This window comes from Cupressus sempervirens, chromosome 1 (genome assembly GCF_028749045.1).
Source record: "Cupressus sempervirens isolate cs-2001-9-10 chromosome 1, ASM2874904v1, whole genome shotgun sequence".
In the NCBI taxonomy this organism is placed as follows: domain Eukaryota; kingdom Viridiplantae; phylum Streptophyta; class Pinopsida; order Cupressales; family Cupressaceae; genus Cupressus; species Cupressus sempervirens.
In genome coordinates this window covers 614,529,395-614,666,016 of record NC_143118.1, presented here as the reverse complement: position 1 = coordinate 614,666,016, position 136,622 = coordinate 614,529,395, and the positions used below count along the sequence as shown (strand labels likewise).

The window sequence follows — 136,622 nt, the reverse complement described above, 5'->3', positions numbered from 1 at the left end:
AATTTCTCAATCTCTAGGGAAATCTCCTCTTCTCTTCACTTGTTAATACTATCAGTGAATTTAAATCCTAATCCAAAAAATTATCTCTCACATGGTTTCTTCTTCTTCTCTATGAGAATTATGAAAATAGAAAATCATAAGAAGAGAAAATATTTCTAACTTTATTTATTCTTTACTAAGAGAGGAGCAATTATTTTGACCTCTCTTTCTTTTTTGTGAGAACAAACAATAGGACTTTTTTTTTACTTGGGACCTTTTTAATGATGAAATAGGGGTCAATGAGTTTAAGAGATGAATTCATTAACAAACCATTCACACAATAACTCATTCAATACAAGAGAAAGTGAGGATTCAAAATATAACTCTTAATATAAGCTAATAAGGATTAACAAAACCCAACTAGGATGAAGGGATGTTAATTTAACCCAACTTATATCAAGGAAGTCCACAAGAAAGTCATAATTCATGAAATATAAAATAATTTAAGATGTGCAATATGAACTTACTTTTAAATATACAAGGGAATATGCCATTTTTTTTTCTTCCAAAAATCATGGATCTGAAACTTTGACTATACTTCTAATGGTGGATTTGTGATTAGGACAAAAAAACTAGATAACCTATTTTTCTTAGATCTCTAGGAACAGATCAACCTAGAGGAAAAGTTTATGGATTCTTTATAGGATGATGTGAATGTTCTCAAGGGACTATAAAAAAATTGACCAATGTTCTTTTGAAATCTCTCAACGAATAGATTTAAGATCTATAATCACAATTCAAAAAACTTGCTCCTGCAAAAAAGAAAAATTAGTTTTGTTTATTACAGAATGCTTTGCCTTGTTCAAACCCTGGACTGAATAATCCACCTTGAAATGAAATGAAATGTAAAGAATAAAAGGAAGCAAGGCAAATGTAAATATTCACCTTTCTTGATGAAGCCCTTGTCAAATATGATTTGCAATGCTTGTATGTTATAGATGTTGAATTTGCAATGAAGGATGTAGGAAAACTCCAAAAATGTAATTGATCCACCAAAACTACATATTGGAAACATGGATGTAAATCTACATTAAAGAAGAATAATATGAATGCCTCTATATAGATCTGTTCCCTTAATGGAAAACAAAATTCTAAACCTTCAAGAGGAAATCCTTACATGTCATGCCCAAAATGTAGGGCAAAACACAACCACAATTTTTTTTTGAAAGGTAAACTTAGGGTAATCATACATTGATATAAAAAATCATATTTGGGTTGATGATATATTGAATGCATAATGGCTTAGTGGTTTCACCTAAACAAGAGGATTGAAGGTTTGCTAATGTTTCTAATTATTGTGATACAAATGATAGGCTAGGATGTATTTTGTAATGATTGTGCTAGTCTCTTAATTACTTGACATGACATGCATGAACTAATGTCATTACTCACTAATGTCCATATTCCTAATTGAAGGTAATCACCTTAAATGGTTGCATTAAAATGGTTTAACATACCTAGCCATGTTCGATGTTGTGTTTGCATCCACATATTCAACTAAGCCCTAGGTGTCTCTAAAATTAGAGAGGGGGTGAACATCCCAATAGTTTGTCCCAAGCGCTCTTAAAAGGCCTCCAAAACTATAAGCCACCCACTATCTCAAAAATGGCGAAGACATCAGCCCCACTTTCTGTTACATTATTGTCCCTTCCAAAAATATAATCTTGGCCAAGTATGAGGGTGAGAAAAATGTTATGATACAACTCCATTTTAGAATTTTTTAAAGGATGGCTTGTTTAGAGGGTCTCCAAAGTTATCTAGACCTTTAAATGGTGAAATTTAGATCCCTAACGTGTTATACTATCATGTGGGTACTTAATTTCCACTAAAATGACACTTTGGGGCCACTTTTAAGTCCTCTAAAATCACTAATTAGTTTGAATTCGAAATTCAAAATGATGGCGACTTCTCCTAACCATTGAGTACTTCATTGGGTTTAATTTTAGGCTAAGTGATTTCTTACCAAAAACCCTAATTTGACATGTCATCCACATATGGACATTACAAGTGTCAAATGACACCTTAAAATACATTGCACATCAAAATGACATGTTTGTAGTTACAACATGATCTTAAATCTATTATACACATATAATTCATGTTTACAAAATAAAACACATAACAATGAGGTTTGAATATTTCCAACAAATTCAACCTTGGCTTTACCATGTTCACATAAGTTTGGGCCTTGGTTCTCCAACTAGATTCCATGGTTCAATTCCATATACACTAAACTCAAGCATCAATAGTCCAAGGAAAAATCATGTAAGATATATATGTACACAAATCAATATTACATAATGGCATTCAACATTAGACATGCATATTAATTTATTCCAATAAAATTTTCCATTCCAAATAATATCATATGAAATCTTTTCAACATTAAAATATCATGATCTGTTCATCCACATTATTTCCTACTTTAAACATAACCAATCCAACATTCTGAGTATTGTCATGATTCCATTTATACCATAACAATGAAACATTGAAAATATATCTATTTAATCATCAAGGCACATAAGGAAGGTCATAGTACATACATAAGTAAAGATCACCAAAATGCAAAAGTCACAAGTAAATGGATAATGTGAGTCACTGTCTAAACAATCAAAAGTGTCTCAAAACATCGAGTCATAAGGTATCAAAATGTGAATAGATCATCTATGCTAAGATGGGTCGAGGTGAGGCCTCACATCACAAAGGATCCTTGAGTCTTGAATGAATGCCTAAAACTCCTTCAAAAATATACTTTCTTAAGTGCTTGAAATTTCTTGAGAGATCATGGATGTGTAAGTTCATGATGATGTGAAAATGGGCTTCCTAGGTTTCCTTTTTATACTAGTTTTTGGGCATGAAAACAAATTAATCTAACAGGGTCACTTGATTTTAAAATTTAGAACCTTAAGAAAAAAATGGCCCTGGAACTTAAAGTACCTAGGGAATAGGTAAAATCGGGTTGTCCTATTATAGAATAGGTCGAATTGGGTGGACCTATTCTATGGATATCCTAAGAAGTGGTAACCTTGAGGTCTCAAAAACTGCAAAGATGAAAATTGAAGAAGCAAAAATGAATGAGATAAAGAGTTGATTTAGTATAAATCCATCCATGGTTCATAAGGTCACTAAAGTGGAGAAGCTAAAGGGGCTTAAATTGTGGGTTCTTCTATTTTAAGATGGTACATTTATCCCCAGTTTAATTATGGTAAAGTAGATCAAAGGCAAGGGTTGATTTCATCATGATTGAGGAGATGAATAAACCACTAATCCCCCAATAGATTTGAGTCTTCATCATATCCAAAATCACAATAAGAGAGATGTCACTAACAAGAGAAAAATTATAGCCAAATTGCTCAATAAGGTTTGTGTTCCTTGTTGTGAACTACACAAAAAATGCATGTTTTTGTAAGAGATGGCATTGAATATTCTAGCAAGTATGTGTGGCATAATAGTCAATCCATTAAAGATAAATTGATTGACCTAGCAAGTGTGTGACATGCTAGAAAATCCATGAAAAATATTCACCCTAAATGGAACTATACGCCCCCAAAGAAGAATAAAAAGTGACCTAGGCATAAGGATGTGTGTATCCTTAAGGGATCAAAAACAGGTCTAGGCTTCCTAGATAGAGTCAATAGTCTAAACAAGGATAAAAAATGATCAAGCCTCTTGGATTACTAGTAATCCAAAAAGGGATCAAAATCAAGGATCAATCCTTCTAGACTGTTAATAACCCAAAGAGGGATTACAAAGAACCATAAGGATTAAGCCCCCCAAATTCTTAATAGTTCAATAGAGGAATCCAAACTATCAAAGTACGTGTGTGCATGAGTGAGCAGAGTGTATGCCCCCGCATTAAATAAATTGAAAAATTATTTAATAGAAGAAAATGATTTTTAAAAAGAGTAAGTGCATCCAATAGAAATATTTCCACTATGAAATGCCCCCAAGAGAGCACTTTAAGAGAAATAAACACATAACAAAAAAAGAGTGCATGAAAGCGATCTACTAACTTTGGGTTCGACATGATCATATGATAATATGAAATATTATATCAAGTATTACATGTAATTATTCCCCAAAGGAAGTACAACCACAAAAAAATGGAGAAAAATCACATAAAAGCTACAAAGAAGAGTCCTTTTGGGTTGACAACACATAGACATATACAAGTGTGAGAAGAGTTACAGATGTGGTTAATCTGAGAGAGTCTAAGTCCATGTGTTGTACCAATAATATTAGTACCAAATAAAAGTATGCAATAGATAATGAGTATAAATTCTCAAGTTATAACCAAAATCACCATCAACTACAAATTTCCCTTATCAATGATGAATGATATTATGGATTGTTTGAGTAGATATGTGTATTTTACAAAGATATATTTGATGAGTTTATATCACCAAATCCAAATTAAATAAGGAGATGAATGGAAGATAATCTTCAAGACAAAGAAGGGCTTGTATGAGTGGCTAGTCATGTCTTTTGGGCTAACTAATGCACCAAGTGCATTCATGCGGCTCATGAACAAGGTATTGAAAAAGTTTCTGGGTAGGTTTGTCATTGTTTAATTAGATGATATTTAGATATTGGGTAATATATTGGAAGATAATATAACACATGTTCACAGGGTCTTTGAGAGGTTAAGGAAAGAGAAATTGTTGATTAATCTGAACAAGTACAATTTTGTGAAGGAGTTAGTGTATCTTGGATAAGTAGTTTCAACAAAAGGTCTTAAAATGGATGTGAATGTGAAAGTTATCCTTGAATGGCCTACACCAAGGAGTATTGGTGAGGTAATATATTTTAATAGTTTGGCTAGACTATATACAAAGTTTGTTACAAGTTCTATTAGTATTTGTGGACCCTTGACTAAAATAATGAGATGGGATAAAAAATAGTTTAAGTGGACTAAAGGAGCTGGCAAGAGTTTTGAGTTGTTGAAAAGTTACAAAATAGCTTGTTTTAGCACCTCCAAATTTAATAAGGCATTTCAAGTATACTCTAATGCTAGTAGTCATGTTGTTGGAGCTATTTTAAGTAAGGAAGATAGACCTATTGCTTATTTAAGTAAGAACTTAAATGATTACAAACAAAATTATTATGTTTATGATCATTAGTTTTATGTTATTGTTCAAGAATTGAAGAAGTGGAGACATTACCTTTTGGCTAAGGATTTTATTTTATTTATTGATCATCAAACACTAAAATATTTGAATTGTCAAGAAAAAATGAATCAGATGCATTTAAAATGGGTTGTGTATTTATAGAGTTGCACATTTAATTTTGAAACATAGGAGTGAGAATTCTAACAGAGTTATAAATGCTCTTAACACGAGACGTATTTTTCTAATAGAGATGCAGATTGATGTTTTTGGGTTCAAGGAAGTCATGAGTTTGTATCTAGATGATCTTGATTTTAGCAAGGCTTGGAAGGCTTTCACATAACTTATTACACTTGATAGAATGAAATGGTTGGAATTCATAATCCATGATGGTATATTATTCAAAGGTGGTCATTTGTGTATTTCAAGGAGTTCTCTAAGGTGGAATCTCATCAAGGAGAATCATGGTGGAGGGTTGGCAGGACATTTTTCTTGAGATACAACCATTACTATGGTTAGTAATAATTATTAATAATCATAGTTGTCACAAGATGTTGAGAAATTTGTACAAAATTGCAGAGTATAGCAAATGGAAAAAGAAGAAAACAAGAATAAAAGGTTATATCAACCATTACTCTTACCATAGAATCCATGGGAGAATATCAGTATGGACTTTTTTTCTTGTCTTACCAAGGACTCAGAGAGAGCATGATTCAATATTTGTAGTGGTTGATAGGTTTTTGAATATGACACATTTCATTCCTTGCAAGAAGACTAATGATATCATTCTTGTGGCAAAGTTATTGTTTAGAGAAGCGGTAAGACTGCATTATCTACCAAAGAGAACAATTTTAGATTGAGACACTCAATTTGTTGGATACTCTTGGAGAACATTTTGGAAGAATTTAGGGATAGATTTCAAGTTCATCTTAGCACATTAACCTTATATTGATGGATTAACACAAATAGTAAATAGAAGTTTGGAGAATTTATTGTGATGTTTTTTTAGAGATAAACGAAAAGGATGGGATTTGATTCTACCACAAGTATAATTTACATACAATAATTCTATCAATAGGAGCACTGATAAATCACCATTTTAGATCGTATATGGAAGTAGTCCCACAAATTAATTCGAACTAAGGAAAATGGTTACAAGGGAGATACGTTGTGTCAAATTTGAAGGTTTTGTAGAACACTTGAAGAACTTGCATAAGGAAGTGAGAAAATATATTACTAAAATGAATACACAGTACAAGGCTAAGGCACATAAGAGAATGAGGCACAAGGAGTTTTAGGTTTGAGATGAAGTCATGGTTTATTTAAGGAAGGAGATATTTTTAATGGAATGTATAATAAGTTGAAGATGAAGTTATTTGGACCATGCAATATGTTGAATAAGCGTGATTTAGGAAATGTGTATGAAGTAGAATTGCTCAATGAATTGAATATTTTACCAATGTTCAACATTTTAGATCTTACAAATTATCATGAAAGAGGTGTTGAAGATGAAGTCACATAAGTACAATGGAGTATTCTAGCAACTACTTCAACTATAAGAGAAATTGAAGATATTTTAGATAGTTGCGTTGGTGGAAACACAAGAGACATGACATATGAAGAATATCTGGTCAAATGGAAAGGATGAGTTGCTAAAGGTTCATCATGGCTAACAAGGGAGGAGTTTATTGATTTTCCTTTGAACACTTGAGATGTGACAAGGTCACTTTTCAAATCACCCCATGTGTCTGATACAAAAGCATCTTGGGTGTAAGAGCAATCTTGCATCACCCAAAAATATTTCTAGTTTGTCATTTTCAATAAGGGTTATCTTGGCATATAATTGTTATTTTTGGAAGCTTACTATTTTTATTAAGTTGGTCATTTGAGCTCAAAATGTCTTGATTTCTTCCTTGAAGAATTAATTTAGCCTACCAGTAAAGTTTCATTGCAAAATCAAATCTAATTTTGAAAATATTGATTTTTTTTCAGTATTGATAGAAGGGTATAAAAAAATTGAACTTAGTTTTGAAGGATTTAGTGGCTTGGAAGGGGGTCAAACCTTACTTGAATGGAACTCATGCAACTTTGGAATTGTAGAGAAGTTTGTAGCATATTTTAAATGGGGTTATAATACCCAATAAGAGCAACTAGCGATGAGGTTATGGTTCCCAAAAGTTGCACTACTTGAAATTAAAGAAAATGAAATTCCTTCAAATTTTCTTTTGAGTCTTGAAGTTTTTTCAGGCCTACTCTAATGTAGTAAAATATAAATAATACCTTAGTTTTGGTTAGCCTCTAAGTTTAGGGTTGAAATTTGTAGAACCTTCTTGGGAAGTAGAAAATTGCATATATAATGATGACTCATAGAGTTTCTAGGATAGTTTTGGAGGATGTAGATGTTGGGTCTGGCTTACATAATATTGTAAGGAAAATGCACATGCAACTTTGCATGTCATAATTCTAAATATTGAAATTTCATTTTTGTGGAGTTAATAAGTAGCAAATTTCTTGCTCTTGCAATTTATTGTTATTTATGCATTATGTTGCATGTGTTTGTATTAATAAGGGGGGTACCCTTCATCAATATCATATCACCACCAAATGTTCAAGCATACAAATTCATATACCATGTACTTTCACAAGATAAGTTTAATCATATATTTCTACCCTAATACAAAAAACATTTGCTTTAATTTATTTGATGTTGCTATTTTTCACTAAGCAAGGTGGAACTATATGAGAGAAATGATTTACTCTTTCTAAGTAACTAGGGACAAACAAATATCATATTATTGTAATAGAGGGTTCATTTAATTATTGACCAAGGACATACCTACTTGGATGATGTTGGCACTCTATGCACCAAGAATTCTACAAAATATCCATCAAGTGCACGAAGGGAACAATTGAATTCGTACTAGTTAATCGAGATTTGAACAATGTTGGACTATAAAACTATTTGCACAACAATGGTTAAAGGTAGCCAGAAAAGTGAAGCAATAGTGAATACAAGTGGTGCAATATTATAATTTTGTTACAACTTAAATTCACAATCCTACAAACTAGTAACATTCACAATTTGTATCTATCTAATTAAAGGAGAACAATTACAACAATTATTCTATCAAAGCAATGAACAATTTAAAAATATTGCTAATAAATAATATAGCATGATTTAACATTTTTCATATATTCAGAGGTCTCCTCTCCCAAATTTAAAGAAGATTGAACTATCTACAAAATCTCAAGAGAGTAGGATAATTACCTTAGAAACTACCACGGACACTTGCCAATCCTCCTTAATACTTAAGATGGCTTATTCTCCTACAATTGCAATTAAATTAATAGGTGTCACAATCCTAATTGGGATCTTATTCAACTACAACATATAAAGGATATAAAAAGTGCAAGGATAGAATGAATTTATAATGAAGCATGCCATCAATAGCTTTTAAAATCCTCCATATCCTTCAAGTACATTTATTCATCAACAAAAAAGTCAAGAACTCCTTCATGGTAATGAGCACCTATTGGAGTATTTCCTCACAAGTCATACACATATATCCTACTTTTGTTGTGCAACAATGATCAATCCTTCAATTGCAAATTAAAATCTTAAAACAAGCATTCATCCACCTTATCCTAATTTATAACATACTAAGATTATATTAGTCATGGGGATCAATAAAATATATTCATTCATTATCTAACATATATCACCTATTTAAGTTACAACAAAGTTTAGGATGAAGTTTGAAAATCTACAAATTTATTGTAAAAGATGGAATAAACTAGATAAAACATCATCATTTATAGAGCCCATTAAGTAGAAATGACAATAGAATTGTGGTCAATGACATATTCAAAATTGACCAATGAAAGTAAGAAACCCAACCTTGGCAACAATGGCTTTGGATTTGTATGCAAACATGAAAATCATGTCTGCATATTTCTTACATGCAATGTGAAATATATATGTTGTAGAAGCTCAACCATTATTAAAACATTGCATTTTGCTTCAATTTATCTAATTTATCTACTATGGTGGAAATTATTTGGTTATGCTTTCACATGTGCAAGTAGGACATGTTATGTCCAAATTTGGTGGTTGTATACACATTTCCTATGTAAATGCAGAGAAATGTGAAAACCAAGTATTTTTTTGAAGTTTCCATATGGACAAATGAGTGGAGTATTAGCATAAGAAAGTGGTTGTATAAAAATTAGGAAATAAAAAGCATGTGCAAAGATGATTTAAAGGAAACATATGGACAAGGCAACATGCAAGTAAAAAGGAATAGCACATCAAACATTTTGACCCCACATATAACCTTACTCAAAAGAACTATATATATGAATGCAAATAAGATGGAAAGTAAAAATACTAATCATTTAGAAAAGAATTAGTTTGCATCAACATAGATGAGAAACTTGGAAGATGGGTGATATTTAAAGAAGAATGGGCAGATGGAAGATGTTACCATTGCACTCAAAAAGTGGCGGAGCCATAATAAGCTTACATCATGGAGTGTTTTAACTTAAAAGGATATTTGGAACAACTATACTAAGACACTAAACATTAACACCTTGAGTAATTGGTTCAAAGAAGGAAAGACACCAAAAGTTGCAAGTTTTATGATCAAAGTATAGAGTAGAAGATCCACATTAGAAAAGGATAAAGACATTCAATAAGCAGGGTGTTCTAGAATTTCTTATTTATGGTTTTGCATGCTTATTTATTTGCTAGCTATTTATGGATCTTGTACAAGCCATTTAATCTTGTAGACATTGTTAAAAATATTCATCATGAAACTTAAGATGAAATGAAGATGAAATGAAGTAAGATAATGGAAGACTTTGTTCCTAAGTCCTTGCAGAATACTAAAGGGAAACAACTCTCATTAAAGAGTATGCCTAGTTTTCATAGTTAAATGCCAATAGTATTGAAATATTGGCACCATTTCCACTAGGGTCATGCCATGATTTTGAGTGCAATTCAGTCGATAGGCTTCTTCTTCTAGAGAGACTTCAGCCAGATTGTTCAAATAATCTGGCGGTCTTACATCGAGAAGTGCAGAAAATGGTGTTGAAAACATCTTAAGATGAGAGCAAAAATGGTTCCCAAAAACAAGTACGCATAATTCATAGGCTATATAATCCCACTTTCCTACCCATCCAAAACCATGATGTGCTCTAGATTTTAGAGTACCACAACACACAACATAATACAATTAGTTGAAGAAACACCATAGATATATGTCATAGAATTTGATAAAACATAAATCATAGGTTGTTATTTTATATATTAAGAAATCTCATTACAAATCTTGGAAAAACATTTTAAAGATACCGTAGAAGGTATTTAGATTCTTAGCAATGATATAAAATCATAAAATGTCTATAGCACATTCAATTACTTAGTAATGTTCGTAGCAAATGGAACAAGCCACGTTAAGATTTTCTCCTTCTCTACTTTAATCCATGGAACTATAAGTTGCAAGCATGCAACACAAATAGAATAATGTTTTACTTTGTTTAGAATAACATTATACATGTTTGAACCTTCTATCTGCAATATCTACACTCAAAATGATAATTAAATAATGTATTTTCCTGAGAATAATATTAGTTTATAAAGCATTTCTAATTACATGTCAAAATGCTCATTAAAACCCTGATAGACTTAGTGCAAAACAATTATTAAAATAGAGGTTCAATATAGCCTACTCAAGCTTTTCTAGATTTACAATTCGTAAGTATACTATTCAAGATTGGCTTACATAGTGATCACATTTACTTGAATTAAAGAAAATTAGAATATAAAACCAAAGAAGTTAAAGATTCTTTGAAAGATCATTCGAAAGTTTAAGTCAAACTCTTTTCAATTGTAGTAGTAAGCATGATTTTCTTTTCAATTGTAGTAGTAATCATGAGTTTATTAAGGTTTCTTCATTCTAATTTTTGGCAGAGCCCTTTTGTTTTTCTTCAAGAATGAATTAGTCAATTGGATTTCTATCAACACCAACACTCTAATATGAGCCGGGCAATATTAATGGAACTTTGGGAAATATCAGTCCCAAACTTGACAAATGATCTTTGTTAATAGAAAAACTACCTAAACAAAAAAATAAATCATCATTTTGTATGTAGGTGGGCAGATGATAAATATAGTAGAGGATTTTTTATGCCATTGGCAGAGTCTCCATTGCAAGAGTTAGTCTGCCTAACCATGGTTAAGGAAGCTGGTCAAAGTTTTCCCTTGTGAAGATTGCCCGACATGAAAGCTACCCATTGGACAAAATAGAGACTCCTTTGCTTAAACTTCGATTAACCAACACAATCTTACAACCACAAATATCCTAAACAACTATTGCATTATTTTTGACGTGGTGCCAATGTGTAACATAGGATTTGATTACATAAATGTATTGGATTCTTGAATTTTGATTATGGGTGTCAAAATTGGTGTAATATTGAATTGAAGCCTAATTTGATGTGTGACTTTATCTTCCCTACAATATATTTAGGATCACTATTTATTTTGACTTTTAGTTTAGTGAGGTATTAAAGTATTTATTTTTGTTTTTACATTTACAAATTCTTATCAAATTACTTCTATTTGAAGTTTTAAAGTACTTTTGAACATTCTATTGCATATGAAATTTTTATTTACCTTCTTATCTTTTTCTAAGTATATCAAATTTAGTTTATCTATATTTTAATGCACAATTATACTTTCTAATTCTTAAATAGATTTTAAAATGTTTGATCTTTTAAGTAGTCTTCAATAATCTTTCTTGTAAAACAATTTAGTTTTTAGTTTATATATATCTAATCTTTATTAATTTATTTTTGATGTTAAAGCAATCAAAACTATAATATTGTCCCTTAACTGCAAAAAGTAACAATGATTAGGTCACAGATTGGGAGTTACGACACTTAGACACCAAGAAATATTTAACATGAAATAAACATTAGTGGACTAGTAGTAATTCCCCTCCCTTAATACAATACAAGTTCTTCATTTATTTAGGAAGAAAACCCAAAAAATCAACATCCAATGCATCGTATAGAAGCTTATGATACATTCATCAAAATGAAATGTACAATTTTAAAAGTTAAGATATACAAAGCTCATCAAAATCTGATATACCATTTAAATAGTTAATTACAATAGATATAAGATTGAGAAAATAATCTATCACTATTTCCTTCTATTATTAAAACTTATCATTATTCTATTTTGAAGAATCTAATATCCAACTATACGAGCATAAAATTTAAGGTCAGGCACTTTGAGTGATTCCCCCAGTATGCCTTTGTTGATGGTTAGCAACAAACATAGGAAAATGACCCACACATTTAATTAAGTATTTAATGTTGAGAAGGGTTTATTTTTAATTGACATTGCCTATTGTGGATAGTGCAGGGTAGGTCACATTTAGTCTCATTTGGTGTGCAGTGTGAAACCATAAAATTTCCATGATATTCGTGGTTATTGATAAGTTTGTTTTTTCTTTCTTTCCATTTTCAAACAAGATTTATGTTTTAACAATCAAGTGAAGGCTTGCGATAGGGAGAATGAATGTGGTAATGCCTCAGTTTAGTTGATCATGCATGTAAACATATTTGAGCTTGGAAACTATAGCTATTAGTGCCTCAAGTAAAATCATGCCTATTTATCATGCTCCTCATACTATGCCAAGGACATATAAGTGGTTTATATATATAGAGGACACATTATTACTTAATTCACACAACTTATCAAAGATGTATTAGCCTCGACTTTGACTCTCCCATTACTTTCGACTATAAAATGCACATCAAAGAAGAGAAATAATCTCAATTAAGTGTCATGTTGGATGAAGTAGGAAATGAGGAGGGTAGCCAAGAAAAAATTAAAGTTCAACACAATGGATTGCATAAGAGAATAGTGCAAATACTACTAGATGGAATTTTTTTTAGAGCCTTAGTAGATTAACTTGAAGTTGACAAAGACCAACACACAAAGTATCGTGGTATGGTAGTGGAGTACATTATGGAGCATCGGTCAAACTTTGAGCCTTTCTTTTCTTAGAAAGATGACATGAATATTGAAGAATACTATGAAAAAATTACAGAAGATGGAACTTGGGCAGACCATTGTGAGATTTATGTAGCCTCGATGGTGACTCGAACTAACATTCATGTGTACCATTTGAAGGGCCAAGTATCCCAAATCTACAATTTTGATAGCTCATATAATCCCATACTCCATATCTCATATCATGACGGAGACCACTACAATAGTTTTTACTTTTTTAATTACAATATCAATGTTTTTGTAGCACCTATGCTTTTAAAGGAGGATAATTAAAGTACAAGCCATAATGACCAAGAGCCTATAAAGTTCATTATGAATGAAAAATGGTGCAAAGATACTGACAAAAGTAGCGGAAAAGATAAATTGTTGAAAAGACAGGATGAACCTAATGGAAGAAAAGTCTGACATGGTGTATGTATTCCATGATTACCAATGAAGAGAAAATAATAAAGATAAAAATTATCTTACCAATGTTTTACTATGCACATAAAATGTTATGAGCAAAATTTCTATATCAACACTACAATGAGATCATTTGATATATATAAAACTATAGACTTAACATTGCACCCTTCAAAAATAGAAGTGCTAATATATTATTCTTTATTGACACTACATTGTCTTATATTATTATTATGTTAATGTAACAGTTATGCCATAATCAATGATTGTTGCCTCTTTTACTCTCTTGGCTACCAATGTTGTTCGTATTTCAAGGTTGGTTTTCTTCTTTATGTTCAGTTAAATTCAATTACATCTTGTTCTTGGCTCCATAAATTGAGTCACTTTGTTCAATGTCATTGAATTCAACATTATCTTCAACAGAGTTGAACTCGATGATCAGCAATGAAAGGTCCCATTGATTTGTTGCTCGAGCATATTCACTTGCCAACAATCTGGAAGATCTACACATCGTCAAAACTGGAAATCCTTGTCTGGTAATACTAACATTGTCCTTGGGTAATATTTAAGTGTGACAAATTTAGACAAGAGCTTTGATGGAGCTAGAGTCCCTGCCTTTTGGTAAAAGTGGATGAATGTTTCTTCTATGGTTGATCAAACACAACCCAATGCTTATAATTAGATGTAGTTAGATAACCTAATTATTTTTTAATGATTTATTTGTATTAAAAATTTATTACTGCTATTTAAAAATAACTATAATATTTAGTATTTAATTTTTATCCAAGTTATTAATATGAAGACTCACAATTTTTAATATCTATTATTATAAGCATACTATTTTTGCATTATATAGAAAAATCTTTAAAATAATCTTTAACAATTTGAGTTTAAGTAAGTATATATTTTTTGAAGATATAAACTCAAAATTACAGATTGTTATAAGATTTAGATTTTATATATGTATGAAACATCATTTTTTTATATAAATTTGAGTTAGCTGGTGTGTGATGTCTCAAATACATGAGAATATTGTTCAATGGTCAATTAATCATAGTAGACATTCATCATTGTGTATTAGCTATTTTTAGAGGACTCTTATTTTCTTGAGGATGTCATTGAGGTTGGGGAATTGGTATGGCAAAGGGTCTAATTGGAATGGTTGGGCTCTACCATGGCATTAGTGGAAATTAAATTAGAGTAAATTTTATTTTAAAAAAAACTATTTCATTCAGCGCATGTAAGAAAGCGAGATATTGAGTCTCTACTCGCCACTCTCCTGACGACATGCACATAAAATTAACCACAATTCGGTAGGGGTCAGTCTAGAATTCCATGGATACTGGAAGTCCAACCATGACATGGAAAATGAAGGTTGATTTTACAACCTGTGGAGTGTCTTATCTACCATTATATTTATAACAGTTTTGTGAAATAGATGCTTTGGAATGTGGGAAAGTCTGGTTGTGAATTTCCGTGTTGGCACCTGTTACAAAGGTGAGATCGGGGAGTTGTATATACCATGGCATATTTAATCCTAGATGAAGAGTCCTCCATCGAGCACTCGCAGGGCCAGCAGGGGTGGACGAGACACAGGAATTGATATACACAAAGAGATGCGTTGAGAAACGAGCATATTAGTACACAAGGGCTAGGGGCCAGGGGATTGCGTTTGTGCTGTCAGAAGTCATCCCAAAAAGATCGGTGCCATAAATTGTGCTGCTACAATGCGACAAGGGTTACAGTGTTCTAATTAGGACGTAATTGATGGTGTTTTTGCACAGATTTTTCTGTGGTTGCAAGGGGCGGACATACTATTTCTGCATAGATTTTTGTGTGGTTACAAATGGCGCGCACACTATTTCTGCACAGATTTTCTTTCAAGCCTGGACAAGCATTGAGTGATTGTGTGAGAGGAAGGATTTGTTTTGGGCAAACAAGCTTCTAGAAATCAATAATTTACCTGCTGACACACATAATAATTCATTCTCCAGCGGCCCAGCCTGGATTTGCTTGCATCAACTGTTGCCCAAGAGGTTAAAATTATGATTAAGGAGCAGCGCCACCGGATTGTGCATGAAATTCTATCGCTATATTTGTGGTTACAGTCTGGTTAATGGTTTGAAGGCTCTGAGTATGTTGTATGATTAAATGATTTTTATGAAAGGAAATGCTCAAAGTTATGAATTGGGAATAGATTAGTGTGCCATAGAAGAGATGTTGTTGCAGGGGACTATGCTCTGCTAAGCTTTGGTGCCTCCGCCACTGTGATTGGATTGTTAAGTCTTTTCTTGTGTCTATGGAGAAAATACAAGCATCAGACAAAAGGTACCCTGGCAAGTATTTTAGACCGTTCCCAAGGCACAGATGCAACTTGATCTCTGTGGAATTGCAATAGAATGTCGTGCCAATGGGCAAATCTAAAAGGAATAGATTGGGTGTATAATGCCTGAAGCTTCCAGGACCTTCTAACAACAGGAAGTGCTGGAAGCTTCCAGATCAATTTACAAGAATTTCTGTTATTTTTTGAATTAAAAAAATTATAAAACCCCCAGCAAAAATAGAAAGGGCCAATAGTAAAAAAGAAATTAATGAAAGAAAAATATTTTAAAAATAAATCAATTTTAAACTTTAGAATTTGAGTAAATGTTAACTGCAAAATTAATTGCAATGAGACAACTGAAAACATTAGTTCCGGACTAATAACAAGGGTTTTAGACTAATTTACAATCTCCACTGCACCTACTCACCTATTAACCACCATCGAGGTTATAACTTTGTTTGAGTTTTACATCGATTATGAGATTCTAACGAAGTTTTTTCTTTTCTCCGGTGTCCTCCTCGTTGTAGATATGCTTCTACGCCATTAACCACAAGATATGAATCAACTCAAGATTGCTTTCCAGAATAGAGGTCAGCAGTTAATATATGCTCATTTAATTTTTATACGAGTATAATGCCGCCAAAATAAATGTCATCTTCTGATTGCATCTCTGAAGATCATCGTCTTTCAATTCTAGTTATTTGAGTTTAAATGAATGCTTAATCTTGCCGGTAAAACTTCTGAATGCAACATGAAACGGTGAAAACGAAAATATGTCTTTAAAAGAAGAAAGTTGTTTGACGAAATTTGTCAATAGAAGAAGTGAAATTTAGGGTAAGATTTCTCCAGAACTAGGGCAAGATTTTACACAGCTCATAACCCTTTGTCTTTTCACATTACGAGACATGTTTTTTGGATTGCTTTGTTATAAATTTAAACTATAATTAATATGATAATTTACTATATAAATTTAATTTTAAGAATGATAATATTATATATTATATATTTTAATAACATATAAAATATTATTATCTATTAAATAGTTAGATAATGATTTACTAGTCATTAAAATATTATAATTGTAAGCAGAATATTGAATTCATCATAATTATAATTTGATAATTAGACAAGATTATATATAATATAATAATATTATGAAAATAACTAAATATTACTTAATTTTACAGTATCATAATTATAATTAATATAATCATGTATAATTAATGTGGATTAAATTATATATAATATATTTGATTTATATTGCATCACTAAAATGAAATGGTACTATTCGTGTCTACTATTATTATATACTAATGAAACTATTGTGAAATTGAATTCATGATAATAAGTTGGAAAAAAATCCACATGTGATTGAATAATATTATATAACACTATTATCCAATAGAATGATAGACAAAGCTATTTGTGTTTTTGAAATAAATTTGTCAAAATGTACATTAGTACAATTAGACAAAAATAAAATAAAATTTCCGAACTCTCACTAATTGAAGCTTTCCCATTTAAAATATACAATGAATATATTGGTATTCTCGAATATCTTTTAAATGTAAAAAAATTGTAGATAATTAAGAACAGATCAGAACTGAACCAAATTATTACAAATATGTCAACTGTCCCCCAAAACCACTCAAATCTTTTTGCCTTTTTTGGGGGTTTCATCAATTCCTTCAAAATAGCATTTGAGGAACAACGATGCTAAACAAAGGCAATAAAGAATAGAATCATGAAGCCAGGGTTGAAGGTGGACAGTTGCCTATGGTGTCACAACCAAGTATGTCCCTGTAGTCTCTCTTAATCCAAAATTGATCATAAACTTTTCCATCTGAGCTTTTCTTATACTCAAATAACAAAGAGGAATGATTGAAAGCTGTGAGCTTCACAAATCCATAATCATAATCTCGGTACAAGCTCCAACTGGTCTGTAAAGTGGTGAACTCGGCCAAGTGTGCTCCACCACCACCAGCTACCACATGAATAGTTGCATTAAAATTACCTGTGTAGAGAGATCTTTCATCACTCACACAATTGCTCTGCACCATTTGAACATGAGGTCTTCAGTGACTATAATAATCTTATCTTACAAGAAAAAATTGAATTTGCCTAGGTAGGACCAAAATTAACCAAAGATTATTTTCAGTCCACAAATTATTATTAAAAGAATTACAGAAACAGTTCAATTAATAGCCATATGATACTAATAAAGAAAATGAGAAAATAAACATGGTTGATGTACATAGAAAGTAAGAAAAAACATTCAGGATTGCTCAACTCAATCTAAATTTATGAACATGATGGTTTTCAGAATATGAGAATGAGGGAAACTTTTGGTAGAACAATATAAAATTATTTTCATCATTTGCGTTATAGAATGCATTAAGATAAAATGATGATGGACCAATGGAAATTGATTTAAAGTATAAATTTTTACCCAATTCACATATATTCATTAGTAATAGAATAAACAACTCACTTGATAAACGGGGCATGTTCGCTCATAGCCATGAATATGACCATAAAAGGCAAGGTCCACCTTATACTTCTGCCATAACAATTGGAGACTCTCTCTTCCCATAGGTTCTTCAAACGATCCTTCCTCCGCATATCCAGATCCAGAGGAGTAGCCCAAAACACGGTGTGCAATAAAGATCAGAAATGGTTGTTTCTGTCTATCAGCAGATGCAAAGCATTCCTCAATAAACTTATATTGTTCCGTTCCCTCCCGCCAGTCCAACTCTGAATTTGCAATGCAGAAATGAAACATGCCATAGTCTGATGAATACCTGAACAGTTATTTACACATATTTATTAGTACACTCAATTGCATAATTGGAACTGTACACAGGATCACCATATAACATTTAATTAAACTTCTTAGCTTCTACTGCTTCCAATGAAGAGTTAAGATACAATTTATTTCTTTATAAGCATTGGTGGTGCAGGTGAACCCAAGCAAGGAAATGATCAAGTGAAGACACAAAGTATATATGAAGGTTCAAAGACATCATTAAGGGTCAATTGGAATGTTTTAAGGCCAATCATGGCCATATGTAATGATCAGATTAATAGCATATGTATAAATTATTAAATCCTAAAGGTCTTGATAAGAACCTTAGGATCAAAATGATGTAAGGGGGGCCAATAGTGCCCATATAAGATTAAAATAAATAAAAAAGGTCTTATAGTTAAGATTTACCTTTAAGAACATTGAGAACAAATTAGAACAAGGTTTGAATAGGATAAAACATTAAATGTAAGTTAGAAATTCAAATTTTTGAATTCTAACAATTAGGAGCATTTTGGAGGGAAAATGGTTTTAGATTCTCAAATACATTAATAATGACCCAAACTTAGTTTGGATCAGTTGGGGAGGTTGTTTACCACGTTATATAACCTGTTCAAGGCATACGGACAGCAGAAGTACAGATTGGAAGCCATATTGTATTTACTGGTTGTAAGGAAAGCAATAAAAAATCTCTATTTTGCAATTTCCATAAGGTTTTGTGATTAAAACTTCATTTCTTATTATGTATATGACTTAAGAACATCATTTAGTATCTGTAATTCATCTTTGAACGTTCTGGTACCATTATTCTTGGCATTCATACCCAGGTTGTTGGTTGGAATAAGGGATTTTGTATTAGTTTTGAACAAATTTTGGTTTCTTTCATGAAATGAGGATCATTCCATAGATTTAAGACCATGATTCCCATGGATTGATCAATACCTAACATTTATTAAGTCAGGCTAACATAATTTTACAGGAAGGTTGAAGATTTGCAGGTGTGCACCATTGTAAAGATTGGGAGAAGGGCACAAAAGTGGTGCCATAAGTATAGCAGCAGAGAAACTAGCCAAAGTAGGTCATGGTTTTATATAAAACAGTCAAAACACTCATCATATACATGGTGTAGTATCAAAGAATAGGTCCTGAAAGTGATTTCTTAGTTGGATTTGAAGAGGCCCTAGGTTTTGGCTCAATTTGGTGAGGGTTTCATAGGAAGCTTATATGGGAAGTTGCTGGGTTGAAACTAATTGAAGAATCATAGTTTAGGATCATATTGAGATACTGTACCAAGTTGTAGGATTGGGGGATAAGTATTCCATATAGTTCCTTTGTAAATGAGGGTTTTTTTATGCCTAAAAAGAGGCCCATAGTGTAACAGCAGAGACATGGTCCAAAACAACCATACCTAATCTTTTGATATGTTATAGAGAAGCCAAAAAGGTATCCAAGTATGCAATTAATTGTCCTTGTGTTTTGGGAAAATTTGGAAAAAATGCAAGAGGACAACATTTGAGGGCTAATAGAGGTTTGTAGACCTAGTAGGCTGGGATGTTTTCTTTTGCCTTGAAGATAGGCTCTTGATATTTGGTAAACTGGTTATTTGGGTTGTATTAGGGTATTCGAAGCCATTATATTCCTAAGGAGTCCTTGGAGAAGTCAGTTAGTTGATTTGGGCAACTTAAGCCTAAAGGTTGTGTTGGGAAACCTTTGGAAAAACACATTGTTTGGAGTATTTTTTCATAGAACTTGGAAGGGCCCGTCTCGCTCTCCATCAATTGGGTTATCTAGGAAACTAAAAGGACAATACTCCATATATGTACTGTCTTTGCATTTCTTTATTCTTCACTTAAGCACCACAATGTTTGTACTCAATAACATTTATAAATGGCAGAATGTCAAGGATAGTTTCTATTTTACTTGGCATTCTGTTTTCGCATATCTCTTGCCTATTCTCCCCAGGTTAATTCCTTATTCTTCACTTAAGCATGGTAATGTTTGTACTCAATAACATTTGTAAATGGAACCATGTCAAGCAAGTTTCTACTATATACTTGGCATTCTGTTTTTGGGTATCTCTTGCCTGTTCTCCCCATCAATTGGTTTTATTATAACATTTGTAAATGGAACCATGTCAAGGGAGTTTCTACTATATACTTTCAATCTGTTTTTGAGTATCTCTTGTCTGTTCTCCCCATGTATATTCCTTTATTCTTCACTTAAGCTTGGTAATGTTTGTACTCAATAACATTTGTAAATGGAACCATGTCAAGGAAGTTGTAAATGAATTAAGCTTCTATCAGACTCTATGTTCTTTTAATTTTAATCACAGGTTACTAACAAGTTAGCACTTTTATTTGCAGGTATAAGAGTAGATGTACCTTATATAATTCTGAGTAATATGTTCAATCTTTAATACCTTCAATATAAGTGATTCGCCTTGTATGTGAGAGCTCAATCTGCAATATTGTTGATCTCTGGTTCTTGATCTGCAATATGTTAATCTCTGTGTCTTGATGTGCAATATGTTAATCTCTGTGTATTGCAAATGCAATATAGATAAGATATAATATTAGACGGAATACAAATGATAATGAGCAATATGATATATGTTGATCTGCTGCTGAAGGTATTCAGCATTTATTAATTTTGATGTCAATACAACAATCATCGGTGCGCATATATATTGATTCCAATGGACACCTTCCAAGATAGGTCATGATCCTCCAGTATCAAAAGGCACGGGTTTCTGATTTGATTAGTTAGTATTAACTAATTAGTCTGATCTACAGGATCAGATTAGTTAGATAGTACTAATTAATTTGTGACTGATATGTTACATAAGAGACATATTGGATTGATTCACTAGACCATCATGTTTGGTATCGAACACAAATATATATGTGCAGATTTCATCTTAGTTTGATATGAAGTGCTCGATCAAATCTAAGATGTATTATCAGACTGAGATTATATATGTATGCAAGTGTATGTATAACATACATGCACATACATGTATAATTTGCAGTCTCTGATTGACGCTATTCAATAACACTCCCTCTTAGCTAGGGAAGACAACTAAGTATGAATTTTAGATATCACCTTACTCGTGATATCAAGGAGTATAATGAATATCAAGTCTCATGATATTCATATATACTTGTTATGGTATGTGCACTGATATCACGTCGCATGATGTCTACCATAACACATGGTGTCTTACCATGATTATCTCATAAGGAACATAATGATTTGAAAGACATCATGTCTCATGATATCTCATCAACATGTCTCAAGAGATCCTACTATCATAACCTACAAAAGATATCATGTCACATGAAATCCATCATGATAGGAAACATTGTAAAGTCGTCACTTCACAATGTTAATACAAGTATACATTATCAAAAAGATCGTCATCTTAATGTAATGTATACATGTAGAGGGCCCATAAGTCATAGAGTCACACATATGACAAAAGAGTTTACACATTTAAACATCATTGAATATATATAATTTTATACATGAAATCAATTTCAGAGACTGAGTCTCAATTATATTTCAATCATACCAAGTTTTTTTCTGAAGTGCTCCTCTTTAACTCTGGAAAGAGGTTTAGTGAGAATGTTTGCAGTTTGATCACTACTATTGATATATTCTGGCTGAATGGCTTTCCTTTCTACCATATCTTTGACATGGTGAAAAAGAATTTTAATATGCTTGGATCGATCATGGAATACTGGATTTTCAGATAGCTTGATATACCTTTGATTATCACAAAGAATGGTAGTAGGCAATAGAGGTTTTCCAAATAGTCCCACAATTAGCTTCCTAAGCCATATAGATTCTCTGGTTCCCAAAGCAGCTGCAATATATTATGCTTCAGTAGAGCTTTGTGCAACAGAGGATTGTTTTTTGCTTATCTAAGAGATCATAGTGGATCCTAGACTGAAATAATACCTACTCTTCCGATCTGCCACACAACCAGCCCAATCAGAATCTGTGAATCCATGTAAATCAAGATCGGTCTTCTTGTATTTAAGGCTGTATCCAATAGTACCCTGCAGGTATCTCAAAATATGCTTAGCAGCAACAAGATGAATTTCACGAGGTTCACACATGAACTGACTTAAAGCATATACTGCGTAGCATATGTCAGGCCGAGTGTTAACCAGATACATAAGTGATCCAATAATTTATCTATAGAGTGTAGGATTTGCAAATTTGGATTTTGATGTAGATTCCTTTAATTTGTGCAAGTTAGTCTCCATGGGAGTGGACATAGGTCTATAGTTCAACATTCCAAATCTTTTAAGTATATCAACAATGTATTTTCCTTGATTCAGAAAGATACCATCAGGTTTCTACCATACTTCTAGTCCTAGAAAATAGTGAAGAATTCCCATGTCTTTCATTTCAAATTTTGAAGTTAAATCTCTTTTGCATTGCGTAATAAGGTGATCTTCTCTTGTGAGTGTCGTCGGTAGAAATTGTGTATCGGCCGATGGGTCCCTTCGAAAAGGAAATTGTGTATCAGCTGACGGGTCCCTTCGGGAAAGTTCTTGTTATGTAGCCGACGCTAAATAGTTTGTAGCAGACATGATGTATCTGGCCGATGGATACCTTCGGGAAGGTTCGTCGGAAAGTATTTATAACCCCTTCGGGAAGCATTGTAATCTTATCTTATCATTAGATATTATCATATGAGAAAAGCAGGATGTACTGTTGATATATGCGAATAATAATAAGAGTTCTTTTGGTTGCTGTTCGTACTCGTGTCTATTTCCTGTGTGCGTTGCTTAATTAATCCATATGGTAAACATTTGGCGCCGTTGCCCGATGGACCTGGTACGCAGGCAGGCGGATATGAATTAAATGCCGAATCAGTTGAACAAAGATAAGAGTAAGCTGAAGGAAAAAGATGACATACGCGTTGTGTAGGAAAATTTAATTTTGGCTCAGCAGATAGAGCATCGAAGGAGATTTCAAAAGATTGCCGATGGAAACAAGAGCGCGGAAGCATTGTTGAATGAGACTCGACAACGGCTTGATTTGGTGAAAGAAGCGAGGGAGGAGTTTCTGAACCTGCATACGCCACGGGAAGAGAATCCTGACGGAAGGAGATCGACTCGCACGGCTCGGAGTGTCGAAGGAGCACGAGCGTGGAGTGACCTCTTCGTTCGAGACATACTTCCGGAACGAATAGCTTCATTTAACGAACCCTCTTCTTCACCAAACAGCGCGGGTGTTGAAAACAGTGTGGAAGCCGAAAACAGCACGGAAGCCGAAAACAGCGCGGGTGTAGAAAACAGCGCGTGTGCGGAACAGTGCGGGTGTGCAGAACAACGCGGGTGTCCACAACAGCGCGGGTGTGCAGAACAGCGTGGGTGTTCAAAACAGCACAGGAGCTCAGAACAACGTAGCTGCTCAAAATAGCGCGGGAGTGCAAAACAGCGCAGGTACACAACAAAATCCTCAACATACAGTGATAATGGCAGGTCCGAAGGAAAAATTGCCTAAATTTGATGGTGATGAGGCAGCTGATCCCATTCGACATTGTAAAACATGTGAAACGATCTGGAGGGCAAATGGCATAACAGATACAAACGAATAGATCCGACAATTTCCCACAACCCTACAGGGTGTTGCCATTGACTGGTTTACTGATGCCGATCCACAGAAATTAAATAGTTGGGATAACATTAAGGAGTTCATCGCAGAATTTCAACTTTTGCGTGATAATGAAATTGTCGCAGAAATATTCAATACCAAGCAAAAGAAGAATGAAACTGTACGGGTCTTTGCCAAGAGGTTGAAGGACTTAATCAGTAAAATGGAGAATAAACCGGCAGATGGGCTCCAGAAAAGATGGTTCATTGAAGGCCTTCACCCGAAGCTGCGGAAGAAAATGAAGATCGTGCCACCATCCACATACAATGAAGCGTACAATTGGGCAATGAACCTCGAAAGTGACCAGAAGACAAAGAAGACGAAGAAGACCAGCTCGTCCGATTCAGATGACGATGCATCCTCAAGAGATGATAGCAGCGATGACGAAGGAAGCAACAAGAAGGTTCGTGCCCTCCAGAAGGACATGATGCGGATGATGAAGGAATTCAAAAACATGAACAAGGAAACTAAGGGCAATGACCTATGGTGCACGAAATGTAAGAAAGAAGGCCATACGAAGGGATCCTGCTCGAAAGATCAATTTTGTGAAATCTGTCAGATCCTGGGACACTCGGTAAAGGAATGCCCTTTCAATTTAAAAACAAGGACACCGCAGCAAGTGTTCTTGTCACAGGAGGCATCCCCGTCAGGAGGGAATGGGAACACCAGTACGGACGGTGCCACATCAGGCGGATACAGAAACAACCGACGCGGTCCAAACAACAACAACAATAACAACAATGGTGGCAACAACAACAATGGAGGAAGGGGTCGAATTCAGTACGATGCGAATGGTCGGCCAATTGTTCAATGCCGTGCATGCAATCTATGGGGTCACTTCGCTCGCAAGTGCACAACGACAAACACACCGAAGTTGCTATGCCGATGGTGTGGACCTGAAGATCATGATGATACTAAGTGTCCGAAGTCTGGAGTAAACTTGATTATCGTAGGGACAGACGAAGAAGAAGTTCTGGCCATCACTCGGAAACAGGCAAAGCTATACCTTGACCCAGCGGAAGAAAAGAAGAGACTAGAGGAAGCAAGGGCAGAGATCCACAAAGTAACACAGGCAGAAACAACACACCTGAAGGACATGCCAAGTACTTCCGTCCGAAACTGTGCAGAACAGAACATTGTACGACAAATATTGCAAGCTGAGATACCCGTCAGGATAAATGATCTGTTGCTCACAATGCCTCAACTCCGTACGACCCTCACAAATATAGTCCCAAGTGCTAAGCAACCCGTAGAGCAAGACAACGACAAACAGGAGGGTACAAGTGTCGAAGATCCAATGTTGTTAGCTCTTTCCTCTGGACGCTATCCGGCGGTTGTTGAAATGGGCATTCTCGGGACCGTACTAACGGACACGATTGTCGATGGAGGATCCGGTGTCAATGTGCTACCAGAGGATACTTGGAAGAAGTTGGGCCGGCCGACATTATGGCCACCTACCTTCCAGCTGCTAACGGCCAACCAACATGGAATCAAGCCATTGGGAATACTCATAGCACAACCAGTGACAATTGGAACACAACCATTCCTGTTGGACTTCGTTGTGATTCCTCTCAAGCGGAAGGGGTATGATGCGATTTTGGGTCAAGGGTGGTTGATACAAGCAAAAGCAAAGCACGATTGGAAGAAAAATACTTTATCACTCGAAAACAAAGGCCGAAAGTATGTCATTGATCTGCACACTCAGATGGTCGAGGACGAAGCCCTCTCGTCAGATTCTGAGGGAGAAGAGGATGAAAAGGGGCAAATTATGGAACCGGATCAGGAAGGAGTTTTACGACTGGAAGGAGATGATGATTTGGATTCAGTAAATGGTCTTTACCACTAGCAGATAGAAGATTACGAACTCTTTCCAAGTTGTAATATGCTAAAGATCGACGAAGGTAAGAAGGAAGAAGGAAATGAATGTCCGAAGGAACACAGAGAAGCCGAAGGAGGAAATGAATGTCCGAAGGAACACAGAGAAGCCGACGGAGGAAATGAATGTCCGAAGGAACACAGAGAAGCTGACGGAAAAAATGAATGTCTAAAGGAACATGGAGAAGTCAAAGGAGGAAATGCGGATATGACTGAAGCTGAAGGACAGAACATACAGTATGAACCCAAAAGAAGGAAAGATTCTATTGTACGACTGCGCAGGAAGAAAGTATTATGTCGAACCACAAATATAGCAGAAAGGTACCAGCAGCAACGAAGACACACGATACGGTCTACACAGGAAACAAAGCGGAAGGGTCTAATAAAAGTTGCAGCAGTATGGAGTGGACGTATTATTGGCAGCCAGAAGGGGCAACTGATGGAGTCCATGCTATGGAGCTTTGGGAACAAACTGGGCGGTATGGAGATGACACAGAACAGGCGTAGCAGGTTTCAACACAGACAGTGGGTGTTAAAGTACGACGATCGGAATAAGATCAAACCAGGCAAGTTCAAAATTAAATGGGTCGGGCCGTACCAGATGCAAGAAGTAAGCAATAATGGAGCAATAAAACAGTGGATGCTAGACAGAAAGGAAGTATTTGATGTAGTGAATAGGTCGAAGTTGAATGTTTGCCATGAAAGAAGTAATGCACCCCCGTGGACAAATAACTGAGAGAAGACTGTAAGTACTGTATATATGTAAATATTGTACATAGTTCAAAAAAAAAAAGAAAAAAAAAAAAAAAAGAAAAAAAAAAGAAAAAGTGAAGTAAAGCACCGTACGGTTTCTGGAAAGCACTGTACGGTTTTTGGGAAGCACCATACGGTTTCTGGGAAGTACCGTACGAGTTCTGGAAAGTACCGTACGGTTCCATATTTGTAGGAGACAACACTGTATGGGGTTTTCGTTTGAAGGGAAAAGGAAGTACGGTTTTTTTTCATATCTGAAGGAGGGCGTACGGTTTTCTAGACAATCCAAATTGTAGTACGATTTTTAAGAATGTACGGATTTCATGTTGTAGTACGGTTTTTAAGGCCAACGTACGGATTTCATGTTTGGAGTATGAATTTCATTACCACCGTACAAATTTTATTGCCACCGTACGGATTTCATTGCTACCGTACGGATTTCACAGTAAAGGGGCACTGTACGGTTTCCACAAACACCGTACGGATTTCACAGTAAAAAGGACTGCCGTATGGTTTTCAATGTCTGAAGAATGGTGTACGGCTTTCCAGATAAATTAATTGTACGGGTTCTCAAGAGGCTGCTGTACGGATTTTTGGAGGAAGATACCGTACGGCTTGTTATAAGCTTGTGCTTCGTACGGATTTTAAAGCACATATATTAAGCATACGGATTTTAGAGCCATTTTTCTGTACGGATTTTTAAAAGAAAGCAGCGTACGGAAATTGCAGTTGGGAATGCGAGGTGATTGTACGGATTTTTCAAGCATATCATGTGTACGGATTTGGATTGCAAGATTACAAATTCTGAAGAGAGCGGCTTTTGCGTACGGATTTCATCACATAAGGGTGACAGGAGGTTTTCTATATTAAAAAAAAAAAAAAAACGACGACAGAATCAAGTTGCTCAGAATGAGTATCAGATGATGCCATAGGAAAGGGGAAGCATCAGCGATTGCCAGAAAGAGTGTAGAATCAGCAAAAAATGACAGAAATGGTGTGTTTCGTGCATTTCTGTGTGGGTTGCGAAGTGGTAATTTGGTCTTGGCAGCGAGGGGCACTGCCCCTCGACCCCCCCTCGGGGCGCTGCCCCCTAGACCCCCAGTCGTTGCGGATATCAGTCGTGGGAGTCTGACCAGTTGAGAAGACTTGGAGCTGCGGTAGGCATGGAGTGTGTGTATCAGAGGCGCTGAGAGTAAGTGTTGGCCGTGAGGCTGTCTTGGTGGATGCGTAGAGAGCTCGGGAGGAGCTGATCATCCAGTTGGAGGCAGTGCAGCGACACTTGGTTCAGTGTACTCGGAATGGGAAGGCAGAAAGTGGCACAGGTGGCTATCAAGGTTAGATGTCAGATTGGCTAAGGTGACAGAGTTGAAGACCAGTTAGTCAGTCAATGTATTTTGGTTGTTGATTTGTCTCAGAAATTTTGTAATAGTCGTCAGGAGACGACTTTTCTTTTTGGGGGGGATGATGTCGTCAGTAGAAATTGTGTATCGGCTGATGGGTCCCTTCAGAAAGGAAATTGTGTATCAGCCGACGGGTCCCTTCGGGAAAGTTCTTGTTATGTAGCCGACGCTAAATAGTTTGTAGCAGACATGATGTATCTGGCCGACGGATACCTTCGGGAAGGTTCGTCGGAAAGTATTTATAACCCCTTCGGGAAGCATTGTAATCTTATCTTATCATCAGATATTATCATATGAGAAAAGCAAGATGTACTGTTGATATATGCGAATAATAATAAGAGTTCTTCTGGTTGCTGTCCGTATTCGTGTCTATTTCCTGTGTGCGTTGCTTAATTAATCCATAGGGAAAACAGTGAGTAATAGGTCATCAACATAAAGAATTAAAATTATCATATCACCATTGATATATTTATGATAGAGATTTGGATCAGCAACATTTTTAGAGAAATTTAATCTCATTAGGTATTTGTCAATTCTTTCATACCAAGCTTGAGGAGCCTGTTTGAGTCCATATAGAGCCTTCTTTAGTTTGCATACATGAGTTTCTGCATTATGAACTATAAATCCTTCAGGTTTCTCCAGATAGACTTCTTCTTCTATTGTTCCATTTACAAATGCAATCTTCACATCCATTTGGTGAACCTTCCAACCTTTGGCTGCTGCAATCTCTAGCACAACTCGAATAGAGGTATAATGGGCTACAGGTGCAAAAGTTTCCTCATAGTCAATGCCTTCCTTCTGTGAGAATCCTCTGGCAACAAAACATGCTTTGTGTTTTTCTATGCTACCATCTACAACATATTTAATTTTGAACAACCATTTGGAAGAAACAACTGATTTTCCCTTCAGTTTAGAAACTATATCCCAAACATCATTTTTTAAGATGGAGTGATATTCTTCTGTCATAGCATCCTTCCAAGCTTGTTGTTTGAGGACTTCATCAACACTTGTTGGTTTAGAATTAAGAATTTCACTCATCAATGCATTATATGTTAGTTTGTGGGGCCTTTTGCTTTTTTTGAAAGTTCCATCAAGTGTTGCAAAATTTTCAACTTCCTTCAAAATTTTCTTAGCCCAAAGTGGTTGTTTCCTTTCGTTGGAATTTTGATCTTCACCAAGACACTCGTTTTGATTCTTTGATTCAGGTGGACTTTCATAAGAAGTGCCTTCAGAATGTTCTAATTGAGTTTTAGGAGTAGAACATACATCTTTGTTTATGGTAAGATTGTGATTTTCTAGCTCATCATAATTCTTTGCTCTTTTAAAAGCAATATCTTCCTCAAATATAATATCTCTACCAAGTTCTATTTGCCTTTGTCCAGGAATGAATATTCTATATGCTTATGATGTTTCACTATATCTCACAAAGATTCCTTTTCTTTTGGAGGGTTCTAGTTTAGTTCTTTTCTCTTTGGGTGCATGAATGTACACCGGGCAGCCAAATATTCTTAGATGACTTATGTTAGGTTTCAGTCCAGCAAAGGTCTCTTCAGGAGTCTTATTATCAAGATGGGAATGTGGACATCTATTTTGAATATAAACAACTGCCCTAGATGCTTCTGCCCAGAAAGAGGAATCTAGATTTTGATCAAACATCATGGATTTTGCTAACTCTACAATAGTTTTGTTTTTCCTTTTAGCTACCCCATTTTGTTGAGGATTGTAGGGTACAGTGAACTCTCTCTTAATCCTAGAACTAATACAATATTCTTTGAACAATTCTGAAGTGTACTCTGTTCCATTGTCAGTTCTCAAGGTCTTAAATTTTCTTTCGGAGTAATTTTCAATTAGAGCTTTGAACTCTTTGAATATGTGTAGGAATTCCTCACATTCTTTGTATTTTAAGAAATATATCCACGTTTTCCTTGAAAAATCATCTATGAAGATTACATAGTATAGGGCTTCTCCCTTAGAGGATGTTGACATAGGTCCACAAAGATCAGAGTGGATTAGTTCCAATATATTTTTGGTTTTACTAGTGCTAGAGTGGAATGATCCTTTGGGGTTTTTCCCTAGAGCACATCCTTTGCATGTTCCACAATGTGAGAAGTTTAATTTGGGTAGTCCAGTCACCAATTTATCTAAGGAATTTAAGGCTCGAAAGTGTAAGTGCCCTAATCTTTTGTGCCTAGATTTCATTTATGTCAGATGATTCAAGGATAAGAGCTTGTTTAGGTTCAGTACATAGTTTATATAAATAACCTTGCCTTATACCTATAAGTTTGGCTTTCTTAAATGTGGTGGATTTATGCCAAGCCAAGACTTTCCCATTCATAAATGTGATTTTGTACCCATTATCTTCAAGAGCTGAAATAGATATTAAATTTCTTTTGATTTCAGGTACATAAAGTACATCCTTGAGTTAAACTTCCATGCTTGATTCTAATTTGATGGTACAGGTCCGTACATCTTTTACAAGATGTGTAGAATCATCTCCGATGGTTACTTCATCAATTTCTTCTACCATAGTTTCTATATTTTCTCGGAATCTTGTAATATGTTTGGATGATCCACTATCAATTACCTAGGTGCTTGATTTGTTTGATACTTGATTTGATAGTGCTTAATAAAATAGAAACTTTTCAGATTCTTCTTGTGAGTTTACTTTTCCAACATGGGCATAAGATGCTTGTTTCTTTGTCCTGTCAGGATAGTTTATAGCATAGTGTCCATATTGGTCACATCTAAAACATTGAACTTGAGAAGTATCTTTTCTATATATTCCTTTCCCATGAAAATTCTTCTTTTTTTTGAAGTTCTTCTTTCCTTTCTTCTTCGTATTTGTATTAAGAACTTGTATGTCTTCATCTAAGAATTTTTGTTTGATTCCTTTTGGTAATAATCTAGCTTCTTCTTGTAGACAATCAGATCTCAATCGGTCTAGTTTAGGAAGTTTTGATCTTGCACCAATGCCTTGTTTGAATGGTTCCCATGAACTTGGAAGGCCACCTAGAGCTGTGAGGAGATAATTCCTTACTGTCTATTTCATATCCAACATTAGACAATTGATCTCTTAATTCTATAATTCTCATAAAGTAAGCATTTACAGATTCACCTTTGTTCATGCTTATGTGATTTAGTTGTGTTTTCAGTGCAAGATTCCTTTCAGTATTATTTATCTCAAATGTGTTTTCTAAGGATTTGATCATGAGATATATAGTTGTTTGTTTTGCTAAAATAGGCACAATGTGACTCCTTACAAAATCCACTATTAATTTCATAGTCTTTTTATTTTCTTCAATTCATTGTGATTTTTCAGGTTCATTCTCAGGCGTAGTACTTTTAATTTTAACAAAGTGAGTCTACTTTGTTTTCATCTAACACCATCATGATTCGTAGCTTCCATGTTGTGAAGTTATTTGCTTCCTCAAGGCAATTCTTGAGTCTTATTGCACTTGTCATTTCAAAATATGAATTTTATATGTTAAAGGTATACAGTCTGAATACTCAAGTTTAATTTTTGTTTGTTATAACCGTGTGCTTTGATGCCATGTAAATGAATTAAGCTTCTATCAAACTATATGTTTCTTTTAATTTTAATCACATGTTACTAACAAGTTAGCACTTGTACTTGCAGGTATAAGAACAGATGTACCTTAAATAATGCTGAGTAATATGTTCAATCCTTAATACCTTCAGTATAAGTGATTCGCCTTGTATGTGAGAGCCCAATCTGCAATATTGTTGATTTCTGGTTCTCAATCTACAATATGTTAATCTCTGTGTCTCGATCTGCAATATGTTAATTTCTGTGTATTGTGAATGCAATATAGATAAGATATAATATCAGATGGAATACAAATGATAATGAGCAATATGATATATGTTGATCTATTGCTGAAGGTATTGAGCATTTATTAATTTCGATGTCAATACAACAATCATCGGTGCACATATATATTGATTCCAATGGACGCCGTTCAAGATAGGTCATGATCCTTCAATATCAAAAGTCATGGGTTTCTGATTTGATTAGTTAGTATTAACTAAATAGTCTGTTCTTCTATAGAATCGGATTAGTTAGTTAGTAATAATTAATTTGTGACTGATATGTTATATAAGAGACATATTGGATTGATTCACAAGACCATCATGTTTGCTATCGAATGCAAGTATATATATATAGATTTCATCTTAGTTTGATATGAAGTGCTCAATCAGATCTAAGATGTATTATCAGACTGAGATTATATATGTATGTGGGTGTATGTATAACATACATGTATAATACATGTATACGCACATACATGTATAATTTGCAGTCTCTGACCTACGCTATTCAATAACAAAAGTTTCTACTATATATTTGGAATTCTGCTTTTGGGTATCTCTTGCCTATTCTCCTCATGGATGGGTTTTATTCTTTGGACTTAGGACATGGACGTGAAATTTGCATGGTAGGTAAAAGTGTTCTTTGCTCCAAAAAAAGATTTGGTGGGCCAGGTCTCATTAGAAACCTTATAAACTTTCAAAAGAAAGTGTAGTTTGCAAGCAAACTTTGTGAACAACTCCAAAATTAATGAATACAAAGGCCTTGAAAACATTTGAACCCAAGAAAAGTTCTTGCAGGGAGATTTTTTTTAAAATTCAATGGGTGTGAAGTGCTTCTCAAGTTCTATAGAGGAATAGGATTGTTAAAAGTAAAACTTCACATTTAAGATGCTTCTTCATCATTCTTTGTTATTATCAATGACAATCATTCTAATTTATTTGTTCCAGGGGTCTTCGCCAACTGGACTCTCTCTCCCTATTTATTTATTATTGTCGCTAAAGGCCTCAATAGATTAATTAAGTCTCGGGTTTCCCAAGGCTTGGTTTAGGGTTGGACTTGGGGTAATGGGCTGTCTAAGCATTCTCATCTCCAGTTTGTGGATGATACTACTCTTATATGGGTTTCTCATCTTCATGGAACCAAATCTTTTATATTGACGTTGGGTATTTATTTAGCTGATTTGGGTCAAAAAGTCAATGAACACAAATCTTTTGTCTATCTTTTTAACACTCTTGAGCATATCTAATGGATTGCCAATATTTTGAGGTTTTAAATCGGTTCTCTTCCCTTCTATATCTGGGTATCCCTCTAGTGTTGGAAGGCAACTTAGGCTATACTAGCAAGACTTGTTTGATAAGTGCAATGTCCCCTTTCTTGAATAATAATATTAAAGCACATAAAATAAATAAATAATAAAATTCAAATTTAAATTTAAATAATCAATACCCAATTTATAATTAATTATATATAAATAAATAATAATATAGGAACAATATCCATGATTAGATAAATTTAAATCTTTAATTTAAACTTATCTATTGATAAACATAATTAAAGTAATAATAAATATAATTTAAAACTGGATTATTGATATAATATGACAATTGAGAAAATACAAGATTATAAATGAATGCATTATCAGTATTATAAAAAATAAAAAGATATGATGTATTAATAATATAAATATATTATTAATATATATATATACATACATACATACATACATACATACATACATACATACATATATATATATATATAAAATAAAAATCATTGTGAATATTAAATAATAATCAATAAATTATAAATACTACATATTCTAAATAATAATATTAATTTCAATATTATTAGTAATCATTTACTAGGATACTAATTTGTCTTGAACAAGGCAAGTTTCCGCATTCGAAGTGGACGGATGTGTGGTGCTTCAGGAAGCCTTGTGGAATTTGGCAGAAAGCCAACCACAGGCTTCTGGATTGCGCGTGGAATACAGTCTTCCACACGCAATCCGAAAGCCTGTGGTTGGCTTTCAACCAACTTTCATAGGGCTTCTGGAAGCATCAAGCAACATCCATAGGCCCACGACCAATAATATAAGGAAAAACCCAAACTATTATGGATGTGCCTAAATTGATTTTTTTAGGTTATTTTTTCCTATGAAACCCTAAAACAACCGTAAAGGTGAATTTTAAGTCATTTCCAACTCATTTTGGAACATTGTTTGCACCTACAACCACTTCTCATTTGCTCTCTAGTTTGTAGTGCCATTGTGAAGCCAAGTCCAACATTTTCAAAGATAGATCAAAGGGCGAGATATAACTTTTTCAAAGGAGTTTAAATCATTCAAGATAAGTGATCAATCCCATTCTTGAGTGTTTGGACAATTTTTTTTGAGTTTTGATGAATTTTTTCAAGTTATTTTTCAATTTTTTTTAAAAAGATATAAAGAAACAAGTTTGGGTATCTATTTTAGTAGTTTTTTTCACTTCTTTCCACTTGTATGCATGATGTTCATAGTTGTTAGGACCTAATTAAAATTTATTTATTTTCTTATAGAATACGTTGCAAAAAACTAGGCAAGAATTGAGGCCAGTGGTAGTGCTGGTCAAAGTTCAATGGGGGACCAAGGAGGGCAAGGGACTGATAATTTCAAAAATGATATAGTTTCTCCTTTGTAGAGACATACAACACAAATATCATAGGTTGAAAGAGGTGGCTCATACTATTGGAAGTGCAATTGTATTATTGTTGTCAAAGCAACAAAGGAAAACCTTTCAATAGCTCATATTCTCGGATGAAGCTTCATTTTATGAGCCCTGCTAGCAAAGGATTTGGAATGTGCAAAGGCAAAAATGGTAATGGGATGACTAGTGCAGGAATACTTTCATTTGTAAGAGAACAAAAAGCCGTTGATGCATTGGTTAATAGATCAAAAAAAACCTATTATCAAGGTCCATCCTTAAAGAGCAAGATGCATACACCCACTGAACCAATTGTATCCTCCCAACACCCATTCTTGCAAGTCCTTATGCTAGGAGAAGATGAGGAAGAAGTGGGAATTTCAACCCACAAAAGAGGCCAATTGCATATTGCATTTAGAATGGAGGCATGAGACCATGTTGATGAAGATATTGCACATTGCCTCTGTGCAAATGGGCTTCCTTTCAACTTGGTGAGATCACCATATTGGAAGGAAATGGTGGCAACAATCAAAGAATCGCTAGCTGACTACACAAGCCCAGGGTATGAAAAGGTGCGTACAACTCTATTGCAACAAGAGAAGATACATAAAGAGAAAAACCTTCAACCAATCGAAAAATCTTGGAAAACTTCGGGTCTAACTATTGTGTCAGATGGTTGGAAGGATACAAGAAACCAACCATTGTTAATGTGATTGCAATTTCCCCCTAAGTGACAATGTTTTTGAATGTTGTTGATTGTGAGGGGCAATTGAAGGATTCCAAATTCATTTCTAGAATTCTCATCGAGGCCATTGAGATGGTGGATAGTAAGAATGTGGTATAGGTGGTCACAAACAATGCCAAAAATTTCAGGGGTGCGAGTGCTTAGGTTGAGAGTCGGTATGACCATATTTTTTGGACCCCATGCACTATATAATCCCTTAACTTGATCATGCAAAAGATTGGCATTCAAATAGATTGGGTGAAGAAAATATACCAAGAAGGGAAGGAGATACAAATGTTTGTGACAAAACAACACGTCACTATAGTCAAAATAAAGTAACTATTATGTTTAGTACTTGTTAAAAGCTAGTCGGGTTGGGTAGTTAGGTGGTGAGGAAATGCGTCGGTTGGTTTCCAACTAACCGACCCTTCTATAAATCTCTAGAACATTGGTAATATACTCATGTTGGTTTTTGGTATTAATAAAGAAATTATTTCCTCGCCTACTGGTTTTGTGGTATGAATGGTATGCTTTAGGTTTTACTTCATATGTATCAATTGGACCATTCTGTGTACTAGTGAAATGGGTACTTGCTAATTTATTTTTGTCCTTATATGCTTTTAACTTAGACCCGTTTACTAAGTCTCTGATAGGTTTGTTATCCAAAGTAGATAACTTTATTGCTCCATTCTCCCTTATTTCTGATATTTCCACTCTATAGTTACAATTCAATTTTAGAACATACGCTAAATTGGAGTTGCTGAAGGTAAATTAATTTTTAAAATAAGTTTCATGGATTTGTAATTTAATTAAAAATTAAAATTAGTAATTTTATTGTCAATTTGACATATTGTTAACTTGCATAGGTTGCTGAGATCCATTTTGCATCTCATACAATTGTTATGAGACGACTCCTCAGGTAAAAGATGCATTGAGCCAAATGGTCATTTGTAATCAATGGGGTGTATGAAAGGCCTCAAATTCAGAAAGAGATCAAAGGGTTAGAGCTTTGGTCTTGAGTGAGAGTTGGTGGGCTCGTGTGACATATGTATTGGATTTCACCGAACCCATCATGACTATAGTGAGGAGGTATTTAGTATGCTAGATAGAGTTGCACCATTTGCAGATGAGGTTGCTAAGGGGTGCCACAAAGCTCTTACAAGATTCTTCCCACTGGAAGAAATGCATGAAGAAGTGAGGGAAGAGTTTGGGTTGTTTGCTTCGGGGTTAAAGCATTCTCCATTTGCACTAAAGGACCAAAATGGAATGGGAGCTATCACATGGTGGTACATGTATGGTCAACCTTTCAAGCATCTTCAACCTCTTGTAATCAAGGTCCTATCACAAGTAAAATTTTAATTTTGTTTTGTTTTAAACTTTTAATATTTATGTTTACACTTGCATTCTAGAATTTAGCACACGTTCTTTAAAATTAACTTGCTTTTCATTTGTATGTTTTGTGACAACTATCCAGGTTGCTACTTCCTCTACTACTAAAAGAAATTGGAGCACATACTCCTTTATCCATTCAATGAAGTGCAATCGGTTGGGCTCTAAAAAAGATGAGGACTTGGTATTTGTCCACACCAACTTGCGTCTTTTGTCACGTAAGAATGATCATTACAATGAAGGGGCAACAAAGCTTTGAGATGTAGCCCCTGAGTGTGCGGATTTGGATGCAACACTTCATGAGCTTACCATAGTCGGAGATGGTGATGATGATAGCGTGGCACGTGGTGAATCTAGCATATTTGGAACCATGTTTGGTTCAAATGATCTTTCAACAGTTGGAGATGATGATGAGAATGTTGATTTTCTTGTGAATCCTTATGATTCAGACTCTGATACATATTAGACTATTAGTTGATTGAATCTTCAAGCATTAACTAAGTTTTTATATTGTTGAAATCTTGAACATGACCTATTTGAACTTATTGTCTAAGACTAAACTCTAATGTTGGACAAGCACATATTGATATATCATCTGAATTTTGAAATATCTTGAATTTTGATAAAGGGTGAAGTATCATAGTCATACTATCAAATGATTTGTTTTTGTATATTTCTTGCATTTCTTTGCATATTATAGAAATTTTAATTAGGTCCTAACAACTATGAACATCCAATTCTAGTAGGTCCTAAAAAACTTCCCATCTTTGCATTTCTTTGCATGTTTCCTCCCTTATCTGCATCCAAAAAAAAAAAATTCCCCAATCCTGTATCCGCTTTTGGAATCTACATCCGAATCAGTAACTTAAATCATTTGTATATAATAAAGTAGTTGTTATTATATTAAAGTATATTCGTGGCTAAATGAAGAGTCGCGACCTGCATTCTTCCCGACAGACATGTATAATAAAGGATATTTTTCTAGGGATGTGGAGCATAGGACATAAAAAATCTTTAATTCTTCCCCACCTTTAAACATCTCTAATTTTGATAAGTAGGAGATATTTTCCAAAGCAAGTCAAATTGTGATATTGCTATCAGAATTCAACTTTGTAGTTTTTAAAGTCAAACTCATTGGCCCATGTTTCACGAGTAGTGATTCACAGAACCCATCTCTCATGAGAATGAATGGAATACTAAATACGCATTGGATCTAGGTGATGCACCCATCTAGGTGTTAAGTGTTCCATTCATTCTCACACGAGATGGGTTTTGTGAACCACTACTCATGAAACATGGGTCATTGAGTTTCACTCAAAAAACTACACAGTTGAATCCTGATAGCAATATCAGTCTCTAATTCCGAAAATTGCTATTTGGGGTGTTCAGGAAAAAATAATAGAAAATGATAATACAGTCAACATAAGGAAGGGAGGAGACTACAACGTCCAATCAGCAGTCAAGATCGATTGAAAGGTTTAATGTACAGTCATCCATTAATAACCAATCAACAATCTATATCCAAACTCCAATAAAAATTGAATTCTTTATTGGTGGAGACAGGGAAATTCAGATAGATGCATAATAGGCAATACATCTGACGCAGTGTTAAGGAGAAGCATCAACTAGAGAGAAAAATGAGAATCTAAATGAGATCAAAGGCAGGGAATAAGATAGGAAGAAGAATACAATTTCAAGGAAAGACTAAAAAAAACATTCTGTCTACAGGCCATATTGAGATAGGAGGGAGGTTAGAAAATTACATCTACAACAATATTGAGAGCAAATTATAAACCACTGTCAGCAACTACATCACACGCAGATACAACTTGAATGGTATTTTTAACAAAGGGGTCCACAAATAAGGTGCTAGTAAATATGATTACAGGATGCACAGTAAACAATCCAAACAGAGATGTCTACTTTGCTTAAACAAACATGAACACTAAAATAAATAGAAATTGCTCAAATTTCTACAATGTTTGACTCACATAAGAGGATGTGGGTTCTCCACAATCAAATGGAAGGAACCATCATTCACAATAAGAAATCTGTATAGACAACAGTTTATTAGTGTCTCCTTACAATTATAATATGCTAAATTTATAAAAAATAAACAAACATAAGACAATAAATAAGTCTGTTAAAATGCGGCAATGGGTATTATAGGAACGAAATTTTATATATCGATACTCCATACTCGTAATCAATTATCTTTGAGTCAGCAACTCAAGAACCGAAAATGATTATCAATCGTAGATAGACCAATTTGTGAAGGGATCTAAATTGAACCATGCACAAGAGGGAAATAACAAATAAACTATTGCTACTTTGGATGATGACTGAACAATCATAAATAGCATGGTATTGAGAAAGCCAAGTAAGAGGATGATGGTGTTGATGGCTTGTAAGGAAAAGCTTAATTAAGAATATGTCTTAAATGATGATCCAAAAGTTATGATTGCAATAGGAAAGGCAAATACAAAGAGGCCGTTGGAATAGGGGACATTACAATAAGCTGCGTCGAAATATTAATCACTGGACTCACAGGTGTTGATGTTTTACAGGAATTGAAGATAAAAAGTAAAAAAATAATAATGAACACAAAGACAACAATTTATCATGGGAAAACCCTCCAACTTGAGGGACAAAAACCCAGCCACAAATATACCACTTTATTGATGAATAAGATAAAGTTTGAGAAACAGTATGCACAAACACAAAGCTCAAACTAAAGTGATATTCAGAAACATGAGATATCAATGTGTATTTCATACAAATTCCCTAAAGAATATGTAAAATTTTCATGACCCTTCATTATCTTGTTGTTACAAAATGAAGACCCCCTTAGTTGTCTTGACCTTTTCATTGTCTTGACTCTTCAATGTCTTGTCCTTTCAAAGTGAGGACCCTCCATTGTCATCAATAAAAGATAGATTATTTAAATATTTCAAATTTAGGAAAAAATGATAGTTTCTAATGCTATAACTTCAACACTCCCTCTTTGCAACGGTGGTATCTTTCCAAATTCTCATTTCATGGAATCTCTCAACATGACAGTCACATTGGCTACACCCTTTTGTGAGAAAACCAAAACTTTATCACAAAATCTCGTAACATGATAGCATCATGGAGTCACTCAACATGATGTTCACAATGGCTACTCCCATGTGTGAAATAGCACAAGATCTCATCATGGATTCACTCAATGTAATGTTATCATGGAGTCTCTCAACATGACATCCACTATGGCCGCTCCTACGAATCGAAAGAGAAATACTTTCGTCTTAAGGCAAACAAGGGCTTTCACCTCAATTTACTTTGTCTTAGAGGAATATGCATTACAATGGCTTTCACATCAAATTTCTCCATTGCAGAGAAAAAAACATAACAAGGGTTTTCACCTCAAATTTCTGTCCTCGAGAAAAATGCATTGCAGCAAGGACCATTGATGCTAAGACTCCCTCTCAGTAGAGACTTCCTTTCAGTTGTCATAGTGTTCTAAAACTGGAATAACAAAGAGCTTGACACAACTTTGATTATCACAATAAATTACAAGTGGCTCCAATGTTAGACCAAACATGGAGCTTTTTAAGCCATACTACTTCTTGAGCTTGTTGATCCTCTGTAAACAACTTGGCATTCTCCATCTACTGTTCAAGCTCCCTTGAGAGACTTTTTCTCAAGACGTTTCTGGGTTGATTGGTGGGCTACCCCTTTCCTTTTGGAAAAGATGATGCCTTAACCCTCAAGATGGAACTTAGCACACACAAATTTGATCAGTTGGACTGAAATAATCCATCAGTGTTCTAAAACTGGAATGACAGAGAGCTTCACACAACTTTGATTATCACAATAAATAATGATTGGTTCTAATGCTAGATAAAACATGGAGGTTTTTTGAAGCCACACTACTTCTTGAGATTGTTGATCCTTTGTAAAGGACTTGGTATTCTCCATCTGCCGCTCAAGCTCCCTCTGATTGACTTTTTCTCATAGATGTTTCTCACTTGATTGGTGGGCTACCCCTTTCCTCCTGGAGAAAAATAAGAAAAAATGATGCTTTAACCCTCAAGATGGAACTCAACACACAAAAATTTGATCATTTACACTACAATAATTCACCATAGGCCTGCATGCATCATGAATACAACTGACATTAATGAACGTACAACCCTCAAGAGGTGGTACCTTCATCTTTTTACTATACAAATGACCCAATAGTATCATAAAGGCCTCAAAGCCAACATTTCCCTAGGTGGAGGTTATGATTTCATCTGTATAAAGTTTGCATCTTCCTCAGAGGCTTTTGTAGCAAGATAACACAGTTGCCCATCATTGCATGTATCCCTGCATTCTCCCATGTGAAAACAATATGATTCACAGGTTCACTGCTGTAGATAATATGCCTAGCTTCCTCAACATCAAGATGCATTCATGGAAGCTTTAGAGGCACAATGCTCCTTGTGTTATCCATGGAACACTACAATACTTTGCATATCTAGCTCTATTGACAACAATCTCAGTTGAAGGTAACCCACGGTGAGTAGATCAATCACTGAACTGCACAACGTTGTGACTCTTGGTTCTGCCAAGGTTTCCTTAGTAACGCCGACTCAATAAGTCTAGAATTATACCACTGTAGTGTCTCTCGGTGTCATACAAGCCTCACTCACTACCTGGGATTTGACATTTGTTGCACTGCACCAAGAGAGCATTACAAGATTTCAAGCAACAGGTTTAGTCTCTTATTTGCAGCTTCCCGAAATTGATGATCCACCCCGCCCCCCCACCCCCCCCCCCACACACACATTCTTGTAAGGACAGACCCAAAATGAATCCAAACCCAACTTCAAAAAAAATTGAACGAATTTTGAACCCGAATCAGTACCCGAATCCGAACCAGCAACTTCGTAAATTTCCATACCAATCATTATCACTTCCCTAAGAACCCAGTGATTGTGCTTTTACTGTATAACTATATATATGTATTACTTAAATTTTAAGAATAAATTATTAGAAGTAGTAACTTCAACCTTTAATTAATATATAAATGACACTTTCATATGATGAATCGGCAATTCAAGGACCAAACTCTATGGATGATTGAAGAACTACCATTCCAATTGCAGTTACAAATAGAATTCAGTTGCTTCTGCTAGATTTTCTGAATCTACAATGCTAAGAGATATTATAATGAGCCAGATTGCACAAATTTACCAGCAATTGAATGAGAAAGGTTCATTAAATGAGAAATATATTCTACAACATGGTGTCATCCTGGGCTAAAAACATCTTATAAACTCAATTGATATGCAATGAACGATGAATCTTGGTTTAAACAATAGTTACTGTGAACCATTAAATGAAGATATTGAAAATAAAATTTCTTCAAAAAGATTTATCACTACAGATCTACTTTACATCTTTCTAATCACTATATGAACAACAACGTACCAAAATTTTTCCCTATTTTTTGCTGGTACATAAAACATAGTCTCAGCTAGTACACCACATTCTCCACCGGAATCTAGATTCTTATAGAAGGAACCTGTATTTGGCCAATCCTGTTCATGATTCCCACTGAAAAAGAGACAATAATTGTGAACTCTATTATTGCAGATAATTCTATTGTCCCAAAAGTGTCATGTGATTAGAGAGGAAAAACAAATAAATTTGAAATCAACATTGAATGAAACTTTTTCACAAACCTGGCAACCATGTAAGGAACCTTTGAAGCAATGGGTTCAATTTGAGATGTAAACTGATCCCATTGAGAAAGGTATCCATTTGCATAAACCAAGTCCCCAATATGATATACTATGTCTATGTTCTCCAAGTCCTCAATTAATCGATTAGTAGTGTTAAGCGACCCAGGCTGGTAGTTATTATACTCATTAGATCCATCAAGTTCTGCCTGTAAAAAATGTATCACCTTATAAATACGTGTAGAAAGCTTCAACACTCAATTTTTAAACTTAATGATTCATATTGATTCCCAAAAACATAGCAAATTAATTTTAGGCACAAAAGTTTTTTTTTATAGATGTTACTAATGTATCCTTTCTGACACTAAACCATACATAACTGCAGCCAAAATAATGTTAGAAAGGCAAGAAACCTAGGAATCATTAGCCTAAAATTTTAATAAAATATAAACCAGATATTATCTTCTCCAATATTCTAATTTGTACAAAGAAGCTTTGTCATTTTCCTATAATTTTTTTATGATACAGAAATCAAGATAAACTTCTATTTGTATGAGTGCATCTTTCTATTTATCTTCTGTAATCTTTAGACAGATGGAATATATTAGATGCTAAAGCAGCACTTGCAGTTAAAATAACAGAGACAATGTAGGAAACAAGCAACGGAACTTACCTTTCCCATGTCACCGAAAATAATCACACGTTGTACAGAATCTTGTCCAGGGTATGGAGATGACATAAATGAATTCCACTGTCCCCAAACATATGAGCCATTGAATAGCCTATGACCAACTTTATATTCATATCTGTACCATTAAAGCCAAATCAAAAGAGGACATGAAAAAACAAATTGTGACAAAACACATAAAATGCTCTTGATATGAGAAATTTTTAAAGCTACTCTCCTAAACTTGTAAGTGAGAAGCTACACTGTAATATAAAACAAATCCAAGTTAAGGTAAAACATATAAGGGTAAACACAACTCTTTAGAACCAGAACTCATTGTGGGATAGATATTATCTAAAAATTAAGCAGAAAAACAATGATCAGAAAATGTAAAGAAAACTTACTTGGTGGATGGCCATAAATCTTTTAGAAAGCTAGTGTGTATAAAACCAGGGTCCCGCCAGCCAACAGTGCGAGCAGGTGCACCTGTCAACAGATAACACATCTATGTAAAACAAAATATGGTTATTGGAATCTATTAAAATTATATGCACATTCATTTGCCCCCTTAACCAAATCACAACCAATATAAATATGAGAGAAACACAAAATGAGCGCATATCACAATCCACTAATTAGAGAGAGAAAGATACTTTCTACAAATAGGGACAACTAACAGACCAAAAACTCAATTTTGGGACCAAATCTAGAAATAAAATGTAAAGAATTGCAATTCAATTAATGATATTTGAATTAAAAGTGATCATGCTTCTCCTTTATGTACACAAAACATGATCGTCTGAAATAAGATACACAAGAAAAAGAGACAGTTTTCTTAGATTTTCCTTTTTATTGAAAAGTTTATCCACTATTCTTGGATGTAGAATATTCCAACTGACAAAGAAAGATTCCTCAAAAGATTATTATTGCTCATCTCTATGACCTTAGATGAGGGCCAAGAAAACGGAAGTAAAATAAGTAGCATCAAAGGCCATCCAATCAATATGGCAGGGTTTCTAGGATAAAAAATGATCATTAACATGGTCAGCACTAAATAATCATCTTCGTTTTTTATCTTTGGTTCCTTATTTCTATCAGAGCAATTTCACTTAATTTACATCAGTTGTTTCCACCAAAACTCAAAGCTTAGTTCATTGTTTCTACTTTGAAATTCATTAGAATTGGCACTCATTTCTTCATAATTTGGCAAGAATATGCCCCTGATCCCTATGTGGGAAACAAGTTTGAAACAGGATGTCTTGTTAGGGGCTGGAGCACCCAAAGAAGCTTTTAGTTTGAACTGCTGCTTGAATCAATTCCAATTTCCCTCTCTCTAGTTTAACCTTTTTCAACATTTTTCCCATTTACCATTGCTTTTCTATGACCCATCTTAAACCAATCCACCATGTTGAAACCATAGTTACGAAACTTTGCAAGTCCTAGCAAGACTCTGTGAGTCTAGGGTTGAGTCCAACAAAATGGGTCTTTTGGCCACTGGCTCTAACTCGGTGAAATCAGATCAAGTTTGGGCTGACTCACTGAGTTAGCCAGACTCGACTGACTTGCCAAGTCTCAAGCCCAAGGCTCAGTTGTGGCGAACAAGCTTTGTCAAGTGAAAAAGAAACATTTTTAAATTGTTTTTCTTTGACTTTTTAGTTTTCAGGTTTCCCTCTAACACAAACAGAAACATTCTTTTATTGCGAAAAGTAAGAGAGGAAATAAGGGATAAGATGAAAATATTAGAGTTGATGATGTTATCTTCAGTATGAAGACTTCGAATGGGTTGATAAGGTGGATCAAAAGGCAAAGGTAGTAATGATGAAAGAGGAGACCCATTGAAGGACCTTGAGGCTGAGACTGAGGAATTTGAGGATGAGGATATGGATGTCATTGAAACTAGCCTCAGACATTGGCAGAGAAGATGGTTGAAAAATCTTTCATGACCTATCTTAGGCATAAATGTATGAAGGCTGTAGGGTCGACTAGTCACTGATATAGGCTACTTTGAGCCTTAGTCTTCTAGGTCCGAGCTTTTGTTTTAATATATGTTTTCAACTTTCGATTCTAGACATTGGACAGTGATAGTATTTTTTAATATTTCAAATGTGTTATTTAGTTTTACTTGTTTTCTTCAAAAATTTGCATTTATACTTGTGTGATCAATGTAAGCTAGTCTGTGTGTGCAAAGTAGCTTCTATTTATCTCACTTGTTGTGTCTTTGATGTTAATTTATTAAGTGATACATGGAAAAAGTTTTAAATCCTTAAAAATATTAGGGTTTTTCAATTTGCAGAGTCAGGGTGCCAAGTCCGAGTCCGAGTCAAAAATCAGCTTTTGGCGAGGCAAGTTCGAGTCTTGTAACTATGGTTGAAACTATATTAAAAATATTTCCTGTAATAAAAAAAGTAAAGCTAAAAATATCTCGAATGACCGAAGGTGAAAAATGGCACACATAATGTCTACGATAGATGATAAGAGTGACACCAAATTAAACCATCAGAATTTTGATTAGGGGAAAATATCCAATCAGTAGACTTGGAAGATGGTATCCCAAGTGGAAAAAATTACCTTCTAGTGAAAATCATTTTATATTATAAAGGTAATCTGAAACTCTGGCCGAAATAGCAGAGGAACACTCAAACTAAACAGAAAACCCCATCAAGGGGACTGCAAAAACAAGGCCAGAACCATTCATACGTAGAGAATTAAAAGTGAACGATATCTCTCTGAGTGAATTCTTTAAAGCGTTTGAATTCACCATTAAGGTCATCTTGTTTAGAAAGGCCATTATTCTTGAGGTCTTTTCATCCCACTATCCCATTGGCTACCACCACACTGTCAACATCCTTATTTGTTGACATGTACAGTATCTAAAAGTAATGTGACTGCATTTATCTTTGCATGTATGTTATATATATATTTGGCCTCAGAGTATAAAGCATTTAAATAAAATTGTAAAAATAATTAGCAATTACTGAGTTATTGATCTGTAATTCTGAGCTAAAGAAGCTCAACCTGCAAGTATCTTCTAGAGATATTGGAAGTGGACTTAAAGGAGGTATTAGTCTACAAAACTTTATTGCTTAATGCACAAGCAGTTTGAGTTAGCTCACATGTTGAATTGAAGATAGGGTGCTCTTGCTACAGATTCCTGATGGATCTACAGGTTGAGTTTTGTATCACAATATGGAGAAGCCTTAAAAAGGTCTTCTCATGATGAGGATATATTTAATATTTTCCGCTAGACATAGCTTAGCCAAATCTTGCTTTAGGCCTTTGTAGAGAAAAAGTTCTCTTAGGTGACTTGGTCGTACCTTCCATTCTCATCTTTTAGGTATCTGGCAGTGTAGTAGGATGGTTTGCTTCTCTGCATTTGGAAAGTTATATGTGATTCTGGGTCAAATAGCTCTTTAGTCTTTAGTTTCTGTAGCTTTTGTCTTACAGATGGCTTTCAAGGAAATTGTCGGATCTATTAAAGCTAAGGTTGCTCTAATTTGTAAGGATAAACTAGTTTAATTTTGACAGAAATAACATGTCACTGGATTAGTTGCTGGATGACCTGCACTTCAGTTCTGTTTTACCCATTTATATTACGTTTAATCCATGCATTTAAAAAAGAAATCATTGAGTTGGCGACCCAAGAATTATTCTTCAGTTATATAGTTATTCAGTTGCTGTGATTGCAGCTGACTTAAACACAAAGCATTCACCAGAGTACTCAAATATTTTCATCATGTACAAATCAATAGTCAACGAGTCATTACGTCAATTGATAATTGTGACTTGTCAGTACGTAACTGCTTTCAATTCTAGTAGGACCTTGAAGAGGGAAAATTAGCAAAGATGGGAAGATTTTTTACAAAGATTGAAGGACATCCACAGTTGTACATTTATGTATCCTCTTGACTTTGAATAACACGGTTAATGCAAACTTCTTTGACCTTGCTTTGATGTGGTCCGTAGACATTTTGGTATTGTGGATGTTAAATCAATGTTATAGGACTCAGACTCGCCTTAGACCCAGAACGTTGAATTTTCGACTCTGACTTTTTGACTCTAACTTAGACTTGAGAAATTGAAAAACCCAAGAAATTCAACGATTTGTAATGATTTCAAACTTGTTTCATGCACCATTTAATAAATTAACATCAAAGACACAATAATTAAGATGAATTGAAGCTACTTTGCATACATACACTATAATAACTTTGGTTGGTTATGGCTTAGACAAACACTAATTTCCCTATTATTTAGTTGTTTGGCATTTTGTCAAACACTTGGCTACCAATCTTAATACTACTGAAATAGTAATTAAGTAGTCTCTATTTATTATTTCCTTCACTTGTTCACTGAGGCTTTAGCTATTGAACATGAAATGAAATTACATGAGTTTAATTAGGAGAATCTGATCATCTCCCAGCTGAATTCAAACTGGTTACAATTTATTAATTCCAACTATGGTGCCAAGGACAAACTACAATAGCAATGCAAATGGAGCCTGATAGCCACATTTATTCAATGCAAATCTGACTGCTATCATAACAGATGACAATTTCATAAACTGAAAATGACTATAATGGAACCTGATTTGTATTGGCACTCCTGAATTAACAGCTACAGCTCCGTACTTTTTCCTTAAATGTAGCTCCTCACAAATTACCACAGTTGGTGTTGTTGCAGCCTAAACCCTCAACTCCTGAACGGTAGCATTAATCGCCAAGGCCCGTCCAGCTAACCAGCTCCCGTCTGCTCTGAATAACAGCTACAAATGGAGTTTAAATATGAAAGAAATGACTGCCCAGGTGGCCAATAATCAGACAGTCGGCAGGACTTCAAATGCTGCCCAATTGCAGATGAAATGCCCTCTGTTTTACATCGACGTCTGTACAACAGATAGTGACAACACTCTAATCAGGCATTCGCATCAAATCCTTTGGCATTGAGAAACTCCCAGACACAGTGAGAACAATAGGGAATTTGATAGTCCAGGCTTGCACACTTCTCAGCAAACAAAAAGATCTTCCAACCACAGTAATTACAACTTCAGTAAGACAATATTACTTCTCGGAATTTAATCCACAATACCTCAGCTATGGATTAAATGCACAATCCAACTTCAACCCCTTATACCTCAGCAAGGGAATTGAATTCACAAATCTGAAAAACCCTCACAAGAAAACAACAAAGCAATTAGACAATTCAATGATTTATTTGCTTCATGAAACCACCTTTTATAATCCACTTGGCTTCACCAACACCATTAATTATAAGCTTCCATTAGATTCTTTTGATAAATAACTTTTCTAGATGGGCTGGCTTCATTCTATGACTGACGACAGCTTGTTGTGAAGCTGAGCAAGACTCGAGTTATGGCCTACAATGGTCTAAAGACTTCACATCTCCATTTCAGCTTTCAAGGTTGGGAGATTGAGATTGTTTCCTCATATAGTTACCTTGGGCTTAGAGTTCTTTGGCCCTCACTTCAGCTTGAAGCCGGCTATTCGGCCTAGGGTTTCTAAGGGGATGGGCCCCCTCGCCTTCCTGGGGAGACAGTGTTTTAGACATCATTTTCAAGAGACTACTTCCAAATTGCCCCTCCTAGACTCGTTGGTCAGACTGACAGTTTTATATGGTTTTGTAGTGTGGGGAACCTCCCTCTTTAGCTTTTGACTAAGACTTGGTTGAGAGAGTTTAGACGCTCTTGCTCAGATGTATTATCAGATGCCATAGATCCAATCCGCGTACTGTCATTTTGTCCGAGTTTGGGGTACATCCCTTCAAAGTCGGGGCCATCTTTGATTTGATCTAGTTTATTTACCACCTCCAAGGGTTTGCTAACTTGGAGGGTGGTTGTGATAGGTACCCATACTTGTCGTGTTGCTCTTCAATCACAATTTCTAGTTCACATCCGGCTTTTAGGGCTCATTGTTGGTACGCCTAAGACACTACCTTATTGGGATTAGTTTGGATTGAGATCGACTGCCTCCCTCGGTATTAGTTCTCTTTAGATGCCCTTGACCACCTTCTCCCCTCTCAACAAGTGTCGAATGAGCATGATAGACTCGACATTTATAGGCAGTACATTATCACGACCTAGAGTAACCCTCCTGGAGGGTTGTGTCCACAGATGACCTTTTATGCGAAGCTCTTGTTAGAGATCAAGGATGGGATTATTGCGCATCCTATCTATTTAACTTGACGGAGTCACACCCTCCACATCTCTCTTGGTTCCTTTTGAGTAGGCTCTCGCTACCTCCGGTTTCAGACAAACCATCACATTGATAGAGCGGATTGGATTTGCTGTATTTGCACTTTATCCAAGATGGAACGGAGACACTTCATTTTCTATTGTCCCACCTACTACGAGATTGGAGGGAGATTTCACTGTCCTTTTAGAGACTGCAGGGCCTTGTCGACCTTTTTTAGATACATTGATCAGTGTTGCTTGACGCTTTACCTCCGTGAGACTACTCAACTCTGTGATCATACTTTGCAAATGCTCTTTCCCCAACATCAAGTTTTGGATCAGCATATCACCGACTTCTACTCACCTGTATCTGTTAAAGTAACGAAGATCGTTTCTGCAAATGTATAATCATTGCCATTGTAATTGATGATTTCCAAATGCAGATTTGGATCTCATATAAATATGAGAGGAGGAGATATGTCTCTATAGTTAATCACCATTTAGTTTATAAATAACTATATGTATAACTCATCTTTAACATATATATAATATTAATATATTAATCATATATGTAATATAATATAATATTATTATCTTAGTTATTGGATTCGCCTGGAAATGCCTGGATCCAAACTCGGGTCCAATTTAGATCCGAATCCACGTATGGATCCGTTAGGATCTGAGTAGGATTCGTAATCCTGCCTGTGGATCCGTAAGGATCCGCGGGACGGATCCACAGGCAGGATTACGAATCCTGCCCGGATCCTCGAGGATCCACGCGCGGATCCGCGTGAATCCACGGCAATAACGAAATAAAGAAGCAAAAACGTGGGCCTAACTTCATTTTTTTTTTTTTTTTCCTAAAGGCCCTAAACCCTAAAAACGACCCTCTAAATCACAATGCAAGTTCATTTACTCTCTATTTTGCTCTCTTATTTTGCTCTCTCATACTTGCTAGTTTGAAGTAAAGTGCTTGGATTCGAAGGAGATCGGTTGTGGAGCTTCAAATACCTTGCAAGAAGTGTTTAAGGTATGCATTTCAACCATATTTTTGAGTTCTTTCATAGATTATTGATTTATTTTTAGTTTTCCAAATTTTCAAGTTTTTGTTTTTTGTGAAGCATGGTTTCTTTCACTTTTTTTTCTAGATTGCAAGAATAGAACAATGAGTAGTCAAGGCTCAGTGGGTGGGGGTGGTACTGCATCACCAAGCTTTAAAATTGATAAGGGGTCTCCTTTATGGAGACACACAACAAGAGTTGCACAATGTCCTGGGGGTGGGGCATACATATGGAAATGTAATTTTTGCAACATACAACATAGAAGCTCCTATTCCCAAGTGAAACTACATTTTTTGGGCCTTGCAGGTGAAGGAATTCACATGTGTCAAGGTAGTGATAAGAAGGGATTACTAGCTACACAAATAGCAGCATTAGCAAAAGAGCAAGATGATGCTGATAGAGCAGTTGCAAAAGAAAAACGTGGTGCTTCCAAAAAAACAAATATACCAACACCATCATCCGATCAAACAAACACAAGAACACATCCTTTTTTGCCTATGCCAACTACAAATGATGAAGATGAAGACCCATCTCCACTCACCCGCAAGAGAGGCCCACTAGATAGGGCATTCCAAAATGAAAAGAGAGACATTGCTGATCACAAAGTTGGACGTTGTTTAATTGCAAATGGTGTTTCATTTAATTTTTCTAGATCACCTTATTTTAGGGAGATGGTGGAAGCAATAAATGATGCACCCCATGGTTACAAACCACCTGGTTATGAGAAGTTGCGCACTACCATATTACATGATAAGAGGAAAAATGTAGAGGCACAACTTCAACCAATAAGAGATTTTTGGGTTCAATTAGGCGTGTCTATTATTTTGGATGGATGGAAAGATTGTAGAAATCGTCCATTGATCAATGTCATTGCTGTATGCCCTAAGGGGGCAATGTTCTTGAAGGCAGTTGATTGTGAAGGGCAAGTGAAAGATGCAAAATTTATTTCACGCTTTCTCATTGATGCCATAGAGTCAGTGGGTCCTGATAATGTTGTCCAAGTGGTCACGGAAAATGCAAAAGTTTGCAGAGCTGCAGGGATAATTGTAGAGTCTAGACATGATCATATCTTTTGGACACCATGCACCGTCCACTCTCTCAATTCAGTGATGAAAGCAATTGGCACCGAAATAGATTGGGTGAAAAGGATATATGAGGAAGCTGAAGAGATTCAAATGTTTGTGACAAATCACCACATCTCACAAGCAATTTTTAGGAGTTTCTCGGACTTGGAGTTATTGAAGGTAAATTTTTATATTTAATATATAATTGAATATTATTGGATTCCACAATTATTAATTTTTGTTGTTTACATTAACATGTTTTAATTTTTAAATGTTTTACTAACTTGAGTTTAACATGTTCTTAGGTTGCTGAAACCCGCTTTGCCTCTCACACAATCGTCTTGAGACGACTTGTGAAGGTAAAAGAAGCATTGAAGCATATGGTCATTAGCCCCCAATGGGGCGTTTGGAAGAATTCCAATACAACAAGGGCTTTAAATGTGAGAAGAATGATACTAGATGAGGATTGGTGGGGTCTTGTGAGTTATGTGTTGGAAATCACCAAGCCAATAATGGCAATGCTTCGCTTCACAGATAGTGATGAGCCATGCCTTGGGGATATTTATGATTCCATGGATAGTATGCTAGAAAAAATTAAAATGGTAAGTTTTACGCTCTTTTACAACAATTTTTTATTTGAGAGATATCTAGATTCTAAAGTTTGAATTGACATATTCACTAATTATAATTATTATTCATATTTCGTATCTTAGGTTGTGAGGCCTCGCCCCGACCTATCCTAGCCCCGATGATACATTGTTATTTTGATACTCATGCTTGTTATGTCAGAACATTATTGGATACACTGAACATTTTAATGCTATTTTACGATGTGTGATGTCTCACTTCAGTTATTTGATTTTGTCATTTAATGCTTATAAATATGTATTATGATGAAGAAAATGTATGCAACACTAACACTTTTGGTTATGCAAGTCGAAAGGTTAGAAATATGAGTAGAAGTAGATAAACAATTATTTATTGAGAAATGGATGCTTTAATTTATATAATTCCTCTAATATGTAATTCACATTATGCATGTGGTTTTGGACCTACTGATGTGTGCAATGAGTGTGCAGGAAAATTAGCCGAGACAACTCAACGGAAAAGCGGAGCTAAACTACTTGTTAATTTTGTGCTAACCTTATATTGTAATTCTTTAAAGGTTGTAATTTGATCTTACTATTCTCCTAATTTTTAATTGTTCCTAATAAGTCTTTAAAGGCTTAGAAACATTAAATTTAAGTACCCCTATGGATAAGGGTATGGGTGGGGGTACTTTCCAACCCTTTAGCCTCCTAGGTTGACTCTTAGGGTCTCTTAAAAAACCTATTATAGGTTGATTTCGAAAATGGGTTGCTCTTTACTTGGGTTAGTGAAACCAAACCTCCATCTTGAGTTACTTGAAGCTTAGTGGAGTTAAGAACCATACTTAGAGGCATTTTTGGGGGAGTTTAGTTTTTGTCACCCAATCCTCTAGTTTTGGAGGAAGTCTTGAAGATTGAAGGAAGAAAGGGAAGCTCTTCTCAAACCACCATTGCCATAACTCTTTGATGAAGGTAGGAGTTCTTCACTCCATGAATGGTTCTTCATGTGTGTTCATATTTTGAATCTTGCTTGAATCATGTTGGAGGCATTATGTAGTTTTGCATTCTTGTTGTGTGTTGAGAGTGGATTTGGGAGGGATTTCATCTTGTCTTCTTTTGATGTTATTCATATGCCTTCTTGATGTTTGTTTGTTTTTGAGAGGTTTTCATGGGGATGTTCTTGGCAACACTCACCCTTGGATAGGGAAGAAGTGGCCATGCTTGGGGAAAGGGCCTTAGTTGGACCTCAATAGTGTAGAGTCTCCTCTCATGGAGAGAGGAGGGAGAAAGGGTAGGGTGTATGGGCCCCTACTTGTCATCCCATACCTTGTTGTTATTGAGAATTCTTCAATGTGGAAAGCAATGAAAATTCTTGTGGATTTAGCCTCGAAAGGGTCTTGTCAAAGTATGGAAGTTCTTGAAGTTTAGCCTCGAAAGGGCTAAGTGAAGGTATGGTGATAGACTTCTCCTATTGAGAAAATCCACCTTTCCCCTATATTGGTTCATTGTTGGACCTATTGTGCAACCGGGTGGGAATGCATGTTCAATTTGCTTATCTCCTTGTGTTGTTATCTCCATGTTGGTTCTTATCTCTTTCATGTTTTTCCCTTGATGCAATGAAGACATTTGGCAAAAGATTTCTTGTGAAAGCCTTGAAGAAAACTCAATGAATTGTAATATGATGTAAATTGTAATTGAATTTGAGGTAGTGGCAAAGACATCGGGTTTTCTTACTGGTTCTTTCCCGATGGAGCCTTGAACCAGGATGAATAATAGAGGAAAGAAAAGATTATGAAATTTACCTTGCAATGCTCTCATGTGATTTCAAATTTTGGCATATGTATGTGAGAAAAATAGGATGATAGATAATGTCCTTGAATTATGAATTTTCCAAGTTTTCAATTATGTTAATGAAAGGCAATTTGATGTTATAAGTATTAAGAGGAAATGGAATTTCTCATTGTGAGCACAAAGTTAACTCTCTCATTGTAATGGTTAGCTAATGGAAATGTAGATGATTAATTTATGCAATAAAGATGCCAATGGTGTGTACTGAACTTGTGTTTCATGGAAAATGCTAACCAAGAATTCATGCAAGATCCATGTAGATCATTATTTTGAATTTGCAATACATGGTTATGCCAAACTTGCTTAGATAGAATAAGAGAATATACTGCATAACAAATGCTAAACTATTATCAATTTGAATCTAAACAATCTTGAGATTGCATGTTAATAACCTAGACAACAAGTTCAGTCAAAAAAAAAAATAGAATGCCTGCAGGTGAATAAACACTCTCTGGAAAATACATGGGTAACAAAAAAATAACCCCCTTCTAGATTACAGACATTAAAATATTGTTCCTTTTCAAAAAAAATATATATATATAATATCTTTGGTAAACCAAATTCAATTTAAAAAAAAAAAACATAGTCACAATCATAACTATAAATGAATATCTTAAAAGGCAACAAGAAAAGATATTTATATTATTTGTTTTGTTAAAAGCGAACGGGCATTAATTGAGTGTTAGGTCTTGCTTTTAGAAATGTATAAATTTAAATAATAACAAAAAAGTATACACTATTTTATATATTTAAGTCAAGTCATATCTAACTACCCCATCTATCGAATTTCATAAGAGGGAAGCAAATTGGGTTAAAAGTCAACATTTACTTAATGATAATCATCATTGAGTTTTAAGACCTCACTCCAAGTCGATTTCTGTTGGAGACCCTATTTAGTATGTTTCTTAAACCATAGCTCATGCCTAGGAAAGCACACTAGCCTGTCATTTGTGTACTGTGCTGATGTCACTCGGTGACCCCGTCATCTCAAGGGGAAGCAATAAAGTTTTTTTTTGTTTAACCATACCTCATGGCAACCTTTCCCATATTCTTTCCCCCCCTCTGCGTTTGCTTTTTTCTCAATCAATCACTGCACGCAAGGGGAGGCAAGTCTGCCCCAAGCAGTCCTTGGGCAGCGTGAGGTCTCATGGGGGAGCGTGAGGCATTACGAAGGGGAGCCAAGTGGTGGCTAGGCCACTTGGCTAGTAGGTAACCTAGTTTAGATTAGTGTATGATATGTTTTAGTTAGAGTTATTGTCAGATCTAAACAAGATTTGTAATTGTTAAAAGGGTTAGATCAGTAGTTATTATACTCCATTAGAAATAGTTAGTAGTCTAAGTTAGTGCTAGTTTAGTAAAGTCTTAAGTTGTTAGTGTTAGTAGTATGTGGATTTAGGATAGCTTAGTAGAATGTTAGTTAGAATTTAGAATTATGTTTAATTCTAAATTAAGTGCAGTATTATATTTTCTTTTCATGTTAATTTAGATGTGAGTATATATTAATGTGTTTGTTGTTTGAATATTTAAGTAGAGTTAGTTTAAAGGTTTTAATAGGGAATTAGAGTATTTTAAATAAAATAATTTTAGAGTTATATTAACTAGTCTTATATTATTGTGAGTTAAATTAGATTGATTTCAATATTTGCATTCTAATGTTGTATTTAAATTTGGTGATAGTTTTAAATAAAGTCAGACTAACTTATAGATTATTAAATTGAACGTAGTCTTTAACTTTAATTGTAAAGGATAATTAATAAATAAGATTGTTATAGGTATGTTGGAGGATATTATAAAGTAAAATATAGATAGTATAACCGATAACAAGTTACTCCTATTGCATGTGTACACCTTGAGAGAGATTAGATTTTGGACTAAAGTCTTTTAAGTAGTTAGTATGGGTTGAATAGTCAAATTTAACTGATCTGCTAGAGTTTTAAAATTCTCTCAATGTTAAAGGACTTTAATTGTAACGTCGATCAAGATATTAAGTTAAGAAAGGGGACTAGTTAGTTAGTTCATTCTAAGGTTAGTTTGTATATTGATCATAATTTAGAATAAGTAATTACGGGATAGATGTGTTCTGTTAGCATGTTAGTTTTAATTAAGTAACAAATTTAATTAGTATATCCTAAGGGTTTCAAGTACATTGTGTAGTTACATCTTATCTTATAAAATTAGTACTAATCGTGTAGATGTTGCGGATTGATTTATTTAGATTTAAATTAAGTAGAGTTTTAACCAATAAGTATGTTCTGTTTAAAACAAGGTTATGTTAGACTAATGAATTAATGAAACAAATGTTAATATCAGTCTTATAGCGAGAGTTCTAATTAACGATTTATTTCTCCTCAAGTTTATAATCTTAAGATGTAATGTAGAGAACCTTTACTTTAGTTTTGAACACAACATATTAAACTTGGAGTGGTTTAATTTTTAACTTTAAAAAAAAAAAATTGTGTGTGTGTTTTGCCCTAGATTGTGGGCATGGCATTTTGGTATCAGAGCCCGTGTTTCAACACTAGGAACCTAAAACCATTATGCTTCTAAACTTAACTAAAAATTTTAATTGTGTAGAATGCCTCCTGTTACATGGAGCAACCGACGAGGTAGAGGTCGTAGGGCGAGAGGTGGTAGAGCAGGACAGGAGGATGGACCTCCACCTCCACCACCGCCTCCTCCACCACCACCGAACCCGAACCAGGACATTATAGACGCACTTCAGACTTTGATCGGTGTAGTTCAGCAGAGAGTAGTACGTGTAGTTCAGCCAGGTTAGCAGATTCCAGTTGTAGAAGCGGAAGGACCCGGAGGAGGTGGGCCCAGAGTCAGAGAGAGGACTAGGAGTCCCCCGCCGAGACAGTTGGAGGGGCAGGGTGAGCACGAGGAAGAGTCAATACACTAGAGAGGACCCCCACTTGACAGACCTCCTAGACATATAGGAGATGATATCAGGGAATTGGTTCGACTCGGGCCACCATTATTTACCGGTTCCACTGAGGGGACAGTAGCAGAGGCATGGTTGCAGAGCCTACAGCGGTGCTTTGGATTACGTCCATATGGAAGTAATCTAAAGGCACGACTAGCAGTTCATCAGTTGAGGGGAGATGCCTCCAATTGGTGGCATCAGGAGGAGATCATTGGAGGAGTGAGCATGGATACCCTCACCTAGGAGTCATTCCTAGAGAGGTTCAAGGAGAGGTACCTGTCTGAGCATTTCAAGCAGAAGCAGATAGAGGAATTTCATTCACTACATCAGAGGGGTCTCACCGTGGCTCAGTATGAGAGCAGGTTTCTCGAGCTCCTTCCTTATGTCGAGTACATGAAGGACGAGAAACTACGAGTGCATCGATTTATCATGGGCCTGAATTTCTCACTTCAGGGTCCAGTTCGGATGGCCTTCCCTACCACCTTCAGACAGGTTGTTGAGATGGCACTAGTGGTAGAGGACACTCGAGGTAGACAGGAGTCACGGGATCGGTTTCAGAACCGAAACTCTACCTAGCAGAAACCCTCTTGGAAAGGGAATCAGAACTACACAGCAGGGTCCTCTAAGGGCCAACAGTCTCAGCAGCAGAAACCCCAGCAGTAGCAGCAGAAACCCTCACAGGGTTATCAGGGCTCCAAGCCCAAGCAATGGCATTCACAGGGTCCAAGGCAGGATCAGAAAGTACAGACCCCACAGTCACAGCCAACGAAGACTCAGCAGTCTTCTAGGGGTGGATTCAGTGGATCTAGCAAGTCAGGAGGCCCACAGCAGTCTGGACCACAAGGTGCCCGATCCTATACACGAGGACCATGTTACACTTGTGGTGGCATGGGGCATATTGCTAGAGAGTGTTCTCAAGGACAGTCCTCTAGTGGTCAGAGAGGGGCATTTTCAGAGCCGACAGTTGGCGACGTAGGCAGATCCCATAGAGTTTTTGCAGCGGTTGACAACCGCCAGGCCGAGCATCAGGCCACAGTTATTGAGGCTACAGGTAGTATACTAGGTAGCATGGTTACTATTTTATTTGATTCTGGAGCTACTGATTCTTTTGTATCTCTTTTCGTCGTGGAGCGTTGCGGGCTAGTGGCAATTAGTCAGGATGTCAGCTGGGAGGTAGAGTTAGCCTCAGGAGCCAGAGTGTCAGTTAGTTCCATGGTGCATAGTTGCCTAATTCAGATTGGAGACATATCCACGATGTCTGATCTAAGTATTACCCCTCTAGGTTCGTATGATGTTGTTCTTGGCATGGATTGGCTGTATGCCCACAACACCAAGATGGATTGTCGACAAAAGAGGGTGGAATGTGTGGATGAGTATGGCATCTCTAGAGTGATCCTTGGGGTTAAGAGACTCATATCCCTTCGTATGATTTTCGCTATGCAGCTTAGACGATGCATGCGAAAGGGATGTCAGTTGTTCGCTATCACCATCAGCGACAGGGAGAAAGATCCAGAGGGGGAGCCATCCCTTGATGATTTTCCTATTTTGCAAGAGTTTGCAGATGTTTTTCCTTCAGAGCTTCTTGGTAGGCCTCCACCTAGAGCAGTGGATTTTCATATTGATCTTGTGCCAGGAGCAGAGCCAGTGTCGAGAGCACCGTACAGGATGACTACCCATGAGCTTAGTGAACTTAAGATTCAGTTGGAGGAACTCTTAGAGAAGGGGCATATTCGACCTAGTGTGTCACCTTGAGGCGCACCAGTGATCTTCGTTAAGAAGAAGGACGAATCACTTAAGTTGTGTATTGATTATCGGCAATTGAACAAAGTAACCATCAAGAACCGATACCCTCTTGCTAGGATTGATGACCTCTTTGATCAGTTGCAGGGCGCTCGAGTATTTTCGAAGATTGATCTCAAGTCAGGTTATCATCAGTTGAGGATTGTGGATAGTGATATCCCTAAGACTGTTTTTTGTACTAGGTATGGTCACTACGAGTTCACTGTGGTACCATTTGGCCTCACGAATGCTCCAGCTGTATTCATGAGCCTCATGAATGGAGTATTTCGTACCTTTTTGGATAAGTTTGTGGTTGTTTTCTTGGATGACATCTTGATATATTCACATGATAAGGAGCACGAAGAGCACTTGAGACAGGTATTGCAGAAATTGAGGGAGAACCAGTTGTTTGGCAGCTTGTCGAAGTGTGCATTCTTTAGACCTGAGATACGTTATTTGGGTCATGTCATATCAGGCGATGGTGTCTCAGTAGACCCATCGAAGATTAGGGCCATCATGGATTGGCCGGCACCCACCAGTGTCATTGAGGTGAGGAGCTTTATGGGACTAGCAGGGTATTATCGACGCTTCATTTCAGGATTCTCCAGATTGGCACATCCCATCACATCTCTTCAGAGGAAGGGAAAGAAGTATGAGTGGACAGAGAAGTGTGATAGAGCTTTTCAGGAGCTTAAGAGAGCCCTCACGAGTGCACCGATTCTTGCAGTACCAGATCCATCTACGGACTTCGTGGTGTGCACTGATGCATCCTTGGATGGTATAGGGGCAGTCCTTATGCAGGATGGCCGACCCATCTCCTTTGAGTCTAGGAAGTTGAAGACTCATGAACTCAACTACCCTACTCACGACCTAGAGCTTGCGGCAGTAGTTCATGCCTTAGTGAGGTGGCGACACTTTCTACTGGGTCATAGATTTGAGCTTCATTCCGACCACCAGAGCTTACAGTACATATTCACACAGCCAAACCTTAATGCTAGGCAGAGAAGGTGGATGGAGTTCCTTTGTGAGTACGATTTTGATGTTCATTACATCAAGGGGAAGGAGAATGTAGTTGCGGATGCCTTAAGTAGAAGGCGCCATGAGTTATCATCAATGACTACTTGTACTGATCTGAGGGAAAAGATTCTTTAGCACTTGCCAGCAGATGAGCTTTATTCAGAGGTTAGTCAAGTGGTGCGTTCTCAGAGACCCTTAGAAGGGAAGTATTCAGAGTATTCCTTGGAGTTCGACGGACTCTTGCGCCATAGAGGACGTATGTATGTACCCCTCACTGGGCGCGAGTTCATTATACTTGAGGCTCACAGAGCACCTTATGCAGCGCACCCCGGTGTTAAGAAGTTACATGCAGATTTGAGGCAGTTATATCATTGGCCAGGCATGAGAGTGCAGATTGCTAACATAGTTGCGAGATGCCTTGAGTGTCAGAGGGTGAAGGCAGAGCATTGGCATCCCAGTGGGCTCCTTCAACCTCACGAGATCGCTGAGTGGAAGTGGGATGTTATATCTATGGACTTTATTGTTGGTCTTCCCTTGTCGTCTCATCGCCATGATGCCATTTTGGTGACAGTTGACACATTGACCAAGGTTTCCCACTTCTCTCCCGTGCGTACTACATATACAGCACGGAACATAGCGCAGATATTTCTTCGAGATATTGTTAGACTTCATGGCATTCCCCGTAAGATCATCTCCGATAGGGACTCTTTGTTCACCTCGTCCTTTTGGAGAGAGTTGCAGTTGGCATTGGGCACTAAGCTCAATTTTAGTACAGCGTACCATCCTCAGACCGATGGGCAGACCGAGCGAGTGAATCAAGTTTTGGAGGACATGTTGCGTATGTACGTGATGGACCATCAGGTCAAGTGGGAGGAATACCTACACCTTGTCGAGTTTGCCTATAACAATGGGCACCATTCTTCCATAGGTATGCCGCCTTATGAGGCCTTGTATGGAAGACCTTGCAGGACGCCGTTGAGTTGGGACAGGATCGAGGACCGAGCATCTATTAGCCCTCAGTTGGTTAAGGAGATGGAGCAGCAGGTGACTCTGATTAGACAACGCCTGAGAGAGGCACAGGATCGACAGAAGAAGTATGCAGATGCGAAGAGGATAGATCGGGAATATCAGGTTGGCGATAGAGTTTTCTCAAGGGTGCGGCCACATAAGAGTCCGATTCGATTCGGAAAGGGCTCTAAGTTGGCGCCCCGGTTCGTTGGACCGTTCGAGATCCTAGAGAGGATAGGACCAGTTGCCTACCGTTTAGCCCTGCCACCTAGCCTGTCACGCATCCACGATGTGTTTCACATTTTCATACTTAGAGGATACATTTATGATGAGTCTCATATTATAGATTGGGATGCCTTGCAGGTGGAGTCGGACGGCCAGTTAGCGCTACAGCCCATCCGTATTATTGCCTGACGGACCCTAGCACTTCGAGGTCGAGAGCTGGACCAGGTTAGAGTCCAGTGGGATTGCTATGATGAGGTTACGACTTCTTGGGAGGATGCAGCGCAGATGCGAGCACATTACCCTTATCTTTTTGATGAACTCCAGGGGGAAGTTCATGCCTTGGGGGGGAGGATGTGAGGCCTCGCCCCAACCTATCCTAGCCCCGATGATACATTGTTATTTTGATACTCATGCTTGTTATGTCAGAACATTATTGGATACACTGAACATTTTAATGCTATTTTACGATGTGTGATGTCTCACTTCAGTTATTTGATTTTGTCATTTAATGCTTATAAATATGTATTATGATGAAGAAAATGTATGCAACACTAACACTTTTGGTTATGCAAGTCGAAAGGTTAGAAATATGAGTAGAAGTAGATAAACAATTATTTATTGAGAAATGGATGCTTTAATTTATATAATTCCTCTAATATGTGATTCACATTATGCATGTGGTTTTGGATCTACTGATGTGTGCAATGAGTGTGCAGGAAAATTAGCCGAGACAACTCAACGGAAAAGCGGAGCTAAACTACTTGTTAATTTTGTGCTAACCTTATATTGTAATTCTTTAAAGGTTGTAATTTGATCTTACTATTCTCCTAATTTTTAATTGTTCCTAATAAGTCTTTAAAGGCTTAGAAACATTAAATTTAAGTACCCCTATGGATAAGGGTATGGGTGGGGGTACTTTCCAACCCTTTAGCCTCCTAGGTTGACTCTTAGGGTCTCTTAAAAATTCTATTATAGGTTGATTTCGAAAATGGGTTGCTCTTTACTTGGGTTAGTGAAACCAAACCTCCATCTTGAGTTACTTGAAGCTTAGTGGAGTTAAGAACTATACTTAGAGGCATTTTTGGGGGAGTTTAGTTTTTGTCACCCAATCCTCTAGTTTTGGAGGAAGTCTTGAAGATTGAAGGAAGAAAGGGAAGCTCTTCTCAAACCACCATTGCCATAACTCTTTGATGAAGGTAGGAGTTCTTCACTCCATGAATGGTTCTTCATGTGTGTTCATATTTTGAATCTTGCTTGAATCATGTTGGAGGCATTATGTAGTTTTGCATTCTTGTTGTGTGTTGCGGGTGGATTTGGGAGGGATTTCATCTTGTCTTCTTTTGATGTTATTCATATGCCTTCTTGATGTTCGTTTGTTTTTGAGAGGTTTTCATGGGGATGTTCTTGGCAACACTCACCCTTGGATAGGGAAGAAGTGGCCATGCTTGGAGAAAGGGCCTTAGTTGGACCTCAATAGTGTAGAGTCTCCTCTCATGGAGAGAGGAGGGAGAAAGGGTAGGGTGTATGGGCCCCTACTTGTCATCCCATACCTTGTTGTTATTGAGAATTCTTGAATGTGGAAAGGAATGAAAATCCTTGTGGATTTAGCCTCGAAAGGGCCTTGTGAAAGTATAGAAGTTCTTGAGGTTTAGCCCCAAAAGGGCTAAGTGAAGGTATGGTGATAGACTTCTCCTATTGAAAAAATCCACCTTTCCCCTATATTGGTTCATTGTTGGACCTATTGTGCAACCGGGTGGGAATGCATGTTCAATTTGCTTATCTCCTTGTGTTGTTATCTCCATGTTGGTTCTTGTCTCTTTCATGTTTTTCCCTTGATGCAATGAAGACATTTGGCAAAAGATTTCTTGTGAAAGCTTTGAAGAAAACTCAATGAATTGTAATATGATGTAAATTGTAATTGAATTTGAGGTAGTGGCAAAGACATCGGGTTTTTTTACTGGTTCTTTCCCGATGGAGCCTTGAACCAGGATGAATAATAGAGGAAAGAAAAGATTATGAAATTTACCTTGCAATGCTCTCATGTGATTTCAAATTTTGGCATATGTATGTGAGAAAAATAGGATGATAGATAATGTCCTTGAATTATGAATTTTCCAAGTTTTCAATTATGTTAATGAAAGGCAATTTGATGTTATAAGTATTAAGAGGAAATGGAATTTCTCATTGTGAGCACAAAGTTAACTCTCTCATTGTAATGGTTAGCTAATGGAAATGTAGATGATTAATTTATGCAATAAAGATGCCAATGGTGTGTACTAAACTTGTGTTTCATGGAAAATGCTAACCAAGAATTCATGCAAGATCCATGTAGATCATTATTTTGAATTTGCAATACATGGTTATGCCAAACTTGCTTAGATAGAATAAGAGAATATACTGCATAACAAATGCTAAACTATTATCAATTTGAATCTAAACAATCTTGAGATTGCATGTTAATAACCTAGACAACAAGTTCAGTCAAAAAAAAAAAGAGAATGCCTGTAGGTGAATAAACACTCTCTGGAAAATACATGGGTAACAAAAAAATAACCCCCTTCTAGATTACAGACATTAAAATATTGTTCCTTTTCAAAAAATATATATATATATATCTTTGGTAACCAAATTCAATTTTAAAAAAAAAACATAGTCACAATCATAACTATAAATGAATATCTTGAAAGGCAACAAGAAAAGATATTTATATTATTTGTTTTGTTAAAAGCGAACAGGCATTAATTGAGTGTCAAGTCTTGCTTTTAGAAATGTATAAATTTAAATAATAACAAAAAAGTATACACTATTTTATATATTTAAGTCAAGTCATATCTAACTACCCCATCTATCGAATTTCATAAGAGGGAAGCAAATTGGGTTAAAAGTCAACATTTACTTAATGATAATCATCATTGAGTTTTAAGACCTCACTCCAAGTCGATTTCTGTTGGAGACCCTATTTAGTATGTTTCTTAAACCATAGCTCATGCCTAGGAAAACACACTAGCCTGCCATTTGTGTACTGTGCTGATGTCACTCGGTGACCCCGTCATCTCAAGGGGAAGCAATAAAGTTTTTTTTTGTTTAACCATACCTCATGGCAACCTTTCCCATATTCTTTCCCCCCCTCTGCGTTTGCTTTTTCCTCAATCAATCACTGCACGCAAGGGGAGGCAAGTCTGCCCCAAGCAGTCCTTGGGCAGCGTGAGGTCTCATGGGGGAGCGTGAGGCATTAAGAAGGGGAGCCAAGTGGTGGCTAGGCCACTTGGCTAGTAGGTAACCTAGTTTAGATTAGTGTATGATGTGTTTTCGTTAGAGTTATTGTCAGATCTAAACAAGATTTGTAATTGTTAAAAGGGTTAGATCAGTAGTTATTATACTCCATTAGAAATAGTTAGTAGTCTAAGTTAGTGCTAGTTTAGTAAAGTCTTAAGTTGTTAGTGTTAGTAGTATGTGGATTTAGGATAGCTTAGTAGAATGTTAGTTAGAATTTAGAATTATGTTTAATTCTAAATTAAGTGCAGTATTATATTTTCTTTTCATGTTAATTTAGATGTGAGTATATATTAATGTGTTTGTTGTTTGAATATTTAAGTAGAGTTAGTTTAAAGGTTTTAATAGGGAATTAGAGTATTTTAAATAAAATAATTTTAGAGTTATATTAACTAGTCTTATATTATTGTGAGTTAAATTAGATTGATTTCAATATTTGCATTCTAATGTTGTATTTAAATTTGGTGATAGTTTTAAATAAAGTCAGACTAACTTATAGATTATTAAATTGAACGTAGTCTTTAACTTCAATTGTAAAGGATAATTAATAAATAAGATTGTTATAGGTATGTTGGAGGATATTATAAAGTAAAATATAGATAGTATAACCGATAACAAGTTACTCCTATTGCATGCGTACACCTTGAGAGAGATTAGATTTTGGACTAAAGTCTTTTAAGTAGTTAGTATGGGTTGAATAGTCAAATTTAACTGATCTGCTAGAGTTTTAAAATTCTCTCAATGTTAAAGGACTTTAATTGTAACGTCGATCAAGATATTAAGTTAAGAAAGGGGACTAGTTAGTTAGTTCATTCTAAGGTTAGTTTGTATATTGATCATAATTTAGAATAAGTAATTAAGGGATAGATGTCTTCTATTAGCATGTTAGTTTTAATTAAGTAACAAATTTAATTAGTATATCCTAAGGGTTTCAAGTACATTGTGTAGTTACATCTTATCTTATAAAATTAGTACTAATCGTGTAGATGTTGCGGATTGATTAATTTAGATTTAAATTAAGTAGAGTTTTAACCAATAAGTATGTTCTGTTTAAAACAAGGTTATGTTAGACTAATGAATTAATGAAACAAATGTTAATATCAATCTTATAGCGAGAGTTCTAATTAACGATTTATTTCTCCTCAAGTTTATAATCTTAAGATGTAATGTAGAGAACCTTTACTTAAGTTTTGAACACAACATATTAAACTTAGAGTAGTTTAATTTTGAACTTTAAAAAAAAAAAATTGTGTGTGTTTTGCCCTAGATTGTGGGCATGACATAGGTCATACAGAGGAGGGAGAATGATCCTAAGGACACCCTTTACAAGAAGGTGGAAAAAATTGTTCATCGTCGATGGAACAAGATGACCACACCTTTGCACCTCCTTGCATATGCTCTATCCCCGAGGTACTGTAGTCCTTATCAAATGTTTGTGCTTATTTTATCCAATGTTTGTGCTATTGATATTTGATAGTGTTCAATTGTCTTTTGTTATCCCCAAGTACTATAGTGCAGATGTACTTCACCTTCCAGGTAGAGTGCCACCATTTAGAGATGCAGAGGTTGTAGATGGGTATAAGAGGGCACTAGCTAAGATATTCCAAGATCCAGAGATTGGGGCAATTGTGAGGAGTGAATTTGCTGCTTTCAACTCAGGTGAGGATTTCCACCCTATTGCCATAGCAGACCAAAGCAGGATGGGTGCCATCAAATGGTGGTACCTTCATGGGCAAGCCTTCACGTACCTCCAACCTCTTGCCATAAAGGTCCTATCCCATGTAAGTTTGTAAAATTAAGCTTAAGGTTAACATTCTCAATTCTCTGAATTTATTTATCTTGATTGTTGTATGGATAATTTTTAATTTCTCTTTAGGTTGCCAGCTCTTCTGCAGCTGAGCGAAATTGGAGTACTTACTCCTTTATCCATTCAGTCAAACGCAACCGGTTGGCTCCAAAAAACTCAGAAGACCTTGTGTTCATTCACAACAATTTGCGCTTGTTGTCACAGAAGGATCTTAAGTACAAGAAGGGGCCTGAAAAGCTTTGGGATGTAGCACCTGAGACTCCTGATTGAGATATGACCATCTGGGATCTTGCTAGATCCACTTTGATTGATGTGGATGATGAGGAGGAGGATTATGAGTTAACAATCCCCTCTACTACTAGTGGTTTGGGTTCCTCTACTGATACAGATGTAGCACTTGTAGCTCATCAGTACCCCTCTGATGCGGTTTTCTTGAAAATCCATTTGATGATTAAATCAAAAACTTTAGTGTTGACTCTTGACTCTTTTATGAGTAAATCATGTTATAAACTTTAAGTTTAATGATCTATATTTTGAATGTTACAAACTTTCACTTTCAGTAATTCAATGTGAATGTGTTGATTTTCTTTATAATTGTGAAACTAGATTAATTATCAATGTCATTGATCAAGTATACTAGATTCATAGATGCATACTAGAATCATAGATTCATACTATGAAATGATTTAGTTTTAGAATTATGTATATTTCTCTTATTTTTTAGTGTGTGTATATATATATATATATGCACGAATCCTCCACGAATCATAATTGGGGGAAAAAAAAATCCTGAATCCATGGATCCGATTCACGTGCCCGAATCGGATTTGTGTCACGAATCGGCAACTAAGATTATTATATTATTATATAATAATATATAATGCATAATATATAATACATATTATATTACATATACCATATATATTAGATATATAATGCATAATATATAATATATATTATATATATAAGATACTTATCTTAAGAACAATTTATCATCAATGAGGTAGCTTTAATAAAATCAATCCGATAGAGACTACAACAAAATCATGCCCCTGAGCTTATGTAAGTCATAGACATACATACATACATACACACACACGTGTATATATATATATATATATATATATATATATATATATATATATATATATATATATATATATATATATATATATATATATATATATATATATATTCGGTAGTTGGCTTGGTCAGTTCATCATCACAACCCTCGTGAGCTCACAGTGGGATTTGAGGGTCACAGTTATGGAGTTATTAGACTTTTTGGTGGCCTATGGTGAGTTTTGACTCTTTTTTGAGGGGCTTTCTATTTATAGTAAGTTAACAGTTGGTTCTGATGAGCTCAATTCAATTAGAGGAGTTGAGCGATGGTCTCAGTTTTTATTTCTAGCTTCTTGTTTGGGCTCCAAGAATCTTGGAGGGAGCTTCTATTTTTAGTAAGTCATCTTGTCATGTTCATTCATCGTACTTCTTCATCAGGATCACTCTTATGTTGTCAGATTTTGATTCTGATGCTTTAGTTGTTTTTGCAAGACGGGTGAATTATTATTATTATTCAATTAAATATGCTGAGGTTACTATTTTTGTTGGTATTGTATGTTGGCCACATCAGTATCATAGCTTGTTGGAACTGGGTTGAAAAAGTTTAATCTTGGGCACAAGAAACAATGGCCTCACATGTAAGAATATCATGATATAATTGAAAAGGTTATTTTTGGGAGCCAAAAGGAAATTAATAGATTATATTGTGTGCCTAAGCATATAGAAAAAAGACTTTTAAGTGAAAGGTGTGTAGCTGAAGCTAAGTTGCAAAATGGAGATTATAAATATGGCTCCCATTTATGAGAATTCATTTTTCAATTGTCTATTTGCTTTTTGATTGTTCTCTTGATAGGGTTTATGAGTTTTCTGTATTTCAATTCTCTCGCTGAGGTATAAAGGTTTGAATCAAAGTTATGCATCAATCCATTGCTGGAGTATAGTGCGATTGATTTTGTTTATCTGATGTAAGGAGTGTCCTCTTACTGTGTTAATTGTGGCTCAGAGGGCAGAATTATCCTGGAGAGTTTGGTAATTTTAATCTCTAATTATTGGTAACTGGTAATTTCTGATTCAGATTTCACAAGGCTGTACATTTGCATTTGGCTGAAGATATAAACTATATGTGATTGCAAGTGGAAATCCCTTATTACTGTTTCACATCCTCAACTTGGTGTCAAGTGTCTGCTGTAGCATGGGAATTCTCTTGCATTCTGGGCATTAGAGTGGTGTCTCCATCACCAGTAGATAAGTGCCATCATTTCTGATATTGTAGGTGCCAAGAGTGCGTTTTTTTAATCATAATTACAGTCTGGCCTTGGCATTGCTCGTGTCTGGGATGTGGAGGAAGTTTGGGCTGAATGAAACTCTGTCCGTGGCTGCTATAATGATGCCTGGGCGTTTTCCTTTGGAGCTGATGTTGAATGCCAACATTGGCATCATCACCATACTGTTTCACATCCTCAACTTGGCGTCAAGTGTCTGCTGTAGCATGGGAATTCTCTTGCATTCTGGGCATTAGAATGGCGTCAACATCACCAGTAGATAAGTGCCATCATTTCTGATATTGCAGGCGCTAAGAATGCATTTTTTATCATCATTACAGTCTGTCCTTGGCATTGCTCATGTCCGGGATGTGGAGGAAGTTTGGGTTGAATGAAACTCTGTCCGTGGCTGCTATAATGATGCTGCTATACAAAGTTACATAATATTTAAGTATATTATTTTTATCAAATTAATATATATAATTATATCGATTGATATATAACGGTAATGCAATATAGATGAATTGTTAAATAAATATATAATAACAAATCTATTATTATAGTTATGATAATATATCATTATTATAAATATAGTTTTAACGTAAGTATATAACATTAATATGATTCCATATAAATGTGTGATTATATGAATTTAATAATTAATCTAACCAACCTATCTTAAATACATATTATAATTAAAATCTAAATATATGCTAAATATAAAATTATGAATAGTCAGAACCTTTACCTTATACAGATATATTAGGAAGAAAAATGAATAAAAGAAAGCATAGATTCTGATTTGAGAGGCTTAGCAGACAATTAATAAATAACTAGTGTTTGGGAATCCTAACATCATTCACCTATTTATCAACTGCAATGCTACAGGGGGGTGACACTTCGTACATACCAAAGAAGTATCTGATAGAGCAATCAATGTGATCAATCCTTTGCAGACAGCAAAAAAGGTAGAATAATAGATGTACAAAAAAAATCAGACATCAAATGTTGACAAAGGTCTATATCACCATCAGAGACAAAGAGAGATCGCGAACCAAATAAACAAAGGAATCACAGACCGAATAAAAAGGAGATCTACAGAGATATCAACAAGTATTTTTCAATATACAATCGATACTGAGAATACATATTCAGGAAATCATACCATGAATGAAATGTTATGAGATATCCCCTCTTGCAGGGAACAATATCTGATACAATCAGCATCAATCCAAACTGGGGGAGTAATAAAAAAGAAACAAAAATAAGAGTAGACAAAAAGAAAAGGAAATAGAAAGCAGAGACGAACACCATTAACAGAAGGCCACATCAGACCACTAGTGCAGTGTACATATCAACGTTCATAATTGCAATGCAATCATGGAGGGAGAAACATGAACTGGGCAGCGGCTTGATAGTAGCAATTGGAAAGACTGACAATATTATACAAAGGGAGATAGGACAGAGGGGAGAATATAAGAAAGATACGTGGAAGATATAATGATACTGGAAATTGACACTCATACCACCATTTCACATGTCAGCAAGCAATGAGCGCATAAGAGTTGAGAATAAGAGCCTTGAATGGAAGTCGATCTCTTTTCTTATTTTATTCCATCCCGTACACGAGCAGTAGCTTCTTGAAGATAATCGAGGTGTATGTTAGAGTATCAAGTGGGAAGAAACATATACATGTATAGAGCAGATTGAAAGGGGCATGTACAGATCTAAGTGGAAATAACATAAAGAACAGAATCCGTAGATATCTGACATTGGATTCAAATTTGTAGAGACTAATTCCCAATTAGATTATTATATCTGAATGGGCAATTTCATGTCAGACTCACAGCTTTCATTACATTATTAGAAGGAAATTAATCAGGAACATACAAGAACATTCTGGATAATGGGAAGGGTAAAAATCAGACTGTAAATTCATAGAGTAGCAGACCTTTATTCAGGTGCAATTTGACCATTATTGAGAGATATTACCATTTGATAAAACATATATTTGACAAGTCGTCAAGCTGATCAATAGTGGAGCATTAACATCCAGCAAGATAAATAAGAAAAATGCAATTCATATTAAGCTTTTGAAGAGTATAGATATACTGATTGAAGATCATTCTTACATAAGACAAATCAATAAAATAAACTATGTAGCAGTGGCCTTATTCTTGGGATAGTAATAGTATCAATGCCATATTGACTATTACATCATTTACATTCATAACATATATTTTTAAAAGATAATAAAGATTTTGAATTAAAGAAATTTCATATAATTTGGGATTAGTAGTCAATTGTCCCTTATAGAAATATAGTCAAGGAAGGGTGAGCATATATTGAATTAATATTTTGATCAAGATAACTTTAAAGATTGCACCTTTTTAATTTACTGTGACGAATCACAAGTTTGTAGTGCAACTTATTTCTGTTTTGCGTTCTTATTGTTCTACAGTAAAAGTATTCAAAACAGAGCCAAAGACAGTGAATATGAGTACCACACATGCTCCTCCGATTAAATGTCAATGTCACAGCAGGAGACAAAGATGTTGACTCTTCTCCCTCAGGACCCCAGTGAACAACCGCCATTGCTTCCTGAATCCCATAACCACTGGTCCATGTAACTGTCATCTGTATATTCAGAGCACAAATTTGGCTTCCAAGTTATTCAAGTACAGAACAGAGAACTGTACAGTCAAGTCCAAAGAATATAAATACTTTTGCTAATTACAATATACACAAAACCACACCATAAACCCATATAGATGCTTTTTTGCATGTACATCTTGCTACAATAAAGATACTGTCCTATGGTACAATTAAAGCACATGATATCCACTTAATTGTCCTTTATTTATAAGCCCCTTGGTCATTTTTAAACTCTTATATGGATATTAAGATTTATCTTTTGCAGGTTATCTTGAGTAGAAACCTTTGTTGCCGATCTAACTTGTAAGTTTTGATTGAGTCCCAAATGATATTAACTCAAAAACTTCAGACAAATGCATTCCATACAGTAATATGAATTAGTTTATCAAGTCATTCACATTTCAAAGACCGACTCAGACAAAATTGGCAGGCCATTGACTTGGACTCCATGGTCAGGAAAAAAATAGCACATTATAAAAACATTCCTATTCATAAAATGAACTTAAATTACATGCAAAATAAAAAATGACAATTTTACATTGCTGGGAAAGTTCTTGAAAGATCATTCAAATCAACAACTAAAAAATGTTTCAAAAGACAAATTTGAAAAACAAAATAGATTTTTTTCTACTAGTTAGAGATTTTCTCAATTGTACTCCATACGAATTTGAAAAAACTTGGCAGTCTGATTTCCTGCAAGAAATTGACAAAGCCCTGTCTCACAAATACTCACAAGTCTGCAAGTAACTCTGTGGGTCCTTAAAATATGAAATCTTCCATACACTAATACAAAAGTCTTCAACAGAGCTCAAATTTTTTAACAAAGTCTATTAAAAGATGGAACTTAGTTATTAAAATCTTAGTTATTCGGACTTGTAATTGTACTTGAAACTAATGATTTACTTGTTTTTGTTTTTACTATTTCAATTGTATGGTAAAATTTACGATCTTCTCAAGATAAATAAATTACATCTATAGTGAAAGACAATGATATCCTCAAAGATTTAGTTTGACCATTTGTAATGTTCCCTTTCTGATCTTATAAGATTTGAGAATGATTCCTCTCAATTGCAAATGATTTCGTTTTCTAAACACTTGCAAATAAAGCTAATTGCCTTAAGTTTATGCAAGAAATTGTATTCTCATCAAATGTATGAAATGAACACAATACAAAAATGTAATGAATTCTGATTCAGTCTCTCCTCCTTATACAAATTCTTAGATTATGCAAGATCAACATCAATGTGACTATCCAAAGTATATTGAATGTATGGAACACTCCTTGAGCTGCTTGTTATGTCTGATGCACTTTTGTTTCTTCTCACTATAATATTTATAATGTCAACAAGATCTATTGTTGATTTTGGTTATTCAGTGTTGATTGGATTTAAATAATGAGTCCCTCATTCATTCAACTTGTGATGCTATTCTTCTAAGTACTATTAACCTTTATCTGCTGGAAATCAAATTTTTGCTGCTATGATTCTTCAAACCCTTTTGACTTATTTTCCCGAGCTCATGCTTTCCATCAGTTCTAGTCGACTGAATGAGATAATTAACTCATTTATTGTTCTATCTATAACAGTTGCATATGAGATGTATGTGTCTATTGAAGTGGATGAATCTATGCCTTTGTAATCACACAAGGGAACTTGAATCCTTCTACCAAATATTTATGTGTTGTAAATAATAATAGTGAGTACCCAAAAGGTATGTATTCTCTGCCGCTGTAGTAGCCGTATGTGGGTGTACGAAGATGGGCATATATGCAGCAATCTTTTCAGTTTGATCTCTATATCTTATTTTTGTATATTTATAAACTCTGATTATAGTTATTAATCTCCTGTATATCTTATACGCTTTTCACCAACAATGAGTAAAGAAAACAATGTTCGATCCTGTGATTGTAGGATGCTGACTGTCCATCTTCCATTCTGTACCCTCACTCAAATGATGGAATTATATATATATATATGAATTATATATATTATTCAAACTCTCTCATTTGTTGATGACTAGTTTAAATTGATACTTAATGTTGTTAAATTGGTGCCTATTACTTCTGAGGCATCTTGAATAATTTGTGTCGATCCATTTGTTATTCTCAATGTTTGTTACTATTACCAGTGTGATTAGGATTTGTCGATGTTGAGTAAGAATTCTACAATGATTCAGTCCTCATTCATATTTCAACTCCTAGTACTATAAGCATCCTCTTCACTGAGCTGTGGAAGTATTTTCATTCATTATTTTGATTGTATCCTTGCTCCTTGCAGACCCATTCGTGTGTCTCTACATAATCCTTGTCAGCGATATCCCTTAAATGTTGTGACTTATATACCTAGTCAATGGTCGACTGTTGTTGATTGTCATCACATCCTTTGATGCTGGTTTTGATAACTATATTGATTATGCAGTCCATAGTTTGATAATGTTACAGAGCTAAAACTCTTAAATTATTTGTTGTAAAATTAAATGGAAACGTACTCATAAAATCTTATTTTCATTAATATTGAATAATGTGTATTCCTCTAATTAATTACTTATTTTATCATGTCATTTTTGGGCATTGTCAATTGCTTAAAAAGGTATTTTATATTATATTTTGTTCTTTATTTATATTAGGATAATATATTATATAATTATGTATAATATGCACTATTGTGATAATTTATTAATATGATAAAGATCAAATAATAATAATACAAGTATATGATCAAATATATAATATTAATATTATAAATAATAAATATAGTATTTGATAAATATTAGATCTATTGGTTCAAAACGTGTGAATTGATACAATGACTACTTAAATTGATTGTAAGAGCACTGTTATTGAGCAGCATGATCAAACATTTAAAGCTATTAATAATTTCCTTATAGAATGCAAGAACTGTGAGATGTTCCAAACTTACAGGAGCTGGCAGAGCTGGCCTCTAGTACATTTTCAGCTCCAACAAGAGTGAGGAGCTTCGCATGACACAAACCCCTATGTGAACCTCAACTGATTTTAATTCATCCTGCCAAAGCTTGCTCCAACAATGGCATCACCTCCTCTTGTCCATACATAGGATTGACCATTCAAGTAATATATATAACTTTGTAAGCAGTTTTAAATTTGCTTTTTTGTCTGTATTTTGATCATCCCAAACCCAATATCTCAATGGGGCAGCCAGATAAATGGAAATTGTAAAAGTGCTATAGCAATAATAAGAATATAATGAGAAATTTCTGTGTAGCTCTTCGTAAATCATTTTCCTTTCAGTCCTTTTACCAATTTCAATAATATAATTGTAGGTAGTGATATCTATTACAAGTGGACTAAGAAGGACTCTCTCAATCAAGAATCCAAGACATCAATGATCAGTTTAATTCTGAAATATATGAAAAAACGCACTGAATGCATGAATTTTTTCCTTTGGAGCAGTTGCAAACATTAGTCTGCTGATTTTTTTAAATACAATATTTTATCATTGAAAAAAAGTCTTAAGGAGATGTTCTTGTACCTATTCATGGTCTTTACAGTCCTTCCAGAAAGTTTAATATTGGTGGTAATAGTTATCTCTATCATAAGTGACTTGAGAGGAAGGATTCTCACAATCTAGAACTCAAGACTTCCATGTGATTCTGAATTGTATGTAGAAAATAATGGAATATCTATTGTTTTCCTTTCAGGCACCCACAAACTGTAATCTGCTCAGTTTTTTTAATACAAAGTTTTGCCTTTTTAAGAAAAATAAAAAATGTGTCCACAATTCAGAAAGCTTCAAAATTTCATAGTGGTTTGTTATGGTAAATCGATGTTGCTATAGTTTTGCAGTTGTATTAAACGAAGGAGATGAAAGTTCCTTATATAGATTTACAAAGACGATGTTTCTAAAAGAAACGATCGTGAACTAAAGGTAGATATATAAACTACTAAATAAACTAAGGACTAACTAAAATGACCATTAAAGAAACGTTATAATGTTCTAATACCCTCCTTTAATAGTCATTGTTTAACTATTGTCTTTTTGCTGCTGCCGATACCCTCTCTAGATCTGCAAAATGTAATTACCAAGAATCTAGAATCTGTCCAAAAGCGAATAGTGAAGGGTGTCCCCTTCTTCGGAAAGCTTTGCAAAAAGAGACAAAAGCCTGCCATTGACTCTGCCACTGAGATGAGTCTGCCACTAACCCTCCTAGAATTAGAAAAACATCTGACCAAAAATCATCACAAAACTATAACAGAGCTGCTCTTCCCTGGAGATAGAGACAAGTTTTGAGAACTAGCACCATTTTGAGAAAAAAACGACAAACCCTCCAAATTTTGCAAATGAGCATGGCAGCCCAAATAGACTGCAAAAAACACAATTATTTATGAGACAAATCGACGAAAACCCAACACAATTTTTGAGGTGGAAAATTGATTAAAAGCCAACATGATTTTTTAGGTGAAAATCAATCAAAACCAAGCTGTGAATGTAAATTAGATTTATATCAGATTTGAATGATTTCTTATCTCTGATTTATTGTTTGCAGATTTTTATTAGAATATGATAGTCTTGATAAGTTTCAATTGTATGTGATATATATTCAATATTTATAAATACTGAATATCAAGGTGTAATTTCAGAACTCATGGTGAAGGCAGCATAAATGAATTTCGATGCTCTCTTACCAGGCCGAGTATGAGCATATATATGGTTTAAATAGACCAAAGAGGAGACATGTCCACTCAAGACATGTCACTTCCCTAACAACGATTTGTTTAAACAAACTAACAGATTACCAACCAGTGTCAATTATGATTAGTCTGAACTTAATCAAACCTCTACACAAGGATGTCGATCTCCAAGGGAATCTAACCAAACTTTGATCTGATTACATATATGTAAAAAAGCCGATCATGATCATGGCTTGATGAATAAATGAACATGAAATGTCAAGGAATAAATTTGTATTGATAGATCGATAGATTATATTGGTAAATACTATATATGCATATATGTTATGTGTAGATCAAGATAGATTATATTGTCATCCAATTTATCTGAACGAAGCTATTTCAACACAAACAATAGAATCTAAGACACGGATCAAAGAATACAAAGCTTTGTTTTTTAGGAAAAAGTTATAAACTCAAAAGATAATTTATTAAGGGGAAAAAATTATGAAAACCCATCAAAGAAACCTTCGTGCAGAAAAACATGAGACGTCGCATGGTAAAACAACACGTTCAAGTACATGTAACTCACAAGCAAATACATTCAATCTTCGAAAATCAAAAACTTTTGTGCTAAGATACTGATGCGCCCAGGATTTTGCTGGATGTGGATGCAAATGCATCAAGATGTGTGGATGCTTAAGGATGTTGCACAGATGTTGGCAAGAAGCGCTTTCTCTGCCTGCGGATGTGTGTGGGATGTGTTTGGGAGCATTTTGGAGAGAATCCAAAGAACATTCAGGCGCATCTGGAGAGCATCCATACTTTTTGAGTGCTTAGTCACTTAAATGACTTCAAAAACATGTTTAATTAAATTTTTTATTAAATTTTTTCTTTTTTTGCCCTAGATCCCTAAAACGGCCCTAAAAGAGGCCATTAATTGCTCATTCTTCTCATTTGGTTTCCATTTTTTCTTTTTGAAAGCAAGGTCATTATTTTTAAAGAGGATCATTCATAGGGTGTCAAATAACTTCTACAAAGGATGTCTAAGCATCTAAGGTAATCATTTGATCCATTTCATGAGCTTTTTTAGTGATTTTTTTTGAAATGTTCATGAATTCATAATTCTTCAAGTTGTGGAAGAATTTTTTCAAGTTTTTTCCTTTTTTTTAAAAAGAAATTAAGGAACAAGTTTAGCTATATTTTTAAAGTATTTTTGTATCGTATATTTGCACTTGTATATTTGATGTTCATAGTTTATTTAAATATTTCTAATTTTTTTTTGTTATTAGATTCATAGTTTGTATTGTGCAAGAATGACCACTAGTGATAGTCAAAGTTCAGCAGCAAGGCAAGGTGAACAAAGTGATAACTTCAGTATTGATGTAGCATCTCCATTATGGAGACGCACTGCAAGATTATCACAGGTTTTAGGAGGTGGGTCATACATTTGGAAATACAATGTATGTCATAGTAAACTATTCAACAACTCATATTTTTGGGTCAAAGCTCATTTTATGGGCCCTACTGGTAAAGGAATAGCATTGTGCAAAGGAAGCAAAAGATGAAAAAATGATGAGTGATGCACAATTAGCCGGATTTATAAAAGAACGAGAACTTGTTGATTGTTCAGTGAGAAAATAAAAAACAAGTTTGTATAAACCTTCATCCACAGAGCAAAGTGAATGTGCCCACCAATCATGTTGCATCCTCCCAACATTCATTCTTGGAAATGGTAGAGGAAGGTGAAGAAGTAGAAGTTATTACCCGTAAAAGAGGTTCGTTGGATCAAGCAGTCAAAATGGAGGCAAGAGAGTCTGTTGATGAAGCAATTGCACGTTGCCTTTATGCCAATGGCCTTCCTTTCAATTTGGTAAGATCATCATATTGGAAGGAAATGGTCATACCCATCCTTTAAGCGCCAGCGGATTACACTAGCCCTAGGTTTGAAAAGGTGCATACTATTTTGCAAAAAGAAAAGATTTCTATAGTCAAAACTCTTAAACCAATTAGGACTTCTTGGAAAACTTCCAGTATAACTACTGTGTCTGATAGATGGAAAGACACAAGAAACCAACCATTGATTAATGTGATTGCAATGTCCCCCAAAGGGGCAATGTTTTTGAGGGAAATTGATTGTGAAGGACAAGTTAATGATTCACGATACATTTCTAGAATTCTCATTGAGGCAATAGAGATGGTGGACAGTGAGAATGTGGTCTAGGTGGTCATAGGCAATACCGAGAATTATAGGGGTGCAAGTGCTTTGGTTGAGTCTCAGTACGACCATATTTTTTGGACACATGCACTATACACTCTCTCAACTTGGTCATGCAACAAATCAGCACCCAAATAGATTGGGTGAAGCAAATATACCAAGAGGGAGAGGAGATACAAATGTTTGTGACAAACCACCACATGTCACAAAGCACATTCAGATCATTTTCCAAGTTGGAGTTGTTGAAGGTAAATTTAAAATTGCAATTAGTTAGTTTCATTTATTTATTTAGTTTGAATAAGTTTTATATTCATGTTCAATTATCAAATTTTTACTTGTTTATAATTTTCCTTTATATTTGTTGTCATATTGTCAACTTGCTTAGGTTGTTGAGACTAGATTTGCATCTCATATTGTTGTTATGAGATGACTCCTCAAGGTGCGAACGACATTGAGCCAAATTATCATTTGTAACCAATGGGGTGAATGGAAGGCTTCAAATTCAGAGAGAGCCTTGAAGGTCAGGGGTATGGTCTCAAATGAGCATTGGTGAGCATGTGTGCAATTTGTATTGGATTTCACTAAGCCTATCACAACTATGCTATGCTTTGTTGATACAGATGCACCTTGCTTGGGGGATGTGTGCAATGGCATGGACACCATGGTAGAAAAGGTAAAGCTTTCCATACAAGCACTTGAGACTAACCCCACAAAATGTGAAGTCTTGTGCAATAAGGTGGAGGAAATTATTCTTCATTGTTGGGAGAAGATGACTACCCCATTACACCTCCTTGCATATGCCTTATCTCCAAGGTACTATAGCCAGGAAATACTTGATATGTCGGATAGAGTTGCACCATATATAGATGAAAAAGTTGCTATTGGGTGCTACACTGCATTTGCTAGACTCTTCCTAGATGATGAAATGCACAAAACGGTGAGGCTAGAATTTGGCTTATTTGCTTCAGAAACAAAACTTTCTCCATATGCAATAAAGGACCAAAATGACATGGGAGCTATCACATGGTGGTACATGTATGGTCAATCATTCAGGAATCTACATGTATGGTAAATCATTCAAGAATCTACAACCTCTTGCAATCAAATCCTCTCACAAGTCAGTTTTTATTTAATAGTTGTATTCTACAATTTAGTGTTTAACATTCTTTAATTTTCTTTTCATTTGTATGTTTAATTTTATGAACACTATCTAGGTTGCAAGTTCTCCGGTTGCTGAACGGAATTGGAGTACATACACCTATATCAATTTAGTGAAGCACAACTAGTTGGGCTCAAAGAAAGCTAAGGACTTGGTTTATATACATAACAACTTGCATATTTTGTCATGTAAGGAGGATGGATACAAGGAAGGGTCAACCAAGCTTTGGGATGCAACCCCTAAATGTGCAAACTTGGAAGCAACACTTCAAGATCTTACTGTGATGATGGATGATGATGTTGATAACATCATGGCACGTGCATCTAGCACAATTGGAACCATGTTTGGTTTAAATGACTTTGCAAGTCTTGCAATAGAAGGAGATGATGAGAATGTGAATTTGTTTGAGAATCTTTATGATTCTGATTGACTAAATTTGATTTGTGTATCTTGAGCCTTGACTCTTGATTGATCAACATTGAACCATGAACTATGTTTTGATTTTGTAATTTGAATTGCATTAGAATCTGTAATGTCACCATCTTTTTAGCATCTCAGTGGAGTTCTTAGCCTTTACATTCTCCAAAGGCTAATAAAGTCATTAAAATAATTAAAATAAAAAGGTGACTTCATATTTAATTAATTTAATTTTCTAGAAGCACAATTAATAATTGTATTGCAAGGGAGAAGTTTCTAGAGAGTGCATTTTCTAGAAATACAACTAATTGTTGCATTGGAAAGGGGGAAGCTTCTAGAGAATGCAATTAAATAATATTTTATTTCCTTCTAGAAGGGTGAAGGAAAAGAATAAATAGAGGTGAGAGCTTCATTGTTTATCATCCGATTATTGTGAATTGCATTTGATATAAACTTGGGAGAAGAAACTAAGGTTTCTGATTTCAGTCAGCCATTGGAGAACGTCAACTCTTCCGTGTTGCAGCCATTTGAGGTGGTGAAATATCCACTGAATTTGGCATTTGGGAGAGCTTCATTCTGGAGTTCTAATTGTGCTTAAATTGGAGAATACATTTTGGCTATTACAGTATGCATGCACGATGCCGCACTACAATATTTATGTTTGATTCATTTCCATTCTTGGGCATCACTATTATCAGGTTCCTCTTGCAACTATCAGTAGTTAGCATTGTGATTTTTAAGCATATGATTTTGCTATGATAATTTAGAATCAGATTTTGGCATTACTGTAGTCATTATTGTAAGCCCATGAGAATGAATTCACTAAAGGAGATACATGTTGCATACCATTTGTTTGACGAAATGTCCATCTAATAGCATATATGATCAGCATAATAGTTGTATGTCAATTGTTTGTCAGAATGACAGTTGGCTGTAGATATGCATTTCATATCTAGTTTCCATGTATATGCATTGAAAATACCAAAAGAATTGCACTTGCATATTAGTTTATTGTAAGAGGCATTGTAATATCATTTGCAAACATTCTAAATTTCTTAGCATAGAGAAGCAACATACAAGTGTTTGACAATATTCCTTGAGCTAAATTCAATCAGTTTGGGTAATGGATACTACAAAATCTTGAACTTTAGTAATTTACTAATTCAAAATTATTGTCATTTCAATTTGAAGTATCAATGGTGAAGTATCATGCTATGGAATGGTTTATTTTTATATATTTCTTGCATTTCTTTGCATACATATACATGTGTGTGTGTGTGTGTATGTATTTAAAATATATATATTTATATATGGACGCACCAGAACTCATCCAAAATTGCGCCCCCCCCCCCCCGCCCAAAAAAAAATCTACACATCTGCGCATCAACACCTCACACCCACATCAGCATCAAAACCAACATCAGTAACTTAGATTTTGCCCAGACAAAGAAATCACGTAGTCAAAACTCTCAAATAAGCTTGCGATTTTCAGCAAAAATTTTCGAAGACAAACCACAAATTGCATAAAATACCTCCTAACAATTTTTATTTTTAAAATTGAAAAACAATGTCTAGAAAAATTCCTAGATCACAAGAGGCTTCATTTTTCTTTATAAAAATCGCTAAATTTTATGAAATCCCATTGACTTGCTCTGATACCATGCTATGGTAAATCAATGTTGCTATAGTTGTTGTAGTTGTAATAAACAAAGGAGATGAAAGCTCCTTATTCAGATTTACAAAAACGACGTTTCTAAAAGAAACAATCATGAACTAAAGGTGGGAATAGAAACTACTAAATGAATTAAAGACTAACTAAGATGACCATTAAAGAAATATTATAAAATTTCTAATATGGTTGTGACTGTTTTGTAAAAAAAATTTAAAGCTTAATTCTTATGCTAGTACCTTTTGTGAGATATTTATCAACTTTCTCAAATTCTATGCAATAAATATGATAGATCAATGTACCGTTATTGGAAATGAATCTGAAAAAAATCGAATTCAGACTTTTATATTATTATGACATTAAAATTGAAAGCTTCAATACTAAATATAGGCTACAGTTCTTTGAATGGGGTCCATAGTATATTTCACAATTTTATTATTTTTTCCAGTCTATCAGATGGATAATTAAGCCATAGAGAAAACAAACATCAGCCTGCAAAAACTCTAAAACAAAAAATATAACTTCGGAAAAAATGAAAAGAAAAAAGGGAAAAGAGATCCAATAATTTCTGAAAGAGAAATTGCAGTACAAGACAAAGTAATAAGAAGCCTTTACTAACTCTATATTGTAATAAATACAAGATCTTACTTCATTCCAGCTTTTTCCTTGAGCAAGACGTGGATAAACTGGAGCTTTTGGATGCAAAAAGCTGATGGTATTTGAGATTGCCAACAACATTGGCTGTTCAGAGAAAAATGTATCAAATCTGTGAGTTGAATGCACTAAAAGTACCACAATTTTTTACAATCTGATCTAAGTTTATCCTCTATATCAACAAAACTAAAGACAGCTTAGTCAAAAATAATGAGACCATTTACTTCCTTTTAATAAATGGTTCAAACTTATATTTTCCTCTCGATTAAGCTACGGAAGGTAAGGAAAGAGTCAGAAAACATGGAACTTTAAAGCACCTGAATAAAACATGGAACTTAAAAGCATCTGAGTAAAAGGAAAACAATTACCAATTAAAAACATTCCATACAAAGCTAACATCACTTCTGAACCTTAAATGTTAATATCCCAAGGACAAGTACAAATGGATAATATTTGATCTAAGTTTTGCAAATAGAATTGACATATAACAATGCTATGTGAATGTTACAACAACAAAAATAAACATCTTAATTAACATTTTGTTAAGTTACACAGATGCTCCCTATTATTGATAACAAAGAGTAGATATTCTTGAAGGTTTGTTGATGACCCTCCTTTTGCTGCACACAATGAGCATCCTCAAAACAATCATATAGATATTCAAAACTCCAAATAAACAGGTTGTGGCTTTGTATTTCATTGTTGCATATAGGTATCAATTGGGGAAGCTTTATCAATGTTTCTAGGCCTATCTTTTGTATTCTCCTATTATTATCTAGTATCCTTGGCATCCTATGCTCTAATGCATTAAATGAATGAGATTAATGCTAGAATTTTTACCCTTTCAATATAGTCTCTACTTGTATTGAGACCCCCAAAGTTCTGACATGGAAGTTTGAATGTTTATTTCTAGTTTTTAGTAATATCTCTATCATGGTTCAGTTTTGAGCTAATTGTAAGTTATAGAGTATATCTTTCCAATACTTGTGTAATTGATTTGGTGATAACTAAAAAATCAATATATATTTCTAAGCAGTTTGGTTGTGCCTCTGATTATTTCCAGCCTTGCCAATATTTGCAAATTTTGCTTCTATGTTTGATAATGATGATCACACCTTTTCGGTATCAGCCACCCACCTTTTTCTAAATGAAAGAGACACAACTACAGTGTCTTAGTCTTATAAAGTAATGTTTAAACAGCATTTTGTTTTGGATGTTGCAACTTTTATTTGTCTTGTAATCGCAACTTTCTTTTTAGCACAAACAAGCCACATCTTTCAAACCTTAACTAGTCTCACTCTTCAAGATTGTCGTTGTACTATTAATGTTTTGGGTGTATTATGTCCTATGGTAAGCCTAATCTACTAAATTGTTTTAAAGTCCTGTCATAAAGTCATAGTTACTAGGAGAGTCATTTCCTGCCCCCTGAGATGCATCTTGGAGATAGAGACGTGTCTTTGGTACCAAAGATGTCGCCAAAAAAAGTCTCAACAATTAGGGTTCTTTTGGCCACTAATTCCAAAGTCTCCCAACCAAAAATTGATGTCTCCTACTAGTTATCTTAGGGCATAAAGTGTTATGAAAAACTCTTTACTCTTATCCTCTATCATCACTCTTGGAAAATCGTAGACTTTTTGTTTCTCTAATTTTTTGTGTTTGTGTTGTAGGGTGAAATTACAATACGAGACTTTGAGCCACGCATATGTTTTATCTTTGTTATTGAATTAACAAAGGAGTCCTGGAAAGATACTGAATTTTGTGGGTACATTGAAAGGTATTCATACATCTAATCTTTTGTTTATCAGTATTATTGCTTCAACTAATATTTTGCAAGTGAAATACACTATTGATTAAAGATTGTCTTATAAAGTTAACATCTATTCTGAAATAAGAGAATATGATGAATGTCCCACCCCATTTTAGCTTAGTGAAAATAGAAATAATTAAGTGTTTAGTTGATTTTAGTAGCAATAAGAAGGGGGAACCTTCCCTTAGAAGTAGGAGAGACTACAATACACACTATGGCTGGAACCATTGTTTTGCAATTGTACCCAAAACTGTCAGTTGCAAAATATCCACCCAACATCAATATTGGTACCCATTTCTAGAGTCGAGAATTCCCATCACCTAGTAATATTGCATATTGTTCAACAAGGTTTCAGACCCTTTTGAGTGGACAAGTTCTGATATCATCTGATAAGGAAACACCATACAACTCTACAAAGTTTAAAGATAGTTCTATTCTGCAATATTTCTCTTCCAACTTTCTGCACCAAAGTTTAGAGAAAGACATATAAAAAGCTATCACTACATTTGGAGTACCAAGGCAAATGTTTGAATGCATTACAATCTTCCTTTGTTGCCACCTTATCATCATTTTATAGAGACTACCTTTTCATTGCAGGGAAACACCATTACAATTTAACAATTATTTGGCAGCCATTTTAAGGTGAACAAATTGATGATATTCATCTTTTCAAACCTTCTTTCCAGAAAATTACATCATGAAAAAAAAATCACGAGACTTTCATAATCAGGTAAATCCATGTCCTGCATTAGGTTTCATCAATTTGACAAAATGCTTTCTTTTAGTTGATCGATAAATCGTTTAACAAAATTCTGAATGTAACTGATGAATAAAATAATTGCTTTGCGTACCGCAATGTAAACTAGACAATTTACTACTAGTGGTTACTTTATTATTGAAGATTCCAAATAGTTTATCGCTGAATTCTAATTTATCAGTATAAAGATCCTATCAATTAATCCAAGATCACTCTTTAATTTACACTACATTTTTCAACTTGCAATGCACGTATCAAAATCAGGGGAATTACCCACCAATTTGGCATCGATGCAATTCTGCTTTCATTCAACTAATTTGTCCTGATGGGAATTCACACTCAATATCAACTAGTATAACTTAATCAACTCTGTAATCTTCCTAAACTATAAATTGGTTGGCATGCTGTAAATATCATACGTCAAATTCCTTCATCTTGTTCTAATCTCAATATGCTCTCACCATGACCACATTGGGAACTTGGATCAGAAAGTGTTAGAATGTGAGTAATAAAAAAATTAAAAGTTATAGCAAATGCCTATGGGGCTTCTTAAATGGCATTAAACCTTCCAGTTATTAAAAATCTGAAAGATAAGAATTTATTTCCCTTCAATAACCAATCTAGCACTTCTGTCCGCCAGATATTCAGCATTCTAAAAATAGACACTTTTTCAAATAGTCGGCGAAAATTCTGCATTAGATGTCAGATACCCAGAAGAAGTTGCCAGTTGTAGAAGAAAACGATATAACTGATGCGTAACTTCTGATTGAAATATCTATAACAGACAAACAATTATGTACCTATTAAGTCCTGTGATTTGATTGATATGAATCGTAGGAACCAACAATTTCCTTCAGATTGGCTGTGACTTCCTACTAGGAGAAAAGCAGCTAGTTGAAAATTAATGAAAATTCCTAGCTGTTTCCAATGTGAAGTATGATAGCCCAAACATTCAACAGCAGCAATAATATTACTTACATACTGTATTGTTATCTTCCAGTACCTACGTATTCTTCTTTCAAACTGTGTTCAAGTAAGTAGAACAATAAACAGAAATTGGTAATTAGATATCAATGTCAGAAACGCTCCCCAAAATTGTGGCAGACTAATACCAATTTATCTTTTTCAAGAGTGGGGTCCCACAAAGCAGTCTTCAAGGCTGAAATATACTTATTACTATGAAGATGGTTCAAACATATTAATTACCATACTAGATAATTCAGTTTGACTGCTACAGACTTTCTTTTAAAGTGTGACCCATTGTGTTTCTTTTGAATATATCTAAATAGCTGAATTGAATGGCACAGTGGGCTGTTGACAGAAAATAGCTCCACATAAACTTGGCATAGCAGCTCTTAAAGGCTGCAGTATGTTTGTTTTCATAAAGCAAGCCTAGAAAGCTCTTTGTCTTCTCTAAGAGTCCATAGGGCTGCAAACAAACTAAAACTGGGATTAATTGCCAAAGATAGGAAATCTGAATTAGCTTTCTCAGTATTTTATCCTCGTAGAAACAATCTAAAACCTGCATAAATAAGTTGCTATTTCTAATGGGGTGCATCTTGGGCTCACAAATAATTTTCATTTTCTTAATACAAAATATGTTCAATCTCTCCTTAAATAAATACCATTTTGAGCAAGGTAAGCCATAGAAAAGTGATACAGAAAACAAATTACAGAGTTTGAAAAATAGCTGTTAAGATAACTAGCAAACTGTGTTGCACAAAATGTAAAACTTTACAAGGAAGAAAATAATTATAAAGCAAACATTTCTAGAAATTCTAAACTAATGATTATATACAAAAAGTTCGCACATTAGAAAGTCCCCCTGAGAATAATGCAAAGGAAAAATCGGCTCGTTGATTGATCAACAGAAGTTTCAAAGATCCATTTCCTGTGTGAACATAGTTGTGTGTTGAAAAGTTTGCATACTGGAACTGCAAAGCACATGATATGTTAATTTTACTAGATGCACTTTATCCAAAAATGCTTTCTTTTAAATGAACAGTTTTCCCTCTAAAATATATAGTTTCCCTTTCCTTAGATTCCATATGAAAAATGAATCTTATACAAAATTACTTTCTTTGGAATTAACTGTTTTCCCTCAAATATGCATAATTTTATTCATACAAAGTAAACATGCTTATTACCTTTATAGGTGCAGTACATAGAAATGGGGTTTCATCTTTCGTATCATTTAAGCAGATAGAGCCACTGAAATATTTAACCAGATATGCTTGTTAGTTGAATAGTTTCTATTTATCAAATGAGATCAAACTCAATATGCACAAATTCCAACCATTTTTTAAAGAAAACACAACCCTTTAATTTTCATTTAGATAGCATCATATCTTCTTCTTTCAAGGTTTAAGAGAGGGAAAAATGTAAATATCAAAGAACAGAGAAGGTGGTCATGGAAAAGAAATAATTGATAATCAGATGAGAACAAGAAATATATGGTTTATGCTTTGCATGTTTTCTATCTGCAACAAAAGATAAGTACTTGAATTTTGCTGGAGAGAACACTCCAACCCAATCATCATTGGATGGAGAAACGTGGTGGAATTTCACTGTCACCCACTCAGCTGTTTCACCCTGCAGATTCGCAATCCAATTGTAAAGTAAATAAGAGCATAAATATGAGAAGTATACTTGTAACAGCCTGTGAAAAATCTAGCTCCTCATGTAATATAATTTTTACAATAATCTTCTATGAGGTAGGTATCTCCATGAAAATCACAAGCAATAAGTACTTACAGATATAAAAGATACAGAGCTGCAAGCAAGGAAAAAGAACAAAACAAATGACATGATTTTTTAAAACATTATGCTCCTCAAATATACGTGAAAGGGGACCCTCAATGTAAACAAAATGAGGAAACTGTGAAATTATATTAAAAATATGTGCAGCTTCTCAAACAAAATTTATTTGGTGATATCATGGAGAAAAATTTTGATTCTAGAAGTGATGGAGGAAGTAATGATGTGCATTAAGATAAAATGAAGCACATTTATGAAGAAACCTGTGGTATTTAGTTGTAAAATATCAATTCAGTAATCATTATTAACCACAGAGCATTTTAAAAGAAAATTTGAGCAATAAGTAAATTATATGGGGCAAAAGAATGAGGCAACATGATTAGTAAGTCAGAGAAGTGAAAAGTAAAGCTATTTGTAGAGCACTGTAGCGAGCAAAATAAGCTGAAGTGAATAAGAATCTGAACCACAAGGGCACGAAGAAGAAGAATGTAAACAAGGGGGGCACAGTGCACTAAGAAATTTTGCATGGAATTGAGTCTCATAAGTTATATCCTATGGAAGGTCAACTAAGGGTAAATGAAGTATGGTCGTGGCAGCTCTCAACATTTTCAATCAGGTTCATAAGATGATTGCAGATTTGTGGTGCAAAGCTTTAGGGAATCATAATGGTTTTGGAGGGAGTTCCATCTGTTGCCAACTTACATGAGTTCAAGGAGGCTGTGGTATTAATAAATTCAGACTATCTAGACTTACTTGCAGATAGAGATCATCTCCTCACACATGGTGAGATATACTTTGATGTCTTGAAAAGAAAAGATGACATGGGTAAGCTTGGTCAGAAGTTGGGCATATCACACTCTTTGTTATACACAATAGGATTTCAAACTTCTATGTCAGCCACAATCAATGATAAACAATGCAATGTGAAGATGGTGAAAAGTGGAGACACAAAGGAAGGGCTTGGAAGGGTCCTTCGATGAAGGCATGAAGGTAGAAGAGACACATATACATGAAGAGTCAGCTAGCAGCTATAGGACAAAGTTTGTGACATGTCATACACTTGATTTTCACTTGGAGACGTCTTGCGTATGAGCACTTGCTGATATCTAACCACTCAGGGAAAGAGAGATGATTGAGATTGAGGATGACATCACACTTGGGAACAAGGTATGAGCTGTTTTTTTGATGTACAATGGCAGTCTCTTAATTCCATATAATCTTGATGTGCCACCCAAGAGGATCAGTTAAGGGGGCTGTGATTTTAGTAAGCATGTTGCCATTTGGTATACCAGTCCGAAGTGGTGGAGTTTTAGTCCATAAGCTGATGGTAGATAGCTTCCCTACTTCATGGAATATGGACTACTTTCATAATTTTCGAAGGACAGAAGTCGTACATGATTTTGGAAGACTTCCATCATCTCCCCTTTGTTAGAGAGTGGCACAGAGTTGATACTTTATGAACCTATGACCTTGAAAGTGTTAATCGTATTATCGAATTTTCCATTTGGAGGCTGCTGATCCATTCCCTATCTGCAATCTAGGAGTTATGTATTATCTTGCACTTACAATGGGAATCCATCATATCATATCTATAGGAGATCTACAGGAGTTGGAGAGTGGTTTTGTGTAGCTAGCACTCTGGGATGCTTCCCTCACCTTATGTTTGACAGATGTAGGGATTTAGGTAGTGATATAATTGACACACCAGGTCCTTTGAATCAAGATGAGTCAAACTTCCCCTCTAGGCATGGTGATGATCATATCAGAATGGCACAGTGGAAGTTAGCAATTTTAAGAGTTGTGAGATCCAGGTAGGACACTTCCACGGGTAGTAATGTTACAGGGTGTTGTGAACAGCTTGAAAATACTCCCTTCCGTGGAATTGTGCAGGCATACTTATTCGGCCACTCTCAAAATCTGTTATGATCCATAGACCTGGGATTCAGGGATTTGCACGATAGATGGGGTGCCTCCCAAGTTGTTGCAAATTATGACAGTTCTATCGTAGTGACACACAATGGATTGGCAGAGCAGTTTCTCTGAGATGGATTTGCATGATAGATGGGGTGCCTCCCAAGTTGTTGCAAATTATGACAGTTCTATCGTAGTGACACACAATGGATTGGCAGAGTAGTTTCTCTGAGATTGGTATGGTATCTTGGTGTTTCAACTGGCATATAGGTGAGGGTGGTAGTTGGTTTGATATGCAAAAGCAGGTTGCTCGAGGGCAAGCAATCTTTGGGAAGCGAGACTATAATGTCCCCATTTGTGTGCCTTAGTAAGCATCAGTTATTTTCAAAGATTAGCTTGTTATAAGTGGTCCCAGTAGGCTAATGTGGTGATTAGGGGGGCCTTTTTAGGGTGTTCTATGGCTCTTTATTTGACCTTCTGGTGCTTATTACAGTATTATTCAGTTCAGTGTCCTATTTTATTTGTGGTTTGTCTTCCCTAGATCATCACACTTTGATTCACACTTATATTATTAGTAAGTCACTTGGATGGTTTGCTCATACTTACTATTTACAGTAAGTCATTGGAGTTGTCAATTGGGATCATATCTCTATCTAGCAAGTGGATGAATTATTCCCATGAGTTGATATTGGCAATTATCAAGGGCTTACTAGTTCATGTTAAACTATCAAATTTAAAACAAGTTTAACTTTAATAATAGTAATTATATTAGATGACTTTGGGATATGACAACATAGAGGGGGTTAAAGTGAATATAAGTCATTTTCATAAGGTTCTTTATTTTGGCACCAAGGGAGTGACTTAACTTGGGCACAAAGTTGTTTTAAATAATTTAATAAAGCGTTGTGGCTCTCTTGAAAGGTTGGGACTCTCCCATCATGAAGATATAAATAGGAAAGTCTTTTGTCAAAGGCATGGAAGAAGGGATCTTCATAAGGAAGGTAATCATAGTAAGTTCAGTTCTGAGATATAAGACAGTTCTAATTTGCATAAAGGGAGCATAGGAATCAACGAAGGATTAATTCAAGAAAAAGAAGGAAGTAACTTCCAAGTGGGCAGCAATGATGGAGGGTTGTAAACCTTTTGAAGGTTGGTAATTGTGGAAAGGGTGTGACCATTGAAAAGGGAAAACATGGTGAAAGGTGTGGCCCTTCCTCACAAGAGATATAAAGGGGGGAGAAGGATCAGTTAAGAGGAAAAGAGGTTATAAAATATATTTGATACTCTTCACAAGGAAGAAGATGAGCAAAGAAATGAATCATTCACATTGCTGACAAACATTGTGTGATAGAAAATTTTGTTGTAACATATCTATGAGATTAGTACTGATTTACTGAATGTTAGATCTGAATTCTATTTTGATAAGGAACCCATATATGGTCTAATATATACATAATATCATATATGTCTATTAATAATAATAAAATCAGAATTTCATATCTATTATGTTATATTCGTAATGCATAATAATATATTCTTAGCCAATTATTTAATCAGTCGTTAATATGTTAAGAGGAAAGGTTGTTATTTTGTTGGAAGAGGCAAACTAAAATCTCAAAATGTAGGAGGAAACTCCCAAGATGAGATAAGAATGGGGTTCTGAAGCCTTGAGGAAGCCTACATGTAGATTGGTGTCAAGCACCGTACAACCAGTAAATCCCCATCCTTCTTAAAGCTATTGATTAGGAGAAAAGTAAGAAATTAGGGCTAAGGATGTATATAGATCAATGATTATTTCTTAATTTAAATGCATAGTGATATGTGTTAATCATTGAGAATTAGCATTTTTCTAATAGGTAATGTTACAAATTGCACTTTCCATGTGCAATCCATACCCTGGTTGCAAAATTTGAGGGTATACCAAGTTTAGTCCTAGTTGGGGACTTACAGATAGTATGAGAGCATTGAGCCTGCCATCTTGATCCTATAGAGTAAACATGAACCAATGAATCATCTTAGACAATAAGAAAGAATCTATGAATGCATGTATTGTGTATATGCTTCATGTCCTCATACATTCATGTGTATACTTAATATTTCAAGTGTATGCTCCATGTATGGTTCTCCTTTTGGTTGATCTAGAATAATTGAATAACTAGAGGGAACCCATAGATATGAACTTATTGGTGAATGTTGGTCAATACAAATCAGTTTCATTATCATTACAAAGATGGCCTTGATCTGTTTTGCTACAAGATGAGAGGAAACTTGTTTTAAAATTGTTATAAGGTGTGAAATGAAATGATGCGACTCCCTCAAAAATGAGATGTAAAAGGGAGAATACAATTTTATCATGGAAAGGGAGAAGTCAAAAAGAGTAAAGAAGGGAAGCGGAGACTAAGGAATAACGAAAGAAGATAGGAATGGGAAGGATTGATGAAGGGTTGTGACTGTATAGAAAAGTTGTAATAATGAAAGGTTGTGACTCTTCATCAAGAAGACATAAATAGGAAACTCGAAGGTGTGGAAGAAGGGAACATCATAAGAATGGTAGTCATGGGCGTGACCATTGAAATGGACAAACATGGTAAAGAGGTGTGAGCCTTCCTCACAAAAGATATAAAGGAGGAAGAAGGATCGATGGGGGGAATAGAGGTTATGGATATATTGATACTCTTCACAAGGGAGAGATGAGAAAAGAAATCAATCATTCACATTGTTGGCAAGCATTGTGTGAAAGAAATCATGTTGTAACCAATCTATGAGTTTAAAACTGGTTTACTGTATTGTTAGATCTGAATTCTATTCTCTTATGGTATAATTTATATGTATATCATAAATGTTTGTTAGTGGTAATAAAATCAAAGTTATATATCAGTTATGTTTATTTTCTAATACATAAGTTAATAAATATACTTATCCAATTCCTTAATCACTTGCTAATACATTAAGAGGATAGGTTGGTGTTGTGTAGAGAGAAACGTAGTAAAACCTCACAATGTAGGAGGAAACTCCCAAGATGGGATAGGAATGAAAAGCTGAAGCCTTGGGGGAGCCTACTTGTAGATTGGCATCAAGTGCCCTACAACAAGTCTGCCATCATCCTTCTTAAAGCTATTGATTAGGAGAGAAATAAAGAATTAGGCTATGTTCCACGGAGTTTCCGGGACGGGAACGTTTTAGGGGACGGGGACGTGTTTCCGGTACGGGTACGGGTCGAAGCCAAAATTTAGGGGACGGGACATCAGGGGACGGCAATTAAAAACATAGGGGATTTTTTTTAATATAGAGACAAAATTCAAATATGTATATCATAACATTGATAAACCATTCACCATAGACATTTTAGAAGATAAATACATGGAATATTATCAAATGGCAAATACTAAGTGCTTCCATTATAACAATATCACATACATATATAGCAAAAATTAAAATGCCTAAAGGCTTCAAGTATCATGCTGAAATCAGAATGAAATAAAGAGAAGTCCAACTAAAATTGTTAGTAAATAGTAAATACCGAAAGCAGTCTTGCCTCACTAAACACAATCTTTGCTCATTGCTGCTACTGCTCTTATGTTTTTTTCCTTCCTCTTAGCAAGTATGTTAAATCGAAAAATGAGTAGAAGAGTTAGTATTTTAATGGACCAAATATAGGTTGCATATTGTTATTATGTCTTTAAGATGACTAGGGGCCACACGAACAACAAAAATTAGGAAAAAATGTTTTTTTGGGGATGGTTTGCCTTTTCCAGATTGACTGGAAAAAAGGGGACGGCCAGCAGTTTCGGGGACGGATAGGGGACGGCAAAACTGTCCCCGATACTGCTGGCCGTCCCCAAGTTTCCTGCCCAAAAAAATTGGCCGTTTCGGGGACGTTTCTGAATTTTTCAAAAAAAGGACGTCGCAGGGTACGGCCAAAATCCGTACCCGCGTCCCCGTTTCGTACCCGGTACGGGTACTAGGGTACAGAGGCAGGGGACGCGTCCCCGTGGAGCATAGGAATTAGGGTTTAAGTATGTATTATTAATCAGTGATTATTTCTTACTTTAAATGCATAATGATATATTAATAATTATGAATTGCCTTTCTCCTAGTAGGAAACATTACAAATTGTCATTCCCATGTGCAAACCAAACCCTAGTTAGGAATTTAAGAGTAAAACAAGTATAGTCCTAGTTGGAAATATTACATAACACACCATACTTAAGTATGAGCCTTGTCACATCCAAGAAGGGTGTCACCAATCCACCATTGGCAAGATAAAGAAATGCATGTGCATCTAGAATCAATCAGAAACAATGTCATAAGAAGATCATCATTTAAGCAAGATAGACAAGAATCAGAAAGTGATAATCATATTATTTGCATATTTGTAAAGAGTTCCATCTACTGCTGATTGCATTAGTAATTCGTGCGATCCATAAAAAATCATAAAAATATCAGAACCTATTTGTCTTAGAAGATGGAATATTGTGTTTGTAACTCATCTAGCCAATCTAGGATCGATTGGTAAACAAATCACATCTCTTTTTATCAGATCAAATACCATATCAAATTTCTAGTTGAATCAGAAATTCCAAGAAGACATAAATCATTTGATAATGTCCATCTTACAAGATCGGACAGTTCATACATTCTCACATCCAATCCTTCAAGGATCAGTTCTTACTTATATCAGATTGCCCTGCATGTTCAGATCGACCATCCTATCAGGTTGATGTTTAAATCAAAATTTGTACTCATCCAATTCATAAAGGCGAATTCATAAATATATCAGGCATTCCGACCCTTCCAGATTGGATATCTCACCACTTTCCTCGTATTCATAAATCATTTGATTTTGACATTAGATATTGTAAGATCAAGACAACATCCACCAGGTCAGTGTTTATATCAAACTGTCATTGTCAATAACTTGGTCCATCAATTTCAGATCTGCAATTATATCAGCAGTCTTGCTTGGTGGTAGAATTTCAGTAACTGAAATAGCTTAGTCCACATTGATATAAAGACATTTGGCAATTGCATCAGTTAATAATAATATTTAATATTATACGATAACAGGGTCCCATTCTTGCATTTCCAATCTGGGCATATTAATTGATCTAAAATTTTAGTATCGTAAAGCAAGAAATCCATAGCCATCAATGTATCAGAATTGTGCACAATCTATATAAGAACAGGTAAATAGCAGTATTGATCATAAGGAATAAGACAACCGTAAGCAATCTCATAAGGGCACATTAAAAGTGTTTTCATAGGAAGCTGTCCTACCAGCCTGCAAAGATCTATGACTAAGAAAGAAATAAGGTACTACTGCAGAAGGAAGCCTGACCAAATTCCAAAATAGAACATCCAAAAAAAAGAACAGAAGACAAAGAGGGATAGGTACGGGGGGAATTGGCGAATTCAATAATTGAATGGCTCAATTCATGGCAGAGCAGCGGGACACAACAATGAACACCACGATGGCTGGAGATGATGTCTCAAATCGTAATCAATACTAATAAAAAACATAACAATCGTAATGGTAATAATGGAGGCAATGGTAGAAATGAAGGACAGTCAATTAATAGAATTCCAAATCGTCAAATCCCTACAACGAGCTCTAGACCAATGATACCTACTTTTCCTCCAAGTGTACGACAGAAAGAAGACAGTGAACTGGCATCAGTGGAGTTACAAGATCAATTTAATCAGGATTGGATAGGAGGGTCACAAGCAGAGATGTCCCTCAAAGATTACATGGATCTAAGAATGAGGCACATGCCGAAGAAAGGTAAACAAGACTATCACCTTGATTTAAGGAGAGATATTTGAAATATCAATACACCATACTTCAATGGTTCAGGGAAGACCACGGCATGTGCGTCGGTCCAAAAGGTGGATACATGCTTCCAACTCAATCCAATGTCAAAAGTGGAAGAAGTCAAGTATGCGTCCCTATATCTAGACAGGGTGGCTCATGAATGGTGGTAACATGGCATGATCACCACAGGCCATACACACATTATGCCATATGTGGAGTTCAGGGAAAGACAATCAGAAAGATTTGACAACAAGGACCCTAAGCTTTGTTTCAAGGAACTAGCACAACCAAACCAATGAAGATTGATCGAAGAATATGTTACAAGCTTCCAAAGAATTTTCATTTTGGTCACTTTCATCTCCGAAAGAGGGTTGGTTGTCCTATTTATGGATGGTCTAAGCCTTAAGGGACCCTTGTAGGGGTTGGGTCAAGGCTCTCAATCCTAACTTGCTTCAAGAAGCTGTTAAGAAAGCAAGAGATATGGACTCAAGTGCACCCAAGAATAAAGCATCACCAAAGGGATTAGCAATTCAAGAGGATAAAGCTGAAAATTCCTACTACAAGGAATTGCCAATGTGAAGAAAATGGATGAAGAAACTAGACAAGAACTCAATCATGTGCAAGGAACCTTGAGAACTAGAGCATAGATGCATGGATAATCATAGCATAGTTGTTGACACACCCCCTAGAAGAGCACCACTTGGAGGATATGAAGATGCCAACAAATCAAAGGAATGTACAATTCCTATCCTCACAATACTATACAACTACATCAAAAAGTTTGTGAATCACATTAAGAGGTCTTTCAAGGAGATAGTAAGCACTGGATATAGAAGGCTCGACTCAAAATCATCACATCTTCCGTGGTGTCAGTGAAGAAAAAAACAGAATTCTCTGAAGGTGCATTGACTACCAAGCTTTGAAAAGGAAAATGAATTATCCAAGGTTTCTTGTGGACAAGCAATTTCAAGGAGAGGAGACTATGACAGGCCAGCTCAACTTCTAAATTATAAAACAACATCATATGGTTCGAGCGTGGAAAGCGTTAGAGATCCCAAATTTAGTTAGTAGTAGTGACAATAGTTTAACTTAGCAAGTAAAGTAGAATAGGGAGTAAGAAAAAGACAGACTACATTGTTTTTATAAATGAATATGACAACATACAAGACCATGCAAGTTTGATTGGCAAATTATTGATTTATACCAAAAGAAGTCTACACCAAGGGAATTGACATGAAAGTTGGAAATGATAAACTTGTTCAGGAAAATTGTTTCTTCTATACTGTCCCTTTTTTTGTGCCAACTTTCAAAGGATTAGCCTATTTTCTAACCTTCATAGGCTAATGGAGTTATTCAGATGGTTTAGTTGGAAGAGTTGGAGGCCAATTCCCATTCCAGAGGTCAGGGATGTTCGGGATTGCTCTTTGTTAGAGTAAGATCGGTACACTTACTATTTATAGTAAATGTCTATTTTGGGAAAGTCGGGGTTTTTATCTTTAGTAGGGGACCTAGATAGTTTAGTAACTGTGTGGAGTTATGGTAACCTTGACAAAGGTTCCAGCTGGGGATTTACTATTTATAGTAAGATTATGGTCAGAGTTTTTTTTGGCAGGAGCACTCAAACTCATGGAATGCATAGTAATTGCTTCCTAAGTTGCATATTTAGGTTCTGGTTCGGGTACGGATACGGGGTTCGGGTACGTGGGTACAACAACTTTTTCACCCCTTGCGGATTCAAGTTTGTCCATATATGTATGTATTTATGTTCTAACATCCAAGTTACAAATACAAAAGGAAGAGTGATACTCATCAATCCGTATTGGCCCATAAAATTATAAATAAATAATTGTATTACTAATATAGTTTCAGATTACATGCATTACAAATTGGCATTGATTCGAACATGATCAACAAACATAACTATTGGTTGGGTTATACAAATCTATCAACAGCAATATACTCAGATCTTCAAACAAAGAAAAATCAATCCTTGACCTTCAAATGAATTGAAGTAGGTTGCTTTTCACTACTGTCATAAACTAAGGGCATTACATAAACCAACTTTAACTTGAATAATATTAGCAAGCTGTTGCAAGACACTATCTAAAAATGATACAAAGAGCATGCTGATGATTAAATCAGAAATATATACGTAAACTGACCTACTGCCTTGGGGTACTTCCTGGGTGGCCATGTTCATTATGTGTCCTTCTATGAAGGACCCACAAAGAACCCATGAAGTACCCCGGAAGAACCAGTACCAGGACCCGGGCCTAAACAGCAGTACCCGGTAACTGAGATTGCTTCGCTAGCTCACTAAATCTTTCAGCACTACACTCATCTAGGGGTCTTAGGGCTCCTAGCTGACTAGATATATATTTACAGATTAAAAGTTTATTCTTCAATTAGGAATATAAAATCATATTGCTATTGCTGCTCTAAATCATAAATCACACTTTATGAAATTTCAACAAATAAAAATAGAACAGAAAGGAAATTAGAACTGATATATCCCATGAAAATCCTTTCAGGTAAAAAGCTAGTTTGAAATGCAGATCTAAATAGATTTGACTCCAAACAATGCTTACAATGGATTGAGAAAAACTCACAAATAATGTAGCCTCTAGATCATTGCTTGAACAACATGTCAATATCTAATCTCAAACAGAAATACTGCTAAGCCTACAATATCATTCAAACCGATGCCAAACCACCATATTGAGACCTCTATTTATTGAGTTTTACCATCCAGGAAACTGCCTGTGGGTAAATCATAGCCATGGGCTTCCAAAGAGAGCACGCAACTCAGACTCAAGATGACCATAAAAACCAAATGTCATCTTTCATGCATACAAGTGAACTTCCACAGTTTGACTATTCAACTAATGAAACTAGGAGCTCTGCTTGGACAATGTAACTCCTCTTCCAAGATGTTTACACCCTACTCAAATTACAGTCCAATATGCCTTTTCAAGTCCACTTCCACTTTGTAAACCCACATCTAATAATCTCTTACACCCATCATTACACATTTGCCAAGTGTCAAGTATGTCTTACATGGAATCTTGAGATTCCTTCATGTGTAGCATCCCATTTCAAGAAGGCCCAACATTTCAACATATGAATATTAAATATTTATAACTGTTCCATTGATTTTGCATATGTTAGCTAAAACATATCTTTTGTTGCCCCATATTTGAACTTTGTCTGCATAGGGACAGACAAGAAACCTCCCAATTGAAGCTCTGTAAAATAGAATTATTTATTTCTTGTTCAATATTTGATGTTCCAAACAAAATTCATATCTTCTTATAGATAGTCAGATTTTTCCATGGAGGAGGTCCTGGTTTAAAAAACTTATCTCCATCAAATGCCCTACCCTACTTAGTTAGACAAAAGTGTCTCTATCCTCCTTTCTCTGTCCTGTGACCCTTTGCTGTTCTCTTCGCCTCATTTTCTTTCTTTGATGCTTTCTTTTTCCCCCTTTGCTTAACCTTATTTCTTCCCTCCTGTCAACTAACTACTTTATTTTCTAATTTTGAGCCCTTGAGAAATGTTTGATAAGGGCGTCATTGTCAAGTATAGCAAAAGGTAAAAGACAAAAGTAAACAGCATAAAACCTTGCTATTTGCTTGCCTCTTTTCCACTATTTGGATTTCATACATGTTTACAAATCTGAAAACTGTGTTAAATAAGTTTGGAGAATACTTATTAATAAAAGCCAGAAAACTCTAATACTTGAAAGCATTTTCTAATTTTGAAATAGTGAATAGTTTTACGGATGATTGTTGCCTTGGGATAGACTGATACATAGATTCAAAATGTTATTAGAACGCAAACAATAGAACCAGAAAGCTGAAACTTAAACTATTATAGATTACGCCACCTGTTAAAATTACAATATGATGGAAAGATCATTGGATGTGCTCAAGCTATTCGTTTATTTACAACAATCGTTCAGATGAGACAAGAGGTACTCTTCCCACAGCTCAGTCAAGGAGGTAAATTACTAAATAGTTTGTGTTCGAAAGAGTTTTGGCTACCTTGATGCTGTGTTTCTTTTTTGGTCAAAATATATATATGGAGTAGGATATTAATATGCCAGGTCATATACAAATCACTAAAAATATCTGATGGTAGGCTCTAGATGGACTATCCTGTATGTTATCCCCATATGCAAGAACTAGTATAAAAGGGCGGCTAGGCATGGTAAACATAGTTTCTGCCAAAACTCTTCCGGATAACAAGCACTAAAGTTTTTATTCAATGTTTCAAGAGAGTTGTCTCTCATTAAAAATTTGTAAGAAATTGAGTATATGCAAAAGAAGCAAATATTTTCATATAAATTGTATACAGTAATTTTGATGGAATGGGAACTAAGAGCATTAAACAATATTCAAATGCAAGTCAAGCATATTTATAGTTTATAACATACCTTGAGGCCAAGAAGATTGGGAGTGGCCTTAATGCTTGCAGAGCGATGTACAGCCATGGAGGTCTTATGAATTTCAATTTTAGAAAGAGGCTGATTATTATCGAAAACTGAAGTCCCAAGCGTTGAAAAAGTAGACAAAAGCAACATCACCAGAGCCGCTCTCCAGATTCGCCCCATTGAATTGCTTTATTACTGCGTTGCCAATAAATTGGCGTTCACTTGCCTAGATGCACAGTAAAGAAAGTCAGTCCCTGACTTGAATCATCGTTCAAGGAAACAAAGCTAACAAGATGCCTTTATAGCTATCTTCAAATTTCAATTCCAGCAAAAGTCGAGCCAATTTTGTAATCTATTAGCATAATATTGGGTTTATTAAGTAATCCAAAGAACTTTTGCCAAAATTGAAATTAATCACGTGTGCCCACAAAATCTACAGAAGTCAACTACGGACGGTCGCTCAGCCACATATTTCTTCAGTTCAATGCTGACTATACTGTCTATATTTCTTTATAAAAAGTGGTTCATTGACCATACAATATAAGCCTTATCCGTTTAGCAGAAAAGCAGATTTAGTGTTGATAAAAAATAAACAATAAACCTGTTGATCACAATTTTGTGTTACCTGTAATACGCAGAGCGGGCTATCAAACAGTTGCAGAGCAGAGGATCATATAATTGCTTAAACATGTACCGACTTAAATAAACTTAAGTAGAGTGGGAAAGAGAAAGAGGCGGAGAGAATATAGAGGAGATTCTTAAGCACATTCTCTCCTCATCGTATTCCCAGTTCATATTGACAATCCCGCCAAGACGATAAAATGTGAAAACTCTGCATGAAATTCTGAGCTGACTTGGCCATCGTGTATGTGGCCTGCATGTCTGGCAGTCATTGTATTTGCTTAATTTAGAAATCAACACTTGCCTGCTTTTCAAGTTTTTTCAAATCAAAATTGTGATTTTACCAAGTAGATTCGCGTCATGCGGCGAATTTAACTATATTTCAGCATATCGAACACATGCAGATCAGAAAAGCCTAGAGCTACCGGTCAAAACAATTAGCTCTGTTAAAGCAAGCATTATTTTTTTAATTTTTTTCAAAATTTCTTAGTTAGAGTTGTCTAGTGGTCTATTGTTGGGGATCTTGACGATTCATGTTATTTGTCTTCTTTGTATTAAAATATTATTACCATGTTATATTTAGATTTTTATATAAAATATTATCATATTAAATGTATATTTGAGATTTATTAGTTTTTAATATCTCATATAAATATTTTTTTGAATTTCTTAATTAGAGTGGTCTAGTCTTGATGATCTTGTTGATTTATATTTTCTATTAAAATATTATTACCATGTTATATTTAGATTTATATATTAAATATTATCGTACTCATTTTTAATATATTATAATAAAAATAGAGAGTATAATTGAATGTTAGTGAAAATATTTAATTTTTTTATAATACATATTATTTTCAATTGCACTATAAAAAAGTAAGGATAAAATTAGAGTTGTATGTATGAATGTTTTATTTTTTACAACGATGAAAAGTGGTAAAAAAGTATCATAAATATGTGTAATAATGAGAAAATATTACAAAGTTGTTTGTCATATGAAGTGACAAATATCATCATTGACATAGAGGGCATATGACATTGCAGTTGTTTTGTGTATAATCTTATATCATCATAAATAATGAAATATAAACATTTGTTGTAGCTAAAGAGAATGTACTAAAATAGCTGAAAATGATAATAAATTTGTTAGGATTAGATATACAGAAAAATAATAGTTGCATGTAAATATAACCAATATCACAAACAAATAAAACAACATAAATGAACAGAAGACAAATATTTAACCTGGTTCATCCAATCCTTGGGCTACGTCCACCAAACAACGAGACTAATAATATTATTTAATAACTTCAACGTGTTACAATCTTCAATCTCCCTTACAACTCAATATTGTTGTAAGAGACTATATATTCACATTTGAAAACCCTAATCCGAAGCCAATATTTTAGCTGATAGGCTATATGTGGGATCCCGTAAAATTTTTTTTTTAGCCGGAAAACTGTCAACCTTTGACTGGAAAACTATCACCCTTGCCGTTAATTATTTTCCAACCAGTTTTATCTCACTCCAACTTTAACTCTCTTTTTTTTTCTTATTTATTTAATTTAATTAGCTATTATCTACACTGTTAAGTCTTTTTTTTTTCTTATTTATTTATTTATCTCCATTTTTTATTCTTGTATTTAATTTATAAATTGATTTATCTATAATTGTAACTATTATTTTTTTCTATTTATTTAGAAAATTAATTAGTTGTTCTCTCCACTTTTAACTCATATTTTTCTTTTGTTGAGAAGTCAAGAGCCTACAACACAACGGTAACTTGTGAGCTTATCATGTGGGAGGTCATGAGTTCAAATTTGTTTAACACATAAAAATAATTAATTGCAATAACAATAATTAATCTAGGCTTCAACAACTTACCTGATCAAAAAAGAAAAGAAAAAACCCATATTTTTCTTTTTTTAAATTTAATTTTGATTTTAAAAATTGATTGAAGTTTTAGTTTTTGAATTATTTAAATTAATTTTTTTTAACTTTAAATATTAATTTTTTGTTTAGCCAATGGGAGGAGTTCCTATTTTTTTACTATATATTTTTTATATTTCTCATATTAATTTTTATTTAGCCGATAGGCTATTTGTGGGAACTTTTTTCTCGAAAAATGAATTTTTGACAAAAAAATTTGCAAGTTGGTTGGAAAAGTTGTCAGTTTGGCCGAAAAATTGAAAATCCCTCTTGTTAATTATTTACCGGTCATTTTTTAATCTCCCTCCACTTTAAACTCTTGTTTTGATATTTATTAGTTGTTATCTCCACTTTTAACTATTGTTTTTCTTTTTCTATTTATTAGTTGTGATCTCCACATTACCTCATGTTGCAATCTATTCATTTAACTTTTGATTTTTAAAATTGATTTAAATTTTAGTTTTTAAATTATTTAATTTTTATCTTTATTTTTTTATAACAGTTTAATTTTTTCTTTAAATATTATTTTTTAGTTTCTATAATTTATTTAGTCAATAGAATATTTGTTAGACATTTTTTTTTTGTATTTCTCTTATGAGTTTTTTTAAATGATTTTTTTTTTTCATATTTGATAAATTTAATTTATTAATCTATTTAAAACATTTTAGTAAATATTATGTTATTTAAATTAAAAATTATTAATAATCTAATTTTTTCACATAAGATTATATTTTAAATATCCACTTTTAACTATTATTTTTCTTTTCTTATTTATTTTTTATATTAAAAATCGCGCATTCAAAGAGATACAGGATACATCAGAGACCCAAGGGCAAACAACAAGCCCAAGAGATCACAACAGAGATGCAAAAATTACATAATATAAAGAGCTAGAGTACAAAAAGGGATTCCCAACAAAAAACAATTAAGAAAGAATATCATCCTGGTTCTCTAACCAGGTTGTCCAACCCTGGGCCTTCCATCCAAATGACCACCTTTCTATCTAAAATCTGAGCATACATATCCAGCTTTTCATAAGGAGGTGTATCATTATTTTTAATATCTTTAATTAGCTTATCAAGGGCTATATCAAAGGCATTCTTGTCTTCTGTGATGGTGGAACATTCATAATCATGCTTCATTTCATTTATGAACATAGATGCGTGACCATCTTTAAGAAATCTCAAAAGCTTATCGCTTTCAAGGTACATAATGCAACAAACTTGTGAGACAATCTTAAATTTGGTGAGTTTTCTATAAAACCCAGTAAGACTTCTATCAATGCCTTGAAATTTGGCTTCATTTCTAAATTTTCAAATGAACCAAAGAATGAGAGACGAAAGAATGTGCCAGAAAAGGTTAGCATCTTTTCTCAATCCTTGTATAAAACTAGTAGCAATTTCAAAAGTATACACATTTTTAGTTATATAAATACCAAACATTAACCAGATTTCTTTAGCAAAACTACAATAAAAAAAGATATGCCTCCTAGTTTCAAGAACTCTGCATAGAGAACAAATATCAAAACCAGTAACATGATTTCTAACAGGGAGTTTGTCAAGAAGAAGTTACCATTTGAAACATTTAATTTTAGGAGGAAGAGGAGATTTCCATAACTTGTCAAAGGACTTTTTGCCACTCAGTAGAGCTAAGATTACAATACCAAATGAAGAGATGCTAAAGGAAATAGCCATGGAAAAGGATAAGTTATCAAGCACGACTATATTTTTTGCTTGTATCGATGTTGAAAAATGCCCTCCACGTAAATTTTTAGATGACTGGTTTAATAGTCTTTGGAATATCAAAATGGGGTTAACGATTTCTTTTTGCAAGCAAATACAAAGAGGTCTATTCATTATATTCTTCCAAAATCACAAATCCCAGTTGCAAGCCCTAAATTGACATTATTGGTCAGTGGGAAAAACTTCTTTCAGAGCTCTTCCATGGTCACAAGAGGCTGTTGAGGATGAAATCCTAGCCCTTTCATGCACTAGATGACTAATCTTGCAAAGTGTCCCTCCCTTTCTGTGGAAATTCTTGCCCCACTTGCTGGAGGAATTCGACAAGATCATCCAAATTGATGAAACCACTAGGCTGGTTCGTAACCTAGATGCGAGGGTCTTAATATCTATTAAACCAGGTATTGATATTCCACCAAGCTTGAAGGTTAATATAGATGGTCAGATCTTTGTTTGCCCCATTGAAATTCTAGGGGGTTTAAATGCTTGCTTCCTCTGTAAACGTGAGGGCCATCAAAGAAAGGATTGCCCTATCATTTCTAACAGGAAAAACCTTAATACCACTTCTGAGAAACCCACCTCTGAGAAATCTAACCTTAGCCCCAAACTTGTTTTCCTCCCCACTTTGGACACCCAATCTGTCAACCCTAAACCATGGATTGAACATAATGGTCCTTTAAAACCCTCTATTTCTTATTTATTTAAAAAAATAATTACTTGTGGTGTCCAATTGGATTATGTTGTGATCTCTATTTATTAAACTTTTGATTTTTTAAATTGATTGATATTTTAGTTTTTAAAATACTTTAAATTATTTTTTATATTAGTTTAATTTTTTCTTTAAATATTAATTTTTTAGTTTTTATAATTTATTTAGTCAATAGAATATTTGTTAGCCTCTATTTTTCATATTAATTTTTTGTATTTCTCATATTAATTTTTCATTATAAATTTTTTAATGGATTTTTTTTTAAATGATTTTTTTTTTTCATATTTGATAAATTGAATTTAATTGTAAAATCTTGAAATTATTGAACATGTTTCTTAAGCAATATTCAAATTTCTTAAATATTATAAATTTTATACTTATGTTTTAATCTTCAATTTTTTAAATTTTTGTATTTTAATTTTAAAAAAACTTATATTTACATTATTTAATGTTCATTCTACATTTTTCTCTTAAATCTCATCTCCTATGGACGCACTCATTGCATGTACAAAAGCATGCAACTGCTAGTTATTAATGTTTAGAATTTTTTAAAAATAATTATTTTATTCATATATTTAAGCCACTAGACTTTAAATTAGTTAAGTTTTTAGTTTTTTTTTCGATTAGTAAATGGCCAAAGCCTAGATTAATTATTGTTATTTGTTGTAATTAATTATTTTTATGTGTTAAGCAAATTCGAACCCAAGACCTCCCACATGAGAGGCTCACAAGTTATCGTTGTGTTGTAGGCTCTTGCCTAGTTAAGTTTTTAGTTTTAATGATTATTTTTTAAAAAAAATTAGACTTTAATTTATTTTTTAAAATTAGTATAGTTTTTCATTTAAATATTGATTTTTAGTTTAGCCAATATGATATTTCTGGGAGTTGTTATTTTTTAATATATATTTTTTATATTTCTCATATTAATTTTTCATAATAGTTTTTTTTTATGGAGATTGTTTTTAAATGATTTTCTTTTCATATATTTAAGTTGGTAGATTTTAAATTAGTTTAGTTTTTTAATTTTTAAAAAATGATTTTATTCATATATTTAAACTAATAGACTTTAAATTAATAAGTAGGAGATATTTTTCCATAGCAAGTTAAATTGTGATATTGTTATTAGGGTTTAATTATGTAGTTTTTGAGTCAAACTCATTGACTCATGTTTAATGAGTAGTGATTTACAAGAATCCATCTCTAATGATAATAAATAGAACACTTAGTAGTCATTGGAACTATGTGATGCTCATAGAGGTGAAGCACCAAGACTTCTCTTAGTTTGGTTGACTTAGTTTTTATAATTATATCAGTTTATATTTTTTGCTCCACATGTTATTTTTTCATGTAATTTTCTTATTAGTTTCCATAATAGATTTTTATGGGAATATTTTTTAGATGATAATTTATTAGTATATAATTTATCATAAAATTAAATTTTATTTTACTTAAAGTAAACAAGTATCGGCTCATCGTTGCAAGCACAAAAACTTGCGACTGCTAGTACATAACTTATGTTGGCCTAACCCCAAACATACTTGACATGTCAACCTTGGGAAATGGTTGACGAGTTAACCAAAAAAATAATCGAGGCAATGTCCTAAACCCCATAGGTTTTGAAAAGTGTATAATACTTTTTTGACTAGTCACCAAATATCAACAATCTCCCACTTATGGATTGATCAAACTCTACACTAAACCACGTCCCACTTAGAGACTAGCCTTATAGTCACACCACTACCCTTGAAGCTCTCATTGGAGTGATGCACCCTAGACTCTGTTGTTCTTTTATTATGTTCAAATTTGGAAGACTAGTTGAAGCTAAAGACAAGTTCAACTTCTCCCTTGACATTGTCCTTGTAAACATATCTAGTAGATTTTCATCTATATGTATCTTTTCCATCTTTAACTATCTATCATCCAATATTGATCAAATGAAATGGTACTACAACTACATGTGTTTTGTTTTGGAATGTAAAGCAGAATTCTTGGCAAGATGAATGACCCTATGACTATATGTATACAAATAATTTTATGTTTGTGAGTGTCTCAATTCTTCCATGAAAAATTGAAGCCAAATCATCTCCCCAGATGTTTTTATAATAGCAACACATTTTGTCTTTGTAGTGGGTAAAGCATTCACCTTCTATAACTAAGAAATCCAATTCATTGTTGTCCCACCAACAATAAATATATACCATGTAGTACTCCTAGTATCTAGATGTCCTGTCAAATCTGAGTCAACATAACCTTGTAAACTACTAGTAGAGCCCCCAAAATGTAAACATTTACTAGATGTACCTGTCAAGTATATGATAATCCATTTGATCGCATTCCAATGCTCAATTCCAGGATGAATCATATACTTGTTAACCACTCTCACAACATGTGCAATATCTGGTCTAGTCTGTACCATGACATACATTAAACTTCCTACAGTTGAAACATAAGGTATCTTGGACATTTTATCCTCCTCTTCTTGTGTCTTTGGACACATATCCTTAATTAATTTCAAATGACTAGGCAAAGGTGTGCTAACAACTTTTGCATTCTCTATATAGATACATTGTAACACCTTCTCAATGTAATCATCATGAGATATAATTAATTTTATGTTCTTATATTTACAAATTTTCATATCAAGGATTTATTTTTTTGTCCCCAAATCCTTCATAGCAAATGAATGTGCTAATTGTTGTTTTGATTCCTTGATATGGTCCATGTTAGACCCACCCATAAGTATATCATCAACTTATAAACATAAAATAATGTAGTTGTCATCATCCAACCTCTTAAAATAAACCAAATGGTCTGAATGCATAAAACTTTCAAATCTAATATAGCATTGTCGAGGTGCTTGCTTTAAGTTATATAAGTTTTCTTCAATCTGCACACTAAGTTCTCCTTACCTTTGACCTCAAATCCTTGTAGTTGTTTCATATATATTTCTTCATCTAACTCACCATGAAGAAAAGTATTTTTAACATCAAGCTATTACAAATGCAAATATTCAATAGCCACAATACTTAGAATAGTACGATTAGAATTCATTTTAACAACTGGAGAAAAGATCTCATCAACATTTCAATGCTCTTTTCTTGTGCAAATCCTTTTACAACTAACCTGTCTTTAAATTCTTTCTTACCTCCATCTTCTTCTTTCAGCCTATAAACCCATTTATTTTGTAAAGCCCTTTTACTTGCAAGCAACTTACATAATTGTTAAGTCTGATTTTTCAACAAAGAGTCAATTTCTTCTTTCATTCCATGCTCCCACTGAACCTTGGTATCGAGCTGCATAGCTTCATCATAACAATTAGGTTCACCTGCATCTGTTAATAAAATAGAATAAAAAGAGAGAGAAAATAGAGGTCTACTTAAGCTTGATGATCATCTAACAATCATTGGAGTTTGTGGTACTTATAGTTGTTGTGGAGCATGAGGAACTACTAGAATATCATCTTTTGGAGTATCATCTAGTGCTACATAAACATTTTCTTTCTTCTCATGTTGGTACAGCAAATCTTTGTACAATGCTTTCACATTGAATATGACATCCCCACTTCTTATAAGTTTATGACTTTCAAAATCCCAAAGTCTATAGCCAGATTCATCAATGTCATATATAACAAATACACATTTCTTTGATTTAGCTTCCACCTTGGTTCTATTCTTAGAATCCATGTGTGTGAATGCTTCACAACTAAAGTTTCTAAGAAAAGAATAACTGATCTTCTTACTTGTCCATGCTTCCTCTAGAATACCACAACCCAAAGGAGTAAAAGGACCTCTATTGATTAAATATACAACATTATTAATAACAACCTCTGCCTTCATGTTTAAGGGTAGCCTAACATGCAATGTCATGCTTGTTGCACACTCCATTATTGTCATGTTCATGGTTCAACCACTCCATTTTCTTATGGAGTCCTCGGAACAATCTTATGCCTACGAATACCATTTGAGGAACAATAATCTCCAAACTCTTTGCTGCAATACCCACCACCATTATCAAATTTGAGACATTTTAGTCTTTTACCAGTATCATTCCCAACCAAGCTTTAAATACATCAAATTTTCATCTAAGGAAATAAAACAATATTTTTCTAGTTGCAAAATCAATGAATATAATATAATACAAAGAGCCACTAAGGGAAGATACATGATTTGGTCCTCATACATATGTATGCACAAGCTTTTTTTTCTTCTTTGTTTCTTTTTTTCTTTTTTCCTTCCCTCTTCACAAAACTAACTTTATATTTCTTTCCATTCACACAACTTTCACATAAATCCACATTGACAGGCCTAGTAGAACTTTATTTGAATGAAGTAATTTCATACATTTTCACTCATGTGCCCAAGTCTATTGTGTCATAGTGTTGTTTCGGAATCTACAACAACTGTTCTATCTTCTTCTTTTTCAACTACAACAACTATTCCTGAACATTGATTTTTCTTTGAAACAATTAAAGTAAAGAAACAATGTGACTTGTAGAAAGATATAAGGTGTCTACCTTCACACATGTTTCTACTACTAATGAACCTTTTGAAACCTTTCAACTTTTATAATTAAAAGTAATTGTATAACCCCCATCACCTAGTTGCCCTACTTAAATTAATTTACTACTCAATCTTGGAACATGTCTTACCTCTTGTCGAAGCCAATGATTTTCAATATACAACTTAATTTTAATTCATCCCTTTCCAACAATTTGATAGAGTTTATTCTCTCTCATATTAACTAGCCCAAAATCCCCTTGGACATATTCAAGAAAATAACTTATATGGGGTATAGTATGAAATGAAGCCCCTGAATTTAAAATCCATGAATCATCAACATTTATTAAGGAAAGAAACAAAACATCCTCTTCAAATTTATTACTTACCACATTTGTTTGCTTATTTCCTTCTTGTTTGTCTCCTTCATTGTTTTTCTAAGGCCAACAATCTTTCTTCTTATAATATGGTTTACAATGGTACCAACAATTTGTTGGTCCTCTAGATTAAGACCTCCTTCCCTTTGATTTTCCTCTTGATTTTCCATGATTTCCATAACTGTTTCCTCTCTAACTTATTATATCTCTATTTTGTGTGTTTAAGACACTTCTTGATGTAGATCCACCTGAGATTTTACTAAGTGTTTCCTCACTCAGAATAACACTAATAACATCATGAAATTTTAGGGTATTCGAACCAAAAACATGGTTACTCTCAGCCATTACTAAACCATTCCAACTTTTATAACATAGACTCAATAGAGCCCTAATTGCTTCAACAAATATAACTGGTTGGTAACCATATTAAACTCATTCAAATGATTAGCACTAGATCCACATTCTACCATCTTCATATTAAATAAGTGCTTCATGAGAAATACCTTGTTTGAAGCATAGGGTTATTTATACAATTTTGCTAGGGTTTCCTTCAATTCTTCATTTGTCATCACTTTCATAATATTAAATTCCACCAATTGTGCTAGGCATAAACAAATATTTACAAGTGTCTTTCTATCCAAAATATCCCAATCCTCGTCTGTCATATTTGTGTCTTTCTTGGACTTTCCTCGCAATGGCTGCCATAAATCCTTTTGATAAAGATAGTCTTCCATTTGCATTTTTCATATATGAAATTTTTTCCCATTAAACCTCTCAACCTTTAGCTTATCGTTATTTTTCATTGCTCCCACTTGACTATGAGACTCTCACTCAACCGTGAGACTTTCTTGTAGAGAATAACTAAAATAGCCTCATTTTGATACCACTTGGGAGGAAAGTCCAAGAAAGACACAAATATCAGTTACATGCAAATATAATAAATATTACAAAAGAATAAAGCACACATAAATGAAAAGAAGACAAAATTTTAACGTGGTTGACCCAATCCTTAGGCTATGTCCGCCAAACAATGAATCTAATATTATTATCCAATAACTTCAACATGTTACAATCTTCAATATCCCTTACAACTCAATACCATTGTAAGAGGTTATATATTCACCCTAGAAAACTCTAACCCTAAGCCAATATTTCATTACTTATGTCAACTTAACAAATTAACCCTAAAGATACTTGATGTGTCAATTGTGGGAAATGATTGATGAGTCAACTAAAAAATCCTTGGTGAGTTAACCAAATTTTTTTGGGGGCAATGCTCTGAACCCCATGGGTTATGAAAAGTGTAAAGAACTTTCCTGATCAATCACCAAATATCAATAGAATTCTCGTAAGGTAGAGAGAGATAATGTGGTAGTCATTTCAGTGACAAATGTAATCAAATAACAAAGAAATAAACATGATAGCAATGTAGGCAATAATCTATGATTATTTTGCAAATAGAAATAATAAATTTATCAAGTTGCTACAGAGGAAAATAACATAATATTCCACTAGGGCTTGTCCCTTTGGTGAAATGGTGGGGCTTCTTGCCTGTAGGGCCTACAACCAAGGTTCAAGTCCCCATAGGGCCATTCTCTACTATGGATCTTAATTGAGAATGTTTTTCCATTAACCCTTTGGTGAAATAGTGGGGCTTCTTGCCTAAAGTGCTTACAACCAAGGGTTAATAAAATTTAGAGATTTATATTGAATTTTGAACGATGTATGGCGCTCGTATTCCCGCTCATGGGCGTATGTCATTTGTTGCTGTTGCATGTGGGTTTGTTCTTGCCATGGGATCTGTTGTGTTGGGTGTGGCTTGTGGTGTGGAGGTGGACGTTGGTGTTGGGGAGGCAACTTTTGCTTCTACTACGCTAGCTAGGGTTTCTGCCCCCCTTCCTGTTGTGGGTGTGACTGCTCCTATTGCCTCTTCTTCCCAGGTTGTTGGTCACTCTACAATCTCCTTTGCAGATGTAGCGACCTTTGAAGCTAATATTGCTCTAGCCTTTAGGATGGGGTCCTATCCGGTGGTGGTTAATTGGGAGGTCGTGCCTATTCCAGTTAGTAACCTGCTTTTGCTTTGTCTTGATGATGACATTGTTGATGAAATCAACACATCTACTAATGATTTCTCTGCTACTGCTGCTATATTTCGCTTTAGGGGTTTCTAGCCCTCTCTCGCTGAGCTACATGCCTGGATATCCAAAGTTTGGGAACCTCTCATCTCAGATTTAGTTCAGATATACCTTGTTGCTAGGGATTTTTTTATTGTAAAATTTGCTAATGTTGAGGATAGGGATGCTATCCTTTTTCGTGGATTCTCTTGGGAGGAACGGTTCCCTCTGATGGCCAAACCTTGGTTTCTAGCTTTTGACCCTACTAAGGAATCCTTCAATAAGATTCCTCTTTGGGTTTGTTTTCCAAATCTTCCCCTTCATCTTTGGCAGGACTTGATCTTGGAGGCTGCGGGGGAAGGCCTTGGGGATTTCTTATTGGTGGATTCAGTTTCTTCCAATATCTTCAGGAAAATGTATGCTCATATTCTTGTGGAGATGGATATCTCCAAAGGGCTCCCTGCTATGATTAAGTTGCCTTCTCTTGGTGGTTCTTGGATCCAACTTCTCGATTATGAAGGTATCCCCTTCAGATGTAGGAAGTGTCACAATACTAGTCATCTTGCTGCTCAGTGCTCTTCTGCTAAGGTTAGATCGAAGAAATCTCTATCTTGGTGGTTGGGGGCTTTTGATGATCATTATACTATTCAGAAAGTTGCACAGGTTGAGGAGGAATTGGTTAGTTCGATTCTGGATTCCGTTGATATCTTGGATGTTATACTTGGGGCCCCCTCTTTGGTCCTACCTGAAAGTGTAGTTGATGTTCTGTCTCTTGCTGACTTTGTGGTTCTTAACTCTTTGCCTACTTTGAGTCAGATTTCTATTGCTACCCATGTTGTCCAAAACATTGCTTCTGGCTCTTCGGCTAGGGGGTTGCTGGGGGTTTTTGTGGATTGGTAGAACATGGTGGGGAAGGTGGATGATGGTTGGACGACAGTTAAAAGGAAAAAAGTGGAGTCCTCCAATCCCTCATTTGATATGGCTTTAAGATAAAAAAAGAAAGGACCTAAATGTAAATTTGATGGTCCATTTGTGCCTTGGGTTGTTTGCCCTCTTGTTGGGATTTTTTGTGTCCCTCTAAGTTTTTCGGGTGGTTTTCCACAGCTGTATTTGATTTTCATTGCTATATTTTTCTTGTCCCTTTGTACAAGGTTTCGAGTCCTTTCAAAACATGTTTTTACTTAATCAAAACATAATATTACACTATATATGTGAGACATGTTAATAATGTTTGGAGATAGAAGCATCCAAAGCTGTAATATTTGAGTAATAAAATAATTGTTTGTTAGGAGACAACAATTGTAAAATAGAGATAAAAATATATATGATATATTAAATTGTACATAAAGAGAAATAAATGTGTGGTTTACTAAGTACACCATAATAATAAGGAAAATATGTATTATTTTATTTGTTGTAATTTACAACAACTATTATAATCAATTAAAAATCAAATATTTCAAATTTCTATACAATTCATGGGGAAAGAAAAACCAATTAAAAGAGGGGTTGGAAGTGTGTTTGTAATTCTTTTTTGCTCTAATTTACAACAAGTGTTGTAATCAATTAAAAATCAGATATCTCAAATTTGTATAAAATTCGTTAGAGCAAACAAACACATAAGAATAGGGGATGGAAGTGTTATAGTGAGGGAAAATGACAAGATGATATTTTCTCTTGGCATATTTGAATATTGCTGAAATGGTATTCAAATATTATTGAAAAAATCTCAAGTACTTTTTCCAAATACTTTAATAATCATAAGATTTATGAAATTTGCTTTGAAACTGTTTCAGATTATGTTATTTTTTCACATTGGAAGTTCACTAAAATTAAACCAAAAATTTATTTCAACTCTTGGAATTTATAAACTAATGCAAAATATTTAAAAATGTTATGTATTCCATTGTAATATAATTCACGACTAAATTGTCCATAGATAATAATAAGATGCTTGTTACTAATGGGCACATTCAAATTTGAAGAGTTATCCATGAAGGAATACAATCATGCTCCTAATGATCCAAAGGAAGTTGAAGCTATACAAAAAATAATGAATTGTGATATCTTGTGGTTTTCAAAATTAGTTAGTAAAAGTGAAAGCCAATAACATAACATAGTTTGTGCAATTACCTGTGTCTTTATACTTTTGCATGGTATGGGCAGTGAGGTTGGTTGAAGTGTTGAAATTGTTTGAATTGGTGATAGTAGTTGCAAGTGTGCTTCCTATTTCTTCCTAGCAGTTGTGTAAGTATTATTCTCCATTTGCAATACCTTTCAAAAGAGAAAGCTAGGTGTATTAGAAAGGTGCCAATAGATTTGACCCTTGATATTGTCATAAATGTCAATCTTTGTTGTTATTTTCTTTGAATGTCTATTTGTTGCTTTCTTTAGTGTGAATTTTTCAGATTTGTGTATTGCAATTGCACAAGACATAACTAGTGGTAACTATGTATGATTGCCTCAGGTAATTGGATAGATGCGAACAATGTTTGGATTCTCTATATCCTATGGTGGTTCGATGTAATTGTCAAACAAGCAAGAACATATTTTGGTAGATTTGGAGTAGTTGAATTAGTACTATAGATGATGGATGTAATTACTCCTGGTGACCCATTTACAAGTCCAATTCATATCCATAAGTTTTTTGTTAACATGATTTGTTGGCCTATGCATAGAAGTACCTTTTGTTGAAGTCCTTTAAACTATTTTCAACCTTAAAACGTTTTCATCAACTAAACTTAATAATACACTTTAAGCATTCAACCAACCACAACATTATGCATATGAAAATCATAAGATAACATGCAAAATATTCAATCACACATTAACACCAATATTTAATGTGGAAACCCAATTTTGGGTAAAAACCACCGTGGGAATTATCACACTCGAATAATTCACTCTTCTAAAGTGAGTTTGGTTAAGAGCCAACCCTATTAAAGGTTACCGTTGGTGTAAATAAGTATTCACTATTTACACTTTACTTAAGTTTACTTAGGTTAATGCATTATTTTAATATTTATTAGGTTGACACTTAGGAATTTGTGTACTTTAATGAGTTGTCATGTTGACAACACAAAAGTACGCAACTCTAATTCAACACATGGTGTCTACAATACTAGAGTTTTCATAATTAACTAAGTTGTCATGTAGACAACACAATTTATTTTCACTCCTAATTAAGCACATGGTGTCTACGACATTATTTTTCGTGCTACACTTTGTAGGCTTATCCTCTCATCACCACACTTACTCCTATGCTAAATGGAGGATGACCCACATCTGGTGGACATGTGCTTGGTTGTAAGACTTATCATGTTGCTATCTCCTAAGCATTCTAGATGCATCTTAGAGGCCTTTATATATAGGCACTCCTAGTGTACTTGAACATTGAATTGAATACTATATTGTTATTCTAATCATACTTTGGTTTATTCTATGCTTGTGTTTGAGCTCCTTGATCTTGGGTGAATTCTACCTTAAGGAAAATTCTTACATGGTATCAGAGCTAAGGGTGATTCTTGCCACATAGCCATTGGACACCTTGTTGCTTCATCTTTCGAAGGGACCTGATTCAAATTCAGAGCATCTGCAGCAATTGGTAGCATCTAGAGCTGAAGTAGACCTTGCCATTGTGTCCGAAGCGACGATTCGGTGAAAATTGACTATAAATTCGCCTACCCTAGGCCAAAGTCGATTTCGAGGCAATTTTTTTTGCAAACCGGAACCCGAAGGCCCGATTTGCAAATTTGGTATGGTCATTATTCGATCTGTTTAATTTTGCATTTTTGAAATATTTTTTTCAAAATTTTTAGCCCAATTGGGCGTGTAGAGATTTTTTTTTTTTTTTGTATAGGCAAAAGGCAGTAACACCCTGGCCCTATACATGCATGGAATATTCTATAGAGAATATTCCATTTGGATAGGTGGGCACAAATTCATTTATTCCGATGGCCTGCATATACAAATCTGGCCACCTACCGAACAATCCCATCTAGCAGCCAAGCCATTTACCTTGGCTTCTACGGCGATCTCTTTTTAAACACCCATGTGGGTGTACCCACTATCAATGTGGGACTAGATTGCATTGTCCCTTGTCGGCTTTTTCATTTACGGCGCCCGCAGAATCTACTTCTGGTCTGCCAAAAGACTCCGACCTGCGCTTTCACTTTTTTTGGCGACACGTGGACTACAGTCTTGCCTCCGTCTGGAACTCTGCCTGCGATCAAAATTTTTGATTTCCTAGCAATCGGCAATTAAGACCTGGCACCAAATTCACAACATGAACATGTGTACACATTTGATTTGTCCCCGTGGCAATAGGCCAGCTAAGCCTAACTTGTAATGCCACCTCAGCCACCAACCTTGCCACTGCGCCAACACATCCCTCCAACTCAGCCAACTTGACATGTTAGCGTTGAGCAACAAACACATGGCTGACTGTACCTGACCATACTATTTCATATGTGATGATGTCATTGTGATGTCACCTCCACACGAGCAAGGGCCTATGTTTTTGCTTACGTTAGCATTCTACTATGTTGAATTGACGACCGTCTGACCATCATTACCAGACATTTTTCAATTGTTGAGATGGTTGTTTGACCATCAAATTTATCATTGTGTTTTCCTCTCCAGACCCCTCTTCAGATGTAGTTTTGATTTGATAACTCGACTTTGAGAGGCCATAACTCAGTCATCTGGACTCCAAATCAAGTGCAATTTTTTTTTGATTTTGGGTAAAATTTCTTGAATTTTTCAGTGATGTAGTTCTTTTTTGGTTTTGGTGCACAAATTTGTTAGAAATAGTGTTTTTTGGTGACTATACCTATCCAATCCTGCATTTTGGAATTTCAAACACTCTGTACAGGCTCATCTGGACTCCTTTTCAGGTTCCATTTTTTTTGAAAGTGCATTTTTTTTGTCTACTTTCCACATATGCCATCAAATTATAGGCTTGTGTGGACAAAAATACCACTTTCAGAAATAGGTACTATTTTGCATTGTATTGCTTCACAATTGTTGTATTTTTGAGCTACATTGTAAAGTTCCAAATTTGTACTCTAATCAGAGGTTGTAATCGGTAAAATTAGAAGCCCACTTTATCCATTTTGACAAGTGGTCTATTGTAAACGTACTACATATAAAGTGCCAAAATCATTCATTTTGGGGGGGGGGGGGATTTTTTGATTGAGTGAAAAGAGGGGGTGTGTACTGTGTATTGTGTCTCCTTGATCTTGTGCTCTTGCATTATGGGTTCTTTTTCAAAGTTAACTCCACATCATTATGCTACTTGGAAAGAAAATATAAAGAACCATTGGTAGAAAAAGGTTTACTGCATTATGTAACTGGTGCAGCAAAGAAACCTAGTGCTAATGCTAATGAAGCTCGGAAAGAAGACTAGGAATCCAAACAAGAAATTGCCCTAGGAACCTTGTTGAAAAATATCTCTGATCCCATCAAAGATCATGTTAGGAAGCTTACCAATCCAATAGAGCTATGGGCTAAACTTGAAGCATTGTATGGGACCGTAGATGAAGACATGGCCTACACCATAGAGGACAAACTTCTCAAATTGGATCCTAAAAATTTTGACACCATCAAAGACTATCTTACCCAAGTAGACATGTATAGGGCACAACTTAAGGATTGTGGTGAACCCATCAAGGATGGAAAGATGGTCAAACATATAATGACTCATCTTCCACCTGAATATGCAGCTTTTGTTTCCAGTTATAATACTCACAAATTAACAATGGGTAGTGCCTACATTAAGCCTTCATTTTAGAAATTTTCAGAAATGTTGATCTTAGAACATGACAATTTAGTGAGTATGGGGATTCTCAAGTCTTCAAAGACCAAATCCTTGGTAGCTAATGAAGGTAGTTCAAGTGGTACAAACTCCAACAAGAAGCAGAAGCAGTGGAAGGCTAAGCTACAAAATGACACACAACAATCCTCCTCTAAACAACAATCTTCCTTGCATCAATCTTCTTCCACTCAACAATCTTCTTCACAACAAGGCAAGACTTTTTCCAAAAATAATCAAAAGGGGAACAATTCCAACAAAAGGGAGAAGAAAACTTGTTCCTATTGTAAGAAGAATGGTCATGATGAACATGAGTGCAAGGATAAGAAGATTGATGAATTGGTAAACCTAATGAGGAAACACAAAATTGATGTACCAAATTTCTATAAGGATAAGAGATCTTCAACCACTTCAAAGGGTAAGGGACAAGCTTTGGTAGCAAGTACAAACAATGGTGAGGAATGGGTTCTTGATTCAGGAGCAACACATCATATGGGTGCTTCAAGGGAGCAGTTTTCCTCTTTGAAAACATCAAATGTACCTTACATCTATGTGGGCAATGACACTCAAATAGAAGTAGAAGGGAAAGGAAATGTTTAGTTGGACAATGACGTCTTCAAGGATGCTCTTCATGTTCCTAACCTTAGCACCAACCTTCTCTCCATCTACCAGATAACTCACTATGGATGTGGCAACTAAGTGGAGTTCCTCCCTGATACAGTTGTGGTGAAAAATCTCAAAGACTATTCTATGGTGGCAGTTGGAAACGCTAATCATGAGATAAGAATTTATTCTTTCTCACATTTTGTGCCTAAGTCTACTTCGCTTGCCTTGTTGACTCATTCAAATACACAAAGTAAACTATGGCATGAGAGATTTGGACATCTCAATTATCGCTACCTTCAACAACTTAGCAGCAAGGATATGGTCATTGGTCTACCTCAAGTCAAGTATTCAAAGGGTGTATGTCCAGGTTGTAAAGCAAGCAAGCATCTCGAAGAGAAATATGACAAGGGGAAGTCTTGGAAGGCAACTAATGTTCTTGAATTGGTTCATAGTGATGTAACTGGCCCATTTCCAGTACCATCTTTTGGTAAGGCCGACTATGTTCTAACCTTTATTGATGACTTTTCATGACACACTTGGGTCTTCTTTCTTGCTCATAAGAGTGAAGTATTTGATAAGTTCATCACCTTCAAAGCTCAAGTTGAGAATTTTTTTGAGAAATCCATCAAAATTCTACAAACAGATAATGTCAAGGAATATGTCAACTCCAAGCTCATAGACTTTTGCACTCATGAGGGTATTGATCTTCAACATTCAGTTGCATACACGCCACAATAGAATAGTGTCGCTGATAGGAAGAATAGAACCCTTAAGGAGATGACCACTTGTATGCTTCAACATAAGTCTCTAGATCCAGTGTTTTGGGCAGAAGCCATGCGTTGTGCCAATTACATCCAAAATAGAAGCCCCCATAAGGCCTTAGATAGAATTACACCTTTTGAGGCATGGTGTGGCAGAAAACCAAGTGTAAAGCACTTTAAAAAATTTGGTTGTCCAGCATGGGCAAGGATACCTCCACAAAAATGAAAGGCATTAGAACCACAAGGCAAACCATGTATATTTGTTGGATATCCTGACCATCTTAAGGCATACAAACTAATGGATCTAGAGACACACAAGATCTTTTATGAGAGGAGTGTTCACTTTGAAGAAACTTGTCCAAGTTTGGCTTCTTCAACTCCTCCTTCCTCCTTCATGGACAGTGATCATAGTGATGATAGTGACTCAAAAGATGAGATTCCTTCAACTTTGGCTCGCAAGACACCACCTTCGCAGGGTCCACAAACAGTTGAGGACATTCCTTCTTCTTCCACTAAACCTTGTTGGGCACAACAAACCCTTGATTCAACAGGTTCATTAGTGGGGAATCCTTCAAACACTTAGAGGACTAGGTCACAACACAAATTGTTTCCACATGCTTATATTGCCATTACTTCAGATCCATAGTCATTTAAGGAAGCATCAGGGATTCTAGAATGGGATAAGGCTATGTAGGAAGAATATAACTCTTTGATGAAAAACAAAACTTGGGACTTAGTTCCTCTTCCTAAGGGAAGAAATTTGGTTCAGTGTAAGTGGATCTATCGAACCAAATTTGTAGCGAATGGAAGTGTGGATAAGCATAAGGCCAGACTAGTTGCCAAAGGTTTCTCATAGGTTCCAAGTATTGACTATACAAAGACTTTTGTACCAGTCGCCAAGATGAGCTCCATTCACTTGACACTAGCTATTGCTACAGCTCATGGTTGGGTTATACATCATATGGATGTAAAGAGTGCCTTTTTGAATGGTGATCTTCACAAGGAGATTTATATGGAGCAGCCACAGGGGTTCATACATGATTCTACTATGGTTTGTAGATTGAAGAAGTCTATCTATGGTCTTAAGCAGGCTCCTTGGGCTTGGTATGCCAAGATGGATTCCTTTTTACTCTCAGTAGGATTCACCAGATGTCATTCTGATTCTAATGTCTACATTCTTCAGAAGGATGACTCACACTTGATACTCGTGCTTTATGTAGATGACTTGATCATTACAAGGAGCACTTCATCCATCATTGCGAGTGTCAAGACCTCTATATAGGATAGATTTTCTATGACAAACTTGGGTTTGCTACATTACTTCCTTAGTATTGAGATCACACAGTCTTCAGTAGGGATCACACTTTCTCAACCCAATTATGCTCTTGAATTGCTTTCTCGATTTCACGAGTGACTGCGAGCCTACTCCTACTCCCTTTTTTTTAGGTGTCAAGCTAGAGGCCAAGTGTACCACTCCCCTTGTTGATGCTACATTGTATAGACAGTTAGTTGGGAGCCTTATCTACTTGACAAATACTCACCTTGATATAGCTTTTGCAGTTGGCATGGTTTCTCACTTCATGCAAGAACCCCATGAGGTTTATTAGAAGGCTGCCAAGTGCATTTTGCACTACATATAGGGTGCACATACACATGGGATACATTATGCTGCAAGTACAAGACTTCAGCTGGTTGGATATACAGACTCATACTATGTAGGGGACCTTGATTCTCGCAAGTCTACTTTAGGTTATATGTTGGTTACGGTCCCATTTGTTGGCAAAATAAGAAGCAAAATAATGTTTCTCTTTCTACAACTGAGGCTGAGTATCGAGGCTCTGTCAATGCAGCTACATAGGCTCTTTGGTTATAGCACATCCTGGAGGAGTTTTTATTTGATCTACCTAAACCTACAATCATACATTGTGACAATCAGAGTGCAATTGAGATCTCTAAGCATCCAGTTCAACATTAGCAGACCAAGCACATTGAGTTTCATACACACTACATCAGAGAGCTGATACATGAGTAGATCATTGCATTACAGTATTGTCCTACAGTAGAGCAAGTCGTCGATATCTTCACCAAACCCTTCACTAAGGTTAAGTATACTCATTTGCGAGATCTCTTGGGGGTGTGAGATGTTGTAGAAAAGGGAGTCCCTTGACTTCTCTCTTCTTTCTTCTGGAAGGGATTTTTTCCTCATATGAGGTCTTCTTCTCTCTCATCTTCTTTATTGTACATATCTCTCTTTTTGGAGGGTTTTTCCCATGAGGTTTTCCCTCTTTCTCTGCTTTATGAGAGATTGCATTGCATCACATTGTATGTAGAGCATTGCTTTTGTACATGGGTACTTAACATGGCCTTGTAGCCAGGACCCATCATGCATTCGCGAGCTTAAGTGCATTCCCCTAAGTTGCACTTAAGGGGGGTGTTGGTGTAAATAAGTATTCACTATTTACACTTTACTTTAGTTGCCTTAGGTTAATGCATTATTTTAATATTTATTAGGTTGACACTTAGGAGTTTGTGTACTTTTATGAGTTGTCATGTTGACAACACAGAAGTATGCAACTCTAATTCAGCACATGGTGTCTACAACACTAGAGTTTGCATAATTAACTGAGTTTTCATGTAGACAACACAATTATTTGCACTCCTAGTTAAGCATATGGTGTCTACGACATTATTTTTCATGCTACACCTTTGTAGGCTTATCCTCTCATCATCGCACTTACTGCTGTGCTAAATGGAGGATAACCCACATCTGGTGGACATGTGCCTAGTTGTAAGACTTATCATGTTGCTAACTCCTAGGCATTCTAGATGCATCTTAGAGGCCTTTATATATAGGCACTCTTAGTGTACTTGGACATTGAATTGAATACTATATTGTTATTCTGATCATACTTTGGTCTATTTTGTGCTTGTGTTTGAGCTCCTTGATCTAAGGTGAATTCTGCCCTAAGGAAAATTCTTACAGTTACAAACACATTTGCTAGATGTGACTTTGTTTGGGGATTTTCACCAAAGATCAACTAGATCTGTCACACTACAATGAGTGGCCTTATTAAAGGACTTAGTACATTAATTAGAATTCCACCTTAAAAAGGATTTAGAAATAGGACTATTAAATCCACTCAGTTAAGAGATTTTCTGCTCTAACAATTAGAAACTAATAGTGAAATGATCTAATAAAATGTGCAACTACTTTTGCCAGTGCAGATCTCCTTTATGATTTTTCTCTTCTTCAAACACTTTTTTTTTGGATAATCAACATAGAATCATCATCTCATCACTTTCCTTCACTCAATTCACACTTTTCTTTAACTCTGTTATGCTCGGTGTACCCTTATGTACTTGTTCAACTATCAACAACATCAACATTCTTGTTCATCTTTTATATAAGCAATTTTTGCTGCTTAATCTCATTCATCAAGGTTTCCTTGAATTACTTACATCCTTTCGATCAAATCTCATCTCACATTTAATGTATCTGTCCCTCGATAAAATGTTTTATGAATCACGTTAATTGGATTTCACCTTGGAACTTGAATTTTCCTTAGATCTTGAATCAGTCATTAAATCTTCATCATTTATATGTACCTAACCTTTTTCATATGTTGATTTTGCTAACTAACTCTATTCCTTCCTTAGAATCTTCTAGATCAATCTAGATCATCACTTAATGTCATCCTTCAATCATTTTTTCCAAAATTGTTCTTAATTACTTACCTATGTTCATGTTCAACTGAATGATCGTATTCCCTTGGTATTGATGGCAACACATCTGAAATATACCATATATTAATAGTAATCTTCATCACAACTATATTCTTCTCTTTCATCATTGACTTAATGTTCTTGCTCATCACATATACTTTCATCTTTATGACATTCTCTTTTTAATCATTCTCCCCTTTGGGTAACTTTAGTTCCTTGAATGTCTTCTCCCCCTTTGATCTTACATAGTCATTTCCCCCTTTGGCAACAATGCCAAATGTACCTGCAAAACTTAATTTGAAACTTGTAGTTGTACCTTGTACCTTGCTTGTACCAATTACTTATATTTCCTCATAGCTTTATCACAACTTAAAGTTGCTCCTAAAGAGTGAATATTTGCATCAACTCATAAACGAATGATGTAGTATGCATCTTTCTTTGATGAACATTCTATTGGAGAATAACCCCTAGTTTACCGCTTAGGTAGTCAAAAGTATCCTTAGGTAATGGTTTTGTGAATATATCAACGATTTGCTCTTTCAATTTCACATATTCTAGTTTTACTTGTTTCTCTTGTACATGTTCTCTCAAACAATGATACTTGATTGCTATATGCTTTGTCTTGGAATGCATCACCAGGTTCTTTGAAATGTTTATAGCACTAGTATTATCACAATATATTGTCAGAGGACTACTTACTTCTTGTATCCCTTCAAGTATTTGTTTGATCAACACAATGTTTGAACAATTGATTATAGTAGCGACATATTTATCCTTAGTAGTTGACTGTGAAATGCAACTTTTCTTTTTGTGAGTAACTGGTTATGTTTAGTAAATTCCAATTTCTCAATATTTTTTCTTTTGCAATGATAATGTTTGTAGGGATGTTATGTAAGTTTTTGTCGAGTAGGAGTTCATTCCAGCAAAAGACCTCAAAGTTGTCATTATTTTCATTAGGAATGTTGTTGAATAGAAGGTAAAAATTGTCAAAAATAATCACTTTTTCCCATTGATTTTCTTACATTTCGAGGAGTATGAGTGCATTTGGGTTGTTTGAATTAGCAAAAGTGAATCAAGTTCAAGGGGTCATTCTACATAGGACTAGATATAAGTGGTGCTAAATTCCTCTTCATTGTTTGAATGGTTTGTTGGATAACTAAGAGCGGGGGAGGTGAATTAGTTATCTTCAAGTCCTTTAAATTATTTTAAAGCTTAAGACCTTTTCATCAACTAAACTTAATAATCAACTTTAAGTATTCAACCAATCACAATATTATGCATATGAAAATCAGAAGATTACATGCAAAATATTCAATCACACATTAACACTAGTATTTAATGTGGAAACCAAATTTGGGTAAAAACCACTGAGAATTATCACCCTTGAATAATTCACTCTTTTGAAGTGAGCTTGGTTAAGAGCCAACCCTATTAAAGTTTACATACACATTTGCTAGATCTGACTTTATTAGGGGATTTTCACCAAAGATCAACTAGATTTATCACCCTACAATGAGTGGCCTTATTTAAGGATTTTGTATATTGATTAGAATGCCAACTTAAAAAGGATTTAGAAATAGGACTGTTAAATCCACTTGATTAAGAGATTTTCTACTATAATGGTTAGAAATTAACAATGAAATGATCTGATAAAATGTGCAACTACCTTTGTCTGTTCAGGTCTCCTTTATGCTCTTTTCTTTTCTTCAAACTCTTGTTTTCTGGCTAATCAACATATAATCATCATCTCATCACTTTCCTTCACTTGATTCACACTTTTCTTTAACTCTGTTATGCTCGATGTACCCTTATGTACTTGTTCAACTGTCAACAACATCAACATTCTTGCTTATCCTTTATATAAGCAATTTTTTCTGCTTAATCTCATTCATTAGAGTTTCCTTGAATTAATCTCATCCGTTTAATCAAATCTCATCTCACATTCAATGTATCTGTCGCTTGGTAAAATGTTTTATGAATCGTATCAGTTGGATCTCACCTTGGAACTTGAATTTTTCTTTGATCTTGAATCAATCATTAAATCTTCATCATTCATATATACCTAACCTTTTCCATCTATTGATTTTGCCAACTAACTATGTTCCTTCCTAAGAATCTTCTAGATCAATCCAGATCACCACTCGATTTCATCCTTCAATCGATTTTTCCAAAATTGTTCTTCATTACTTACCTATGTTCATGTTCAACTAAACAACCTTATTCCCTTGGTTAAGACTATTCACTCAGTTAACACTATCTACTTGATAACACTTATGTGCTCAATTTACTAACACATGTTCTGTTTGCTCTTGTAAATAATATAATTGCTTACCGACCACCATTTGAAGTTCTATAGTACACACTGATTCTATATCTTTTCATTTCATAGCTTCATTCCTTTATTACCAACCAATATAACTAATTTGTGAATATACCATTGAATATCAACAATTTTCTCTTTGGATTTCACATATTCTAGTTTTACTTGTCTCTCTTGTACCTGTTCTCTCAAATAGTGATACTTGATTGATATATGCTTTGTCTTGGAATGCACCACTAGGTTCTTGGAAATGTTTATAACACTAGTATTATCATGAAATATTGTCATAGGACTACTTCTTCTTATATCCCTTTAAGTATTTGTTTGATCCACACAATGTTATCTCAAGTCCCTTTAAAACAATTTTCACCTCTTAAACTTATCAAAAAAAATCTTTCTTGATCAAATTCAACAAGTAAATGACCAACAACAATTTACAATTTTATGCATATGAAAACATTAAATGACATGCAACACATCCAATCACACATTAACACTAGTATTTAACATGGAAACCCAATTTGGGTAAAAACCACAACCATTGCAAAAAATTTCATCCACAAAGGAATTCACTATTAAGAGCCAACCCTGTTAAATACTATGTTACCCAGGGACGCGTTTTTGACAAAAATTGACCCTGTCCCCACATCCCCCCATCCTGGAAACTCGAAAACTTCTGAAAATATTTACCTTGGCTGCCCCATAAAGTTAATGTTTTAGTTTTGATAATTTGTTTGATTTCCACTCTCATGTGAACTCTAAAGTTAAATTATTTAACACAAACATTATGTGTTAAGGTTCTATAATTTATATAAGCATGCGTTATCCATGTTTTTATATGAATATTTAAAATTTTCCCTACTTTTTATATAGTTGTTCCCACTGCCATCCCCTACCGTCCCCTGCTCCAAGAAAAAAAGTCTGTCCCAGAAACCCGTTTCCTTGTCTCCATGTCCCCCCGTCCCAGAAACCTGGGGTAAGATAGGTTAAATGTTACAAACTCATTTACTAAATGCGAAAGATTTTCACCAAAGATCAACTAGATTCGTCACTCCTCAATAGTTGACCTTATTAAAGGACTTATTACATTTTTTAGAATGATACCTTACGAAAGCTTGTTAAATCCACTTGATTAAGATATTTTATGCTACAATGGTTATAAAGTAATAGTGAAATGATTTTTAAAAATAACAACTACCTTTGCATGTTCAAATCTCCTTTCTACTCTTTACTCTTCTTCACACTCTTCCTTCTTTGGTTGATCAACACACACTTCATTCAACACACTTTCTTTCACACTTGGCCTTTATTATGCTCGATGACTCTTCTATCTCTGTTTGGTTATCAACAATGATCGACAATATCAATATTCTTGCTCATCCTTTATATAGGTGATGTTTTTTCACTTAATCATATTCATGAGGCTTTCCATGATTTCCTCTCATCGTTTTGATCACATCTCAGCTTTCATTCAATATATTTGGCACTCAGATTTTTTTTTATGCATCATGCTAGCTCTAGTTCATCTTAGAACTTGAACTTTTCTTGGATCACGAACCTTTCCTTCAATCTTCTCCATTTGATCTTACCTAACCAATTTCATTGATATATTTCACTAATAGACTTCTTTCCTTCCTAAGAATATTCTAGATTAATCTAGATTCTCACTTGATTTTTTCCCACAATTGATTTAATCAAAACTATTCTTCTTCACTAACCTATGTTCTTCCTTCACCAAATAACCTCATCTACTTAGTTAACACTGTTCACTCAGTTGACATTTCCTTTCTTGATAACACTATCATAAACTTGGTTCTTTATTATATGTTTGGTAACCTTCATTGAACTATTTCTTTACTTGAGTTATAATTTCTGGATTTGATTGTGTGTAGTTTTTTACCATCAACGTTTCGGATCATACTACATGATCCATCATTAGGATGCAAGAGAACATGAAGAACAAAAAATGATAAGTTGCAGATCTAGCAAACCACTAAAAAATTTGACAATAAAAAGGGGGAGGGAGGGTTGGGTGAGGAGAGAGAAAAAAATACAGAGGTGACATGACAAGACTGATCTAAGAATATAAAAAACATAATGAAAACCACTCCAAATGAGTGGAACCAATAGGTCAGACAAATCAAATACAAAAATAATAATTTGAAAGAATGAGAAATGATAATTCAACCAATGAATAAAAAGTGCATAAATGCATAATAATGATAAAAATAATAAACACAAATAATAGTAATAATAATAAGAATTGAAATTGGATAAAAACCTAATAATAAAAATAGTAATAAATAATAATAAAAATAACAAAGATATGAATAATAATATTAGAATTGAAAAATAATATAAATGATAATAATAATAATTGAAAAATATACATACACCCATACCAAACGAAAATGAAAACATATATACTAACCCACATGGGCACTTTCATTATAGTAATTTGCAAGACAAAGCTACGAACTATCACCCAGAGCTATCCTAAACAATGTTTGGGCATTTCTTAAATAGGCAATTTTATGCCACCCAGGAAGATTTTAGACATTCAAACTTAATACCTAGGGCCGACAGACCCTAAGAATACGTATAAAGTCAACCAAATACATTTTTGACATTTATTTTGGATGTTTTGGTCAGCCCAACTTCAGAAGGCCATAACTCTCGAACTGTTGCTTTGATTAGCTATTATAACCACTTTTCAGAAACCCCAACTCCTGATCTACAGGCTCAAATCAACACAATCAGTTGAGTTTTAGACACTCATCCAGGCACTTTTAAGCCTCCAACGGTGAGCCTAAAGTTTATATCTCAAAATTGCAAACCAAAAATCCCCAATAAATCCATGAATACACATGATATGATATTGAGCCTCAATTGGTAGGTTGATATATCCAAGATGAATATCCACCTCTAAAATAAGGACATTCTGAGCTCGTATTAAAAACTTACTAAAAATAGTAAGTTCCTAGAAATAGTAACCCCCCTATCTACTAGTCCCAATTAAAATAGAAAAGGCTGAAATTAAAATATTTTTGGGTGATGCGAGATTGCCCTCACTCCTAGGATGCTCCTGCATCAATGACAAAACAACAAATTTGATCCAATTCTCATACATTGCTTTAAGTGCTTGGTTAACTAACCTTGTCCATCATCAACGTTAGTTTGGGTATCAATATTAGTTGTAGTAACAATTTTTTCATTTGGCATTGATGGTAATACATTTGAAATATAGCATCCAATACCATCCTTCATGGTGTTCATTAACTGAATTATATTCTTTAGTTTACACATGTACTTACTTTTTTTGATATCTTTCTTTCTTAGTCTTCTCCTCCTAACTGTATTTTCTCATATTTTGTTCTCCTTTTCTTTGCTCTCTCCCCCTTTCTTTGCTCATCTCCTACCATGCTTCTCTCCCCATATAGTTCTACTCCCCCTTTGACAATAATGCCAAAGGTATAGATACTAATTTTATGTACCTTTCTTGTACCAATCACTTATGTTTCCTTGCATCTTTCACCTTTCTCACAATTTTATCCTGCTCCTAAAGAGTGAACATCAACATCAACTCGTAGATAGATATTCTAATGAAACATGAATTGGTGCAACATGCATCTTCTTCTTATGAACAATAGATAGGGGAGTGCACCCTAGTTTACCTCTCAGGTACTCAAAAGTATCCTTAGGTAATGGCTTGGTGAAGATATCAACAATTGGCTCTTTGGATTTGACATATTCCTGCTTCACTTGTTTCTTCTAAACTTGCTCTCTCAAATAGTGATGCTTGATTGATATATAATTTTTCTTGGAATGCATCACAAAGTTCTTTGAAATGTTTATAACATTGATATTATCGTAATAGATTGTCGTAGGACCATTTACTTCCTCTTGTATCCCTTCAAGTAATTGTTTGATCCACACAATATTTGAACAATTGATTGCATTTGCTACATATTTATCCTCAATAGTAAACTATGAAATACAACTTTTCTTGTTGCTTATCCATTTTATCGATCTTTCTCCTAGGAAGAAAGCTGCTCCACTTGTTTTTTTTTCATCATGCACATTACCTACCCAATCAACATCAGTATATGATTTCATTTCAAAATCTCCATTATTTTTGCACCATAAGCCATAATCCTCAATTCCTTTCACAAATCAAAAGGTTCTCTTCACAATAGTCATGTGTGTCTATTTAGGATTAGAAGAAAATCTTGCCATAATACCAATGACATGAGCAATATCAGGTCTACTATGTACCACATACTATATCTTACCAATCATTGATCAATATGGTGTCTCATTTACCTTCGTAAAGTCACCTTCCTTTGATAATTTGCATCAATGATCGTCAGTGTACCAACTGGTCTTGAATCTTCCATCCCAAAAGTTTTCAAGATCTCCTTAATGTACTTTAATTGTGTTATGTATATCCCATCCTTGGTTTTTTGAACTTGTAGTCTAATGAAGAACTTGATCTCACTTATCATTGCCATTTCAAATTATTTCCTCATTTCATAACCAAATGTTCTACACATTAGTTCATTTCCTTTAAATATGATATCATCAACATATATTTCAACTAATAATACCTTATCCTCAGACTCACTTTTCAAGTACAAGTTACTATTCTCACTAGTTCTAATGAATCCTATTGTCATTAGATATGAATCGAGTCTTTCATACCATGCTTGGGTACCTATTTCAAACCATGCAATGTCTTGTGCAGTTTGCATACCCTATTCTTCTTGCCTTTGTCAAAAAATCTTAAACTAGTTGCTTAATGTACACTTTTTCTTCCAGTATTCCATTAAAAAATGTAGAATTTATATCCATTTGATATACCTTAAATCGTTTATAAGAAACATATGAAATTAGAGTTCTCACACCTTTTAGTCTAGCAACAAGGAAAGATGTCTCACCATAATCAATGTCATCTTCCTGAGCATATCCTTTAAACACTAATCTTGCTTTGTTCCTTATAACATCTCCATTCTCATTTAACTTATTCATGAAAATCCATTTAGTACCAATAAAATTTTTATTTGTAGGTCTTAGTACCAATGACCAAGTGTTGTTATTTTCAATCGAATCAATCTCTTCCTTCTTTACATGATTCCAATCTTCATTATCTAGTGCATCCTTGACTGTTCTAGGCTCAAATTCATAAATCAAACATGAATTGTCTCTTAACTTCTTTTCATGACTCCTACATCTTTATTTCCAATTATTTGATTTGATGAATGGTTCCTTCTGACATACTTTGTTAAGACATGCTCGATTCTCTATTGTTCAACATTTTCTTCACTTGGTGGGGGATTTAATTAGTTCTTCTATTCAACTTATTGTAACTCAGGTAAACTAACGTAAACTCCTTCCTGAACATATAAAAATCTTTGATAATCTTTTGGTTTCTTTTTGTTATCTCCTTCATTCTTATCTACAAGCTCATCAACCCTTACATTTTTTCTTTTGACAAATTTTTTATTAGCCTTATTCAAACATTTACAAGCTTTTCTCTTAGTGGAATATTCTAGGAATATGCCTTTATCTCTTTTAGAATGAAACTTTCCATTCCTAACATCTTTTAGCATGTAATAACCTACTTCCAAAGATTTTAAAATAGCTAACATTAGGTTTATGCCCATATGAAAGTTCACAAGGAGTTTTTTTGTACCATTCTTCAGTTGTACTCAATCGAGAGTGTAAACAATAGTAGTAATGGATTTTCTCTAGAATGTTTGGGAAACTTCCTTCTCAATTAAAAATGTTCTATCATAATTAACTATTGATATGTTCCTTCTTTTAGCTAAGTCATTCTATTGTGGAGTTCTCAATGTAGATATTGGTCTTTTCATTCCATTTTCATTGTAGAAGACAATAAATTCATCAAAGATAATTTCACCTCCTCTATCAGATCTTAAGCTCTTTAGTTGCTTAACTATTTCGTTCTCCACTCTTTCCATATACACATTTAAACATTTGAAATGCATTACATTTTTCTTTCAAAAACATTACAAACATCTATCTAGTGTAGTCATCAACAAATAAAATGAAATGCCAATCACCATAATAGCTTTGCACTCTCATAGGACCACAGAGATCAGTATGAATCAACTCTAGTTTATCATTAGATGAATATGACTTGCTTGAAAAACTTGATTTTGTCATCTTACCAATCTGGCATGCCTTACACATAACTTTTTCAGGCTTGCTTAATCTCAGTAAACTCCTAACTCTTTGCTTCTTACTAATCTTGATAAAGTTATCAAAGTGTACATGACATTACCTTTATGCCATAACCAAGCACCTTCACTTCTTGACTCACTTCTTGCATTGGACATGTGATTGTGGTAGAGTTTAGATAAAATAAGTTACCTTTGGATTGTTCACCAGTACAAATCAAATCTCCAAAATCATTATAAAATTTCACCTTTCCATCTTGAAATTCCATTCAGTGACCTATGTTATTCTATTGTGCCACACTCAAAAAATTGTATTTTAGTCCTTGAACCCAATAATAATTATCACACTTAATCTTTTCATTTAGAACAATGGATCATGTTCCTTTAACAAAACATGGAGCATCATCCACCATATTCTTCTATATTTTCAAAGTTTTCAACATCACTGGTCATATGACATGAACAACCACTATCAATAATCCATGTATCCATTTTATCAACTTGAGAAATAAGGGATTTTTCATCTTCACACCTTTCTTCTTCTAAATCATCCTTCATAGCAACATAGACTAATTCCTCACCTTCTTCTAAGTCATCAAATTTATCATCAGTTTGGCCTTCCGTAGCTCGGTAACATGATTTCTTTCCTTTGTCCTTGTTAACTTTGCACTTTCGGTATTGGTTCTCCTTTTTGTCCTACTTATCATTCCTGTCATTTTTAGAACACCTAGATGCAATGATGGGACTATGAAATAGTATAAGTTGTATAGGTTTTTGGTTGTCTGAAGGGTCTTTTTAATGTTCAAGTTTAAGGACTTGTTATCATATGCTCTATATAAACCTATACTTACTTGACTTCTCTATGCTTTCAAACATCACATGGTTTCATAAATATAATGCTATAATAAAAAATTAAATGAGATAAATGGGATCGTATGTGTATGTTGATGGATACATAACATATTTTCTCCCTTCAATCTTTTAATGGGTAGGTTCCTCTAGCCAAGTGCTATGAGAAAAGATTAGTCTATATGTGCATTTAATGCTTTCTATGAAGTTATTGGAATGGATATGTGTTTTGGTATAATGCATGTGTGCTAATATCTTGCAAGAACAAGTCAAAGGGAGCTTAAAGGAACACAAGCGAGGGGAAGTAATGACAAAATCATGCAACTGCCACATGTTAACGATTAGCTAAAGATCAAGACAACATGGTTGTGCAAATCAAGAAGCTGTAACACACTATATCTTATAAAGACTTGTTCAAATAAGAAGGATGTGTTTTGCAGTGATGGAATTCATTTATGATGTTACCAAATCCTCGTTGTTGAGGCTAGATTATAGAAGTTACTTCTTCATAGAAGTTATAAGTAAGTTGTTGCTTCAAACCGATGAGGTTTAGAGGATATTGTAATTTGTAACAGTATATAGAATATAAGTCTGTTATTTCTAGTTGTTTTGTTCATGATTTTATAACAATAAAAGTTGACATCGTGGTTTTCCAACATTCCATCTTGAGTTCATAATCATTTACTCATCCAAGGGGCCCACTTGGTGAGTGAATTTAGTTGGTTGGATAGATTTTTGTTGTTTTAGGATTAGATAGAATTTTGTTGCTCCTATAGCCATTGGTAATAAAACTAGTGGTTGTCCCTACAACATAGGCAATAGAATAGATTCATTGTTGCATAAGGTTACCTTCATCAACATAGTTGCTTTCATTTCAAATTCAATATGTTAGCTTAAACATTTCATTCCTGTAGCTTAGTAATAACATCTTGAAGATGATTAAAAGCATATATTTTGTAGACATCATTTCAAGTCTACGTCCCTGGTTGATATAGCAAATGAGTCCAATAATTTATTTGTAGTTGCTAGAGAATGTCAAAACTCACAAGTTATAAGTTTAGTTTCCAAGTTGATATATTTGGCCAAGCATTTTTGGCATCATTGTCAGGAATGTTGTTAATTTAAACCTCGCATGAGGGTCATTTTTAGAAGTTCATAGTATAGATAGTTGTTAATAGTTCTATATGAAATAAGATTAGAGATAGTTTGTCTATATGCATGGAAGAAGAGATCATTTTGGGAGATTTCTTTCAAACAATCCTCTTGTGATAGAAGAAGACATTGAGCCTACACTTGAAATTAAAGAGCCACTATTTGAAAATCCATTTGCAGGAGGTTTGCATCGTGAGAATCCATTAGCTAATGTCCAAGAACAATTTCCTTCACCTCCATCTTCAACAGAATCCCTACACTTGAATGACCTCTTTGTTGAACTTGAATACCAAAACAATCATTTAGCCATTGTCATTTACCAGCAAAGAAATCAACCACCACCCAGGATGGCACAACCTACCTTCCCATTTCCCATACCTGACCTCCATGGTAACAATAATTTGAAAAATATATTTATGGCCTCTACACTCCCCAAGTTTTATGGCTTGATTACTAAGGACCACAAGGCCTTTCTCTTTGAGTTTGACATTCTTTATAGGGGCTATGATTACACAATTGATGCTCATAGGCCAAAGTTATTTCCCTCTACTCTGAAAGAGGAGGCTCTAAGATGGTTTATGAGATTAGGAGCTAATGCTCTGGTAGATTAGGATATAATGAATGTTTTGTTCCTTGCTAAATACAAAGATTATTGTAGAGGTAGTGACATGGGGGGAGAAGATATATTCAAGATGCAACAAAAAGATGATGAGAATCTAGAAGACTATGGTTCAAGATTCCTTTATAATCTGCAAAAGAACATTGAACATCAATTCAATGAAGCATCTCAAAAGCATCTTTTCTTAAGAGGTGTTAGTGAGACCTATGTGGAACCCTTGGACCTCATGGCTGGTGGAGATATCATGCAAAGTACTTGGGAATATATTAAGAGGTATTGCAAAAACTATTCAAGGGGCAATGTGAAAAAAGGGAGAGGAATTTGTTCTAATCCTCTAAAGACAAGTGGAGCTGAAGTATTGAGGTTGGATCTTTCAAATCTCTTGTCTAGCTTTAAGTAGGATATTATCAATAATGTTGCTACCCAATTGGACACCATGCAAGTGAGAAGGAAACATGAGGGAGTTGATGCTATGTTACCTCAGTTCTGCTCTCACTATTAGGAGAATAAGAGGAATTGCATATGTAAGGTGGTTGCTAATGTGGAGATTCAACCACAACATATTCTAGTTGATTTCAAAGCAATTGATGACAATGGAGGTGTCTTGTATGTTGCTCAATGAAGACCATGGGTGCAAAGACAATGAATGCCTCAAGACCCTCTCAAAAACTTTGGAAATTTTTATAATCAATGGTAAAATTCTAACTTTCAAAATGGTGGCCCATCACACCCAAATTATTGGAATCCTTCTTGTCCTGATCAATCTCAATCCATGTGAAAAAATCAACCATGACATCAACCTCCACTTGAATAGTGGCAACAACACTAGCACACTCCTTCTAACCACTAGTAGCCACAAAATCAAAATTGGTAGCAACAACCCAACCAATAGAAAGCCCCACAAGCGAACTAGCAATAGTCACAATAGTGGCAACCTAATCAACAATATGGTGCTCTGAAACAACCTCAACAACAAGCCTTAATGCACCAAAGTAAACTCAATTTTCTACCCAGCCATCACTTAACCCCAATAACATGCCAGTCCAAAAGCAAGTGTATTCTTCCAATGACATCCAACAACACACCTATTCCATCAATGATATACATCTAAGGTCTAGAACCACTCTTCTAGCTCCTAAAGGACTAGTAATAGTTGAAGTTACCAATGAAGATATACCTGGTGAGGAGGAATCCACTCCACAACCTCCTTATGTAGCCAAGTTTCCCCCATTTCCACAACTACTTGCTCAACCTTTTGTTCATGCTAAAAACCCTGATGTTGGAGAATCACTTAATCAATTAAAGAAAATGACTATGATGATACCTTTTTTAGATGTCCTTAAGGAAATTCCTGCATATTGATGCAAAAGCATCCTATGGTAGTTATCTATCCCACATGTTGGAGGGCTTTTGGCTTTAGAGTTGAGGGCTCGGTCATCAAAGGAGTGGTGCTCGGTCATTATTGGGTGTAGTTTTGGCCGAGGTGCTCGATCGCTGAAGGTTTTCTCAGCACATACTATTTCTTGGCTTATACTATGTTTCTCAACATGTGTTGGTTTCTCAACAATTGAAGGAGGTTAGTGATGCTTGAGGGAACTCAATTGTGCTTGGGGTTTTTAATCACACTTGGTAGTTTTGACTTGTCAAACAAAGTTCTTGTAGATTTAATGAATTGTCTTGGAGCATTTAATGCATGTGGCATGGGATCATGACATTGCGTGATCATGGGAGTTTGTGTATGCCTATTTGGGTCATGATTATTTGTCCTAGGCATATTTAATGGGTTTTGTAAGTCTTCTAAGGCATTTGGTATTTAATATACATTGTAGGTCGACCTGTAGCTTAGTTGGATATAAGTAGAGGGTCTTGTGGAGTCTTGAGTCATTGTCATTCATCATGGAGTAGTTGAAAGGAGCAAAGTTAACTATCGAAGAGTTAGTAGCTGCAGCTTGGGAAACAAGTAGATTTCTTGGTGGCTTGCAAGCACAAGTTTAGATCTCATTGGAGGTTTCTACTAGAGTGTTTTTTTCCTACATATATGGACTAGATAGGGTTTGGGTTGGATCTTGAGGGATCTTGCAGAACTATTACTTGCTTTGTATTTGGTTGTAACTGGGAAGGCCTTCTAGGCCGACATATTGCATGTAATCAATTGTTTTATGAATAAAGAATTGAGTTTGGTATTGGATCTTGTATCTTGTGTTGTTTTTTCGCTGTGTGGTTAAATTGCTGGGGGCTGAGGCTTCTCCTTTGGGGATTCTCCTACCTTGCACTGCACCACATATACTAAGGCTATCAAAGAAGCTTGTATAAAGAAACTTGGTAGAAAAAGAAAAGGACCCTTAGACCATTCATGTCATGGGTCAGTTGTTTGAAATTGTGTCAAACAAATCCACAACCCCAAAATATTCTAATGGATGAAGTCCAATTGTTAGAGTCCATATTAATGGAGACCAAGTCCAAGATGTTTTGATAGATCTAGGTGCATCCATTAATGTAGTGACTAGGGAAGTGCTCCTGCACATAAACATCATTGGTATAAGAGAAACCCCTACAATACTTCATCTTGTTGATAGCTCTATTGTCAAACCATATGGTATGATTGAGGATGTTATTGTTACTTTAGATTCCTCGCAATATCCTGTGGATTTTGTCATCTTATCCCCCAAAGCCACCTTGGGAGGTTATCCTATAATTCTAGCAAGGCCTTGGTTAGCCACTATAGATGCTTGCATAGCCTGCCATTCAGGAAAAATGACTATTCTAAATGGATCAAACATTAAAAAAAGTCTAGCTTTATTTTCTCCTAGTAAACAACTTTTACATGATGACCATGTTGTGTGGCCTAATTTAGGAGATGATGAACCTGAAGTGAATTCGATAAGCCACTTAATGGTGATTGATAGAAATCCATTTATGCAACATTAGAAAGATGATGATGTCCTCACAACCATCCCATCTAATGAACATGGTGGAGACTCTCCTCTGTGTGGTAATAAGAATTTCTCTTTAGAGACAGTACTTCCTCCTAGAAATGCACCTCATTTTCCTATAGCCACTAGTTACCTTCATAACTTGCTACCCCATGAAATTCAGTCTTCCACTTTTTCTAAGGTAGCTATGATTGATAAAG

The 136,622-nt window shown here is 34.8% G+C and overlaps 2 protein-coding genes across 3 annotated transcripts; one reads left to right on the top strand and one right to left on the bottom strand.

The window, feature by feature from the left end:
• Positions 1-17,454: 17,454 nt before the first annotated feature.
• Positions 17,455-100,518, bottom strand: LOC149579410 (putative inactive purple acid phosphatase 1). Of its 2 annotated transcripts, XM_089832553.1 has the most exons (13): positions 100,088-100,518; positions 99,466-99,688; positions 87,051-87,142; positions 86,698-86,761; positions 86,362-86,484; positions 81,981-82,073; positions 71,071-71,203; positions 43,865-43,946; positions 43,467-43,599; positions 42,797-43,002; positions 42,543-42,668; positions 18,450-18,759; positions 17,455-18,009 (listed from the first exon to the last, which is right to left on the bottom strand). In XM_089832553.1, exons 2-13 carry the CDS (start codon positions 99,640-99,642, stop codon positions 17,701-17,703), a joined length of 1,848 nt encoding a protein of 615 aa, XP_089688679.1. In that variant the 5' UTR covers positions 99,643-99,688; positions 100,088-100,518; the 3' UTR covers positions 17,455-17,700. The 2 variants fall into 2 exon arrangements, with proteins under 2 accessions (XP_089688679.1, XP_089688686.1); XM_089832560.1 differs by lacking the exon at positions 100,088-100,518 and having other exon boundaries at positions 99,466-99,784.
• Positions 65,708-66,789, top strand: LOC149579411 (uncharacterized). The gene is made up of 3 exons (XM_089808184.1): positions 65,708-65,845; positions 65,941-66,216; positions 66,312-66,789. The coding sequence occupies exons 1-3, from the start codon at positions 65,792-65,794 to the stop codon at positions 66,510-66,512; spliced, it is 531 nt and encodes a 176-aa protein (XP_089664310.1). The 5' UTR covers positions 65,708-65,791; the 3' UTR covers positions 66,513-66,789.
• Positions 100,519-136,622: the final 36,104 nt, after the last annotated feature.

Bases quoted from the DNA above. Each gene is read 5' to 3' on its own strand.
- LOC149579410 (XM_089832553.1), bottom strand. From the start codon at position 99,642: ATGGGGCGAATCTGGAGAGCGGCTCTGGTGATGTTGCTTTTGTCTACT. The intron at 82,074-86,361 runs GTGCGAACTTTT...TTCTCTGAACAG, and splicing joins TCTCAGGGGGACTTTCTAAT to CCAATGTTGTTGGCAATCTC. The intron at 71,204-81,980 runs GTAAGATCTTGT...CTGAATATACAG, and splicing joins AAGGAAAAAGCTGGAATGAA to ATGACAGTTACATGGACCAG.
- LOC149579411 (XM_089808184.1), top strand. From the start codon at position 65,792: ATGGAACAAGATGACCACACCTTTGCACCTCCTTGCATATGCTCTATC. The intron at 65,846-65,940 runs GTACTGTAGTCC...GTTATCCCCAAG, and splicing joins GCATATGCTCTATCCCCGAG to TACTATAGTGCAGATGTACT. The intron at 66,217-66,311 runs GTAAGTTTGTAA...ATTTCTCTTTAG, and splicing joins CCATAAAGGTCCTATCCCAT to GTTGCCAGCTCTTCTGCAGC.